The sequence below is a fragment of the Nipponia nippon genome, unplaced genomic scaffold, assembly GCF_047370975.1.
Source record: "Nipponia nippon isolate SJK-2023a ecotype South Korea unplaced genomic scaffold, ASM4737097v1 scaffold_6, whole genome shotgun sequence".
Classification (NCBI taxonomy): Eukaryota; Metazoa; Chordata; class Aves; order Pelecaniformes; family Threskiornithidae; genus Nipponia; species Nipponia nippon.
This window is the reverse complement of record NW_028262380.1, coordinates 17,171,456-17,292,429: the sequence shown is the minus strand read 5'-3', so window position 1 is coordinate 17,292,429 and position 120,974 is coordinate 17,171,456. Positions and strand designations below refer to the sequence as shown.

Sequence of the window (120,974 nt, the reverse complement as noted above, 5' to 3'; positions counted from 1 at the left end):
ATGTAGTCAGTTGCTACAGTTGGACTAGTTACACCTACACAGCAAAGCCAACTGTAACTGCAGTATAAGCTTAGGCAAATCCTTTCCTGAGCGCATGACAGTAACAGTGAAAGGGTCGTGGCCAGCTGCTCTTAAGTCCAAGTCCTGGCCCGGATCCTCGTCTTGAGGCTGGGAGCCTTTGTTGCTTTGTTTTTACACTTGAATTGTGATAACTAGATGTAAAGCAGTACAGCTGGGCTTTGGGATATGGCTGTTGCAGCTCTGTTTGTTGTGCAGGTGTAACTTTGTTGACTTACAGATCAAAATAATTCCAAGGTATACTTGAGGCATTGCAAATGCAACACTTCTGTTAAACACTCTGAAAGTCTGGTACGGGCCCAACTGGGCATGAAATGTCATGGTTTTCTCTTGCTCCGACCTCTCGAATTGTTCTCTTGTTCTTGTTTGTGATTAATAGGGATTCCTTGAATATCTAGCAGTGCATCTTTAATGAAAGGTCACAGCTGCTTCTCTGACCCCGGATGGTCCTCTCAGAACTCTAGAGGCGGCTGGAGTGGCGCGGGGAACAAACCACAGAACAAAAAAAAAAAACCCAGCAAGACCAAATTTCTCATCTATAGATGCAGTTCTTTATTTCTTTAGGTTTTCTTGAAAAGCTCTTGTCTTAACAGTGAAAGAAATAAGAGCATCAGAGGTTAAGCAGTAAATAAATTGAGTTCTTTAATTAATAAATCCCTCCAAAACCAAAATCTAGACAGTTTGGATGCAAGCAGTGATATTTCAATGGAAGTCACAGTTGCCAAATGAATTCCAAAAGCGCACACTGAGTACAGTGTATTTTCATAATTAGTATTATTCATTATGGGAGCATTAAGGAACAATCATGTTTTCCATAAGATTATTTAATTAATCTTTGGAAGCCTTTCAGATGTTCATCAGCCAAGCAGAATTTCCCCTCAGGCAAAGTAGTTTTACAATCACAAGTGCACTGTTAATTTACTTGCCTCTTAGAGTAAGGTGGTTGAAACTTTTCAACTTTGTCTTGTTTGGTTTTGTAGTTCAAAATTTTCTATATTCTAAATATTCGTTTAGAAGTCAGTTTTTGTAAGTCAGCGTAGTTCTTAAGGTCACTTGGTAAAGCCGGTGTTTGCCCGGTTGTGGCTGCTATGCCAGCTCAGCTGCTGGGCTACAGTTTTGTATCTATTTGGTGGAGGCAAGCAAGGAGGAATGCAAGGTCTTTCTGTAGCCAAGGCAGCAGGAGCTGTGCTAAACTAGTCTCTTCTGGAAACAGTTCTTGAAGTATCGTGTGTGCATGTATCTCACCTTCGAGCTATGGGACCTTGTTTTCAGGTCAGTTACCGCTTGGTGCCCTTTGGCGTCCTGCAAGGCCTAGCTGTTATGAAAATGAATCTTGCACTGAGGCTTGGCACTAGCTACTGATTGGAAACAATGTCCTTAAGACAGTAGCAGAGAACCCAGCTGTTAGGCTGATCTAAAAATCTGAGTTGTCTTTAGTCACTCAAAATTACTTTGACGTTGGAGGCGAATGAATTCTGCTCCATCTGAGGCAGTGGTTTATGGTGCTTGTTCTGCCCTTCAGTGACCACAGGCTCTCTTGCCTCCATGCAGGCAGGAGTAAATTCTCTAGCTAGTTTTTGTGCTAGACCCCCGTTTCTTGAAAGCAAGGACCAAAGCCCCAGTGTGTATTTAGTAAGTGGTTCTGTACAGGAGATGTTCTGCTAATAGCATCAGAGTCCTCTTGTGCAATTGATTTACCTGCTTTGTACCTCTTAGTTCAAAATGGCAAATCGCGTGAGGTAAGTTTCAGCTTTGGATCTGAATACACGTACCGTTTCTTCTATTGTTATTTATTTAATTGATTTGACAAGTCTAGTTTCTAAAACATTAAAATTCCGGTAGTCCAAATTTTCAGTAACGTGGATTTTTGTCCCACGGGGCCTAAGGGCAGTAGGTGTGCTGAGCTCTTGATATGCTAACCAAACTGCAAACTCTAAGAAACAAAAATACAAGCTGCATAGTTTCACATAACCGCTGTAAGGAGCAAGGTAATCTCTGGTTTCTCTCTGGTGTGAGCAGCCCGTGGCAGCAGGAGGAGCACTGGGAGCAAGAGACCAGTACGCAGTACACTCAGTTGGCAGGTCTTACTGTGTACCTGTAAATTCTCCTCACAGTTTAAACACCAAGGCAATCGTGTTCTGCCTGCTGTCATTTTGGATATGTCAAATTTTCATTGGTTATTCTAGAGTTCATCCAGGCCATAATCTGCAGCTTTTTTTTTAAAGGCAATAGACTGAATAAATCTTGCCTGTAGAGGAAAATATTCTCACTGGAATTTAACTTGAGAAGTGAAGGGCTCTTGGACTATTAAAAAAATGTTAGTTGTCTTATTTTTATAGTAATTACCTTTTCTTCCTCTAAAGACAATTGCTGGCTTTGGATTTGCCATAATATTCCAAGCAGCTGTCAGCAACCTGTGGTGAATAGCGAGATGGGTATCGAATTATCAGGGTTATGATTTCATTACTGGATAACACAAGTATGAGGACACCTGGGGACCTTCAAACACAATCCTGCAGGGGCTGTAAACCAGAGCTCCCTCATCAATGAGAAACTGTGGCCTAAAAGCCACATGGAACCTGTTAATTCTGTTTAGCATATTACGGAGCATTTGAAAGTCTTTCCTAATGTCTTGAAGAGAAATTGTTCAGGGTAATGTTTTTCACAGAAAAAATAATCAGGAATTTTCTCCTTCTGCCCACTGTGGGGTAACGCTCAGCAGACTGAGGCTTCTAAAACCTCTGTCATTTATGTGGTTGCTAGTGATCTACAAATGATTGTATTTATTAAAAAAAAAAAAAAAAAGGAAGGAGGGAGGGGGCTGATGAATAACTTCAACCAGTGGAAAAAAATAATTAAATGTTTGAAAATAGCCTCTGCAAATGTAGAACTTCATCTATGAAGTGTAATAGTAGGAATAACATGCATTTGGGTGCACATTTCCAGAGATATATTTGTGTATGTTTATGTTGTAGGGACAAAGTAAAGTCTTTTCATTGTCATTCCACGCTCCTAAACCGTGCCATTTTGTCCCTTTGCCTGTCAGCCTAGCCCCTTCCAATCAACCGAACGGTCTGTGAACGAAATTCATCTCTAGCGCTAGTTCCTGGGTGCTTTTGCTCCCCCGGCTGGATACCCGGTCTCCAAAGCATGTAACTGCCTCTGCAAAGGTAGGTGCTCAGGGCTTGGGGAAGGTCTTCCTTTGAGCAGCATTTTCTGAGATGCCAGGCAAGAAGCCCTCGTGGAGCAAGATCTGGGTATGTAGATGAGAACAAGTGCCCTTGTCCATGGATGGGTGTAATCCTTGACTGACTGTGCTGGGGGGCCGGGAGGCGGCTTTCGGCACTTCGTAAGAGCCGATGTTTCCTCTCCTTTGTTCCACTGCTCAGGAATTCGGCCAGGTATGGTTTCCCTCTGCTGATGGGTGCCAGGGTGAGGCTATGGCCTGATGTGAACTCTGACAGGCTCTCCTGGATGTAGATTGCATGTAGAGAACAGAGCAGAAAATGGAGGCCTTTGTCAAAGACCCTTTGTAACAGTAAATAATGCACCTGTGTATCACGGCACAGAAGTTTCCTACTTGACCTCATGTTGTAACAAGTAAAGGTACTCTTGCATCCAGAGAGAATCATTTAGACTTCTCGTGCGTCTCAAAGCCGACAGCTGAGCACCCAGGGGAGGGGTGAGGGATGGTGCTGGGGTGGTGATGATGGTGGTGGTGTGATTTGACTGGCACAGGAAGAAGGCAGAAGGGCTTTGTTCCAGTTGCCCCATGTAAAGCGGTGTGGGTTTGTGTGCCGGCATGTAGCAGCCTGGCATACACCGTGGGAGACGGGGATAAGAACACCTGAGCTCCAGCCAGCACCTCGTAGAAGGCGAAGGAGGCATTTATAAGAGTTATCCTACAAGATAAGATGGATAGAGCTACTTATTCTAGCTCAGATCCTGTCCAATGCAGCACCCAATTCATGTATGTCTGATTGACAGGTATTCACTTAACTTCTTCCTCAGTCTGAAATGACAGAGATTCCACAACCTTCTTGAACAGTAAATACGTACACTGCAAATGCTGTTATTACCTGTAGAAAGCTTCCTTCTGTCTGTTTTAAGTCTTCCTTACTGAAATTTAACCCCCCCTACTTTTTGTCCCTCCTGGACACAGAGAATAAATTTCCCATCTTCCTCCCTCCCCCTCTCTTTCTCTTACATCCTTGGCAGCTGAGACTGCTTCATGTTTCCCTTCAGGCTCCTTTGCTAAACCAGCCCAATGAGTTCAGCTTCTCTGTGTGCGGACGGCTTGTCCCGGGCTCATCCTGGGCACTGAACTCCAGCTGCTGCCTTCCTACCCAGCTGAGCTGAGCCTGAGGATTACATCAGCCAGGTTTTAGTTGCCATATCCTGGTATGGGATTTACCTCTTAAAAACAGGATGCCACTCCTGACCCAGGAGAGTTTGAATGCACTGCGAGGCCTTTGTACTTTCTATGGAACTGCCTAATTGCTACCAAGCCTGCACTTGTGCTGTAGCGTAGTGCTGCCAAAATGTGAAATCCTGTATTAGAGCGACTTTGGTTTAATTTCTTTACCATCTGTTTCTGTGGTTAGTCAAGTTTGTTTTGAACTCCTGTCGTGCAGTGTATTCACAGCCCGCCCTTCACCCTTCTCTGGCACCAGCACGATACTACTGATTAGAAACACTGAATGGCAACGGAGCATGAAGAAACCTCTGCAGAATCTTACTGCTGTGCGATGATGAACTAGTGATAAAATAGTCCGCAAGCAGGATTTCCCAACAAGCTTTGTCAACTGCGCCAAACAATTGTAGTCTGTACCGTTTCCTTAGTTTGAGAATATCATGTGGGAGAGTATGAAAAGCCTCATGAAAATCAACATATGTGATATCTGCTGCTTGTCACCTTATGGTGTATTACACTGTTGAAGAGAAATGCACTGGTTTGAAATGATCTGACAAATTTATGCTGGCTTTCATTCATTATCATGCTACTCTTCAGGCACTAAAAAGAACAAAACCCAAATCTGATGACTTGCCCAGAAAAATTCTGGAAGACTGCAGTTGGTTTGATCTATCATTTCCTTTTTCCCCATTCTAAAGATTGCTCTTTTAAATCACAAGAAAACCGCTAAGGACTGTTAGTCACTTTTTTGAGTTTGTTGTTTTGGTGCCCAGGATAAGATCGAAGCTGAGTGAAAATGTCTCTCATCCCGCAGTAGTGATGTGCCAGGACCCCTGTGAGTCCCCATGAAACTGCCGGTGGTATATTGGGTAGGGAGAATGGTGGGTTTGTACTGCTGTGCTTTGTCTTTCTGTGGCATTCCCACAAAGAAGGCTGATATGAATTGAGTAGGAAGCTCTCATAAGATGTTGTGCAAAGCCTTACTAATGTGCCTTCAAGTAGCTACAGGGATAAAAGGCAGAAAGTGCTAACCTGTTACCAGAATCGATGTTTATCAAAGGGCCTTAAGGAGGAATAAGGAAGAAATGAGAGAACCCTCTGCCGCGTCCTGTGATGTCCTAACGTCCAGCAATGAGTCACAAGAAAGCAAAGTCCTGTCAAAGTCAGCCAGGCAAGGCTGTGTCCCACCATGGCCCTCAAGCACAGGGTGAGGGGCTGTGGCTCTGCCCCTGTCCCTGTCCTTTGCTGGCTTGGGGAGAGGGAGCAGCGTGCAGCTCAGGCAGTATTCAGGCATCTAAAACATTCACTGGAGGGATCCCCCATATTCCTTCCAGTCCTTCCCTTGGATTTATAATAAGGACCTGATTTCTTCTGGTCCTTAGACTTTAGTCCAGATGAAGCTGTTACTGCTTACCAATGGTCTCCTGTTACTCTTTTCCTCCCAAATCTTACTTAAAGCTTCCCCATCCTGGAAAGCTGACAGGCAAAGAGACTTTCCTCATCAAGAGGATTCCCATCTTCCTCAACAGCTTATGCAACGTCACCCTGTGGCTGACAAAGCCATCTTGGAAACATCATCTGTGCGCTCATCTCCAGGAAGCATTTGGCTCCACCTGATCCCTGAGCAAAAGGATTAGGATTCACAAGTCTAGAGCAACATCACCACTACTTTCTCTCCTGTTCAAGCCTTTCCTGAAGGTATCTTAGTTGAGCAGCCAGGGTCACTTAGTGAGTGACTCTTGGCTAAGTCTGTGCCTCTCCTGTACCTTTGAGGCTTGGGTGCCAACAGAGACCCCATCTCCTGGGTAGGAGCCCTTCTATCGCGCCCAGCTGAAAGTCACCAGTCCCTGGTGCTTTTACCTTGCAGTGTTGACTGTGAAACTTGGTTTTTAGGCAAGGCATTTGTCATTTTCTGCAACAAAGAGTGAATCCTTACTTGCAGGCAGGATATTAGAGCAGCAATTTAAACCATCTTTATTCCGGTGGCTACCTGTTAAGAGCAGAAGCAGAGGAAGCCTGCCATATGTTCATTTCCTTTTTCCTTACCCTAGCAGATAGAGCCAGCAATTAATCACTTTCTTCGTAACAATATTTTTAGTGGAAGACTGTTATCATACCTCTTCTTGATCACTTGTTTTTCTAGACTAAAGTAGCTTAATGTTCTTTCCTCTAGTCTCTCCATAATTTGTCTGCATCTTTGAAGCGTTGTCCCCAAGAGTGGAGGCAGTCCTCCTGTTGAGGCTTCTACTGGGAGCAAAACCAACAGAATAATGATTTCCCTCCCATGTTATGCTCCTATTAATGTACCTTATACTTGAGAAAGCAAATCTTTCATTAAGTTGTCTCTGTCAACATAAACTTTGGACATTTCCCATGTAGTGGCATGGCCAACTGCACCCAGTCTGGGCTAGACTTTAAAAGGATTTAGATGCTACTGAATTTTATTTAGGCACCTGAATACTTTTAGAAAACTGATCTCTTGCATATTCTGTTGAGATTGTCAGTTCTCTTCATTAAGGTGTAATAGCCATAAATAAGGATTAATGGTTTTGCTTTGGGACCCTGACGCCTTGATTATGGATAATCAAAAGTCACTGTTTTTTCAAGAGCTGAAGCAGGCAATTAAGATGCAATGTGGGCTCCACTTACAATGTCACTATCTTGACATGAAATCCAAGATGGAGCGCTGTGAGGGAGAGACGAAAGGTGCAAGCTTTGCCTGATTTCCTTTGCACTTCAATAATCTTTACATTTACGCTTCCAGTGAGGTGTCAAAGACCTGGATTTTATATTTTTGGATGAGAATTGAAATAAAATACTTCAGGCAAGAAGTTAAGTCTCTGAGCCGGTATTCTCAGTGGAATACCAGCAGACCACAAAGAATCAGAGAGCCATACTTCACCCTGACAGGCTTCCTGTGCGATGGATGTATTTTATACAGTGCTAATTTAGTGTAAAGACCCCACTCTTGTCTATAACATCTAATGAAAAAAACTGAGGTCAAATACTTGTTTAAAAAACAAAACAAAACGCCCCAAACCCCCACAAAACCCACCCCATGCTGCCTTTTTAAGGCAAATGACAGCAATTTCCAGTGCATTGCAATTTACATGGATCTTCAAAATGATGTGGGGCAGCTCCTCAGTTCTAGCTGACTTTTCCTAATTAAAACAAATTCAATTAGTAATTCCTAGATTGTAAGTTGAAAGCACCAATATAGCTTGCCCTTCAATGCAGTAACATTTAAAGATACCTTTAATCTGAAGTAATTAATTAGGAAATATACTGAAGTTCCCCCTAGGCAACTCCCCTAGCAAACAACCGGCACTACTTAAAAGCTTGTGTCTGCTTGAAAGTGATATACATATCAAAACGTATACCCCAAATTCTACAATAGCTTTCACTTAAGCCGCAATCCTTTCTGCTTTTTGAAATGTGCAATAAATCCCTGTGCAAATATAATACCATGCTTTCACTTTTCAGCCAATAATCTCAAAGCCAATAAATCTCAATTAAGCTGCACAGCAGCACGTTCTCCCACAGTGGGACATAAAAGACTATTTCCGCTGAAGAAATTCATGAAACGAAGTACAGGGAATCTAGCGCACTGACCCAAAATCTGTCTCGTAGTAAGGAACAAGGCCAGAAGGACCTATAGCTCTGGTCCATCCTAAAGAACAGCACTTCCCTGAAGCAGAGAAAACTATTCTTTTATTGTCGTTGTGTTGGGCTTCATCAAGGGACAGTGCAAAGCTATTTCAAGCCCAGGCCTCAGGATTATCCATTTTCCATGGGTAAAATTCTGAGCAGGTTCACCCTTCTCTGAAGCACCATGATTGATGCACGCCATCAGATTCAAAAAACAAAAAGGTGCAGATACTACTTTCTTTCTTGGACTTCTAGGACATCTTTCTTATTATTTTTTTTTTGGAAGCTTTTGTCTGTAACCCTAAGAGCTGGAGGCTTTTTCTCTAAAACAAATACATAAATCGCAGATCATCGTACAATCAGAAGACCCTAAGAGTCCGAGCCTTTTAGGAAATACAGCAAGTGTGAGTATTGTGAGACTGGCAGGACTGCCCTGCAAAAATGAGGCTTGCCACCTTAACTAAACATTTTCGCCCACGGTGAAATGCTCCTCTATTGCAGAGAACCCACAGAAGAAGTTTCGCAGCGTATTACCATATAATTATATGGGCTTATTAAGAGCAGTCATAGTAAGAGCTGAACAAGTCCTAATTCCCATCTCTGTCATGAGCACAGCAGTGAGTGCTGCCTCAGCTGCACGTGCAGCTTCATTTCAGGGCAGCCATTAGAACAGACCCTTTTATGAGCAGGGTTAGCTGGTATTTGCCTTGCAGAACAATTTACTTTGACTGAAGGTTGTCACAAGTTGTTGAGTTTAATGTCCTATACAGCTCTCTATAGCTAATAATAATCTGATGACATAGTGAACAATTTTTCTCTTTCCTTCTTCAATGTATATCCAGGAATTCGTAAATCAATTAAATTCATTAAAGAATATGTCCTCCTCTTTCTTGAACCTCGTGATTTCTTCAGTGTTCTCAAATGGTACAGTTAGAGGTAAGAAGACAGGTCAGCTCCAGATCTGATGTACCATTGAACTAAATTTAGTATGGCAGTCTAAAAAACACTGTACCACTTCGGTGAGATAAAGTATACGTTTATCCTATCCACCGGTTAAGTTCTGATTGTGGCAGCAATACCCTGTCGGAATATTGGTTCATCTGGCAGAAGTGTCGTTGGCTGTAGTAGAAAACTAACAGTAGAATTCAGGCTGGGTAAGTCCTGAAAAACCATCTTTTCTCTATTTTCATTCCATTTGAGCAACATCTTCCAAAACACATCAATCTGTATGTCTGTTGCCCAGTCCTGGCCTACAAATCGTTCTTAAAAATGCAATGAAATTCAGCACTGGTCACATCCGTGGAGTGATGTGCTCTGAATGCATTTCCCTCACTAGCAGGAGTATTTGTTATTTGATAACTACAACTGTACTGAGTCAAGGTCAACCATTGTGCTACAGTTCAGGTCACACTGTGTTAGGGGAGCTATAAACACATGTTGGGAATGACCATCACTGTGTAGACAGTTGAAGATAATACCCAATGATGTGGAAACGTGACTTGAGTGAGTACCATTTGTTTCTAGCAGTGTTCACCTGCAGAAATTGACTGGGAGCATACAAATAAAACAACATAGAAATGTCTCTTGTGCTAAACTAGGCAGTTTTCATCTGTTCATTACTGTATTAAAAAATAAGTCAAAACTATCTAACTCAGCTTTAGGTTGGAGTTTTGATAGGCCAGTTGTATTCAGCAAACTCTTTGAGTAAGCTGTAGTTCAAATTTATTTGTTTTCAAGAAAGATCACAAAATATAAATCAAATACTTCTGTTTCAAAATCGAAACATAATACACCTGTATGGTTCTAGCATATAGAACTGATCAAAGGTTTAGTAACATTGCTTGAAACAAATGCTGTTTCTCAAATGTTCCTCAATGGAAACTCTCTAAACGTTCCTTTAATTTCGGAGGGCTTTATTAGGAGGCTTTCTTAAGAGAGTCCGAAAGCAGAGTAATGCTCATCTTCATTGTCTTGTTCATGGTAACGCAATGACAAGCCCTAGAGCAGCAAAGGTCATTGTGCAAATTTCATGTGGGAATTACTTAACAACTTCACAGGTTTCACTCCGGATTGCTGCACAACTGAACCAAGCCAGTGAAAGATCAGAAAGGTCTTTCAAACTGTTTTAACTGCAGGAGGAAACTGAGCGTGAATGCATCTCTAACGCGACCCTGCTTGTTGACAAAGACTCTGGTGTTGTTCAGCAGACCCTCAGAAAGGTCAAACAGGACGGCGTTTCCTTTCTAGCATCTCGTCAGCCTTACAGCCAGCACCCTGGCCCGAAGCCCTGTCTTTGCAGACTTTCTTTCAGGGTCCTGCTACATGTGCTTTCGCAGCTGTACCTATGGCAGTCCCCACTGGCGTCCTCTGAGTTGTTTTTCCTTCTCTTGTGCTCGTACCTACGCCTACTTAAGCAATACCCAAGTGAGCTTTGTGGCTTAGCCTTGCCCTTAATAAGATGCATAGAGGGTTTCCTCTTTAAACAGATACCATTTCTGAAAACACATCAACTTTACTATAGTAGTCCTTTTCCCTTGTTGGGTATGGTCTAAATGGGGTAAACCCTGGTAACTGATGGAAAGAAATGAGTTTAAATTAAACTGCCGAGCCTTGCTGTGGGGCTTCACGCATGCTTTCCTTCCTAAACTGTGACCTTCTTTTTAGCATCCAGCCCCTCAACTCAGCGTGTTTGTTTCCTGCTACAAGGCCCTTGTAACACCCGAATAATCTCATTTAACCTAATGGTGTCTTATTTAACCCAATGGTGTCTTATTTAACCCAGTGGTTCCCACTGTTGGGTTTACATGAGAACCAACCATGGCAGAAAGCAATGATCAGCAAAGGAAGGGACAGTGGTGCCTGAGAATACCAACAGCAGCTGCCTTTCCAAAGAAGACCCTGTTTCACTGGCAGTAGTGAAGGGATGGAGATAAATGCAACCGTGAATTAGTGCACAAACAGGATCATCAAGAATTTCTCATTTCCAGTCACTTACGACTGCTTTTTCCAGAACATCTGGTGTTGATACTAATAATCTCTCCCTCTTTGATCTTCCCATTTTTTTACTGCTTATTTCTCTCTCACACAATTAGTGCAAGTTGTTTGTGCCCTTTTATGGCCACCATATGTTGGAAACCTGAACTCTGCAGGGAGACCCAGTTGGCACTGCACAAGCTGTTGCAGTGTCTGAATGGAGCTGCTGGAGTTCTGCCCGGGGAGGTTGCTCTGGACTCATCCTGCTGGATTTGTCTCTGTCTGTTTCCCAGACCCTGTAATATTCCTGATAGCTCTAACGACTGGGGAAGACACTTGCACACACACAAGCAAGAGGTAGCTCATATAAACCCCACAGATTTTCAACAACTGAGAGACTGAATTGGAATCTGATGTCTGTGAAGGACTCCAGGGAGAAATTTTCCAGGTTTATGTGCTGCTCCATCCAGTTGTTGTTTGATGTCCAACTCAGAAATATAAAACACAATTGTCACCAGAAATTTTTTTGATGAATATCTGAGAGCTATTTCTAGGAGGATCACGATTTCCTCTGAGGTTTCTATTAAAAAAAAAAAAAAGCAAGTTACTCAGAAAACAAAGTAAACCTCTTGCATGTTATTTTGACAAGAAGCCAAGTCAATTCCCAATGTTCCTGTACATATTTTGTCCTGAAAAAAAATTTGCCTTTTTGCATCTGGGATGTATAGTTTTCTGCCAGGTAACTTGTCTGTTTTCAAGCTACAGTTGCCCTACAAGTGATTTCAGTGTAACCCTGCCCCGTCACAACTGTCTGAAAGAGAGCCTTGGATTCCTTCAATTAACAGGGACTGTAGCCCTGCACAAAGCAAAGGCTGCACAAGCTCTGGCTGTCTCTTAGATGCTTGACAAAGGTACAGGTGTAGCACTGGGCTGACAATTTTTGATGTCAGACTTCCCTTCATGTGGATCTTCTTTATGATGAGTGCTGGTGAAGAAAGGGTAGCCCAATGTGGCAGTCTAACAGTGGTGTTGACGCTGCTTCATTCAGTGATCTTACTTAGAGGTGTCCTTACTTTTGCTTCGGCTATTAGCACGAATAGGCTTGGAGGGTCTGGTCCCACTGTATGCAAAAATGTTGTGTAGAACACAATTGTATAAAAAGAAAGGGTTCCCGTGACTTTGAGAGCATGAAGGAGCTCTCCCCGACCAATGAATGCCATAAGGAAGGCAATATTCCCCTGTTACGGGTAATAGAGGGATGTTGAGTGATGAAGGCACAGTATGATATGGACTATCACATTGAGTGAAAGTATGACATGAGTGCAAATAAAACTCAAATTTCTCCAGTCAACCAAATTGCAGGTAGAGAGAAAGAAATGGCCATAGAGGATGAGATGCCAAATGGTTCACATCTTTTTTTTTTTTCTCATGGCGTAACTATAACTGGGTGCACCCATAAAATACTGAGAGAATGCTCCAGACTGAACAAAAACCTCTATTTCTCTGCAACTGGAAATTAAAAGAACTGATTTCTTTGTATGCCTTCAGGGTGCACGTTGCTCCAAACCACAGGAGGGAGGATGTCATCTTCCCTCTTTAAGCTGGCTACAGAATGGACTGTGAACACTGCAAACACCTAAAACAAGACTTTATTGCACCATGATCCAGCTGCCAGCTTGAGGATGGACATTTTCTCTTTTCATGTTCTTCCAAACAGGTAATGGGAGAGGTTTCAGCATTGCCATTTTCTTGGGGAAGAAGTAGTTCTTTCTGCTCAGGAAGAATTCTTGGGTCACTTGCATGAGTGACATTTATTCCTTTTTTTTCTTTTAAACGTTGTTATTTCTGTGCCTTTAAGCAGCTTTGCACTGTGAATCACATCTATTTTGAAACCTAGAGATTAAGTTTCGTATGAATACCAGTTACAGAACCTGAATCCTTATCAGCAAGACTCAAATCCCATTAGTATTGCATTTTGCATAAAATATTCAAAATGAATTATATATATTTGTAGGGCAAAGGAGGAGTAAATCAGTAAATAGAAATAAAAAAGAATTTTATGTAGGAAAGCATGGCCTGAAGTGTGTATCTGAGACTTGGGAAGTTACGCATAATGAATAGGTAAGTGTGTTGTTGAATGTGGATATTTTCTGTAGGTGGATGATGGAAATTGCGCACCACTGATGTGTAAATAATGCACATACACTTAGTAACTCTGACCCCTCGCTTCCGAAGCAGAGGAGAATGTATCGGCAAGAGTCTGACAATAATGCTCAAAATAAGTCTCTAAGCCACATGAACACATACAGCTCCCAGCAGCCATTACAAAGGCAGACTGACAATTTGGGAATTGTATTTTGATGATTCCTTCTCCCCTCCTGCCCTCGCTCATCACAAGGGGTTTTTTGTTACTATATGGATAGGGGCTTCCAATGCATGACTTGTTCAAATACTGAACTTTTCAGTTGCTAGAGGGTAAACTCACATAAAATGTTTGTCCTCTTTGTGTGCTACTGAAAACAAGTACATACACGGTCTAATTTGTTTATGAAATCTCAGACGGACACGTGCTGTAGATGAATCTAAAAGAACAGCTGGCTCAAGCTAGATGCTGTGGATGGGAAATACTAATTAATGTTTTTCTAAAGGCTGTATCTCATACTGCAGTTCACCCCAGGACTCGGGGAAAAAAAGATATGCACAGCAAGAGACCAAGCATTGCAAGTGTTTGTATGCTACTGAAACCTTCACTCAAAAGCAGCACAAATTTACCCTGAGCTCTTGCTCTGCTTCCATATCCCTAAATGGCTCTTTGCAATAGATCACAGTGTTTGTATTTGGGGCAAAATGATCGTAAATACAGAAGGCAGGAGGCAACTAGTTTTTTCTATATCCCGATATCTTATCTACTGCCTTTCTGCTCTGGTAATTGCAGTGGCTTGGCGGTGGAGGAAGCCCCATGTGAGCCTGCCCGGTGGGAGCATGACGAACTGTGCCTTCTCAAAGCGGGGCCACACGCTGGGGAGTCTTTCTTCAGACCCTCCCATAATGTTTTGGTAAGTAAAAGTAACCAAGTCTTGTGAAATCCGGAGAAAATAACTCCTCTGCATATTTTTTCTAATTACAGAGGACAAGAAAACCCCATTTGCCTTGTCTTTGATCTCCACAGATTAACTGTGGGGACTTAGTTGAAGGCCTGGGTCTTCCTCCAGTTGACAGCAGTGTTCTGGTCTTTATTTCAGCCTCCAGCCTCCGAGACACCAGGACTCCTGCTGTCCTGGCAAACCTCTCCCAAATAAAATAATGCTGTGGCTTTGGTAGCCTCCCGTTAGGCTTTCTATTGCCTCACTGGCAAAGTGACCTTTCCTTGCTGTTTGTTGAGAGAATTTCAACAGCCTTTCTCTTATCGCGTGTTAGCAAGACTGATGGAAGATCTTTCCACAGTACAGAATCCAGAGCTCTGTCCCTGTCTGAAATGGTGTCTAACAAAATTGATAAAGGAACTAAATCTTCCAGCATGCATCTCAAATAGATGTGATATTCGTGTTTGGAGGTGATGTATGTTCAGCTCTGAATATGGAAAACTAGCTCCTGTCCAGTGCATTCAGAATGGATAAACAAGTTGTCACGCATTTTAATGGTGAAAATAACTTTGCATGGATGACAGAATGAGGATAAATGCATTTAATATGAAATCCTGTTTCATACATGGACGCATAGGCTGTATTTCTCATACATGATAGTGTAATTTCAAAAGCATTTTTAAGGTTTTTATATCTCCAGTTTTGCTCAAAAGAGAATTCACCAGACTGTGTAGAAATTCTCCCCCTCCTTTAAGTGGCTTAATACATGGGCAAAACAGGCAGTTGCTGAAGACAGAAGCCTGACAGGGATAGCAAAAACCCTACAAGAGGCAGCCACTGCCTCCTTTGCCTACAAGAAGGGAACGGCTGCTGGTGGTGAGGGTTCAGGCTGTGTGGGGCAGGGCCGCTCCGTCGGCGGGGCAGAGGCAGCTCTGTCCCCATTCTTCAGCGGGAGCTGTACTGGGGAGGTGTTCCCAGCTAGGAAACAGAAGTTCAGCTTTGTCTACTCCATCAAGAAAACTTGCATTGGCCTTGTCCCATCCTGACCCATGTGAAGTGGAACCTGTGTGCAGGATGCGAGCCTGTTTGTAACACAACACTCTGATCTCAGCTGAGCTTCTCCGGTGTCGTGAGGGGAGCAAATAAAAGCATGAAATGGTGGCTAATATATATTTGGAGTCTTCTGCCCTGATGTCAATGGCCATGATAGCTGCACAGTGTCATGCTGAAGGCAGGCTTTCTCTCAATCAAAATACAACAAAAGGAAAAAGCTCTCAATGATGCCGATGCTGTAATTTCATTTCTAATGGGTATTCTACTGTCTGAAACAAAAGCTCAGCACTGCCAGAGGGCTCTTGCATGGTTATGACTAATACAAACAAGTATTCAAAAGTGATTCTTCCTCTGCAAGCTGATCCCATGGTGTATTTACCTAAGCCACTCTCTTCTGGGGGTAGCTTGGTGACACACTTCAAGCATAAGAATCACTAAACTAGATTTAGTCATGCATACTTGAGTCACGGTCTGGTGTTACTTTATTTAGTACAGGCCATTAAATATTTTTACCTCTGTATTAGGGTCAGGACAGGAGAACTAATCAAGTGAGATTCACTGCAGCTTTATATGTCATACAAAGTACTCAAGCTAATCTTCCACGCTCAAACTTACTCCCCACCACATGTGACTGAGACAGAAATACACGGGGATCACATATTTCATGTATATACACATATATTTACTTATGAGCTTCGTGAGACTAGCGTGCATGTGTGCAAGGGCAATATTAAACATTAAAACCATCTTCAGGCAAAAGCAAAGCCTTTCAAGGTGAGAATAAAGATGTTCAAGGTGACGCCAGAGTAGAGGCACAGAATCCTCAGCCTGGTCTGACCTGAAGATGTTTTGTTGGTACAGATACATCATGGATGCATTGCAGTGGCACAAAATACTGCTTACTTCAGCATGGCTACCTTGGTGCAGGATATGTTAACTGGGGTTTCAAAGCACAAGATTTATTAATATATTAAGAGATAGTTACACTGGTGGAAACATCCTTGCTACACAGAGGCCTGAAGTAAAAAGACACGTTTGGCACAATCATTTTAGAAATCTTAATCTATTTAGCCTCTTTAGTATTCATCTTGTTAAACATGTACAGCACTAAATAAATTGGTGCTACTTAAATATTTATCAAACTTCTCCCTGCATGCTTAAATAGCAAGCAAGCAGCCAGTGATAAACATCAACTTTTTTTTTTTACCATCCCTCCAGGATCATCTATATTTCTTCTTTTCCCCTGAAAGGCTCAGCATCACGGTCACCCCGCTGCCACCGAGCAGGGAGAAGCCGGGCAGGGTCTGGCAGGCTGCGCGGGAGCGCTCCGGGAGGCTGGGCTGGAGCCCAGGACCCTCCTTGGAGCCGAAACCCAAGTCCCTGGCACAGCAGCAGGTCCCCTTCCTCCGGGTTGCAGGGCCGGCCCTCAGCTCAGCCACCTCCATCGGTCACCCGGGGCTGTTCACGGCACTGAGCGGGCATTTTCGCGCATTTTTATTTGGAACAAGTTTTGTTTGCCCCCGTGACTCCAAATCTTACTGCGGCTTCAAGCTGTTGTATTATTATAATCTTTTGCTGCAAATAAGCTTTGAAAAACTGATTTGCATCATTGTCAGGAAGCTTAAAAGTAGAAACGAAAGAAGTCAACAATTTTAACAGGAATTACAAAATCATAGCACCAACCATTAACACAGACTTGTCCCACACCCCATTTCCATGGGTGACTTTGGTACATTTTAATGGTGCAAAAGTTTGTGCCAGGTGCACACAGAGAATTGGAATTAGAATTTGTTTCCAGCCACGTTTCACACAGCGCTGGTGCCAGCCAAGCACAAACGCACGTCCTGCTGCCGAACGCTGGAAGAGGAAATCGAAGCAAAGGGTGCTAACAAGATAACAGCACACTACAGATCTGGGTTCTGACACCAAGAGTGTAAGTCCTACAGAGTCACTGGGTTCAGCAACTTTAGTTTCAATTAGCATGAGTGAGGACAGGGCCAGATACACAATCATTTATAGTCCGCACTTTAATAGCATCTTCCCCCCGAGGAGCCATGCACTTCACAAACATCTTCATTTCCCTTTTACAGACAAGGAAACCAATGAAAAGAGAGGTTATAATAACTTTCTACCACATGTATTAAAAGTTGGGGCCAAAATGAACAAACAAATCAAAACTCTCTGACTCCTAGTTTTGTGCTATTACCACAAAACCGTGCTTAACCCTGCCTGCAACCAAGAAAACTGATGGCATGTCAATCTTTTCATGGTATGCAACAGGGCGGGTAGGTATCAATAGTTCAGTGACAGCCTCCGAAGGCATTTCAAGCGGGGTCTCTCAGGACCCAGTTCTGTGCCTTCCAATACCTTCCTCAAGGATACAGATAAGGCAGTGGAGGGTGTCCTTACAAAATATGCAACTGATGCCATTTTGAGAGACACAGGAAGCATTTTGGAGACAGGATTATTCAAAATAATCTTTTTAAACTGGGAAAGTCCTAAATCAAACATATGAAATTAAAGAAAGCAAAGTGAAAAGGAGGAAAAAAATCAAACACACAAAAAAAAACCCTCCTGGAAATATTTGCCTGGGCATAAGAGTTTCTGGATATTGCAAGGACTGACACACACACTGAGTATGCACCAAGGATGGGATGCTCTTACCAAGAAGGCCGATTCAGCAGTGCATGAAGAAGAGAATTATATGTGTGGTATGGGATGTCATTAGGTTGCTTTCCTCAGGAAGGGAACCCTCAGCTGGAGTAGCATGTTTACGTAGGGAAACTATGTGTTTTAAAGGACATACACAAACTGGAGAGAGGTCACAAGACAGAAATTAAAACATGACTCTAAGAATAGCTTTAACGGAACTGGGCTTTGATCCAGAAGACCAGGGGAAGGACATGGTAACATGCTCCAGTGCATGTTCTAGTACTGCGGACAATGTTATAAAAACAATGATTATCAATTACTCTCCATGTCCACCGAGGGTAGGATGAACAGAAATGAACCTAATTTGCAGCAAAGAATATTTAGGTTAGATATTAAGAAAACTTTCTCATTATGAGCATAATTAAGCGTTGGACCAGACTGCCTGAGGGACATAGTGAATCTGCCTTCGTGAGGGGTGCTGGAGTGCAGGTTGGGCAAGTGCCTTGGGATGCTCCGGGCAGACTTTGCAGCTGGGAGACGGAACTGGGGACCCTTCCTACTCTGTTTCTATACCTGTATGGTATTTCTGAACTTCTGAGATCCAGTGCCTGAATGAAATGTAATATTCCTGACACTACTACCTGGCTTAACATTCATCTGGTCTTCGTAGCAGCTTCTAGAGCAAAAGACAGAAGTTAAAAGTTTGCTCTAGCTGGTTAAGCAACTCAATTGATAAGACTGAATAAAAGTGCTCCAGAGAAATATTTTTGGCCACAAATAAGTTCAAAATGACTTCATACTATGATCAAAGCACTGCTAAATCTGTACTAAACCTCTTCCTGCCCACCGAGTAGAACTGACATTCTGCAGATTTGAAATACAGCAACTGAGGCAGCCTGGATACAAAGGTTAACCTAGACAGATTAATATTAGCTCGTATAAAGCTCTTAATGCTATTCCAAATGCTAATAGTGACTGACATTATAGGGTTTCCTGGAACTGATTTAGAAAGACAAGAACTGTTTGCAATAAAAAGCCTGTTTATCTAATAAGAAGAGCAAAAATTCCTTAATTACCCAGCAATTTAACCAATTATGATCTCATTTAACAGACAAATCATTTCTAACTATGGCATACATCTTTCTGATTTTCCAAGACACTGTACTGTACCGTACAGTGCTCTTCAAACAGGGCTGCAGAGGCACTTCTGAAATATATGCTGACAGAAATCTGTGAAAAAGGCAAGTTTTATTACAACCATTTTGCCAACCGGTAAAGTGAACTGCAGCAAGTACAATGTTCTTCTCAAGGTGAGAGAGAGGGGGAGACACATTCATAAAGAGAGGTTTTAGCTTCACAATGCCTGTCCCCTAGCCTTTTGTTCCAAGCCTTGGGATACACAGCTCCTGGTGAAGCAGTAAATGATCCTCTACACTCTTCAGCACATAGATGCTCTACCAAGATGCTTTTGAAGCTTTTCAGCCGTGCACATGCTTTTCCTTTTTATTTCAGCCATGCACATGCTTTTCCTTTTTTTTCTTTTTAGTGAAATAACAAATGCAAAACTATTGTGAACCTGGCAAAGGCATAACGGGAATTTTGAGAACATCGGAGAGCTGAGCCATTTCACTGAAAGTAATCTTAGCTCACAAATAGAACAGCAGTCCCTGCTAGTATCGCAAATCCTGCTTCAGCAGCAAAAATATCTTAGAAGACTTTTTTCCCCCTCTAAAATAGATGAGAAAATGTATACTTGAAGTTTTTAAGCATCCAATTAGAAAAATACTATCCCCCCTTCTCCATCGTAGAAGAACTTCAATATTAAAAAAGAAATTGGGCTTCTCAGCCAAATTCAAAAGAGAAGATATTTAATTTACTGTCTTTCAGATGTTGTGAAGTGACTGCAGAAAATAAATATCGGGATGGTTATAATATGCACAAGCCTAGGCTGGAAATTCAACTGGAAGGATTTTTCAAGTGTATGTGGTATGCTGTGTCACTAAGTACAAACTAATAACATTTGATGTATACCAGAATTCTGATTTGGCTGACAGCTACACACATATATCTCTCTCTCTTCTTGGGTTTAATACAAACTGTATTCCCATCCCAGCGCAGACTGTTTCCTAGTCTTTCTGGGAATTTTCACAGATTTCACACAGGCAGGAAATATTTTTCATGTGATCTCCCTGCTCTTGCTTTGGCAGCTCTTGGGTGGAATTACTGTGCACACTTTTTTATAACGTTTTGCTGGGTTTTGCTCTGTGTATTGAGATATTCTGCAAGCTACTTAAATCCAATTACAAAACCACTGCAATGTGCATGTTTGGTAATATGAAACAGCTGCTAAAGAAAGCTTAAAATACATCTAATGTGCAATTTTTAATTGCATGCCTGTACTGTATCAACTCTTAGACAGCTCATATAGAATACATAAACTAATGGGTTTTACTGCAGTGTATTGTGGATTACCTTGTATATGATGATTGCTTCTACAACTGAAACATGATTTGGGAATTTGTTTCTTTTCCTTACTACAAATAGCAGAGGGTAAATACTACAAATCTGCAAAAGCAAATATTTAAGCCTGTACAGAGGCAATGCTAGGATGAGCAAGGTGCAACAGAAACTGAGATCTGGTAGCCTTGAGAAAGCTTTACCAAAATATGGTGAAAATTACTATCGTTTGGACGTGTAAAGTTAAATACAACAAAAAAACATAAAGTCCCTAAGTTTGTGGGAGTAATCTGCCTGGCAGGTAGCTGCCCTTGATTGTCCTGTAAGGTCTTTCGGTGACTGCCTCTTCAGATAGGCAGAATGAAACGCAGAGGAGTTAAATGAAGTGTCTATTTAGCGAGAGGAGTGGGAACAGGAGTTTGCAATCCAAGCTCAGACTATTAGACCTCCAGCTCTTCAAATGTCTGTAATTCAATGTTCAGGGGATTAAAGAGCAGAAAGACTGCCACAATATGGGTTAGGTTCAGATTTATAGATAAAGCACTAGAGTGACAAATAATGGCTTCCAGATTTGTCAAAAGACTTCTTCTACCTTAGCAGCTCTGTAGGATTTGCAGGCTTTATAAGCTGAAGAGAATACTGCTGCTTTCTAGTTGGAATTGGCACCAAAATCCCCATCTTTTATCTGTCATGTCCACTTTGGACCACTGTCTCTTCAAGCACAGACCCTCCTTTTCTACACTGTGTAGCTTGTACCACACTTGATGGCAGGGAAAGCCAACAACATTCAATCACAGGCACTATTATCATCAAATGGCCAGGCAATACCAGTGCTGGTGGGTGTTAAAACACATTCTTTAACATGGTTCTTTCTAATATTTAGTTCAGAAAAGGAGAGAAAAGCATGCAAGTTATACTTAGCAAGATTCTCATCAAGAACGGTGCTACACTATCATCACAGCTTTAGTTTGTGGCACCAAACAGAGCTGGACTAAGATGTGAAGGGTAGACTTGAAGACTAGTATCACCACTGAGTGGTACCACACCTAATTCTTTGGTATTGCTTCGTGCTGTGGAGCTGCTACATTGTTCACCACCATTATGAGGCTGTTCAAAAGAGTAGAAAAGAAATTGGAAGCTGAAACTAGACAATTCAGGTGAAGGCTAAAATTTTAATCTTTAATAATGGTAGAAGATGGCCATTCAGAGAGTTCACAACCCAACAAAGATCTGCTGTCACCTGAAACCTAGGTACCTTGCTCCAGAAGTCTGCCGTACGTGATGAGCTTGATGTCGGAACCAGTATCTGAGTCTTCATGGCTTCATGTATGTTGTGCGTATGAATCACGTGCAAGGTGATCAGAACAGTCCTCTCTGACTTAAAAAAAAACCACCTATGCATCAAGGAGCTTATGAAACAACACTTGATCATTCATTTCTTCACCGGACGCAGAGCAGACCAAAGAGTGCATGACTTGCTGCAGTCCCTTTTATGAAAGCATGTGACGAGTAAGTATGATGATGAAAGTTGGGCTTTGTTTTGCGCAGATTATGTATGCCATGCCTGTTTTCTGTGCCTGTGTGGGCCTCCATCCCCAGGCCAAAGGGTGCAGACTGTGGGACGTGCTCAAGTGAACGACCTGCGCCCCAGGCTTCACTATCCCTTGAACTGTGCCAGCCTGAAGACTACACATGAACTAATATGCAGCCAGAGACTGGAAATCTGAGCAAAGAGCAAACCAGCATGCCAACGTGGATGCTCCCCTGCTGTACTCATCGGCACGACTGTGAACTCAAGCATACAGGGAGGGAAGCTGTAGCCTGCAGCAGGGCAGAACCAAGAGGCACGCTGCAGCTCGTGGAGCAGGAGGCTGATTCTTGCTCTGCTGCCTGCACAAATATAGCTATGTGCTACCTCTTACTCAGGCTAGATTTAAAGACTGCGGTTTAACTTTAAAGCAACAAACCTTGGGTGTCCTCCTACAGTATAAATGTTTCCTTGTTCTCAAATGCTTAGTGTTGCCATGAAATACTTATAATATGGAAAATCATTTGACATTCTGACGTGCAAAAAGGCAAAGCAGCAGAGTTAAAGGTCGGCTTCTCTTTTTTATGTCTTGCTTCAACAGCAGAAACAGTTTTCCCTTTCTTTGTCTCTCGTACTTTAGTCAGCAGGGAGGTAGAATACAGGAAATAATAAATTAATGAGAACATTAGGGGGGGAAAGCCAATCTCCTCCATAAAATTCTGAAAACACCTTCCTTGACAAAAAAAAAAAAAAAGGCATTATATTACAAAGGTAAAAACGTCATTTTGCTTGGAGTATGTTATCATCAGGGCTGCAGTCTTTTGCTCAGCTGGAATGAACATTTTTGTGCCAAACCCGAGAAGACCAAGGAGGGAGCTGGAGCTGTGAGGCGGTAAAGGGGAGAAGCTGCACTTCTGTTTTGTGTGATAACAGCTTGTGGATAGTAGGCTGCTGTCCCAACTATTCAGTGGAAAGTGGGCGCTTGGGATGGGGAGGGACAGAAACGGTATTTTTTTTTAAGTGTGCAGTTTAACATGAAGAGAGGGAGGGAAAAGTTAACCACCTAGACCAGAAGCCTGGTCATGGCAACAATAAAAAATGTTCTCCACCCACTCTAGAAGAAACTTAGGGATCAGATACTCAGCACATCTCTGTGAAGGGCGTATAACACCCAGGCCTCTTACTATCCTGGTAATAAATTTTCAGCCGTGGTACAGTCTCTATAAGTTAAATCGTTATACCTCATATAGTTCATTTGAGGAGACTTGCACTAGGTGTAAAGTTAATAATAGAAACTAGAGCGAAGGGGCCCTGTCAGGTTAATCCTGCAATGTGTGTTGTTTATGTGCTTCCTGCAAGATGTTGTAGGTGGTGGTGTCATTCTCCCTGAAAACATAATGAACGGGTACCTTCCTTTCTTGTATTTTGTTGTGCTACAGATTATTTTATACTGATATTAAAAATAACCTTCTTCCAATCTTCTTTACTCACGTCAGACAGAATTTACTCCAGAGCAAGCAGACAAAAGAAGGTCATTGCAGCAGCTAAGCTCCTAAGGTAGGATTACATTTTGTGGGAAGCATGGGAGAGCTACCCTGTGCTGAGGGGACTTCTGCTTATCATAGGGTCACAGAGATGAAAACTGATATTTTTTTTTCCTGACTACCGAGATCAATGACTTTGCTTCTGGGCTAGCTTTCATGGGTGTACTTGGTTTGGCTGATTAATTATTTCTGTAGTGTTTTGTTCCTACTGACATACAGATACTCTTATTAGATGAATAGCTTGTTTAAACTACATATTGCAGCCTCTCTTGCCTCTTGGACAGTTCAGGTCCTAGCTCTCAGAAGAGGTGAATAAATGTGTCGCCTAAACCAAAATCAAATCAAATAAATAAGCCACAAGAGAGAATGAAGAATCTATCAATCAGTCCTAATCTCTAGGTGTCTGTGACTGTAGCCAAGGGGAGGCAGCAGGCTGGGCTCGGTGCTGTACCACATACAGCTGCTGGCCACTTGCATCACACACACAGGTGACTTCACTGGTCAGGACTCAACTTCGTGACGGTGCCTGTGTGCCTGGACGAAGCCCCTGCGTGCCTCCACTAGATACCGGTATACCACAAGAAACAGCCACAGCGGTAGTCAGCAATTAACTGGTCACAAGCATGAAATTACCAGTAGTTGAGAACAGACGTGCCCCGCGGCCATACAGGGCCCTCGTTTCTGAGGGGAAAGGCACCAAATTGTGTGTGCAAGTCTGGTAAACAGGAGCATCCTTATTTAAAATCTTTTTTTCTATAAGGTGAAATTACACTTGTGCTGGAGGTTATCCGTACTTCATTTGAAAGCATTTATTTAAGGCCATAAGTTGCTTTCTAACAAACTGAAAAGCCCTTGCTGATGCGGCCACGTCCTCTATCAGACAGCTCATTACATACAGTTCCCACAGAGGGAGAACCTGGGAGCTGCTGGCCAGGCCCTTCATGTCACCAGAGAAGCATAAGGTGCTGGAGCTGGAACCAAAATCTGGGGTGTTAGCTGGCCACTACTCCTCCATCTGATATCAAACAGCATCAGAACCAAGTCATGCTCCTTCTGTTCCAGCGTCAAAAAGAGATGTGCCTTTCCCATTTTAATTTCAAGCATTCCTGACACGGCAGTTTATCAGGATGTCAAGCGTCAAAGCTTGTGAGCAGAAATAAAACACAGAGATGATGGAAAAATAGGGTGGGGGGAGCTCATAAATGAAGCTACAACTCCGAGTACATGCATCATGTAATCCCTGTCATTTTGTATCTTTGTTTAGCTGTGAAATCTGTTATAGCAACTACTAGTGGTTTCCTCAGATGAAAAGAGATGAATATAATTTTTAAGTTCTTTGACGATTTGTCATGCAGATCTATCACAGTCACGAGAAGGGGGCACAGCAGACTCTAATGGGAAGACATGTGTAGCTGACAAAAAGTGCCTCTGAAGGCATCCTAAAGTGATATACAGCAGGATAAATCTTCTGTTGAAATGAAGGCAATCCTCACTGAAATCATATCGTAAACTGTCATGAATCAAAGGTCTACAATGAAATGTCATGTTGTTTTCTAAGTTTGAGAATGAATGTGAGTAAGATTGTCCATTTCCTTTTTTTATTTTCCCTCAGGAGTAAGAAATTAAGCAAATACATGGCAGGCTATAGCACACAGCAATTGTGCTGCTTCCCACCATTTTTATGGGTCCTAATAATTCTTTCAAATTTTATGTGTTTTGTGTCTAATAGAGCAACACGTTCCTCCTGCTTGCTAAAACTCCAGTTCCCTGCTCTCCCAGAGCCTGCAGAGCCTGGGCTAGCCTGGCTCCAGCCTGGAAGAGTTCACAGCTTGGAGTCTGGGCTGTGAACTCGCACAGCCCGTAATCCCTTAAGCCTCGCATCCCACAGGAGAATTAAGGACGAGGAAGGATGCAGTTGTGGATGTCAGAGAGGGGAGAAACAGTGCCGACGGGGAGCTGAGCAGAAGGAGGGCATGGGGTATGCAGGTAGCTGGTAGGTGCTGCTGGGCAGCATTAGCTAATTGGGAGGGCTGGCAGAATCCAAAGGGCCAAGCCAGACCTGAAGGGACGGGTGGCACCAGGCGGCAGGAGGGAGGGCAGAGCTAGGCAGAGCGCATGGTGGCAGAGGGCAGGGAAGGACTTGGAGGTTATAACCCACAGAAAGCTGGGCAAAGTCAGGCTAAAGGGCAGAGCTGACAAGAGGGATAAGTAGACTGGTTGGATTTTGGGGTGTTGGTATAATTCACTCTTAGGCATGTTCTTGGCAAAGGGTGTAAATCACTTTTCTCTATAGCCCTGGTGCAGGGAAGGCACACTGCTCCTCACCCGCACTTCCATGCACCCTTCTCTCCCTGAACTCACACTCAGGGAACAGCCAGAGGAAGACTAACGCAACATAAGAGGTTTTCTACCTTGACCTTTTTCTTTTTGGGAGGTGGAAAGGTTGGAGTTATGATTTTAGATCTCTTCAGGCAATACTATGCCTAGCTTAACTCCAAGTAATGAAAAAGGCTATTTATCTAATAGACCTTTAATCACGAGCTCTACTTAAAAATCAATTACGTGATACAACCATTATAGTTAAGCTCTAAATCTCATGTATCTTCCTGTTATCTGAGAATTTTCCTCTGAGATAACAGAGATGATGGATATGCAGCCAGATTTTCAAATGCTCACCACAGAGTACAGGCCAGGTTTTTTCATCCAGCTGTTCTTGTTTTGGATGCTTATAAAGCAGGTTTTCAAAAGCCTGAGCACCTACTGCGCTGTGGTTTGAAAGACCGCTTCCTCATTTATGTGAGCAATTACGGGTTTAGCTGTCTCAGGAACCTGACCACAGCTCTGAGCGCTGAGATCATTTAAAAGTTTTGGCCACAAAGAATAAAGCTAGAAGGTGTCTTGATTAATTTTAGCCCAATCGCTCTAAGGCACAAAGGACCACAGATAAAAGATGGTGCAGTCCCTGGTGGACAAGTTTTCTTGATGTTCTCTGAGACTGCTAAGACTCCACGCTGTTTTCACATGTTCTGCTTCTCTAATGTGACTGCATGACACCCTGCACGCAAACCACATACCAGCCCGTTGTTTGCAGTGCCCACAGCCAACCTCAAGCAGGTAAGCGTGCAGCTGAGCAAGCCCGGACACAGTCGTGATTCGGATGGCAGGGAGACAGGGAGCGAAGGAAAGGGCTGCAAACTGGTGCAGTATTTCCCACTTTACAGTTTTCCGCCTCTACCTGACATGCAGTTAGCGGAGAAGAAACATCACGGAAAGGTCAACAGCTGCTCAGAGCACTTTCAGGTCAGACATGTACTTGGGGTTGCCAGCAATGTAATGGGAGGCAGCTGAAGAGGTCATGCTTCCATTTACCATCTCACAGTGACAAGCTCTGACATTTTAACTAGGTGCTACTCAGAGAACACATTTTCAGTACCTAATACGATATAAATTATCTTAACTTAGTCACTTCCAGAGGCCTGAGGCAAACTCCTTGTATCAGGCTACATACCAACAGCACAAAGAAACTCAGATGTGACTGGAAAGCTTTCTTATATGGATGGCATCATCCATAAAAAAGCAGGAAAGCCGTTACACATGGATAATACTAATCAGAAAATAGGTGTTTGCTTAGTCTGCTGAAGAAATGCCTCCATTAATAGTGTTGGTCTTGATTTAGTTTCAGTTCTTCTCTGAAAGCTACCATCTTTTTCCTGTAACTCTAGTTGCATGTCCTTGTTTATGCAAACTACAGACATTTCTCACCTGGAAGTCCTGTGGTAGCCGATCATAAATGGTAGGAAAGCTGTAACTTGTACAAATTAGTAATCCAAAAGAAAATCTTAGTGACTTTGGCTCCAGCAAGGCAAGATTTCCTGGAACGTCATTCCATGCAGTTCTCTTCCACATTTCCACATTCTCTTCAAGTTGCTACAGACTATTCCACCCTTGCAGTTACTTATCACTGTAGCCATATGCTTTCGCCCTGCACTTTAAAATCAGTCAATGAGTCAATGAGGCCAGTGAGATTTGGCTTTTCTGTTTTAACCTTGTATGGAAGCAAGGGAATCAAATCCACCAGGTCATCTCATTAATAGTGTTGGGCACTCACAGCGCATTATTCGGAAAGAATATTCTCTTGTATTTAGAACAGTTTTCATCCAAAGCTTAAGACAGGAGCGGTACTTCTGAATTTGAGGACTATCTGGCTAATTCAACACATTTGTCCTTTTGTCAAGATGTTCTGTGCTTTCCCCAAGACTGCAGCATTGCCCCTCTTTGACACACGGCTTAGGGTGCGTACGAGAACTATAGCAAGAACTAGGTCAAGAGCATTTCTTTGAGTTCTGTGCCACTGCATTTTGGGTTGTACCACTATGTATCCTCCTGCTGAACAAGTCCAGGATTAGCTGTGGTCAGAGTAATTGTTCTTTCTACATGCAGCCAATGTGGCAACTTGTTCTTTGATAGGCATTGCTGGCAAATGCCCTGAGATGAAATACAGCTAGAGTTCAGCAAGACCAAATACCATATGTGGGAAAAACTGTTCAATGTTTGGCCAATCTTGCGTTAGCAATGCAGACTGCTGCCATAGCTGTAGCCTTGATTTCTTTCTGCCTGCCTAAAGGGAGACTAACCGCCTTCTCCATCAGTGTTTCCAGGACTTCCAAGGAACCAGCATGCCTTTGGACCTCCAGCGCAAATTCTTGCTTTGCCTTGATCTGTGATGCTGAGTAATGGAGGGTCTCGTAAGAGAGGTAAGAATCATGTTTATGTTTTAATATTGCAATGAGGGAACCACATTAAAGTATCAAAGCTGCAAATAAAAAATCAGAAAGGGCAGAAGGAAGAAAGCACAGAAGCCTTTGAAAGTGTATGTTACTGTATTGCAACCTGTACAAAAAGTGCTTCTCATTTTACCAGTAAGTCACTGGCCGTCATTAACAAAAAACACGTGGGAACACGGATGCCAGCCCTAAAAGAAATGATAGCCCCATCAGGAAACAAGGACACCCCTCGGGAAGGGTAAAACGAGACGTTTTCCCAGAAGCTAACGGGGTAAGTCACCGTGATGGCAAAAGCAAACCCGCCTGAACCCAACCCAAGCCCTGGGGGAAACGGCCACGGAGGGACGGCAGGGCCGCCGCGGGGCCGGCACCCGCCTCGAAGCCGGCCCGGGGAGCAACAGGTCGCCGGTGGCTGGGTGCTCGCTGCCCGCAGGGCTGCAGGCTCAGCCCGACCGCCTCGGCCGCGTTTAAACAGCCGCGGCACGAAGCCTTGCCCCCTCCCAGCTCCCGCTGGCCCGGCGGGTCCCGCCGGGGTTAACCCCCTCACGCTCCTCCTCTTCCTCGCCCCAGCCTGCCGGGGTGGTCCCGCAGCCCCGGCCCGGGGCAGAGCCCGCCCTCCATAATCCATGCGCGGGCGGCGGCGGCACCACCGCCACCACCACCAGCAGCAGCAGCACCGCCGCCGCGGCGCTCTGAGGCGGCAGGGGGAGCGGGCCGGGCCGGGCCGTGCCGTGCCCCGCCGTCTCCCTCTGGCTTTCCCGCCCGGCCGGTGAGTGCTGCCGCGCAGGAGGGGTCCCGGGGCAGCGCTCCCCCGCCGCCGCTCTGCCCGCGGCGGGGCCGGGGGAGGCGGCAGGTGGGGGTGGGGCTCCCCCGCCTTCCCCGGCCGCTCCCGCTGAAGGTCCTGGCCGGGAGAGCGCGGCCGCGGGGGAGGAGGGCCCCTTCCCCGCGGGAGGAGAGGTGTCGGCGGGTGGGGGGCCGCTGCGGGCAGCCGGGTGAGGGGGGACGGGCGGCCGTCGAGGGAGGCGGGTGCCCGAGGGAGCGGGGCTGCCTGCGGGGAGGAGGTCGGTGGGGATCCCGGGGGGGGCTCCGTCGGGGCTGGGAGAGCGACCTGGGGGAGCGGGGAGTGGCGGGATGGAGGCGCTGAGGGGGGGAGCGCCGGCCCTGAGGCCGCCGGGAGAGGCGGGGGCAGGGGGGCCGGCGGGCGGGTCTGTGCTGAGGGGAGCCGGGGGAGCGGGCTTGCGGGCAGGGGCTCGCGGGAGGGACGGGTTTGGCCGGGGGGAAGGGGCTGCGGCGCGGCGGGGCGGTGTGTGCTGGTCCGCGGGGAGCGAGGGCGGATCCGCCCGCTGAGGAGAGCGAGGCGGCGGGCGCGGCCGCTGCGAGTGAAGCGGGTCTCCTCCCCGGAGGGCCGTGTGTGGCGGGGACGGCTGAGGACGGGTCGGGGGACGGCCGTGAGTCTCTGGCCGCTGAAGAGAGAGGAGCGGCGGGAGCGGGGCGCGGAGAAGCCCCGGCGATCTCCGGGGAGAGGGGGAGCCGCTCCGCGGGGAGGAGGGCGCCCGCTGAGGGCACCTGCCCGGGGCGAGGAGGGGGGAAGCGGGCGGGGGGGCCTGAGCGGCGCCGGGGAGGCGGAGGGGGACGGGGACACCGCGCTGGCCTCGAAATCGGCTCGTCGCGGACGGAGGAGGCAGGGAGGCAAAGCCCTGCCGTGGCTCTGCGGTGAAACCGTGGATGTGAGCGGGGAGGGGGCCCGTCCGCTGCCGCCGGGGTCCCCGCTCGGTACGGCAGCGCGCTGCGGCGGATGCCGCCTCGGCGGAGTTAACTGAGGCCGTGCTGCCGGTGGCCGTGCTGCCCAGTCTGTACCTGGGCAGATCGCGCCAGCCCGCCCCGGAGAGCCAAGCGTTTTTCTCGGGAGGGGCGAGCTCTGCTGTGGGCTGGGGACCTCCCCGAGAGCGGGGGCGAAGGGGCAGTCGCGCCAGACACGGGCTGTGTCTTCCTCTGCGCACACATGCAGGGGAGCGACCGAAGAAACTACCACATCGGTCGGTGTTCCAGCAGAGGCGGAGCTGCGGTACCCGTGCTACTATGCAGTTTGCAGATCAAGGACTAAGCAGCGTGGTGGAGGAAGAGGGCTCTACAGTTTTAGTAATTGGAAGGAAGCAAAGGAAAGACTTGGTCTTCGCTGCTAGTGGGAGTACGTGGGGTCTGTCGCCGCAGTACCTTGGGACTGGGACACGTACTCGGCCCTCATCAGTTCACGTTTCCCAAAAAACTGCCTGTTTCTTGTCTGGCTTTACAGTGGTGTTAAATTTTCTATGTGACACTGAAAAGTGCTCTCACAAGGAATGCTCTATGAATACTAGGGTAAATGCACCACTTTAAAGTTAAATATATTTTTTTTGTTGTTCAGTTAGTGAAAATATACTTTAAACATTTAGGCAGTCTGCTAAAAATCAGACTTGCTGATGTTCTGGGGAAGATATCTCGCTTGGAATTTCTACAGGTCTGTTTCTGTTTGCAAATGGCTGTGACTTGTCAAATAGCAGGATTTTTTGATGTTGCCTTTATTTATTTATTTATTTTCAAATTATTAAGTAGCCACTCAAAGCGAACTGGGTTCTGGACATCCAGTTTTTCCTGACTTGAGCACTTCATTTTGAGCATATAGCAAGCATGTCAGATGCATGCTGAGGCTACCTCGTGTGGAAGATTCTGTTTGTTTGGTTTTTGTCAGTGCTGCGAGACTCTATTCTGCAGTCCCTAGTGCTTATTAGGTTTATTTGCTTCCTACTCCTCCTATGGCAACAGGTTGTAATTGTTGGTAGGCTTAGGACAGATTTTGTAACACAGAACTGTACCTTTTTAACTTGCCAGTATCTAACTTGGCTTGCTGTATTATGTCTTTTGAATGGGAAGGTGGTGTTGTGGGTGGTTTTTTAATGCATACTTAGGAGTTTTAGTCTACCTGTAACTATCCGTTTTGTGGCTGTTTTAATTCATTTTGCTTTTCTGTTGGTTGCTCTCACTGGAGCAACCTCACTCAAGGAGATTATGGACTTGGGTTGTCAAATGACTGATTAAAAAATGTAACAAACATAGCCAGATCCTTTGTGTGGGCTTCCTATGGACAACTGCATCTTCCACCATCCTAACCCATCCGATCGTGGGTCATTGCCAGCAGGCTCCCACATTGAGCTTTAGCAATCTGGCCTCCGGTTGATTGAATTTCAGTTCACAGGGCTAATCATTGTTGCATCAGTGCGCTGCAGCGTTGTATTTGCATGGATTGCAGTGTTAAACAGAAGGAGGCCAGTCCTGTTGAAACAAAGAGCTGGACTCATGCTGTTTCTGAGCTCTGCTGTTTACAGTTGATGTATCATGGAAGCAGTTGCTGAACTTCTGCATCTTTCACTCTGTCTCCTTTCCCCCTTTTAAACTTAGAGTAGCATTGCTGAAGCTTTATTGGTTTTGGAAACTATTACAATATTTTTAATAATAAGTAAGATCTAGTGGAGATATGATAATACTGCCCCATAGCTGGTAAAAGGGTGATGGTGTTCTCTGCAGATAGTGGTTAAAACCCCGGGAATTGTGTTTAGTGACTTGTATGCGTAGAATATTAGTGACAACTGCAGAATAAAAAGCAAAAGCTCTAGTCTTTTAAAGATGGACACTTGCAAACCACACAGAAAATAAATTAAATGCTTTCATTATTGTATATCTTATTTAGTACTTAACAGGGTTTGTGTTTTGTTTTTTTTTAATCAAAACATAGTAGTGAAATGGATATCTTATTTGATAATTAATGTAAGCACCTCAAAGGTTCACACAGCTTCTTTTCATTGACTATTTACTTGAACTTGGGGAGAGTTGCACTGGCAGTTACTGTAGCTCACTGGCTGCAGCGATGCCACGCTGTTTCTGAGGAAATGAGGTGGCCACATGCTGCAATGAAGAATACTATAAACTGCTGTGTAATTCCGTGTGTCACTTGTGTGTATGTCATTCTTGCAGTTCTCACAATTGCAAATTTCATGGATAGATTTTTTTCTTTTCAATGCTGTTTGTCTAGCATATTTAACTACTACTGAAAGGGTAGTCAGGCACTGGAACAGACTGCCCAGGGCAGTGGTTGAGTCCCCATCCCTGGAGGTATTTAAAAGACAGGTAGATGCGATGCTTAGGGACATGGTTTAGTGGTGGACTTGGCAGTGCTAGGTTAACGGTTGGACTCGATGATCTTGGAGGTCTCTTCCAACCTTAATGATTCTATGAAAAAGAAATTTGTTAATCTGTTAATCAGTTTTCTATTCTACTAATATGCTCCCAGCCAAGTTTCTTTTATATATCAAGATAAGGATAACTGCTGGGAGCTTTTTACATCTGAGGTTTTTTTAGGTAGGTTGAATGCTCAGAGGTATCCTGGGTTATAGGTTTAGTAGTGTTTCTGCAAGTTCCTGATCATCATGAACGTAACCTTGAAAATACACTAGTGTTTTATGTAGTATAGAGAAGATTTGGTGTCAGCCTGGAGGAGTTGCTCGGTAAGATTGTATGTACATCATGTTTATTGTGATATATTTGCCAGCAAAGGGAGAGGAAGAGAGTATGGTCAGAATTCTGCAGATTCTTTGATTTGCAAGAAACCCACCTGCTTTGCTGAAAAATTCTGAGCTTTGTAAAAGCTTAACTGAAAATTATGTAGAGTTGGAGACTTCAGTAGTGTCTGGAATTGAAAGCTAGTTATGTGTCTCCACTTAGCAGGGTGTTGTTTGTATCTGCGGTACAGGTAGTGTCCTTGTAATTTCAGTAGTGTCCTTGTCTTAAAACTGCCAACTTTCTGTCTTGGTTAATATGTAACTTCACGTTTCTAGCAGGTGTAGTCGTTATTTTCCTATATTGGGAGGACATTTTGATAGTGCTTTATTTGCCTATTTGTACAATTAGATACACTTCAAATTGTTCTTAACCAAAACTCTGACTAAAAAAAAAAGTTGTATGTACCTTCTGTTCTTCTGCCCTCTCCCTGGTATAACAGAACACGCTACAGAGGGCGTGCCCCGTCTTCTAGCTTTGCCATAAGACCCCAGTTAGGGAGGCCATCTTCCTTTGAATTTCATCTTCACAAACACACGTAATGTTCCCCTGTATTGTACACTTTTGTATCTGTTTCCTTAACTCCATGTGTGGAACTGCTTCTCCTGGCTCATTGAAGTGTTGCAACTGTACTTGAGAAATCTCCAGAAAACTAAACTTTACTTAGAAAAAGTGTTCAAACTTCTTTTTTCTTAAGAAAACCAAGTTGAACTGTATGTGTCAAACTTGGACAATCTTCACTTTTCTGTCATTAAGGCAAAATAATTTTTTTTTACTTAGTTCTGGTCTTGTGGTATTTTGTCCTGTAGAGTTTCTGTAGATTTGACAATAAACTGCAGCCTAAGCAATTTTCAGTTTCTGACCATTTCTACATTCAGCCCTAGAGTAATAGGTGCATAAAAGAAAACTGCACTGAAAAATAAGAAGAAAACTAATCTCAAGAAAAAATTTAAAGGAGGAAAAATAATATTTTGGAGCTGGACTTTTTTTTTTTTTTTTTCTTTCATTATTCTTTAAGAAAACATTTTTTTCCAGGTAGGAAAATACTCATGGTTTGATGTGTTCTAAGTTCTTATGTTCTTGTGTTGAGCATGATATTTCAGATTGGTGGCTAACATTGTCTTTTTGAATAAGGCTTGGACAATTCTACTGTTCATAGCCTTATTACTGTTCATTCTTGGTTTTCACTAGCCATGAGGGGGAAAGATAGCTTTGAGTTTTTTTTCTTAACTAGATTGGACGACTTCTTAACTAGATTGGACTTCAGGGAAACAAAACTGGCTCTAGTTCTTTGATCTGGTCTGTGTATTCCCCTGTTCTATATTTTTCTTAATCTGTCCTTTGGATGCAGCACAGACTACTAAGCAAGTCTGCAACGTCATTTCTTGCAAGTCAATATTGGTTTTCAGAAAGGTAGGCTGTGTTTTACCAGAGACTGTAAAGCATGGGAGATACTTATGTCTCGCCTTACTACCGATTTTTAAGTCTTTTGTGTTCAGAATCTCTTTGACTTGGAAGCACGTGTGAACTCAAGGTATTGTTGTGGGATTGGGCTGACCCAGGCTCTGAGGTGTTTGTGTTATTTTGCTGTCATTCTTGCAGGTGAATGGTCTGAACACCAAGGTGGAGATTAAAAACATTTGTATTAGGTAGTATTGCTGACAAAGACAACAGAGGCACAACTATGCTAAGCAAAGGCAGTTTGTGCTGGGTGCCCCCCAGTTTGAAGTGGGCGCCTTGTCATGGGCAGTGTGTTCCCAGGTGTCCCCACCAGTGGCACTGTGGTAGATCACCAAAGACATTTCAAGGATAAGCCAGTCTGATGGGGGGGAGAGTCAGTGCGGTGATCGCTGGCACACTCACCAAGTACGTGCGGCTTACAAAGTTGGAAAGGGGCAGAAGTTTTTCTGTTGCCTTTTATTTGGTTTTGTTTTTTTTTTCTTTGTCTGTTTCCTTGGAGGCCACCATGGCCCATGCCGAACTGGAGTCTTACCTAGGCCCAGGTAGATGAAGATGTGGTCAGTTGTTTTGTTGGAAACCTGAGGAGGGTTCTGTTTACATTTCTTAAGTGGTGGTTGATTAAACTGCTGTGATTTTGTAGATTCAGTGTTCTTAAACATGTGTAAGCATCCAAAGTCATCTTAATGCTGCTCAGCTTTAGCAAGCTATGAATAAAAATTGTTGACTTCTCCAGTTCCTAAGGAGAGCCTTGAGATAGTTTAATAGAAAGTAATTACTGACACCCATTGTCACCTGTCAGGAGGGGAAGTTTTGTTGGGTTTTTTTGTTAACTTTTCAGTGATGAATAATTTCTTTCCTCAGTCTTGGACGACGATTAGCAGTGGCTGGCATCTTAAATTCTTCCTTGAGGTGGAATCTGTGGCTGTCCTGGTTTCAGCTGGGACAGAGTTAATTTTCTTCTTAGTAGCTGCTATAGTGCTGTGTTTTGGGTTTAGCATGAGAACAGTGTTGATAGCACACTGATGTTTTGGTTGTTGCTGAGTAGAGTTTACACTGGTCAAGGACTTTTCAGCTTCCCATGCTCTGCCAGGTGCACAAGAAGCTGGGAGGGGGCACAGCCAGGACAGCTGACCCAGACTGGCCAAAGGGCTATTCCATACCATATGACATCATGCTTAGTATATAAGCTGGGGGAAGAAGAAGGAAGGGGGGGGACATTCGGAGTGATGGCGTTTGTCTTCCCAAGTAACTGTTACACGTGCCGGAGCCCTGCTTTCCTGGAGGTGGCTGAACACCTGCCTGCTGATGGGAAGTAGTGAATGAATTCCTTGCTTTGCTTTGCTTGCATGCGCGGCTTTTTCTTATTGAACTCTCTTTATCTCAACCCACGAGTTTTCTCACTTTTACTCTTCCGATTCTCTCCCCCATCCCGCTGTGGGGGGAGTGAGCAAGCGGCTGTGTGGGGCTTACTTGCCAGCTGGGGTTAAACCATGACAGTGGTCTTACCTATGAAACGGGTGTTGGAAGGGTGCCATCTGCTAGGTCATGCATGGGGAAGGAAAGCAGAGTCCTATAAACTGGAACGTTATAGATTAAAGCTGGAAGGTTTTACTGAAAGGTTGAGATTAAAGAAGCTACAGGATGTGACTTGTAATAATTGCCATCAACTATGGTAACATCAGGTGGCTGATCCAATGCATTGTGTAACTGTTGTGATATGACATATTGTACATAGTCAGAAGTGCAATTCATACATTGTTCCTTTAGTTTTGTTTCCCTTGGAGCTGTCCCAATGCTCTGCTTTGTTTTTGAAAACTCACTGACCTGGAACTGTGCATAATTGGTTTCCCCCCCCTCTTTCAAGTACAGTGTATGTAGTAGACCATATTATTCACAGACTTCAATCTTTTTTTTTTTTTTCCTTTTCTTTTCTATCCTAATTGGCTTGCTTTTACAACTATTGATGTGTTCAATTTCTACAGAAGATTGCAGGTTATCTTGCACTTTCCTATTTGCTTGCACACAACTTAACGAGCTCTCTCTTGTTTTTGCCAGAGATGGTGCTCTGAGTCATTTCCACAAGAGGCTTCTGTACTACTCCGGAGCAGGAATACGTTAAAGAATAAAAGGCGTGAGGGTGCACCAGTGTTTTCCGGGCTGGAAAGGTAACCCCCAAGTGAATGTATTGAAGATTTCTAGACTTGGTGGGACAAATATCTCTACCTCCAATTTTATGAATACTGCTAGCTATGGCTGTGGAACTCTGTTTGCTGCTGCTGCTGCTGTTTTGTGGAAGTACTATTTCAGAGGTACAGCCTATATACAAACCGCCTCCTGGGACTTTGGATTTTGGATTTGTACCAGCCAAGACGTATGATACAGGTGCATACCATGAACCTGGGCCAATAGGAATTTTGTTTAAAATAGTAAATGCATTCCTGTACTTAGTGCAGCCAAATTCTTTTCCTCAAGGTAAGTAGATAAACTTTTTTTTTTTTTTTAAATAAAGGTTTGTTATTGATGCATTCATCCTATTGTAGGTACCAAGACCATCATCTGGAACTAAATTATGTGAAGAGCTTTGTTAGTAGCACGTGTTATGGCCTGGAAATGTGTACAGTTTCATATAAAGTAACATTTTTCTGCATCGCGTAGTGTGTTTGTGTGTGGTTGTTAATGAAAATGAAGTGTTGATGAAATTTCACAGACCTTTGCTTACTTATCTCAAAGCTTATCTCTCTCACTGATGCATTTGAGGCTCTTTTTTTTTCTTAACTGAAACTTATGTGTGCTCAGAAGCATGGAATAGGAGTAAAGCATAAACTGCTTTATATTTAATATTAAATCCATAAGAGACAGCTCTGAGATTTGCATATTATGATAAACTAGTGGTTATAATATTATGAGATTTAGCCTAGGAAACGGAAACTTAGCAACTTGAAATAAATTTCATTTGTTTCCATATCTGTGCATTCACAGTCAAGTTTTATATAAGGGCAGTTCCATTACACAGCCATGTGTAATGTCTTGTTCCTTGGTGAGCTGAAGTTAAGACTTGAAACTGCATTTCCTTTATTGAGTTTTTTTTTTTTTCCATTCCTTTCCTACTAAATTCTCTCTTCTTCTAAAGGAAAAGTTAAGATATTAGAGAAGTGTGTGCTTATTGAGATTTCATTGATTAAAAGGTGCTTTTGAGAATTCTGTGTTTGCGGATTGTTAGTTGTATCAATTTAACTTTCCAACATGCTCTTTGTTTCATTTAGCTCTTAAAAGAAAATGCTAGTGTGTTTGAAATAGTATTGGCATTTAAAATTATATTGAGGAGAAGTTTTAATAAAAGCTAAGAATGGTTTTGTTATTGATTCCTTTTGGTGGTTTAGATGTAACTGTGTATAAAAGTAGTTTATATTATTTTGTAGTACATCTTTTAATTTATGTATTAAAACCTTTAGTAACTTAAAATCTCAAATTCTTTGGTCTCATACCTGTATGATACCTGTGAACTATTATTTGCTTGTATTTTTGACATTTCTTCAATAACTGTAGAAGAATGAGCTCAAATGAACTTGAATGAATGAATTCTATTTAAACAAGTGCCTGGAGTCCCAGGTGTTAACCTGGAGAGCAAAAACCTGGCCTGTTCCCTGCAGGATCTGTCTTCTGAGCAGGTCTTACACAAGGTGTAATAAGGGCAATTGCATGAAGCTGACATTAATGTCACCTCTTGTCAGTGACATGGACAGTGGGATTGAGTGCACCCTCAGCAAGTTTGCCGATGACACTGGGCTGTGTGGTGCAGTCGACACGCTGGAGGGAAGGGATGCCATCCAGAGGGACCTTGACAGTCTGGAGAGGTGAGCCCGTGTGAACGTCATGAAGTTCAACAAGGCCAAGTGCCAGGTCCTGCACATGGGTTGGGGCAGTCCCAAGGACAAATACAGGCTGTGCGGAGAATGGATTGAGAGCAGCCCTGAGGAGAAGGACTTGTGGGTGTTGGTTGCTGAGAAGCTCAACATGACCTGGCAATGTGCGCTTGCAGCCCAGAAAGCCAACTGTATCCTGGGCCGCATCAAAGAAGCGTGGCCAGCAGGTTGAGGGAGGTGATTCTCCCCCTCTACTCTGCTCTCGTGAGACCCCACCTGGAGTCCTGCATTCAGCTCTGGGGCCCCCAACATAAGAAGGACATGGACCTGTTGGATTGAGTCCAGAGGAGGGCCACGAAGATGATCAGAGGGCTGGAGCACCTCGCCTGTGAAGACAGGCTGAGAGAGTTGGGGTTGTTCAGCCTGGAGAAGAGAAGGCTCTGGGGAGACCTTATAGCAGCCTTCCAGTACCTGAAGGGGGCCTACAAGAAAGCTGGAGAGGGACTTCTTACAATGGCATGTAGTGATAGAACAAGGAGTAATGGCTTTAAACTGAAAGAGGGTGGATTGAGATTAGATACACGGAAGAAATTCTTCACTATGAGGGTGGTGAGGCACTGGAACAGGTTGCTCAGAGAAGCTGTGGATGCCCCCTCCCTGGAAGTGTTCAAGGCCAGGTTGGATGGGGCTTTGAGCAACCTGATCTAGTGGAAGGTGTCCCTGCCCATGGCAGAGGGGTTGGAACTAGGTGATCTTTCAGGTCTCTTCCAACCCAAACCATTCTATGATCCTTTTGGAGGAACTGTTTCCAGATATCCCTGCTTTTGTGGCTCTTGCCTTTCATTAGATATGCGGATGAACTATTTGTCTCTCTGTGAGACCTGATATGTTAGGATTGGCATCTGCATTCAACTCTTAGAAACAGGCCTTTGTTCTGTCTAAAGCCCTGCTCGAATATTTATTCTCTTGCGATTGTGTAAACTTGATTTCAGTGAGATGTTTACTGTGTCTTTATATTAACGGGAATTTGGTCTGTAACCTTATATGTCAAATTTAATATTATGTGTCCTAAGCATGTAAATAATCATTGAGAATACAATTTACGATCAAGATTATAGTCCTGTGGGACTGCTTGTAGTAAGTTTCGCATCAAGTAGGTGTTGTGAAATCCAGTATTAAAGAGAAAGGAGACATCCTGAGGTAAATCAGTTGTTCTTAGCTTGTAAGCTAAGTTGTTCTTAGCTTGTAAGCTTTGAACATCTCATACCTCTCTTTCCTTCCTCACAGATAACATTTTGCCAAATCAGTTGTTTTTAGAAGTTTGGCTTTCGGTGTTTGCATTAGGTGAAGTCCTCTTCCCATGCCCCCTCATACCTCACTGCAAAATACAGATTTGACGGGTCATGTTGGTTTGAGTCATGCCATTTAATTGGTTAATCCCCATAATCTCTTTTGCCATATGCTGTTCTGTTTTCACATTCAGTGTATTAATGGTGTACTTACGTACTTACATATTTGAAAAGCTTTTTCTTTTAACTGCCAACTTGAAATAGAGTTAATTCTGATTCAGAGATGAAAATAAACACAGTCACAAATGGGCACAGAAAGCAAGCCTTTTGATGTTTCTAATGCTAAACATCATTCTGATTGGGCTGGTGCTTCAGAAGAGTTAGCTCCAGGTTGATGCCCCAGTGTGTTGCATGTAACCATAACATAGAGGAGAAGTGTGATTCGTGTGCAGGACTTGGCATCAGTCACTGAGACCTTTGATCTTAGTAGTCTTACATTTTTTTTCCTAGTACTTGGAAGTACTTGATGTTTGGTTTTCCAATTTACTGTTAGTACTCTTAGCTGGGAGGAAGAAAAGTGACAGGATCATCTAATTGCATGTAGATATTCCTGCCTTTGCAAGTAATTGTTGTGCTTGCAGTAGTGCTCCGATGGAGCTGAATAAGTTACACTATAACATTCATACTCCTTCAGTCCTGGGTATGCCTTTTAGGAAGAAAGGTAGTATGATAAAGCAAAATATGAAGTACATCCGAGTTTTTGGGAAATGTTCTTAAAGTATTTGTGTGCTGCTAAGCCATAACATTTATTTAAATGTTCTTATGTTACTTGAAAGGGATCACTTCATTTAAAGAAAAAAAAAAAATCAGTCAAATAATTGTACTTTTTTTTTTTGTTTGTTAAATCTAAGTCAGTAATTATTTACGCACTTCTAAACTTGTTCATGCCATCTGGTTTGTGGACATACAACCTAATCTAAGTTTAGACTTAGTAGGTAAGTTATTAATGGGATTAAATGTAGTGCTCACATAAAGCACAGTAACAGAACCAGGGCAAGGAACTCTAACTCCTTAAGTTTTTTTTGAACAGCTGAATCTTTAAGACCAGCACTGTGCTCTCTGGATATGGCAAGAAACCAGTTTAAAAAAAAGTGAACTAGGATATCTGATTGCAGTGCTTCAGTGAGTGTAAATAGATTCTGCGTTCAGCTCCACCAGTCAAATACTTTCGTCCTCACTAGATGCTGTACTGGTGTAAATGGGAATGAACTTACTCCAAGCATAAACTGTTACGCAGGGAAGCAGCCTCCACTTTGAGTTAATGATACACTGGGGCGGAAAAGACTGGTCACTGGTTTGCAACCTGAGGCTCAGTAGGTCACTTTAATCCTGCTGTGCCTTGGTTTCTCTATTTGTAAAATGGAGATGGTGGTGCTACTGCTCCTTTTGTTGAGGATTGTGTAGGATACAGCATCGTTATTCTTTCCTGTTAATAGCACCGCTTACAATAAATAGATGATAACAGGAATATTACAAGTTGCTACTATCACTCAGCTAAGAGGACATTTAACAAGACAAATTGTTGGTTTTTCTCTTACTTAGAATTTGTCATAAACCGAAGTGTGAATTTATTAATAATGTTAAGTCAGTTCATGGTTGTGACATGGTGCATGTCACCTGTTGTGTTGGAGACCTTCAGATGTGAACTTCATGTAGATAGAGAATGGTCAGTATGATCCTCTGGCTGCTATGAATATCTTATCATGGCTTTGTCTATGTTCCCATGGAAACCAGTTGTTAGTTGCAGTAAAATTATGTTAATCTGAGATTCCACTTGCTGGCAGGATGTGCACAACAAATCTTCGGCTTCACAGCTTGTGTCTTGTAACGAAAATCTGAAGAGTTCACAAAGGAAACAAGCTGGGAATAAAGGCCCTGCTCCTATTTTTAGGTGAAATAAGAAAAAGAACTTACAGGTCTGTTGACGTTACTCTACCCGAATGTATTGCAGGACAGCTGTGCCACTTATGTTGAGTTACAACTGCTTTGTACCAGCTTCTGCTTTTTCTGGATCACCCTGTTTCTGCTGAAGCAGGAATAAACCTTCAACATCAAAATCAACCCTTGAATGCAGGTATTTCCTGGGCAAAACATAGTATGAAGAGTTAAATGTACTGTTTGCCTGTGGGTAACAAGAACAAACTGGTTTTTGGACCTGGACTATGCCTCTCAATTCTTCTGTTTGTGGAGTCTTACTTGTTGAACAGTTTGAACTTAAGACTGAGAATCAGAACTTCGCTATTTTAATGCAAAGTTCTGTCTCTGACCCCTTTTGGTCTTCCTTTCTTCTCACCTGGTCAGCCTTTAAAGCAGCTGCAAATTTTGGGAGTTCAGCAAGTTAGTCTTGTGTTCTCTATCTCTGCAATTAAAACATTGTAATGTTTAAAAAAAAATAAATCACATAACCTGATGTGAAAATAAACAGTGTATCTCTAGCTAATATAGCTGTAGTAGAAAATGCGTATGCAAACCCCTGTTGTTGTAGGTAGGTTTGAGCTCCTAGGATATTGATTTTTTTTTTAATATATTAGCTATGTCAGATGTGAGGTTCTAAGGCAAATAATCAAAATGCCATATCACCCCCTCAGTTAAAATCTCAGTGAGTCAGAATTTAATTTTTTTTGTGTAAAACTAACTTCTTTGCCTTTTGCAACTGCTTAGTTCTTGGTTGTCCGTTTCTACTTTAGTTTTGCTTCCTGTTAGTAATAAATCTTCCACAGCTCCCATACAAAAAAAGTGCATGTGTCTGGGTGTTGCAGCATTGGGAATAAACTCAGCTACGCATAGCTAGTAATGCTTTTTTGTTTTTAAACTTGACACTTTCCCAGGAATGTTGGGCATATCTGCACCAGCATGCACTGAAAGGACTGCATCTGGCTTTGGCTTGAGCTCTGACTTCGGTGCAGATGCTGCAGTTCAGCAACATAAGATAGTGCTCTGGTACCCAAAGCAATTATGACCTTTTATAAAAACTTCAATGACAATATCCTTTTTCCAGCTTTGTGAAGTCTCAGTTTTAGTTTGTCTGTGAAACTGCACTGATGTGATAGACTGCTTTTTTGAGCTAGTGTTTGACAGCTACCCCCTATGCATGTTTTCTTAAAGCTCATGTCCTGGAGCTGGGTTGGGAGCACAGATGCAAATGCTGGTGCCGGAACTGAGAAGAAGGGAGGACTAGCAAGACCTGCCCTTTAGTAAGTTAGCTGTTAGATTGGCTAACCTGTATTGTGAAATGACAATTTCCGTAAGCTGTAGAGTCAGTGCCTTCACCACATGCCTGTAACTGTTTTTTTTTTTTTTTTTTTCCAGCACTGTGGCTAGAGCTGTGATATGAATTTAGGGTAGTGGCTGAAGTGTGTATATCAAAAAAGCAGGTTTCGGTGACAGAGGTTACATGTAGCAAGTAGCAGTGGTGTCATTTGGGTAGAACTGGGATAAGAAGGGGGAGTTATAGTGCTCCTTTGTTTGGTAATATGGTGTGTACATTGAAAGAAATGTCTTGTCTAACATTGGAAATACTGGGGAGGATGGAGCAGCAGGAAGATACAAGATAAATTAGCCTCTTTTCTCTGCCTACTCACATACATTTAAGGAAACAGCATTTTAAAAATCATTGCTCATTTCACGCTGGGAAGTTAAGAGATGCTCTACTTGATGACATACCCGTGAAACAAGGAACACCAAGAACATTTCTGAAGCCAATTTAAGACCTGCTTTTTTATTTTCTTAGGCAGCAGAAGAGTAATTCCTTTTTCCCTGAACTATTCCAAACTGCAGCCTATCTAACAGATTGCTTGTCAAAAGGATTTTTCGTGGACAGGGAGGAGACAGAGGTTTTAGGGAGGGGAGGCTTATACGGATTATGTACTAGAGGCTACCGCAGAAAACTAGAGTTGCAGACATTAACACTTCTCTGATGTCTTCCTGCCCAGCTCTTTTGGATTATGTAAACAGGACTCTTTTTTGCAGACAGGTATTATATGGAAAATATGCAACTAATTTTTTAATCAGTGTAGCATAGCTGATCATCTGAAAATCTTGCACTATACACACATCTGGAATTCTTTCTCTACAGTATCTGCAATGCTTGCGCTGATCTGGTTTAATACTGCCTGCCAGCTGTGCCTAGGAGAAAAAACGTGCCTTGACTGCAGTTGGAAAATGTCAATCCAGCTTCACAGTTTCAACACTATTAGGACAGAAGGGAGAAACTAATGAAAATGAACCTCAAGCAGAGTTTGAGGGAGTTGGGTTACTTTCTGTGGGGAGGGTGTTCAGAAGCGGCATTACCACAGATGGCTGTGGTAACAGGCTGGAGGGCACCTCAAGCGCTAGTACCTCTTCGAGGCTAGATTATAACAATAAATAAAATGGGCCTACAGTTGTGTGGTATTGAGACGCGGCTCATACTTCCCAAACCTAAACCGCCTTCTACCCCTTCCAAATTAGAGAGCTATGTCCTTTCTGTCCGTTGGGAATGTTTCCTCACAAGTGGGTTGGGTGTTTTCTGGGCAAGGTACTGAGTTGGCTCAGGAAACCTGCTAATAGTTACCACATGGGCAATGCCAGGCCAGTGCTTGAAACTGTCCCAACCCTATTCTGTTTGTCTATGGACATTACTGGGAGACACAAGGTATAACTAAAGAGCTGATCAGCAGCGTTCCCTGCCTCGGTGTGCAGGGGATGAGTTCTGGGCACAGCTAAATCCAGGGGTGCCAGCTACAAGGAAGGGAAGGGTGGGAGGTACGGGATGGTATTGTGACAGACGGTGGCGTTGTTCGTTTGTCATTCTAGGTAAAGAAGCTTCATTGATAGGGTCTGTATATTTTTAAAGAAAAAAGCAAAAGTACCATGTCCTAAAAATGCGTGTATCTAGATAATTAGTACTACTGTATGGTGTGTGTATTGGGGTGGTAATGTTAGATATGTTGAATGTAGTGTGGTGTCTGTGTACTAGCAATTGCAGTAAAACACCAAATTAAGCTCTGCGTGCATTCATTAACTTCTCTAAAATATTGCCCATTACATTTAGTATCTCATAGCAAAGAGCTACGCAACTTGAGCATCAACTTGGTCAAAGCCTAAGTTTTGCCTTTCAGATGCCAGTGCACAATCACAGTCAGAGTACACCATGTGAAGAAGGCAGTTCTTTGTGTCCCTCCCTCTGTTAACAGGAAATCTAAACCACTAAAAGCGTGAAAGCTTATTTGAGACTTCCAGAGCATACCTGCAGCATCTTGTACGGTGAGAAGTAGGATGGAACAGGTTTTGGGTCAGCCACGTTCTCTGGTAACGAGTATTGTGTGTGAACCTCTTTGAAAGTTATCTGTGACTGCAGTCATCTTACGGGTTTTCAGGCCACTCTGCTGAGGTTCCATGATTTTCCTAGCTTAACAATGGCAACTACTCTGCTGTCCATCCTCCCTCTCCATTTAATTTTTAAAAGCTTATCTATCCACATAGTGTTGAACCTCATTCTCTTTTCTAACTCGTGGAACTGACGGGGAGAGAAAGGGGGGATGTCACTGAACTTACTTGTTCACAAGCCTCTTGTTTTCACAAGCCCCTAAGGGACCTCTCAATTCCTTCATCGTCTTGGCTGTTATGAAGCATTTTGAGTTAATCATGTGAGATACTGTATGGATACTGCCTGTTACTGGAAAAGCAGTCATCTGACTTTCTCTTTTCTTTGTTATAGACCATCATAATTAGATAACATTAGCCTAACCCTCTCATTTTTTTTGCTGACAGTTTGCTTAGGTTGTTGTTTACAGAGCAACAAACTCCTAGGTCTTGTTCAATGATGGTTTTTTCTTGAATTATGTCAGCCAAAGTAATAAGAATTTGATAGATCTTTGCAACAAATCTTCTTTCCACAGTCGTCATATTCAATGTTTAATTATATTGAAAATTATGAGAATTAGAATTTTTTCCTCTCCCTTTTTCTCACTATTTTTTTTGCTTCTTAGGATGCTTTTAGATCTGCACAAAAGTGATGCTTTTATCTAAGTCAATATGCACTATTCAAAAGTTGCTGGAGCAAAATAAATGTATAAGTATTAATTTTAGTAGTTTTTGTCATCCTTTGAACAGTATTAAATCTTTTCATATTGGTATTAAAGCTTTTGAGTATACTTTTTCCTTTTCCACAAGGGAATTACCTTCTTGTTAGAAGCGAAACCAGCTGCCACGAATGTCAGCTATTGCAGTTGAAGCTGACAAATCTGTCAGTATATAGATCTTAGTGTAAACCTACCAGTTACAAAAAATCCCCACAAATCCACTTTGACCGTTTTTTGCTATATGCACATATATTTCTTCTCATCTAAAAACAGTTCTGTGATTTAAATTATTTATTACTTATTTAAACCTGTTTAAAATTATTTAAACATTAAGATTATCTAAACATTATTTAAACCTGCATTGCACTGTAATATAGTCAAGATCTTTCTTTTCTCTGAAAAATATACCAAATTATTTTATTTTTGTGGACTTCAAACAGTGATTACAGTTGTGAATATGAATCTTCTTACTACTACTAAGTATTGCCTTGGCTGTTTAACTCAGCTGAACGATGCCTAGGTGTACCTATACAGAACAAATACAAACTTGTATTTGCCTAATTAACTTTCTTCAGAGTAGCAACCTTTACTTTTGCTTTGATTTTTTGAGCCAAGTAGTGATCTCTGTAGTACTTTGAACCAATAGGCGTGCCACAGTTTGAAGCATATGTGGAAAATTGTGGCCCTTGCAGAAATGGGAAAAGGGAGAGAGGGAATTCTGAGGAATCTCAGTGAAGCTGCCAAACACCGGTCACTGAGGTAATGAAAAGCTGGTACCAGCAGGGCTCCAGCATGTCATTCCCAATTATCTGTGTTCATATTTCCAATAATTCAAGTTTATATAAGAGAGGATTTTCTGTGCTTTCCTCAGTTTACAGCAACTTCTGAGGAGAGAAATGAGTAGGATAAATATTTACTGCTTTGATCAAAGCTACAAGTCCAATATGTCTACACAGCCCACACTATCAAGAAGTTGCTCAGTCTCTGCAGTGTGCTAAACCAGACAAGCATATACAGTGCACCAAGTTAAATCTTTGCCCGTAATCTGTTGTAAATCCTTACCAGATGGTGGCCTAGAGAGACCTCTAGGTAGCTACTGCGAACAAAGTGAGTGGCAAAAAATAGCTGCCGTGGCACTAACAATGTGCTACGGAAGTTTTGTTGCCTTCAGAAAATGAGAGAATGCGGTTTCTGTGTGGAATACTTCTTCAAAGCTTTCTGCTTGACTTTGTGTGTGTGATATATGCAAATTTATTGCAGCCTCCTAAGCAAAGATTTTTCTAAAGGCTTCTCTCTTTTTGTTCTTTTTCCAAAACTTCAGCAAGAACAGAACTTTCTTTGTAACAAAGAACTAGAAAGTCCCTGCAAAGGTTATTTTCAAAGGAGAAATCTTTCATTCTACGTGTCCTGTAACAGTCATTATTGTGGCAATTTCTTTTTCTTTTAAACCTTTTCCTGACCAGGCTCTTTAATGTCATCTGTGCACGTTGATGGAAAGCAGAATGTGCCTAAACAGAAAATGCGATTGCACTAAAGGAATAAACTCAAGTTTGAGGCAGCTGTAAGGTGTGAGGATTTTCTGTGGAAGACTTAAATTACCCGTTTGGTCTTCCTGACTAGTAACAACCTTGAGGAAGCTACATTTATAAAATGTCCATTGTTTCAGCTGTATTTTTGGGAAATTGGGAAACTTTTTGTGTGCACGAATGAAGTTCATTGACTGTTACTATTATTTGATGCACTGCTGTATAATTTTTTCAGTGGATCAATGGTGTTTTCTGTCAGGAAGGATGCAAAGGGGGTCTCCTTAATTTCACGTCCTGGTTCCTTCAGCAGCTGTTGCTGCCCTGCAATTCCTCATCTTCAGCAATTGCACCATGCTGAGTCCTACCTGCACTCTGGTTAAAGCTCACCCTATTTAGACCACTCCTGCAGTTTCAGTCCTGCTCGTAGCTGTTCATCTCGTCATTACCTACTTCATATTGCAGCTCTATGCCCTCTCATGTTGCCCCTCACTGCGTCCAGTATAAGCTAAGACTCATTTCTAGGTGGTCTAGTAGCCTGTCCTTTCGACTATGAATAAAGCAGTATGTGCTTTACAAGTCTGCTGAGACCTTAAAAATGCATTTGCTATGTTTTCACTTGTGTCATGTTGTGTGTTGCTGGATTTTGAGACTGAGCCAGAGTACTGTAGGATAAGCATATTTCTCTTGCTTTTGATCAACATGTAATTAAAGAAGGCAGAGTCAGAGAATGGGAATGGACGATGATTGTGTTGATGAGAGGAAGCAGCATACTGAAGGCAGAAGAGGGTGAAAAGGCAGATTGCTGTAGTAAATGAGATTAGAAGTTAAAATACCTAAGCAATTTAGTATGTATGTCTTGTGTTTTACCTCCATTCAAACAAGTTCTTCTAGCTATTATAGAATAACAGGTTCCAGGGCTTCATTTTGCATGTCACTGGTGAAGTACAGCAGCAAGGTTCCTTTCTTACCGTTTTTTCTTGCCCAAAGGCATGGCTGATGGTTTAAGGTTATAGTTTTTGCACATTAGTTCTTTAATGCAGGTGAATAAACAGGTGATTAAACAGAGAATTTCCTTTCACCACCTCTGTAATGTAAGCAGGTGGTTTTGTGCGTGGGCTTCAGAAGTGAGGGAAGGTCGGTGTCACTCAGGAGTTGTGCTCGAAGGGAAGAAGGCCAGAATGGCCTCTTGTAAGGAGCAGGAGGGTGGAAGCCGACCCAGCCTCATGTTCCCAGTAACTTAAGGTAAAAAAACTGGGAATTGTACAGAGAAGAGAGCTTGCCTAAAAGTTGTGGGGAGAATTTATCTGAGAAGGCTGTTTGGTTTTTTTTTTTTTTTTTTTTTCTTAGTCTGGGGATAAGGGTTATGGTCCAAGTCTGTCTGAGGGAGGTGTTGTGAAGAGGGAGGGGAGTGAACCATCTGAATCTGGAGTTGGAAAGGAATGGTCTAGAGTGAATGCATGGATTAGACCCCTTATCTGTGGACTAAAGTGGTCTCTAATTGTGCGGGAAGCGGGAAGATCTCCTCACCTCTGACACTTCCCACTTGACCTACAGAGTGAGTTTTCTTCTTGCTCTGCGGAAAGAGAACAGGCTGCATGGGGTGAGCAATGCGGCAGGACCTTCTCTGCAGTCTCTGCACCAACGTGCATGGTGGATTCTTGGCCATCAACGTTGCTGAGCTCCCACCTCGCTCTGCAGTGGAACCAGAGCCAAGTGATGATGGCTGTGCGATGAGGGGCAGTAAGAGTGAGCAGAGCTGTTAGGTAGTTGTGTGGCAGCAGAGGGGAGGACCCTGGGTTGCCTGCTGAGGGAGAACTCTTCAATGGGAGCTGAATCTGACTGTAGTAAAGGCTAATGGCTAGAGGCTTTCTAACTTTGGGGAAGCAACCAAAGCCCCACTCAAGTCAAAGCAAGTATTTTAAAATGTCGATAACGTGAACTTGCAGTAAAACTTGCTATAAGATACCTGAAAGATTTTTATCTCTGATGATAAGTCTGAAAGGCTAATATAGCTTACCCAATTTTCTTGGACTTGCAAGAGTTATTCATTAGTCTGAGTCATGATTAGAGAGGGGAAAAAACCAAGCTTGAAATAATTTTAATTCAGTAATTTCAGACTAATTATTGCTACTTATTCATGATGCTGAATGTGGTCAAACTGACTCATATTCAGAGAGATGCTGAACTGTTCAGTGTGTTTAGTCCATTGACTCTATTATAGATGAAGGGGAATGGGATGCAATACTATGATGTGCATTAGAAAGAGATAGCATTAAAGCAGTTATTAATTTATCATGTATGTTATTTATGTAATTCTCCCCTGTTGTTCTGAAAAATCTTCATTCAGTGCGACATGAATGCTTCAGTCATGGTTCTTTGCTTGAAGTCCTTTTCAGAATAGAAGCCTAGTATGTTATATTATGCATAAAAAGATAAATTAATTTCTGGCATAATTTGATTAATGCTGGAGTTGCACTATAACTGAACGGGCTCAATGGAATTGTTTGAGGGAAGATGAAGTGTAGCATTCCCAAAGGTTTTGCTCCAACTGTTTTCCTGTCACCTCGATTTGAAAAGCTTTCTTGGCAGAAGAATTTGTAACTAATTGTAATGTTGGTACTTAACAGCCAGACAGCTTATTTTTAAATCTCTATTATTTTTGCTATCCCTTTCTGTAGAGCAGTTCTAAGAAGCAAGCCTAGTGCTAACCTCATTTTCTTGTCTGGGTAATGAGATATTGAGTGTGCGTACACAATATGGGTGCAATGCAGGAGTTGGTGATTGTTTTCTTAACCAGGGCTTCTCAGAGGTGCTTAATATTTCATCACAAATTGCACTGGTAAATTAATAGTTCATCTGGCTAGTTAGATTTACTAGGGCAGATGGCATTTCACATGTGTGATGAGAACAGGAAGGAGACAGAGCAAAGCAGTAATGTAATTGGCCGTGTAAATGAGCCTCACGAGGTAAATCTCTTCAACCCCAGTGATAAAGTGTGTTCTGTGCTAAAGCCTCGGATTACTGGTCCCGTGAAACAATGTGTGCAGCTGGTCAAGCCAAGATTTCAGAAGTAATCCCATTAATTTGAAAATAGAGGGCACCACTTTTTATCACACCTTCCTAGGACTTTTATGTTTGAAACAGAAATCAGCCTCAAGGTGGTACTCTACCAGTAGTGCAGAAGAGAGTCGTGTGTAGTTACCTCAGTTCAATTTTAAATAAAAACTGATTTGAATGCTAGAGATGAGATGTTCTAGCTAGGGAGGAAAGGTGCTTCAGAAAAGCAAACCAAAATCACAGACTGAATGAGATGTGAGCTGAGGTGTCTCTTCACTGTGCTACAGTGAGCAGTGTAGCCGTACCTGGAAACATGGTGCTTGTGTTTACACAGTACCTGGCACAGGGCGTTCCCCTGCCTAACCCTTAAGCGCTGCAGTAGCAACCGGGATTACTGTCAATGTGCGTAAAACCCAACCGGGAGATTCTGATTCTGCAAAACCACTAAGGCAAGTTTGTGCTCACAGATGTGCGGGTGGGTAACTGCAGGTAATCTCACATACAGTTACAGCCAGAATTATTTTTTTTATGGGAATATATATGACTTCCACATTTCATTTGAAATGAATTAACTGGGAATATGTCTCCTCCAGTTGATACGGAAAACTATTGAAATAATAAATTCATGGCAAAGACTGGTCAATCACTGTGTGCTGCCTGGTGAGAAAAACACCCTGAAGCTTCACATTACTTCTAAAAAATCATTACAAAGTAATATAAGTAGTAAATCTTTATTCACCAGGGAAATCTCACACTCTGGAAAATTAAGGAAAAAATGGGCTGTGTAATACTGGCTATTGTGCTATGTATGAAATCTGTATTATTCTCAGTATTTAATTTATTCAATCCATGTGGGAACTTTTTGTACCTATTTTCAGGCTTTCTTGTTTATTATAAACCTAAAGGTGTTTTATTTTCTGCTGAAAAGGCTTTAGAGCCTCTAAATTTAAAAAACACATTGAAACTGCTGTTTTCCGCCTCAGTTTGTGATAGTGTATTCAGGTTGATTTTTTTTTTTTTTTTTTTTTTTTTCCTTGACTGGCAGGCTATAAATTATGGAAACAGTATAAATAAAACCTGTGAATCAGGAACATTCTGAGCAAGCAATCAGAGCAGTTTTGGGGTGTTTTTGTTTTGTTTTGTTGAAGTATTGGATGTTCTCCATGGAGGTACTTAAAACCTGACTGGACATGGCTGTGAGTAACCTGCGGTGGGTGACTGCTGAGCCAGGGGGTTGGACTGGATGATCTCAAGGGGTCCCTTTCAGCCTCAACTGTCCTCTGTTTCTCTTGAGTAGTTTTACCTATGCATACACATATGCATACAGATGTTCATAAATATATATGTGTGTTTAGATGGATGTAAAACCTGATGTAAAATGGTTTTTATTTAATTTTTGTTTTAATTTATGATGGGGACAGACACTCAACTAGAAGAATGGGTAAAAACTTTCAACTTTTATTTAACAGGGAAGGCTAATGCTTTTAAAGTTTTATCTTGTACTGATTCTCGACAGTAGGAAATGTATCAAAGGAAGTTTTTTGTCAATAATAAAATTTAGCTTTCTCACATGCTTCCTGGCAGTGCTTTCACTCCTCCATTAAATAATTTATAATAAAAAGTCAGCATGATTGTAGGATAACTTTGGAATAATTTAGATCAGAAGGGACCTCCAGAGGTCATCGGGTCCAACCCTTTTCCAAAGCAAGGTGAACCCCTGAGTTAGGAGCAGCCTGGAAGTGAGGGCAGGTTGCTGGGGGCTCTCCTGCTTGGCTTCGGAGTAGCAGCAAGGAGGGCGATGCCACAGGGTCCTGGGCAGTCGGCTCCTGTGGCTGACCGCCCACATGCAGACAGTCTGTACCGCTTCATGCCACTGAGGATCAGAGGAGCTATTCCTTTTTCTTCCTTCCCATCGGATTAGGTTTAAAGTTGGTAGAAATTTTTCTTTAGCAGCTGTTCTGTGGTGTGCTGTCATACAGTGCTAAATGGTTGAATATTAAATATGTAAACAAGAAGATTATTTTAGCCCTTTTCTCCTGCTTGCTAAAAGGCATCTAGCTGTAGAGAAAATTCATTGCATTATGTATTTTGTGCACCAATGTTTCTTAAATTTACTTACGTGGTAGGTATATAGATATAAACAAGAAGAAAGAAATGTTGCCTCTGATGAAGAAGAAAAATATCTACCAGCCAGTGTGAATTACATTTTTGGGGTTTGTGCAGTTCTGCCTCACTGGGCTGTATACCTCCTCGCCTCTGGAACTCCCCAAGAAACACGGATGCTGCCTGGGGATGGGCTTGATACAGGGAGGACTCTGCTGGTCCCCGTGTGCAAGATGTCTCAGAGCTGCAGCTGTGGATCAGTTGTGTGTTGCCCATGCAGTGGTGTGCACCCTTTCCTTCAGTGGTCTCCTGGCTCTCAAGGTGCAGAGCTGGAAAGGATTTGCAGGGATTGTAACTCTCTTGTTCTTCCTGGGTGCTTATTCTACACATGTTCTGGGTTTGCTTCTGTTACTATGGCGTTCAGCCTTATCTTCTAGCGTTATTTTTGGTCATTCCAAAATGAGGTTGCCTCACCGTAGAGAGTCCCTGATCGTATACTGTTAGCACTCTTTCTGCATTTCAGAATACACTTCCCATCCATGGATGATTTGCAGCTTGACACTCCTGTGATATGTTAACAGATTTTTTTTTTTTTCTTTTAATTTTTTAATTGGCAGTCTTGCTGGCTGCAGCTTCCTTGCAGGCAGTACTTCTCTTGAAAGAGCAGTTGTTGCCTTGCTGTTGTGTGTTTTCTTTCCTTGGGCACAGTTTTCTGCGAGGAGCTCTTCAGGATCTCCTCAGCTTGCAGACCAGTCCATGCTCCCTCTGCAGGGTGTTGGGGAGGGAGGACCATGGGTGCTCTTAGCTATGGGGTTTGTTTTCCCGAGCTGCATGCAGGATTAGAGAGGCGTGAGATCACAGCCCCTGTGAATTCACTGAACATATTTCATGAGGGCTTGGATTTTTGGGGAGGTGAACAGTCAGTTTTGAACCTACAGGTCTTTTATTGATCCACAGGGTAGGTAACTTACTGGAGATTTTTCTCACATATGTTCAGTTGCATATGGGGAGACGAAGGATGGGGCAATAGTACCATGGAGTTCAGCTCTGTATGAACATGTGGGGCAGAGTGCTCCTCCTTGAGGTGTAGTGTGCTCCTTCCTAATGCGTTTCCTCTTCATCAGAGGAGACCAAAAGTTCAGACAGTCATTTCTCCCGAATGTCCAAACGCTGCTGCTTTTACACAACCTAGCATGGAGCATACCCAGCGCCGCTGATGCTCCTCTGAGGCAGAGGGTCTGCAGAGCTAGGGGTACCCCTCTTCCAGTGCAGGATGTCACGGGAGCCACAGTTCCCAGCATAGTTCCCATAGGGTTGGCAAAACCTCGATAAGGGTAGGCTGGTGATGTCCCAAAAAGGGGATCCATTCATTGCAGCTGCTGGTGTTTACTGAAAGAAACTGATGTGGTGAAATTATAAATATAATGTTAAGTGGCACTATTTGTGTGAAATTCCTACTTTCTTTTTTTGATGGTTGCTGTATTTTGTCTGTATTGTGAATGTTAGAAATGAGTGTGTTAGCTGGAGCTGCGCGCACAGTAAGTTGGCACGTTAGGCTTTCTGATTTGTTTTGGCCGTGTTGCATACTCTCATGCAAAGTCTGTTGGTCTGTTTTACTATTCAGTCAAAAAGCCATCGTTAACGTGCTTGTTTTGCACATCATCTAATTCCGTATATGTGTGTGTGTGCGTATATATATATATGCATGCATGTATGTACTTGTCATAAACATGAAGCAAAGCTGATAGCTTAACTTTGTCCAAGTAATTGATTAGTTTGGGATTCACTTTTAATAATGATGCTATGGTATAGAGGATGACCTCAGAAAAACCTTCACTGTATTTCAGTGGGAATTGATTAATTGATAGATAACCTGGATATCTTCCTGTGAGCTCATAAAATATACAGTTGGTTAAAAATGTTGTCACTAGACAGGTTTATGGAAACACTTATGTGCTTGCCTATCCTGTTGATGTCTGTTCTTAATTTCATCTTGCCTACCTAACAGTAGAATTCATACCGTCCTCTTTCCACCGTTTTTATTATTTATGTTGTTTAAAACTCTGGAATATTCTTGCTTATTTTCAGATCTCATCAGAAAACTAGCACAGCAGAAGTTTGGAAATACACAGGGCGATTATCAAAAGGTAAATGGTCTATGTGTATCTGCATAAAATAATGAAAACAATTTGAAATTCAGTTTTGTTTCTAAAATAAGAAATAGTATTTTAGAACTATAACAGGATGCAAGAATGAAATTTGTGAATGATGTGTATGATGGTTTCATACAAAATTTGGGACCAAGACCTTTCAAAAAACATTACAAAGAAAATTTCATAAGCCACTGTAAAGAAGTTACGCATAGTTAAGGCTCACTTATAAATTCCAGCTGTAATGTGATTGTGGTGTCTGTTGCACAAAGATTGAAGGCTCTTTGTATTGAAAAATACTGCTTTTATTTAAAAATGCTTAGAGAGAACCATTACTGCTCAGCTCTCATGTTAGCTTCAGCTATTGTCCTCAAAAAGCTGAATTTATATGCTGGTTCTGGTGCCTTTGTAAAATAAAGTTTCCATAGCCTACTTATAAAGTGTATTTTAGTTTATGTAGTGTGCTAATCACATCAAGGATATTTTCCATTCTCTCTTTAGGTTTATGATTATTCTGTAACAGTTGAGAGTCGTAGGGTGCTTGGTAACAAGAGAAGATAGAACGTAGCATGGATCTGATATTAGGCTGTTCTCAAGGACAGTACCCCATCTTTGAAGCAATGTCACAGGTTGAGTGCCTGCAGTAGGAACCTTAACCAGGCCCACACAATGGACATGTTACTTTGTGTGAGCTACTTCTTTGTAGTCCCTGCAGTATGGTGTACCTGTCAGGAAGATGAGCATGGACCTTGTCATACAGGCACTGAGCTATTGCCTTGAACCAGGATGGCCTGAACGATCTTGGGATTTGAAGGGGGAAGGCCTTGTGCTTCCATGTCTTCCCGACAATGAACCTATCGGTCCAGTAGCTTGATAACCTCTGCATGACATCCGAGTTTGTGGGTATTACCATAATGCTGCATCAAGCGACTCTTGCCGATCCCATATGCTTGTTTGGTGGGGCTCTGTGAGAGGAGGAACGTAGAGTGGACTTGGTTGGCAGTGTCTTTGGACAGAACCATTAGATCATAGGTGGTATATGTGAGTGTGAGTATAGATTTAGTAACTACTATGTGAGTCATCAGAAATTTGAGACTAATGACAGCTGTAATCCTGCATAGTGGAGACACTTATTAAAATACTGTGTGATTATAGGGTGGCAAATAGAATATTAGGTGTGCTTAGGAAGTAAAACAGATATAGGCCACTTATAGGTCCTAGTTTTGACCTGAATACAATGCAAAACTTTAAAACAAATTTGGAAAAGGAAAAATCTGTCGAGACAAGTAGAGTCCTGCAGAAGATAGAAGCATCAATGAGAGGCAGCTGCGAAGAGGCCAGCATGGCTGTAGATGTGCCCCTGCAGGAATTTCCAGTGGGGACAGGGAAGTGTGAATGTCACTAAAGGGTGCAGGTAAGTGGTTAGAAATGTTGCCTGTGGTTTTGATCACTCAAACTCAGGGAGAATGAACTCAGAGTAGGAGGGGTTCAGAAAGTATGTATTAGGATGATCTGGGAAACACACAAGTCTTTAGAAGAGACTGGAAGAGTTTGCTTAGCTTAGTAAAATAATTGATAAGAGGGGTGATTACTCCTTGTAAATATATACGGAGAGGAAACCCCAGGAAGAAAAAACTGCTATTTGGGCAAAAGATGGTGCTATCACAGAAGCAAAGGGGGAGAAATGGGCCACGTGTACATCCATGTAAGAAGACTCACTAGTTCACTAAGCGTTGGGAACAGCCCTTCCGTAGCAACAACAGGAAATCTGGTTCTGATATTTATCCTGTTAAATTTCTACTGTCGTTCCTCTGTATCTTTTTTTTTTTTTTTCTTTTTAACCTATTTGTAGAATGTGTTAGTCACCCAGGAGGCCTTTCCGACTTCTGTGCTGCGTGTCCCTGTGTTCCCAGTTGGACTCTTACCATCAGCATCTTCCCGTCCCCTGTCAGGGACAGCAATCTGCCAGGACAGCCCAGCAGCGGAGCGCAGCTGCCATGCCTGCTCAGGGGGAGCCAGCTCGCTGCTGCTGCCGTTGCTTTACTTCTGCTGGGAGACGTTCTTGTTTAAAATGTTCAAAATCATACTTGGTACCAGACTTCTAAGGGAGGGTAAGCATTTGTTTTCCTCCCATTAAAAATATAGTTCCAAATATGATTTTGAACATTTTAAGGATATTGGACAGTAGAAGTTTCATAGAGATGTGTGTGATGCTAAAAAAAATTTCCCCAAACTTGAGAACATTTCTGATTCTCACACATCAGACTTTGGGTTGAGGGGTCTTGCTGCCTTTAGCTTGTCTGCTTTCCTTTTCTCTTCTGCTTGTGAGAAAGGGGAAAGCGTTATCAGCTGTGAACTTGTCATACAGAGATGAAGGGGAAAAAGACAAGAAATTCTATTTCCATTGTGGAAACAAAGGGGAAGGTGGGTTTTTCTGAAATTCCTGTCATTGAATATTTAGTTTTCAGTGTTTTTCTGAAATTACAGATAAGAAATCAGTTAGAACGTGATAAATAGTCTTTCTTGAATGCCTTTTCTTTTTTACTTTTGAATAATTTAAAATAAATCTCTACATAATTAGTTAAAAGTGAGGGTGAATTTTGTGTGTAGTGTGTTAAGGTCCCCAAACTGTTACTAAAACTGCTGCCAAAATAAAATAAGCATTGAAAAGCAAAAGTTAGTCAGGAATATCATAGGTCAGTTATGACAGGTGGAATTTATGAAGAAATCGCTAAACCACAAAGTAATGCAATCTCTGGCCTTCTCTTCCATGAGATGTATTGGGAATTATATGAAACAGATGCTCAGTGTAGAAATAACTAGTCTGTTGTTTTAAGATGGAAAAATTTTTTGTTGGACAAATTCTAGATTCCTGTCACTTACCAAGGAAACCAGAAATTGTCTGCCATGCATTTTATTGTAAATAATTTTCCATAATTATTTAATGGTGCTTCTGTGCATTATTTTGCTTTAGTGTCTTTTTATTATCTTTTCTGTGTTGTTAATTGTTTTGGTCATGGTTAATTACCCATTATTCACGTGATTTGTTTTTGTGCATGCTGCCTGTGTATTATACACATTCTCCATTTGTTTTGACTTCCACAGCCAGAAAATGTTGTCCTGACTCTTCAGGTAATGTCTTACGGTAGATGTACAGCTTTGAAAAGAAACTAACCATGTCTGTATGCACTACTTCTGTTAAAACATCTATAGCTGTTTTTAATGTTACTTAAAATGTTTTTCCATCTAACGTATTTTAAAATTTATGTTAACAAATAATTTCTGAAGTGTTCAGCTAACTAGAAAACAGTAATTCTTTTGCAAAATCTAGCCAAGTTCTTCTTCCAAGCATCTAGTTTGTGTTCTTCAGAAGGGATAACAGCTTTTAAGCAGCAGTTAGTAATAATAAAAAAAAGAGAATTCATCCTAGAATTGGTAATTAGGTCAGAAATTTGCAACTCTGCTAATGGTGATGGTTGCTGTATTTGGATCAGTTGGTAATTAGGGATTGTGAGGAAGGGCATCAGCAAAGCTGGAACTGGAGCATGATTGATAGCTTGTGAGAAATTGTAAGTTATTTTGCAGGACGATACACAGCCTCAATTTCATCCTTTTACTGCCAAGTTGCCCTTGTGCTGTCAGATTAGTAAAACAGAAGAGGTCTCCAAGTACTACTGTGAGAATTACGTCTCCTAAAATTGAGAAAAGAAAGGAGATTTATCAGGGAAGAAAGACCACTGGGGCGTGCCCCCACCATGCTGTGTACCTCTGTGTGCAGACACCTGCCCGATCTGGTTCTGGATGTCCTGGCTTGTGTTCGCAGCAGAGGGAAACAGCACGGCCAGCTCTCAGCTTGTCCCCTGGAAGCCACGTCACCTTGCGTGGGGCTGTGCCAGGGCTGCCTGGCCCAGCTTCTGGGTCCTGGGGCACTTGCACTGCTTCCAGCGTAAAAGCTAGTTAGGGTATTGCATTGCATCGTTTCCTTTCACTCCTGCCAGCTTTTGAAAGCGTCCTTGTAGTTGCTGCTGCTTTGCTGTTTGGCAGCAGAATGAATGTCTTTACCTGAGAGAGTTTAAAATCCACTCCTTCATGTTTTCCAGTCCCTAAACAGTTTTTACTTCAGCAGTTTGGAGAAACCTCTGCCATTGCAATCGATCATCCCGTGAAGTACTTCCCTTTGCGGTTCATATGAGTCTTTACACTCATAACTGATTAAAAAGGAGAACAAGCTAAGCCTCCCTCCCCCCTCCCAGATGAAGTGTTGATCTAGTCAGCTTTGCTGACATTTGTGAAGCCTTTTTGGAAACAGATGTGAGAGATAGTAAATTTGCAGTCTGGGAAATCAAATGTGTTAATTTTTAACCTATTTCAATTGCATCGAGTCACATTCATATCTTGTGAGCATATTTCTTTCTTGGCACTCACTCCTGTAGTTCACCTGGCTAATATTCTAGCTAAATAATTATTAGCTATCAATATCTACAATGTTATGTATCTTTTTGTTAGAAAAGTTGTCAGTTACTGACAAAATACACCAAGTCCATAACCTCAATAACTTAGTAGATGGTTTAGTCTGTAGTTTGATTTTTAATTATTTGCTCTATATTGATTGCAGTTACTGTGTGATATCTGCTATTACCACTATTTTTGTCTGAATTGCAGGCCATCTACTATGAAATCGGTTTTATAGTCTCCGCAGCCTTGGGATTGCTATTTATTTTGTTACTGCCTCTTGTGGGACTTTGCTTCTGTATGTGTCGTTGCTGTGACAACTGTGGTGGGGAAATGCATCAAAGACAGAAGAAAAATGCTGACTGTCAGAGGAGCTGTTTTGCAACATTTCTTTTTGTTGCTTCTTTAATAATAAGGCAAGTGTAATAAAGAGAACAATATGAAGCTTGGTATAGCACTAATTTTGCAGTGTCATATGACAAGTAATGTTACTGTATTAGCCTACAGGTGCAGAAATTATTTTATTAGACTAAGTAATATTATTGCTTATTAAAGAAAATGTGACTGCATTATAAAAATGCTGCTACCATTGCTATCCACAGGTCATTATGTACTCATTTGAGAGGAACATAGGTGTGAAACAACAAAAAAATTAAGCTTGAATTTGGCAAATGAAGTTTTTGCCAGTCTCAGAATGGCGATTGCAGAATGTTACATTAAACTTACGAACGTAAGATACTGTGTCCTATGTTCAATTACAATCCCATAGAGAACACGAGGTACAACATAATCCTTTGTTCTTGATGGTGTAGTGGTGGTGAGAAAAGCAATTGTGTAATCCTTCAGTATTTGCTGTCCTTCAGTAGCTCAAAATAATGGGTTTTCTTTTGGTCACCGAGTTGTTTAAACCATGCATGCACTCACTGTAAAATCCCGGAGTTTGGAGACATTTTTGCGCTGTTAGTGTTAGGAGCATACTCCTGTTCGGTGCTGGGTGTGTAACAGGTGATGAGGGACTACAATCCAGGCTTGACTTTTCCCTCTAGATGCTTTCAAAATACATTGTTTGCTTTCAGGTTTTTATTTTCCTTCAACTTCTTCCTATTTTCACCTGCCTGCTATCCGTATTGTGTGATTATATTAAAAAAAAAAAATCAAGTCTTTTGATCTATACTGTGTGACTGTTCAGTCAGGTGGGACTCACTTTGTCACTTCACTGTAACATAGAATTTTTTTTCTTTTTACTACTGTTTGTCATGACAAATCGAGATCTTGCCTACGCTCAAATGTAGACCACGCTGATATCAGGTATGGGAACCTGCTCTTTTCTCCCAGGCAGCACTAACATGACACTGAAGTATTCTGAAGACCAGAAAGCCGAATGGTATTGTAGGTGGTAGGTGCATCCCTGCCATGATGATAGGACAAAAGTTCTTCGTAGTACAATGGTGCCTCAAAGAAAGCAAGTTATTACATTACCTCTCAGCATGCTGAAACTGAAGGTAGCTCACAGAGCTTGCCAGCTGTCTTTACACCACATTGCAGGATGCTGTGTTGCAGGACAGTACATTCTGGTTATAATGGCTGAGGAATGTTGCCGGTCAGCAGAGAAATTAAGAAATTGTCCCCCTTGTTGGTCTCTAACTTGTGCATTTGCTGCCGGCTATTCTTGTGATATTAAGCATACCCAGCATTGGCAAATGCTTCTTCCCAGGTCATGACGGGAGATCAGTGATCCCTAGTGACATGCTTTGCAGGACTAGGGAAACTGCCTCTGTAACTCATCCTTTTTTTTCCTTTTGTGTAAGACATCAGGAGTATCAGATGCTTATCCTAAGGGACAGGTTGGCCTGAGCTCTGTCTGCAGGTTTCCACAGGTGGAGATAATCTCATATAACTCCCTGGCTAAGTCTCTAATGCTGTGAGTGCTGTGCAAGGCAAGATAGGTCTTCACAGGGCTAATATTACTGACCCCTGCCTGCCTGAGTGCTCAGGTCTCCAGTACGCCTCCGTACAAAGCAGGATTCTGCTGCCCTTCCTGGATCATCTTTCACAAGGGAAGAGAAGATGCCGTGCCTGGATCTATTTAAATAGATGCCCATGTCAGCTTGCTTACTGCTATGCTGAAACACGAAAGGACAGTCTTGTTGGTAGCCATCACCCCAACAAAAAAACTGAAGAAAGCCTGAGATTTACTTACAACTCTTTCTCTGTTTCTTAAACTGTACTCAGACTAAGTCTCCTTGTGGATTTATTCTCTACTTTTCCCCCAAGTTACCATGCAATTTCAGCTTAGGTAGAAGATTTACCTGTAGTTGTTCCAAAAACCACACATCTCAAGGACTGTGCCACAGCTGCATACATAAGCTGTGACAATAATCAAAAGAGTTTAGTCCTGTGCAACTGAAATGCTTATGGCTACTTGCAGACAGAGCCAAAAGAACAAAAACTTGAATGATCTCCGCTAATACAGGGTTACATCAAGATGTGCCATGAAATCACTAAGGTGGGTCCTCTCATTGTTCAGGTATAGTTTAAAGTTCATGCAGCACTGAGGGCCTCCTCCTTTGGGAGTATGTCTCCCAAACCCCTGCCAGGTGACTGGAACACTTCACCGAGTGCTGTGCTGCTTCAGAAGATGCATTTAGCAAGGCACGCATCCATCAGAGTGCCCTGAGCCCACATCTCTGCCAGCGGAGCTTTGCTTTAAAGGCCCTCCAATGGAATGTACGTGCAGAGAGCTGCTGGAGGGAATGGGAAGGATTTCTGGGGGATGGACTTCTTCAGGATGTACCATCTAAGCGTATGTTCTGCATCTTCTCTCCCTCTCTCTTGCAGTGCCAGCTGCTCTGGGATTCTCTCAGTCAACAGATCAGAACTTTGAAGAGCAGGAAACATGAGCCGTTTTTCCTTTTTTCTTTTAATTTTTTTTTTTCTTATTTTTTCAGTCCTTGGTATGAAAAGCCAGGTCCAAGCTCTTTCCTTGGCTGGGAAAGACAGGTCAGATGCATGGTAGAGAGTATTAGTAGGGGAAAGACTCCAAACATGGAGTTCGTAGCAGATTGAGTGTATATAGGCGACAACTCTTGAAAACTCTAGTAACATGGGGATGGCTTTTCTATGTGTCAGCGTGCAAGTTCACACTGACATATATATGCTGATAATGTAGATTTTAGATTTCAGCTAGTAGATTTCACTCATGAGGAACATTATTTCTTCTCACTTTTCCACTGATACAGTGCTCTGGTAATGAGGATGAGGTTTTAATACTAAGTTTACTGGAATTACATGTAAAGAAAACACAAAGATGACTTTTTTTTTTTTTAAATTTAAAAAAGAAGTTCTACTTAGATGTGCTCTCCGAAGGTGAGGCGTACGTGGGAAGCATGCTTTCCTCAAGGGGGAATAAGAAGCAAGTCAGAAGTCTTGTGATTACATACAGAGTTGTTTAACTTAAAATGGATAGGCCTTAAGCGTGTCATTTCCAGTAGATGCATTTTGTGTTTGATACATTTTTTACTAGATTGAGTCAGAAATACATGTGGTATTTTTGGCAATTCATAGGTTTTATACAAGAATGTTGTCATACAAAGTAGGATTCTATTGCTAAAGAGCACGGGATGTAGAAATAATCTGTCAAATAGGTAGCTGAGTAGGTTTGATATTCCAAATATATAATTAAAACAATTATGTGCTTTTCTTCAAAGGTTAACTGAGAGTTTAGGGACAGAGAGCTGCTATTTCATTTTATTTCCTAGTCATTTTCAAGCTTAAGCAAACACGCTTTTTCTCTGGGAAAGAAATGTAATTTCATTAATTCCTCTACATCGTAAAGACAGCGAAGAGACATTGGATTTTTAAGAAAGTGTACATTGCAATACCAAATGTAATATTGGTGGTAGAAAGTGTCCTGGCCAGTAGATAGAAAAACACATAGTCAGTTTTCTGTCCTTGCAAGAGAGCTTGTGTTGTCTACAACTTCAAGAAAGAACTTATGTTATTGTGTATGAAGCTACGGAAAGCCAAGTCTGAAGGAAGGGAATGATACTTGGTGTCTTGGCAAGTACCTCATGCAGCCTTCATAGAAGGCCTCTTGGCTTTGCAAGATTGGTAATGCATGTTGTTCAGAACCTGGGAATCAACATTATCTGGAAGAATTGGTGCAAAAGTTGGCACAGAAATCTCTAGTCCATTATTTTCTTAAATTCATTAGCTAGTAGTGAGGAAGGTGGCATTTCCCCAATATGTAAATCTGTTCAGGGTTTCTGTTCTGTGACTCGAAATTTTTTGCACGCACAGCTGAAGGAAAAGCTTGGGTCCCTCCCTGGAACTGGATTAGTAACATTTATATCGGTCTGTAAAACCTGACAAGAAATTGAGTGTGGAATATCTGACTCCTGAAGAGACCGTTTAAACAGTTCTCTAATCTGTTACAGAAAAGGCTTGTCCTTTTTATTCCTGCTTTATGCCTCTCTCCTTGTAGCTGCTCTGAATGTTGACTCGAGGCTCAGTTATATAATAGATAGATTTTTCCTCTCTCGTGTTGTGTATTTGTTGAGTTACATTCTGCTTGAAGCACCTCCGCTATCTTGTTTCCTCCCACTCCTCCTATTTAGACTGAAGAGAAAAATGATCGTGCTCAAGTCTTACAAAGTACCGTTTTGTTAGCTTCCAATTGACCTTTCTGCTCTGTGAGCATAACATTGAAAGGACATAAAAATGCTGGCTGTCCAAAGAACAAGGATGTTGTTATAAACTCTGAACCTCAGAGTGGTACACAAATGTTTACCTTTCCTGATAGCTTGACATAGTTTGTCTTCTGATTAAAAAAAAAAAAAAAGTTCTAAAAACGATTACCATCACTGTAGAGTAAAAAGAAATAATATATTGCATGTGTCCAAAATGAAACTGCTTACTTCTGCTTATGTTGAAAGTTACTTAGTCTCTTGGTATTTTATGCATTCTGAGTTCTCGTTTCGTGGGTGGTGGTTGATGGTAATGGCTGTTCGAGTGTTGGTCGTAGTGGAAATAAAAGTATGGCATTCGCTGTTAGTTAAATAAGGAGTAAGATAAATGGTGGTGTCCCTTCATTCATTAGTGACTTCTGGGAAGGTAGTTAATAGCCAGTTTTGAAGACATAGCTGTGAAATTTTGTGTAGAGAAGCAACCTCTATGTCAAACTCTGTCATCCTCTTCTGCATTTTTGTGGATATTGAGAAGAATGTTAGTGAAGCAATCCTAATAGACCAGCACCTGTGGTGTATAGTCTTGCATCTTTCCCTGTATCATGGTCTGAAATCAGAATTTTCCTACTGAGAGTATTTGTCAGAGCAGCAAAAATTCTTGTACTTGAGACTAGTTTTACCAGGAGAACAAGCCTTTGCCTTGTTGGGAAAGCTAAAATAGGAAAAGCAAAATGAAGATGAAGGTTTGGTTTTGGATCACTTGTAAGAGCAGACAAGTATCATCAGGGTGTTTGCTCCTGTCTTGCCAGGATATGCAAATCGTGTTATTCTTGGTACCCATTTGCTCTCCACCGTCTCGTTTCTCATTTATGTGGCTCATTTATGGCTTCCTTTGGACATACATTCTTTGGAGCAAGAATTACACTTACCTTGTATGTTGTGCCCAGTAGGGAGTCTGTTACGGGTTTTCTCCAAGTCTTATTTAAAAATATTAGTATTTAGGTCTTCTTGACGCCTCAACTCAGGCAGCTTGACAGTCTGGGAGGAGTACAGTACCATTTCTGTTAGCAACTCCCTTCTCCTGTCATTTGGATGTCCATAATGGCCTTTCAGGGTCCTGCCTCTCTAGTATTGAGCTGTTGTACTACAATGCAAAATAAGAGACTGAACAAATGTGCCATCCAGGAATTCCCTGTAATGCACCTGACTGCAGCCTCTAGGCAGTGTTTGCCCTTTAGGGATGTGTCATGCCTGTGTTGAGTGGATCTGTGCTGTCTACCAGTTAAATCTGTCAAAGTTAGTGCTTAACTCATCAAGTGGGTTTGTAGTCAGCCTGCCTTTGAGGCTGTTACCACCCCGGTGGTTACTCTTGATTTTTCTGGTGCTTGTCTGAAAGGTTAGCTGTTGTGCATGCGGGATGCTTAAAAACAAAAAGTCATCCTTCTGTTTAAGTCTATTTTACACCTAAACTAAACAAAAATCGAAGGACTGTGAGAGAGCTTTTGAAGCCTCTCATGGGACTTTTAATTGCCTTTTTACTTACTGTTTGTGCAGATCTGCCGTGCTGTAATTAGAATTTTACAGTGGGGAGTGATCAAATAGAAAACAGTCAGCAGTAGTGGGCTGACTGGAAGTCTAGCTCACTTCCCACCTTTTGTTTTACTATCAGGAAATGCTTATATATTATTTTAGCATTAATAGGGACTATTCGTGTGCATTTAAAAGATCTGTGCAATTACGTAAATAAATTGGGGAAGTTTTCAAATGTAAAATATTTCTTTTTACAGTTATTTTATGAGCATTTGCTTGTAGCTGTGTCAAGGTTAAGGTTAACGATACTTGTGAAAGAGCCTAACATTTCTAAGTCTCATACAATTTACCTAGGCTATACACATTTTCTGACAGTATCAGTGCAAATGGATAGGTAGCTGTACGTTAATAACTTCTGAAGACTTTGGGTTAACATTGCTTTTTCCCTTCTTTTTTTGAATTAGTAGTACAATATTGGCCCTTATGGCTAATTCCTCTACTCCGCCTTGTGGTGCACGTGAGAACTTGTAGTAAGAAAAAGAGAGTGTGTAATTTATGGAGACCTTTATTTTGATAATGTTGGCTGGTTTTGCTGTAATTTTTGGTTCTGTTTTATGTCAGAATGGGCATTTACAGTAATAAAGAAATATCTATTATGTGTATTTTTTGTAGTGTTGGAGTACTCTGTGCATATGCTGCCAACCAGCATTTAACTAACCAAGTCCGAGGAGCAAAGAAACTGGTTAACAGTAATTTTAAAGATCTGAAAATTTTCCTTAACGACACTCCAGCGGTAAAGAATTTTTTGTTTATGGGGAATGGGGGTGGGAGGGAAGAGGTGTAAATAAGAAGTATTGCAGAAAATCATTGTTTCTATTTGGTATAAATCACCCCTGCAGTATTTTGTTTATTCTTTGTGTGCCAGTCTCACGAAGTAGAATAAATGATGCAAGGTAAGACATTTTCACGTAGCAGTAAATGTTTGGGAGTTATCCTGATGGATCAGCATTCTTTGAGCAACTTTTGAGCTGTACTCCTGGAGTATGCCGCAATGATGCTTGTCAGCCCTTTTCCTCCTACTGAACTAGTGTAGATCGCTAGCAGAAGGGGAATCGTTTGGAAAAAATATGGTTTTAAGAGGAATACATACAAAAAAAAGATCGTACATGAAAACTTGGATTCCTTGTTGCTCTTTCCTCTTTTCTTGTATTTTGAACTTACTTGTATGTGCTCTGGGAGTGAGCTACAACAGCTTCTTTTCCAGAAGTATTTTTGACTGTTTTTTCTTTAAACCAGTGTCATACTGTGCTATACTGAACAGGAGAGATTCTCTCCTTTCTACTTTCAGCCTTTCCTTAAAGTCCCAAAAGCAGTCCTCTGCGTATCTTTTTTGCATTGAAAGAAAAAAAGAAATGCTAGTAAGGAAGACTTGTAAAACTTTCCCACGTACAAATTTCAATTCTTTATGGATTAGGAGGAAAAAAAGTCCAACAGTCCTATTATTATCTTGGCTTTCATTAATTTTAATTAATTAAATCTAATTTAATTAACCTGTTTGACTTGCACATGACTGATAAATCAGAAATAGGTGGAATTTACACAGCTATGTGGGATCCACGAGTGTGGTAGCGTACCAGTCACAGTAACTCTGGGCTCCCATAACCTATGAGCTGTTTTTCTGCTGACAGGACTGTATGAGAACAGGAGACAACTGGGGGATGCCATTAAATGTTTCCATATCTGGAGTTGTTCCCTATACAATTACTCATTTGTGCACAGTGTTGTGACAGTCCGGTGATGGAAGTATATGGCAGGAAGTGGAGGCTGTGCCAACAATCTCTCTTGAAACAGCGTGCCTTTCGTCAGCCTGGCGCTGACTCGGTGCACAGAAAGATGTAATCCAGTTGCATCAGAAACCACTAGACTCCCCTTCACAGCATGCTGAGTGCCGACAAGAGGAAATGTCGGAGTGGAAAATCTATGCATGTAGAAGTAGCTATCTTAATAGAGAAAAAAAATAGACACTGGCTAAAAAGTTAATAAAAACGCCTGAATTATTGAATTTAAAAGTGTCAGGATGTGAACATTTGTGCCAGGCGTTCCTCAAAGTCTCAGTTAGGTAGCAGGTTTTTAGTTTCTGTGCAGAATTATTAATTTTTCTTTTTTAGACTTGATGGCACTTAATGATGCAGTCATCAGATAAATCTTCTAAGACATTTTGACAGACAAGGTACATGGGTATCAGGTATACACACACATTTGCAAGAATTTCTTAAGGATAGGAGAAGGACCTCAGCCTCTTGAAAAGTTGTAGAATCCATCTAATGGGCTATTAAGCTCTGAAATCCTAACTGATGTCCTTGACTCATCAGTATGAGGTGTACAGCATATAAGAGCATTTGTAAAAAGAAGTCACATGCTAAGAATTAATGTCATAGAAGATTTGCAGACTGTAGATAACACTAGTTATACAGAATCGCTTTTTGTCTCTGATATTGATGGAGACAATGCAAAACCTGTAGCCCTGCAAAATTATAGTCCTCAGGTTACCCTAGGAAGACAAAATAAACAAACAAACAAAAGTATACCTATAGCCTTCTTAGTAAGAAACTCTCAATTTTCTTCTCCTTTTTTAGAAAAAGGAGGTCTGCCTCATACTTTGTCATTTAATTACATCCACTGCCATATGATCAATAGGTTGGTTTGAGGGTGGTTTGTTGTCTGTTATTTTTTTCTTTACTCCATGGAAAGTTCAAGACTGCAAGCCAGCTACTCTTTGGTACACCTTTGAGTCACGTTTAAAGTTGGAATCCCATTTGTCAAGTGCGTTAACCTTTACACTACTTTAATTCAATTGGGGTAGGATTTGTAATGCGTTATTTTAAACATGCAGAAATCACTGAAGGTTATTTAGTGTCTTTTCAAAATTAGTATAGCAAGATTTCCACTTGGGGTGGTTCTTTGATAGCATTTTATCCAAACCCAGGATCTGGTGATAACTAAGTTGCTGTTTCATATTGTTACGGTGTCTTGGTAGAGCCCAAGTTAAGACTGGGCCAAAACCATTTGTATTAAGACAGAGCAGCCAGCTCCTTTCTGCAAGGGAAGCTCTGAGAGGCTGCTCAGATATAAGCCAGTCTCATTGGTGAATTACTTCAAAATTACCACCCCATCAACTTGCCACGTGTCTCTCCGTGAAGAAGGAACTAATGCCACTAGAAAATCAAATAATGGAGATGAAGACATGCAAAACCTTATTGGTCTGACTGACTTGAAGCCTTCATAAGGCCGCAGTTCCTGCTACTTAACACTTCTAAGCTGAATCATTTACCCCAGAGATGTTCCAATTAAGTAGATTTCCCAGTTAAACACATCTTTTATTATGTGCAGTTCTGCCAAGCAAGGTTTTAAAATACTTAGTTAACTGAAAGCAGTACAGAGCCAGGATTTTGGAGGTTTGCACAAATATTATGATTGTTTCCAAATGGCAGTTTGACTCATTATTTAAAAGCATTACTTTTCTCCAATTATTTAATAGTTTTTTTTTATCATCTTCTTTTCAGCAAATTGACTACTTGGTGAGCCAGTACAACACAACTAAGGATAAAGCACTCTCTGACCTAAATAGTAAGTACTTTGACTTAAAGGGGGTTAACGATGTGTATTTAAAGACTTCAATAAGATGATGTAAATAGCTCATAATGTAAAGTGAAATTTTATTTATGAGAATATGGTTTTCCAGCAGAAGTGCTGTTCTCAGTGGTAAATGAGACCAAAACCTAAAATTCTTTTCGCATAAAATGTCTCAGAGCTGTTGTAATGCATATTATTTCCTGAAATAAAAGTCTTTTATTAAATTGCTTATACAATAATTCAGGCTAATATTTTATTTTCCTTTTCATAGTTCAGTAACCACTAATATTTAATGCTTTTTTAGACTATTATTCCGCAGTTTTTAACTGTGGAGCCAAAAGTCAAGGAACAGAGCTACTAGCTGTTTTGATGGTTCCAGTGAGTGAGAGATCTCGATATTTGTTTATTTTTGTTGTTATACCTTTGTCCTCTACTCATCTAGAAGTTGAGGTATAAGCTTATCTTCTTTCTAAAGCTGCTTAACGTATTCGCCATTTCAGAATGAGCAGTTGAAGAGCAGGAGATAAAACTTGAAATACAACTGCTGCACTTTCCCCTTCAGTACAGTTACAATACGAGGTGTCACCTTTTAAAGCTCTCAGTAAACAGAAACAACCAAACCACTGATGGTTATTTTTGGAATTTAAGCATCACTTTCCAAAACTCATAATAATAAAGGGCTGACCGTACTCAGTGCAAATTAGGATTCAAGATGCACTGTTAGCAGGTCTTAACAAATGTGTACAGGTCTGCATTTCAGACTGAAGTGAAATACAGAAATACCAAAACTGATTTTAAACAGGATTGTTGCTGGGATCAAACTATGCAACTGTGGCAGCATGCCACTTGTCATGAATTGACTTATTGTGCACAGAATCTATGCTTTTGTCTAGGTGTAAAACATATTTTAAAGGTAGTTTTCAGTGCAGCCAGCTTGGCATACCCTGAGGTCAATGTGTTTTGTCTATATGAGGCTACTAAAGCACATTGAATCTGGTTGCGAAAGTAGTAGTAGCAGTCATCTTCCTCCTTAATTCTAGGCAGGAACACTCTGGTCTAAAAAAATGTGTGTCATCTTTAAGTCTATAATAGTAATAATAATAATAATAATAATAATAATTAATAATAAATTTACATCTGCATTTCAAGTACTAGCTTGTAGCTTCCCGGGCACTCCAAACAAAATTTCAAATTTCAACAGATATTTATTTGTTCTCAATGCCAATTTAATATATTGGTTAACAGGAACATAGCTGGATCTGTGATGAGAGCACTCATCAATAAATAAAGATAGCTTTTATTTTCTTGAAATACCAGAATTAAGTGTGTGACACCTGGGGACAAATGGATTTCATTCTAAGGGAATCAACAGTAGCATAAACCTCGAGAGAAATGGAAATGAGTTCAGTTTGCCCACCCTAAGGAAATGCTGAGAAGTGTTTTCTGCTTGATAGAAGTTCTCATCCCAAGCCAGACATGACAGTGCTGACAGTAATGGATGCTTCTGTACCATGCAGTATTCCCATCTCATCAAGAGCAAAAAAACTCAAAAAGCTGTTTACCATGATCTGAAAATGGAGGGGACCCAGCGACTACCTAAAGGATATGTTACATTAAGATGCTTCACCAAGCTGCTTGGCATTTGTCTGTGTTCTTGCTGAACTAAGCTTCATTTCTGTTTGTGGGCAGTGAGATGGGAGGGTTTGGAGGTGGGGATGGCAGTGGGTAAGCCTGAAGCCAGCGCTGTGAGCATCAGTGCTGAATGCACTGCGTGAGGGGGCAGGGACTGGCAGGCATGTGCTTGACATGCTTAAGGGATTTCAACAGGGATGGCTGGCAGGTCTGGCTTGTGGGTGACCTTGACATTGCTGGATACATGGGGAACAGGAGAAGGGAAAAGAACTAATTTTCTTATTTCTCTTGCACTACAAAAACATAGTGTGTAGTGAAAGAGTATACCACAAAATTCCTGTCCAGATGCTGGGCCTCTTTAAGATAGATTGTGGAAAAAAATCTGTTTCCAAAAAAGTAGTAAATGCAATGAAATACATATTTTGGAGTTTGTTGAAATATTATGTGTCTTTACCTATATGGTCAAGTGCTAGTGAATATTCTCTGCCATATTTTGATTTACTGCTTTCATTTATAGGCCTATAGCTAGCTAAAGGAGAACTGTGTTCCTGCGTTATCTTCTGTCACTAAGTTCTGACTGTCAGGCCTTAGAGAAATTTTAATAATACGTGTATACTTTGTTAAGTAAGAGTCTGACAGCACCTATGCTAAGAGGTAGTTTAAATTGAACTAGTGTGTAATGGGTTTTTTTATCTCCCCATACTACAGATGTTGGACCTTTGCTTGGAAGCAGAGTTCAAGAACAGCTGGGAAAAGAAGTGCATCCCGCACTTGATGCAGTTCTGACAATGGCAGGAGGTAAAGATGTACATATTGCTGTACTAATGTTCTGTTGCCATGGTGAGACAGGCATCATCTTTCTAGTGCACAGCATGGGATGGCTTTATGCAGTACCATGATTCAACTTACCATTTTTCTACATGCCTTGATGTTTCTTTTGAACTGAGAATTTCAGATATTTTAAGGTTTATAAATATATTCAAAAACTAAATCAAGATTTATGTGCCATTGTTGATACCTAGTTTCAGTAGTCATTGAAGAGAGATGAAATCCGAATTCCCTGCTCCAGGTGGTTGTCCTTTTCCATTGAATGTAAGGGAGACTAGGAAAACTGCTTTAAGACCTGTCCATAGGTCTTTGTAGGTTAGTCTTCAGCAGGTCAGGCAATGAACATACAATGGCCCTGTCCTGTACACTGCCAAGCCTGTTATGAGAGTGCTAACCATCATTTCTTCATTGCATCTTTGAGTTTAGCATTGCTCGTGCTTAGTTCTGTCTCCCTTTAAAGAAAATACTCTATTATTATTTTTCCCATTTAAGTTTTTTTTTTCAGGAATCAGACACAGCTTGTAGAGCAAAAGGAAAGGCATCCGTGAACTTGAGTCACTTTGGTTTTTTTTTACCCATAAATTCTTTCTCATTCATTCGTCATCATTCTCCTTTTTTGTTTTATTTCTCTTATTTGTCTTGAAGTCAAAGTGGAAAGGGCTATCAAAGGTAAAAAATACAATAAAACCTTGTGTTGTGTGAAGTGCACTTCATTTTTGTAACTTGTGTATTTTTAGTTGTATCTGTGTGGTTTTTTGTCTACTAAATACCTGTTCAGTGGTTGTTTTTTTGGTTTGGTGTGATTGGGATGAAATCTAAAGCCAGACAGTGCTGAATACTTATTGATGCATGCTAATGCAACGTGATCTCTTTACCTTTCATCTTGCAGCTACGTAATTTGTGAGTTAGATTATAACTAAAATACTGAAAATACTGTTTTGTGGATATGGGCTTTCTTTCAATTTCTAATGACCAAGTGTTAAAGTTCTTTACTGAAACCACTGGGTAAGGAGACGTAGGGAAAGGGTAGAAAAGAGTAATCTGGGAAGTGGATAGAATCTCCATAAAAATAGCCTGAGCACATTAATTTGTTTGTAGGAAATCATAAGTGATGTATTTTTATATGCAATAAATACATATTCTGTGCTAGAGGGTTTTTCTGGGAGGGAGGCAGGGTTATTTAAATCAGTATTGTTAAGAATATCATAACATTTACGCATGTGCACTTTCTCTTCACATCTGTATCTATAGACTGGTTTCTAACTAAAGTTTTTTTTAAAAAACTTTACATCCTTGCAGCCATCAGAGAAACAAAGGAAGCACTGGAAAATGTGAGCGTCTCTGTAGAGGTTCTGCAGGAGGGAACAGAGAGGCTTCATGCAAACTTGACAGATGCTAAAATGCATCTAGGCAACACCCTCAATGATTCTGCATGCTCTGCAGCTCAAGCTGCCTCAACTTGCAATATCATTAGGAATTCATTAAATCAACTGAACATCAATGCCAATTTTAGTGGGGTAAGAGAATATTTTTCAGACTTTTACAGTGTGATTGCCTTGAGTAAGCCTAGTAGTATCTCTGCAACTTAATGGCTCAGTGTGTGCTGTCACTTGTAACATAAGTGACCTTCCCTTATTCTGTGTTTCGGGGTAATTCCAATCACTGTTTTCCTCTTCTGTGTAGAAGAGGGTAAAGTGTGTGTCAAGCAGCTACATTAAAGTGATGCTCTGGGCAGTGAAATAATCTGCCCTCCCCAAAATATGGAGGTTAAGCTTTACTTTTGTACAGCAAAGGTTTCAGGAATGTGCTAGAAAGATTCTACTAAAAACCGCCTTTCTAGTTTCTGTACCCTCTCTCCTGTCTTTGAAATATTTAGTAAATTAGCAAGACTACTACTTTGATGTGACTCAAGAATGCTTTTTGCTTTCTAGTTGCCGGGAGTGAGCTCACAGCTTGCCAAGGTCAATGACGTCCTTAAAATAGACCTTTCTAGTCTAGTTCAAAAGGTATGTTTCTTGACAGGCTTATAAACTGTTAATTAATAAACTGGGATGCTGACGTATCACTTATTTTCCCTTGGCTTTCTCAAGCAGAATTCTCTTGTTCCCGCCTCATCCTGGCTCATGGTGGATCTCTCTCCTTATTATTCCATTGTTTCGCCAAGATTTAATATTTGGAAGTGTTGAATTTAGTGCTTTATATCCCCAGGATACTACAGATCAAAAATGTATTGCTAATTGTCTGCTCTAAAGAACAATCCTTAAAAAAACAAAAAGGCAGAAACATGGACCTACTAGCACGCTCTGTATTTTTTGGTTCAAACTACAGAAAAAAAAAAATCCATGCTCTCCTAATTGTTGTATTGTATTCCAGCTATTTTGAAATATGTCTTTCAAATTCTCTATGTGCGTATTTGATACTAAATCTGGTGCAATGGACCTAATGTAATTGCTGTTAGTATTTTTGCAAGACTATCCACAAAACACCATGATTTTCACCTAGAAAAAATGGCTTAGGTTGAGCAGTTTAAATATCTAGTAATCTGAAAACGTTTGCTAGGAATAGAAGGCATTTTCTGAAACCAGAGGCTGTGTACAGGGGACTCAGACCGCTGCCTGCTCCTGAAGTGATCAGGCCTGCAGGAAGTAAGGCTTCAAGCATCCACTGCAGTGGCTTTTCCTTTCTGTCCAGATGAGCTGCTGAGCTTCGTCCCCATGGTGTACACCTTTCCCCTTCTCACTAGAGAAAGCATTGCAGTGTCTTGAGAGGCAGGAGGATTTCATTGGTTGTGACATGTGTTTCACATTAAGAAGGCATAGAATTGCAAAGTAGAGGTGTTTGACTGGTACACAGTAACTGCTTTCACTTAGTGAGTCTTCATAAGTGCGTTCTCAGTTTTGTACAAGATAGATCTGACAGGCAACGGTGCTATAAAGTTTGAGATGATTGTGACTGATGCATGTATATTTAAATGTAGAATTTTTTTTCTTTTTTCAATTTGAAAACAATTGCAATAAATTTGGCAATGAGAAACTTATTATAATTTTTCCAACTTACATTCTTAGGGTTATGCAGCATTTAATGATACTCCAGACTTAGTGGTGAATCAGACCAGGAACATTTTATCAGGTGAGGACAAGCTGTCTTTTCACTTTGATTGTTTAATGTTGATGTTGTTACATCACTTACTGATGTTTTTGTTTTCTTTTATTGATAATATATTTTCTGGGCTAAAGATCATTAAAAATGGAAATGTAAAACTTAATTTTTTTTTTTTTTTTTAAATTTGGTGCCACAAAAAAGCATAGAAAGCAACTGTGTCTTAATGAGGACCCAAAATTAAATCTAAAAATAGACCATATGGTATTTTATGGAGGAGTTTTATTTGTTAGGCTTTTTACTGTTCAAGTAATGAGAAACCTTGGGATCCCAACTGCGCACTGACGCTTTATCTTTATTTGGTTGAAAAGCTAAGTTTCCTTGACCAATGTGTCTATGACGTATTTAGGAGTGTGATGTTAAAAAAACTAAACCTGCCTGTTGCTGTACTAAAATGTAGAGCATGGCAAAGGGGAGGTAAAAATATGCCTTAAGGATAATTTAAATGTCTGTCTTAATTGTTTTGTTACTTGCACTTTAAACTGTTACTCTTTGACAGTACCTGGACACTTGACATTTGAATAAAATGTGGTATAGTGTATGTATACTAATCTGTTTTAATTTTTGTTCTTGCATTGTGGACCTGTTCTGCATATATAAACAGCTGTTCCTTGTAAGTTTTTCTTTTTTTTTTTTTTCTCCCCCCTAGGCAAAATGAAACACAGTATGTATACAAGCATAGTACACTGTGTGAACTTGCCTAAAATAAGCCAGTTTTCTAAAACTGACGTTACGCTTTTCATTAGGAAATTTAGCGCAGATTTACTCATTTTCGGTATCTGCTGATATGCATAAACACAGACAGGCCATCTTAATTTATCTATTTATAAATTGTTGGGGCTTTGTTCTTATAAAAACTGACTTTGAATTACAAATCAAATAAAAAAACAGTTTTACTAGAAAAAAATTGCATTTACATGTAAACTTTTAAAAGAAGAGTATTTTGGTACTTGATTGAATTTAGAAGAATAAACATCAAAACAAACAGCTAAAAACTTGCCCAGTTGTTATTTGAGAAAGAGGAAGGTGTTGCCTACTACCAAATAGCAACCTGTAGTTATACATCCTGCTCTTTCAAGTATGCTCCAAGTTGAAAGAAGGGGAAGAGTTAACAGAAACTACATTTTACAAATAGACAATATGTATAATAAGTGAATTAATCATGTCTTTGTGTATCTAAATAGCGTGTATCTAAACTGTAAGTATAGGGTAGCATGTTCATTCATAATTTGAGGGAGAAAAAAAGGCTTAATTGATCATTATCTCAAAACTGTTGCTAACTAATTGGAATGAATTTATTTAAGTAATCTTTTTTATAAGGTTGAAAATAACTAGTATAGATTCTCAATATAGGCAGTCTAATTTCTTTCGCAGTGTTGTATTCTCAAGGGATGGAGTTTAAGTAGATTTTGATCTTCTTTGTAAACTTAGTGGCTAATTGTCTTGCGCAGTGTTACCATTTGCAGTATTGCATGAAAAGATTCAAGCTGGCTAGATAAAAAGTGACACATTCATTATAACGAAAGGAAAGAGAGCACTCTGGCTCCACATCTACATCTTTCATCGTTAAACTGAATGCTAAAAATAAAGCGTGCATTTTAAAATGCCATTGTGTTACTTTGAAGCTCAATGTTTTTGTTGCCTGCTTGTCTCTTCCTCACACCTGTCTTCATGGCTTGCTTGTTACACGTGGCAAACGGCTTAATAGCATTTTATAATGCATACATGGAATGTAAATTTCTTCTATGAATCTGTAACAGTGCCATATGTTTATTCTTTTAGATATCAAAAACGTGCTGGAATCCATTGGTTCAAATATCACTACCTTTGCAAAAACGCTTCCTGTTCAGAAGATTTTAGCAGATTTGACGATATATCTTACACAGAGTGAAGCATACGTTCAAGATTATTTTCCAGTGGTGGAGCAGTACGATTTCTACAGGTATGTACAGGAAGTAAGGCAGGAGTGAAGTGCTACCTGTTGTTAATACTTTGTAATATTTTAATGTTCTGTAAAGACAACTAAACTATTGATGATGAACACAGTGAAACAAAGATGCTGTAAGGCAATTGTTTGTTACTGGCGTTTTGGTAAAAGCCAAAGCTACAGCTAATCAACAACTGGGTGTTGTTCCACTACAGAGCAAGAGGTAGTTTCTATTCTGTAGGCCTTCAGGCCTTTCTCAGAAAGGATAGACATAGGTAGATGTCGAAGATGTGACGTGTAAAGGAATGCATTGTTTCGCAGTGCCTGGGCGACTTCTTATTTAGGGCTTGTTTTTGATGAGTTGCAGGTAAGTTGCGAGAGCACAGGACTGGAGAGGCCTTGAAGCCAATCCCTTTTTATTGCACCCGTTCTGCCACAGAGGAGGAGTAGCAGGGATTCTGCTTCGCACCTTGTAAATCTTTGTGCACCTTTGCTTGTTTCTGCTGGTGTGTTACCTGCCCTTGTGAATGCATGGGTTGACTGTACCTTGAGAAAAACATATTCTTCCTATTTGAGACTTGTGTGACTCCTGTCACTGAGTAATAATCTCATATTTTGAAGCATAAAGCTGTTCATTTCATACCATTTAACTTTGTCCAGTTTTAGTCATTTCAGTCCTCAAGCTCATCAAGTTCTCCCTACATTCTGACACTTCAGTTGATCCTATATTGATAATTGCTCCTATCTTTGTGTCATAATCAGTTTCACTGCTACAGATTGTGTGCTAATGGCTTTAATGCAATGTTAAATAAATCATAGAATCATAGAATCGTTAAGGTTGGAAAAGACCCTTAAGATCATCGAGTCCAACTGTTAACCTGGCACTGCCAAGTCCACCACTAAACCATGTCCTTGAGCACCACATCCATCTGTTCTTTAAATACCTCCAGGGATGGAGACTCAACCACTTCCCTGGGCAGCCTGGTCCAATGCTTGACCATCCTTTCAGTGAAGAAGTTTTTCCTAATATCTAACCTAAACTTCCCCTGGCGCAGTTTGAGGCCGTTTCCTCTCGTCCTATCACTCGTTACTAGGGAGAAGAGACCAACCCCCACCTGGCTACAACCTCCTTTCAGGTAGTTGTTGAGAGCAATAAGGTCTCCCCTCAGCCTCCTCTTCTCCAGACTAAACAGTCCCAGTTCCCTCAGCCGCTCCTCATAAGACTTGTGCTCCAGACCCTTCACCAACTTCGTTGCCCTCCTCTGGACATGCTCCAGCACCTCGATGTCCTTCTTGGAGGGGCCCAAAACTGAACACAGTACTCAAGGTGTGGCCTCATCAGTGCCGAGTACAGGGGCACTATCACCTCCCTGGTCCTGCTGGCCACACTCTTCCTGATACAAGCCAGGATGTCATTGGCCCTCTTGGCCACCTGGGCACACTGCTGGCTCATGTTCAGGTGGCTGTCAGCCAACACCCCCAGGTCCTTTTCTGCCGGGCAGCTCTCCAGCCACTCCTCCCCCAGCCTGTAGCATTGCATGGGGTTGTTGTGACCCAAGTGCAGGATCTGGCACTTAGCCTTGTTGAATCTCATGCAGTTGGCCCCGGCCCATTGGTCCAGCCTGTCCAGGTCCCTCTGTAGGGCCTTCCTGCCCTCCAGCAGATCGACACTTCCACCCAGCTTGGTGTCATCTGCAAACTTACTGAGGGTGCACTCAATCCCCGCATCCAGATCATCAGTGAAAATATTGAACAGGACTGGCCCCACCACTGAGCCCTGGGGAACACCACTCGTGACTGGCCGCCAACTGGATTTGACTCCATTTGCCACCACCCTCTGGGCTCGGCCGTCCAGCCAGTTTTTAACCCAGTGCAGAGTGCACCCATCCAAGTTGTGAGCAGCCAGCTTCTCCAGGAGAATGCTGTGGGAGACTGTGTCAAAGGCCTTACTAAAGTCTAAGTAGACAACATCCACAACCTTCCCCTCATCTACTAAGTGGGTCACCTTGTCATAGAAGGAGACCAGGTTAGTGAAACAGGATCTCCCTTTCATGAACCCATGCTGGCTGAGCCTGATCCCCCGGTTGTCCTGCACTTGCTGCATAATGGCACTCAAGATGATTTGTTCCATGACCTTCCCTGGCACCGACGTCAGGCTGACAGGCCTGTAGTTCCCCAGATCGTCCTTCCGACACTTCTTGTAGAGGGGCGTCACATTTGCTAGCTTCCAGTCATCTGGGACCTCCCCGGTTGACCAGGACTGCTGATAAATGATGGAGAGTGGCTTGGCCAGCTCCTCTGCCAGCTCCCTCAGTATCCTCGGGTGGATCCTGTCTGGCCCCATGGACTTCTGAGCGTTCAGGTGGAGGGGCAGGTCAGTGCCTGCCACCTCTTCAACAACTGGGACTTCACTCTGCATCCTATCTCCATCTCCCAGCTCAGGGGCCTAAAAAACCCGAGGGTGACTAGCTTGACTATTAAAAACTGAGGCAAAGAAGGCATTAAGTACCTCAGCCTTCTCCTCATCCTTCGTGGCAAAGTTACCTTCTGCATCCAGCAAAGGAGGGCGATTCTCCCTGGCCCTCCTTTGTCACTGATATATTTATAAAAGCTTTTTTTGTTGTCTTTAACGGCAGTAACCAGTTTAAGTTCCAGCTGCACCTTCGCCTTTCTGATCTTCTCCCTGCGTATCCTCATGACATCCTTGTAATCCCTCTGAGTCACCTGCCTCTTCTTCCAAAGGCGGTAAGCTCTTCTTTTTTTCCTGAGTTCCAGCCAAAGCTCTCTGTTCAGCCAGGCTGGTCTTCTCCCCTGCCTGCTCGACTTACGGCACATGGGGACAGCCTGCTCCAGTGCCTTTAAGATTTCCTTCTTGAATAACATCCAGCCTTCCTGGACTCCTTTGCCCTTCAGGACTGCCTCCCAAGGGACTCTGTTAACCAGACTCCTGAACAGCCCAAAGTCCGCTCTCCTAAAGCTCAGGGTAGCGGTCTTGCTGACCCCCTTCCTTACCTCTCCTAGAACTGAAAACTCTATCATGTCGTGGTTGCTGAGCCCAAGACATAAAAGTGAGCAGAAGACTGAACTTTAAGAACCTTACTTATAACCTTACCTTTAGCCCATTTCTTACCTGGCAGGTGAGCCTTAATTTGATAAATTTATCAATATTTTCTTTGAAACTCAGATTACATTTGATGAAAAAAATATATTGCTTCGTTTTGCTACAGTATGCCTCTGTTAATCTTGTATTTAGATTCAGAAAAGTGGATAAATACATCTCATCTACGTGGCACTTAAATACCTGTTGTTGTCAAACCTAACGCAGTAGTACTTGAAGTACAAATGAAACCAACAAGCCTGTAGTTGTCCAAATTATTTTCTAGCCATTCCTTAATTACGGGTGCATTATTTGTAGTTCTTAATAAGTATTCTTTTATGAATGTGCCTCTCAACATTAATGTTTTTTTTTTTCTTTTTATTGGCTGTGCACATTCATTATGATATTCCTTCCTCTGAGTTATCCGATTCCTGCTTTCTCTCTACAAAGGAACAGGATGGAGAAAAGGGAATTTAAGAAATATAAGCTGGGAGAAGTGACGACGAAAGGGGAAAAGGAAGAGCAGGGGGGGAATTAGGAGAGGGTGAAAGGCTAGAATGAGATATAAAATGTGTGAATAAATGATGTGCTCCAAATATGTGGACAGGTAGAACTGTTATGTGATTTAATTAACAAAAATGAAAGTTCAGTTCCTATCCAAGGTCTTCCTCCTGATCAAGTTCCATTAACTGCTCCATACATTGAAAGCATTCCAGGCACACAAAACCTGGGTTTCAATAGCCCTAAATACAGTTATTTACAATTACAAGCCAAACACACTGTGTGCAAGAAGTAGTAAGCCTTACAGTAAGAGCAGTTATGTACTTCATGTCCAATGGCCAGTCCACATTCATAAATTTCTTCATTGCTTCTTGAATAAATTACTGTTTGAACATCTGCCTCCTCTGAGTCATTGTTTGCTGCACTTGGAGCACTCTGACACTTTGGTACAGTCCACCTGCAGTAACTGGAGTTGGGAACACCTTGTTCCTGTGATGCTTGTTCCCCAGCCCTTCAGTAGACTCTGTCTATAATCCAACAGCCAATTATATTCTGGCCCAAAATATATGCTAGTGTAAGAAAAGCACTTTTTCATTGCTAGCATATGCTGCTCAAACAGAATCAAGAGTGGGCCAGTTGGCAGTATGATATTGCCTGATGTATTCTGCAGATCTCCAGTGTGTTCTTTGCATGCTAATAATCAAGCACTTTGGCTTTTATTCCTTAGGTGGCTGGGTTGTCTCATTCTGTGCTGCATGGTGGTCCTGATTCTGGTCTTTTACTATCTTGGACTGCTATGTGGCACCTGTGGCTATGATAAACATGCTTCTCCAACAACTAGAGGCTGCATCTCCAACACTGGAGGAAACTTCCTTATGGCGTAAGTTTCACTTACTGGTGAAAAATAAAATACGGGTACCTGTAGAAGGTTGTTTTTATTGACTTTGAAGGACATGTGTATAAAAAGAATTTTGTTTTGTTACCTGTGTATATGTGCTGAAAAAAAAAAAAGAACAAACCCAAATATTAATCTCAACGTACTTCCACTGAGGGACTTGGGGATTTTGAGTTGCTCTTTCATTGAGGATCATAGCTGAAGGATAAAACCCCTGAATCTACTGTTTTAAGGCAAGTGCTGTAGCTAATGAATTTCTATGTAAGCCCATTTGGAAACTGCAAAAACTGGGAACAGATAAGTGAAAATATAAAGGGAATTTGTGGCTTTTTAGTACACTTGAGCACTTGCTCAAAAGAAAAAAAAAGCCATGCGAGTTGACAGGAAACACTTGAGCACTTTAGGAGGTTTGGGGTTGCTCTTGGAAGTTCCCAGTAGTGGTTTAATGTCATTTCTGTTGGGTGCAAGAGAAGATTGCATCTGAAATCTGCCTAAAACTCTTTTTAGAGCACAGTGTTAGAGAGTTGAATTTTAAAAAGAAAATTGCATGCTTTTGTGTCTCTTAACTTTGTCAAGAGTTTGTATGCCCAATGCAAATGTGAGCATTTTAGATGCACTTTAGCTGAAGACTTTATAGGGCTGAAATGTGTAAGATGTTTCGGAGGGCAAGAACATATTTGGAAAACAGAAGGATTTCAACCATCTAGCAGTTTTTATATCTCTGTTATAGCAGCTAACTGTTGGCTTCACTGTTGCCTGAAGTATATATACTTTGTTCTTAAAAGGCAAAGACTTACTCGACTTATTTCTTTTCCAGTGGCGTTGGATTCAGTTTTCTTTTCTCCTGGGTGCTGATGATTGTAGTGGTGCTCACTTTTGTCACAGGTGGAAACGTAGAAAAACTGGTCTGTGAGCCCTTCGAAGACAAAACTTTATTCAAGGTGAAGTTATTCAAGTTACTAAACAATAAATAGAATCCCCACGAGTCCCGATGGTCTTGTCAGTTATGTGTGGCATATTATCTTTTATGGGACACTTCAAGTGAGTTTGGATCTGGTTGTACTTTCCCTTTACGCACCAAATAGAGACATTCATCCTTTCTTGGTTTAATTTGCTTTGCAATCTAAATACTGCATGCCTGTCTTCCTTTGGAGATAAATTTTTCTGTGATTCAGCATTTCTTGGTGACATGGAGCTTTAATATTCACTATCTGCACCAGAGAGGTTAAATTCATTGTTTCGATTGTATTTCCATTAGTGGGTGATAAGCTTAGGTGTGGGTATGTGTCAAAAGATTGCATAGGAATTAATTCATTAATTGAAAACTCGGAGTTATAATAACATAACTGAATTTTGTCTTCTAGGTTTTGGATACTCCCTACCTACTAAATCAACACTGGAAAAACTACCTTTCTGGCATCCTGTTTAAAAATCCGAATATTAACTTGACTTTTGAAAAAGTGTACAGGTATTACAGTTATGGTCAAGATTTAATTCAGTTTATACATATTGTTTTTGTGGTATCTTCCATGCTTCATATTTCAAGCACATGCAGAAATCACATGTGTTCCAGAAGGCATTCTGCTTTTCTAGTGAATCACTAGCAAAAGCGATTTTTTCCTATATATGAGTTATTAGAGGTAGTCTTAGAGTAATATTGTATAACAATACTAGTTGAGCTCTTTGAAAAAATATTTTGCATCTTTGAGACCAGCAGAAATTGTTAATTACTTGCTTTCTTGTAGACTGAGCTTTAAAAAAATACAGCCAGAACTTTTTTTTTTTTGAAGGGCTGATTTTCTTATAATATGAAACCATTGTTAATCATTCTCTTAACGCTTGGTCCTCAAGGTGATTTTTAGGCTGATGTATGTATTTTTATTTTTATAGTGATTGCAAGGAAAACAAAGGAATTTATACTTCCCTTCAGCTAGAACACCTGTTCAATATCAATGAATTTCTAAATATTAGTATGGTAAGTAAAGAAAGTATGAGTGAGTTCATGATTATTTTTGAAGGCTGGAGAGGTGTTGGCTCTTAAACACAGTATCGCATGTCTGGGTTTTATGGGATTTTGGTTTTTATGTACAATACATCCTGCAAGGAGGCAAGAACTGTCCAAGCTAATTTGAAAGAAAGAAATCTATTTACAAATAAGATGTTCTTTACCAGTCTCAGTGGGCCATGGAAGGTTTTCTGATGTGTTTTTTTTACGGGTGCTGATAACAATGTTGTTTTTAATTTTGAAGCTTGCATAGAAGGTTCAAGTCTAGCATCTTCCAAAGGCTGCTTACAGTGTTTAATGAGAGTCTTGTTCTTTATATAAAGGCCTTTCTTGGTGTGTTCTCTTCTGATTCCAGTCAGATTTATGTTGATCCAGGATACGATATGCTGTGCCTCCTAAGAATGGTTCTGATTTTGGTGGGAAGGGGTTGGGATAAAATGAAATCTTTTCAGTTAAGCTGTAATAATACATGACTCATTACATGACTGTCATTACATGACTGTACTAATTTTGGGGTTGCCTGTAATACTGACCTTCATTACAACAACCTCTAGGGGACCCATGTCCCATTCTGCCAGGCAGTGCACCCACACTTAACAGATACAGTCCCCACTCCAAATAATATGCACTCCAATAAAATGAACAGGGAAGATTCACTAAGAGGGAAAATTATTTTGAGTTTCTGCAACAGAAGTGATGAAGGCTGGGGAAGAAGTTAGGTTTCCAGATTGCTCATCTATTGCTCTGCAGCCTGTGCAGGACAGGTAACGTGTTAGATTTGGGTGCAGTACAGGAAGACTTCACGTAACAATAGGCAAGTCATCTTTAGTCACCAGTGAGCATATTTAGAGGAGTCTCATCCAGTCTTGTGACCAATACAGCAGACAGTGTCTGTCCTGGCCACAGCTGAGGTACTGAATTCTCTAGGTTTTCTTGATTAGGGCCAGGGGTAGAACTTAACATTTTTTAAGGATAACATTTCCCAGAGGGAAATGAGAATTCTGTTTTATCTCAGTCTCCTCTTAGGAAGGACTAACATCTATTCAGAAAAGCCTGCTTAAAACATAATGCAAGGCAAGTAATTCATTGGTATGAAGGATGCATAGGTGGGTTACAACATGGCACGGCTAGACTGTGTGGATGCTGCAGGGAAGGGAAGAACATTACCTGGTGGATTCTGTCAAAGTAATCGAATTAAACTGATGTAAGCAAAAATCAATGTGTGCTTCTTCATGGAAGTCATGAGTCAGCAAAAGCAAGAGGTTTGTGGGGGCGGGGGGCTATAGAGGAATACGCACTGGGTGCAAACTACTTTTGTGCTTGATTTTGTTTCTCTCTCAGTATACAGAAGATGTAGCACTTAAAATTGAACATATTCAGATAAACCTCAGCAAAATCATTCTGCTGGATGAAATTGGGAAGGAGAATCTTCTGAATTTCAGCTCTTCAGGAATAGAAGGGATAAACTTTGCAGCATATTTGACAGAGGTGAGACTGTAGTAAACTAGAGACAAGACTGGGACCAAGCATAAAATTAAATGTTTCTTTAACTATGGTCAAGAAAGAGAAAAATTTGCTTTTATGTGAAGGGGCAGGTTTTGAAGAGTCACAAAACTTGGAGCAAAAGCACTTCAGAAGTTAAGGTCAATAAACATTTAAAGAAATAAAGGGTAGACAAAGTAGATGGTATGGTGAAGTGCAAACAGTCTGTATATGCAATAATATACTCTTTTTTCTTTCCCTACTTTTCACATCTTGTTTCAGATCAACAAAAGTGTTACCAAGGTTGATCTTCTGTCATTTGCTAATGACTTAGAAGCAAGAGCAGACCAGCTGGTAAGTTTAATTTACTAAGACAATAATACATAAGGTGTATTGTGTATATACTATATTAGTATAAATATATAGCCAAGTATTTAAACTTCCTATGGGAGAATTCTTGTACTTCAGACACTTGTATACATGATGCATTGTCACATAAGGAAAAACTTTCAAGAAAAATGTTGCATATGAGCTGTAATTTAAATATGGCTAATTATTGATTTTTGTATGCTAAATGTTGCACAATTTCTGCTTTGGAAGTGTAGTTTCTTAAATTCCACTGTTTGCTTAAGAAATGAGGGGAATATTCTGCTTGAGTATTTCCTGTGATGCTGTCTACATTTTAGGGTCCCAGTTGGAAGAAAAATTGGTTAGATCATAATGGAAAAGATGATTTGAATTAATTTCCCTTCAGTTGGTGAGCAAAAGATTTTGCAATTAGCAATAAAATTAATACTGTGGCAGCTCATAAGGGCTCTAATGAGAACTGGGGCTCCATTGTGGAGGGAGAATGCATAAAAGAGATCCTGTCTGCTCTGAAGAGCTTTTTGAATGCAGGCACATGGACAATGATCAGAGGGTATAGCTACAACATTGCCCACAAATGAATCTGCAGAATGACACAGCTGTGTTAACAGATAGTGAATATTCAGTTGATATGTTTGTATGCATGTCAAGGTCACTTTCTATTTATTTTTCAAAATGAGAGTCATAGTTTGGACACTAGATTGGACGCTGGCCCAAGACAGATTCCTGCATTGAGATGTGGGAGAGAGAGTTATGCTGTACATGTGCTCCAATCACTTTGATCGCTAAGGGACGCAGACAGCATGTTTGGAATTTATCAGATATCCATCCATCCTCTAGGAAGAGGAGAGCACCAGCAGAGGCTGCTGGTGTGTTTAGTCGAGCTTTTTGCATAATTTGATCACACCTGCTGCATTTTTTTCCTGCTACACATATACTCATGTCAAGGTTGGGCTGCTCGTGGGTTTTTTTGTATTGTAGTTAGCATCCTGTCCAAGCACCCTGGATGAGCGGCACATTGCCTGTTTACTCATGTGAGTTGTCTGCTAACTTAGATACCAGTAGCTTTTGCCACACTTCACTCCCATTTTCAATTTTTACTGTGCCATTTTGAAGGTTTTATAGGTGGGGAGTTTTTGCTGCTCTTTTGGGGCTATTTTCTAAGTGAAAGTTGAGGTTCTTCAAACATGTTATATAGAATTGCCTCTGAGATGTCTCTTTAAAGGTATATTCTACATAGCTCCATAAAGGAAAATATATTGTGCTGGTAGATCGGTTTTTCATTATTTTTTGTAATAGAATCTAAAGGAAGCATGAGAATTGAGAATAGATCAGGCAGAGTAATTTCTTCATATAAAGAAAAGTACAATATTAAATGTGTTCACTGTCACAAAACCAAAAAACAAACAAACCAAACCCCCAGAAAACCCCACAGCAATATGACATATTACAAAAGTTAGATTGTTTCAAAATTGATACTGGTTTCCAAGGATATTTTATAATCCCATTTTGTTATTAGTGATAGCTTTTAAAGTTTACAAGAGCAATCAATTAAAAACATAATAAAAAATTTTGGAATTAATTAACTTTGGGTGTATAGTTTGCATTTTCTGGCACCTTACGCAAAATTGAATATATATTTTTACACTGGAAGGAGAAAATGGAATAAAACTTGCATAAAACCAAGGGGTTAGGGTATGGAGGAGGGAGCAATACCACTGACAGATGTTATTAGGCAAGTGGATTCCGCTTGTCAGTACAGCAGGGGAAGCATCCTGAAGCTGCTCAGTGACCACAGCTGACCGCTTGCCTGAACACTTCACGTGAAGCAGACACATCTCTGAGCGCTGAGGTCTGCCATTGTGACACTTCTAAAATGGAGTTAGCAGCGCGTATTCACTGTGTATTCACTGTGTATGCAGGGAGCCAAGTGATTCTGCCAGCAAAAGGAAATGGAAAAGAAAAGTATTTCTGAGAGAAAAATCAAATTTTACAATATTTTCCAGCAAGTGTGATCTCCAGGCAGGCATTCAGACTTGAAAATCAGAGCACAAGCTCATATCTTCTGACTGAAAGGCAGGAGCCGCAAAAATGAAAAATACCCTTCACAGATACCTTTCCAAGTTACTGGCTGAAAATATTTAAACCTCTGTGCCCCTCAGAAAGCAGAGAGTGCCTCAGGGTGATGTCCACAGTGCCCAAAACAAAGGCAAGTACCCATGACTGGGAAATGCTCATCCCAGCTGGGGTGCTGTGCTGTGCTGCAGGGTTCTTGTGCTGAAGTCTGGCTCGTGGGGAGTGAGAGGGGGATGTGCTCACTCTTCTGTATTTAAAATGACTTAGTGCACCATGTGAAAATTCTCTTTGGTTAAATCTGTGCTGATAATGTTATAGCTAGAAAAGTAGTATAATATATCTGTTCTGGTGCTGAGGTTTGAGTTATTAATACAGTGTTTTTTTCTCCTCCTTGTGTTGAGGAATTCAATTTGCCATATCCCATTGTTAGCATCAGCTGTTCTGCAGTGGATGAGTATAATGTGCAACTCATTGTTTTTTGCCTTGTTGGAAAGCTTTGAGAGTACTGAACAATACTGCATAATTGCATTTTTTGCAGCCAAAAGGAGCACTGGAAAATGCCTTAAAAGGACACGCAAACAACATTCGAATGATTCATAACCAGCAAGTCGTTCCACTAGAGCAAGCTATGGTAAAATATTAAAGCAATATTAAAACGTATTTGTAGAAAATATGAACGTCTAAATCTCTTAAATACAGTTTAGAAAGCTGGACTTTTGCTATTATATAAGCACAGATCATATTTGCATTGTGTTACTGAAGAGTGATCTAGTTAAAGTATGTGTTTAATAAATAGTTTTCCTACTTAGAAAACTAGTACTTTATAATACTGTCTAAAATCATTACCTTTTTCTTCCCCATTTTTTTCTGTATCTATTCGTGATTATCTGTGAATAAAAGAGGAAGCAGGGGAGAACTTTACAAAATTCTAACCCAAAGTCACTTATTTTCTTTTTTGCTTGCCATTTGTCTTCAGTAATAAAAGCAGTTATCACTTTCACACTTTTATTTCTTGGAGTCAGCAATCACCTAACAGCACTGGAATTGGAAACTCCTGACAGTAGTATTTAGAGCCAAAGAAAAATATTTTTTATTGATGTTGTAAAAGATGTGAAAGGGCTGCTTCTGCCCGATTTTGCTAGGCACTGATTTGTATAGTATCAAGCTGTGAATCTCATACATGCTAGGTGTTGCTTTTTCCTCTACATAACACAAAGACTTTTAGTTTATCCTAGCATCTGATACAGTATTTCTGCCCCTGTCAAAGTCCTCTTGTAGAAAAGCATTAGGTCTTCTGTTCCACTCTGATTCTGTGCTGTTCTTTCCTAATTAACTCCTAATTATTCTCATCTCTTTTTCCTTTTACAAAACTGACTGTCAAGAAATATGTTAAAGCTAGGGTAAGTGCTTTTTCCCTTCTGAAATTGCACAATATAGAATTCTCTGAACATTTGGTTCTGATTTTAACTGTTCTCTCTTCCCTCCAAATAAATCTTATTCAGTTTATTGCTACTAACTTTAGTTAAATCTGAAGTCTTCCAGTACACAATTCATAACTACTTAGTGCTGTCAATGAAATACTGATTCAGTGATTAAAAACACAGTATGTTAGTTGTATTACGACTGTATTATTAACTGTATATATTACTATATATAATGTAATATGTTGTATTAGAAACAAATAATCTATAGAAGATCAAAGCAGGCATATAATGTGAAAACGGGGGCTCTCACCTGTAGTAATTACTTGAATCTCCCCCCCCCCGCCCCCGCTCCTTTCCAACAGAGCACTTTAAATCAGAGCATTAGGTTACTGAAGAGGACATCATCTGAACTTACGGTAAGCTTTTCTTTCTGGCAACAGGAACATTTTAATGTTAAATGTTTAATCTTAAATCTATCTGCCATATATACAGGGCATATATTTTCAGTACAGCTTTTTCTGTTTCTAGCTGTGCTGTTATTGGAAGAGATTGTAATGCATTGAGGTAGTAAAAGGGATTTAGATCTCTCTTCTGCACAGCTTTTTCTACCTTGTCTTTCCCTTCCTTATAGAGGAGAAAAAAAGAAAAAAAAAAAGAAGAAAAAAAAAAAAAGAACGTTTGGGATATTTTTTGAAGTATGAATTGTAAACTTAATTGTCATGTCATAAAATAGACTTCAGTACAGTTCCATATACTGTGTTATTCATGTTCCTAAAAATGTAGTTGTTTTTTCAAGAATCCTTCAATGCAGAACTGGGGACACACACACACACGATGACAACCAAGAAACAAAACACAAAAATACAACTGAGAAAAGAGAGCTTTGTGATTCACATCCTTAACCACCTCTTGTCCAATGTCCAGCTCCCATTGGGGCCTGTGTCTTTAGCATTGTACTCGTTGCCTTCCTGCTTCTGCAGCACCAGCCTCGCTGTGGGAACCTGGATCTATATAGAGATTTGCCCAGGGCACCCCACGTTTCCCCTCCCTCAGCTAGTGCCTGCACCACAATGAGACCAGCTGCCTTCAGAGAATGAGCAACAGGATGGTTACTTTTCTGGCAGCAAAGCTTTCTCTTGCCACCAGCCTGCCTTGGCTCTGGTAGCAAGAATCCAGCCACGCTAGCCAGCTCTTAGAGTCACAGTCACCACAGCTTGATGGGCCATACTTAACCTCAGTTCTTCCCATTAAGGTTTTCACCCATCCACACCAGCAGACCAGCTAGATTTCTTTTAGAATCTGTGAGTTGAACCTGGATGGGGAAGTAAGAAGCCATGAAATAAGGTGTTGATAAGAAAAGGATGATGTTTGACGCTTAAGTATATTTAAGAACCATCTGTATGTACATTATCCTTTGTGTGTGTTCTTTGAGAGACTTTATGGGATTCTATATAATAGAAGTGGTGTCTCAATCATTTTGAATATTGGTTAGCAGTGTATTCTAGCTGTATAGAATCATACTATCACAACTCTTGATTACTAGTGTATATGGCCTACTGTGTTCTTCCTGTGCACTGAAAAGAAAAAGAGAATGGAAGAGAAAGCTGATGTAGTATATAAATTAGTTACATAGGTTCCAGGAAAAGATACTGTTTGTAACCACTGATACCTTCCTTTTTTAGTAGTGTCAGATGATCATGAATCCTTAGGCGGGCTCATGTTCTGTCTGGAATTGCATGTTTTGTCAGGGTTTGACAGGACAGGGACGCTGGTTTATCAAGAGACTAGGTTCCCGACAATGGCTGCAGAGCCATTGTAACAGCCTGAAAGGGATTTATTTATATTAAATGCCATCTTTTCCTCTCCAGGTTAAGGTGAAAAATGTCATTAGCGCTGTTAATGCTGCCCAGCTTCTCATAAATAACAACGCTTCTCTAGTTATTGTTCAGGTAAGCTTTATTTGATTAAAGTGCATTAATTTATGATGTCATGGAGATAGAGGTTCACTTACTTTTGTTCACTTACTTTTGTCTGTTCCTAGGAGACAAAAAAGTACATGGATACCATAGTTGGCTACTTTGAGCAATATATTGAGTGGGTCAAGGAGTCGGTAAGGTGCATTTACTTCATTGAGAGAAGCTCTGTTTATTTAGCTTTTTTTTTTTTTAATAATTAAAATATTACTGTGATAGTATGTCTTATAGTTTCAGTTTGTAAGATATTCGTACTTATTATGAAGGGGAAAACTTGTCTTCTATAAATAGTTCTGTTGTGTTTGAAGTAGAATAGAAATGATGAGTTGTGTTGATTGGAATAAAATGCAAATTTAACGTAGTATCATTTTTCCAGGGCTAGCCTGAAATCTACCATTTGTGCTGATATTGCACCGAGCCTGACCCTGCTTAGTTCAAATTGATGTCATTAGCATTTTGTTTTATTTTTCTTTCTTTAGCTGCAGCCTTTGAGAAAGTAAGCTGATGCTTTAAAGATGTGTATGTTCAGTTGATAGCATATCCCACTGGAATTTAGTTTGAATTTGGATAGGGTGAGAGATCACAATTTATTAAACAGTATCTGTAACTGTAAGCAAGTTTTGAGATTCTTATTTTATTCTGTTAGATACTTCAAACTGTATTTTTTTTTTTTTAATCTGTCTTTCAGATTGCCGTGGAGGTAGCAGCATGCAAGCCCATTGCCAATGTGATAGATACAGCAGTAGATATTTTTTTATGCAGCTATATAACTGATTCTGTGGTAAGAAATATTTTCTGTTACTCAAAATTGGGGCATCAAGTGGGAAATTCTTTGAACATAAATCTGCATTTAATTATTCTGGCTAGACTATTCTGAAGTATGATAATAAATCATCGCATCCAAAGTTATGCAAGAAAAAAATGTTCTGATCTGGATCAAGTCCAAAGCCAAACCAGTGCTGGACTTGTTTTAGGTTCCCATTAAACTTAGGCTTCTATTAGCAAGAATTCTGTACAATTAACTGTTCTTACTAAATTTCTTCCAACATGAATTGCAAAGTAAATACAGTACTACTGGTTTGGAATAAAAATTCTAGAAACAGTGCGTTTCAGCTTGATTGCTTGATTCCGAACCACCTTGAAATGGAAAAGCATAAAGACCTGAAGTTTCAGCTGTAACCATTTCTAATTTAAAGGGATGGGGCAGGGGCAGGAAGTGAGTGAGAAATACCAGGAAAAAACTTTCTCAAGTGTCTTTCCTGGAATCTAGAAAACCTGAATGAGATTTTATCACTTGACTTGTAGCAGACAGATCTTGATTTGTTCCTGCACAGTGGAGACTTTGAGCATGACTGGTAGCACTATATAAGGGCAATACTGGCTTTTTCATCTTGCTAGAACAGCTTGGAAAGAGGGCAGCATGTATTAAAAATAGAAAAAAGAAATCACGTGGCTGGAAACCACCTAAAACATCTTCTAGCTATTATTTAGCACTTTTAACCACGTCCTAATCATACCAACAGTAAATGCATGTAATCACTCAAAGCCAAAGCACTCTAACCTTGATAATGCTTAACCATGAAAACCTCCTAACCTGCCAGAATCATGTTGTACTCATTGATTATCTCATATGTTACAGAGCTTCTGTTCTCCTTTGTGTACCCACTAACCATCTGGTGGGAGATGGACCACAATTCTCCTGATGATAGAACTTAGCTGAGTCACTTACAAGTCAAAATGCCCCCAGCCAATACAAATCAAATTTGAAAAATCATCATTTTAACATCTGGCGATAACTCAGTTCAACTGTATGATAATGGAATTAGTTACACAAACAGGCTGTAGTTAGCAAGTTAAAAAGTACCTTGAGAAAGTGCTGGAAACTCAGATTTTGACAAGAACTGCAATAAAGACAAATACTTTAAAATATCAAGAAAGGAAAAAGAAATAATGCGGCTAGTAAATTAATGCTGAGACACAAAATTACTTTCTAGCCTAAGGCTGACTACGTTGAAATGACGACTTCTTCTATGGTTGTGTAGGTTTAAGCAACTTTGGATGTATTCCTGTTTGGTTACATTTGTAAGACGGTGGTGTTCTTCAGTTCACATTGACAGTGGAGAATGCTTAACGTGCCCTGTTCCACACTAGTATAAGGAGCCTCAGATAGTCCACAAGATCAGTGCTGCTAATTTCTACTGTGTTCTCCTAGTAACAATGCTTGGAATATCAAGCAAGGATTCAGTGCTTTTCTGATAATTTTTCTCTGTGATCTTTTTTCCTGGATTTTGCGTTGTTTCAGAATACCTTCTGGTTTGGTTTGGGAGGCTCTTCGATATTTTTAATTCCTGCCATAATTTTTGCTGTAAAACTCTCCAAATACTATCGTAGAATGGATACAGAGGATGTATATGATGAGTAAGTATATACTCCTAAGTAAGCTAAATGGCAAATGGATTGAAAGGTTTTTTCTAGAGTCTCACATGAGTGCGCTCTAATCCTTAAACCTTGTGTGCTGTCAGATGAGAACTGCATGTTCCTGTGAAATACTGCAGGTTTGGGTTGGTGCCTGCAGAGTGCTTCATGCAGGTGGGCTTTGGTTGCCTTGACTTGCCGTGGTTCTGTGCAGATATTGCCAGCTCTGCCTTTGAGAAACTTGTTTCGGAGTGAGGTCTTCAGAGCTTTGTGTACAGCATTTATATAAATATCTTCCAAATGTCCAAGTGATTAGCTTTGCTAAGTAACTTGTTAAGGTGAAGTATGCCTGCTTTGTAATCTCGTTGAATTAATTATTTGCTTTCTTACTGTCTTAGTTATTCCTAACCAGTCTTTCCTTTTTCAATTGCAGTTCCTCTGTCTCAGGGACTTGGCATTTTACTTTATGATAACTGTTCTTACATATTTTCCCATCAGTTTTGTTTTTACTGTTTTCTTTTCTGATCTTTGTTTTGCTCCTTTTTCAGTTAGCCTGTGCACTGTATTTCTCAAATTCCACACTGGTTGTTTTTCATTACACATTCACAAGTCAGGAGAGCAGAAACAGGCACATACAGCTAAAATAACTCACTTATTAGTGTCTCGTTAATTACTCCTCCTTTTCTGTGTTTTTTAGTGTCGAAACTATACCCATGAAAACGTAAGACATTTTTGCTGGTATTTGTTAAAATTATTTTATTGAGGTGGGGGGGTTTATATTTTTAATGTAACTTGTTACTTCAAAAGAGGTAACATGTTCTGTTTCACTAGAGTATCCAACTCAGCAAGAATAACAAACTAATTAATTTTTTGGAGAATATGGAAAGATTAAAAATGTAAAATTATAGTTACGCCATAACTCCTGAATGTTACAAAGGAAAAGTTATCTTCTATTGTACAGACACCATTTATCTTTGCATATAATACCACAATCCATGTACATGTCTTAGAAGCCATACTGTACATAGTGCATCTTATAGTTAACATGGTCTTTCTTGGTGTATTTATTTTATTACAGTACAGAAAATGGTAATAATGGTTATCATAAAGAGCATTTATATGGTATACACAATCCTGTTTTTACAAGGTAAACCAAGTCTGAAACTGCATGCCTTCATGTGTCCTTACTTAATCTACTATATTAATCACCTATCCAATTTTCTGCACGTTTCAAAGTGAATCACTTAATTCTCTATTTATGTTTTTTTGCATGATTAGTCACTATAGCAAATGCTGTATGATTTATATTTCTCAAATATTCTTTACATAACAGCAGATATTGTAGTAATTTCCAGCAACTTAACAAAGCAATTGCCTAAATTTGATCTTAAAATCTAGGTAATTAGGTATTTATCTGGCACAGTGGGTGGTCCTAAATTGATAAACATATTAAAATGCTCTGATAGCAGTTGAAAGTGACAGGATGGGATGTATTCTTACTCCTGAGTTGTTTTATTTTTTTAGATGGTGACGAAAAGAGCTTTTTCCTGTGCAAAAGGCAGGTGATCCAGGGTATGCAGAAAAAATGAACAGAGAAAATGGGTGTTTCTGCATGGGTAGAACTAGTGTAATATCACAGAACAAGAAATTCAAGTTCGGTTTAAAAAGGAGGAGATTGGGGTTCTTTTCTGTCTCTACAACTTTTGTGCTATAAAACCTTAGCTAGTTCTGAGACTTTCAGTTTCCATAGGGATAACATAGGATGTCTCACAACTTCAATGTTTGGGTTTCCAAAATACTTGAGTCGCTTAAGGAAGGATCTAATTTATGATTGGAATCTGTAGCTCACTGTGCCTCAACTTGCAACTTCATGACTGAAACTATAGGTTGAGTATTGGCAGAGAAGCAAGATACCGCCATTCTTTCAGTAATGGGTAAATACCAAGGGAGCTCAAAGTTTGGAAGCCTTGCCGGATTTTATGACTGCATCAGTTGCACAGTATTATTTATTAGAACTGTATTTTACAACAATTATTTACTGACCAAATCCTGATTCCACATTTTCTTCTGAAGGAAGTATTTATATATAACGATGTTTTTAGTGATATTTATGATCGTGATTGTCATGGTCTGTTCTACAACTTAAAGGCACTCCCTAAATTAACCTACAAGGTGTTTAATTCAAAAGGAGTCCCACTGGTGTATCTAAGGACTCTCGGTTTTAAGGACTTTTGATATTTTACATAAGAGGAAACTAATAATTGGTCAGGCCTTAGAAGTCTCTTTCTGATCTTTGAATCTTTAATATGAATGTTAATACTGTCGAGGTTCATAGCATGTTTTCTGTGATATTTTGGTGATTGATGAATAGTTTAATACAGTGTTCCTGAATAAGCTAAAAAGTACTAACATAAAATAATCTTTTAAACAAAGACCCACTAGGTCAGTCCTGACTTCCTTTTCCTAAATTTTAAATTACTCAAAATGGGCTTCCGTAATAAAATGTAAGGATTCAATTTGAAGCAATGCTGTCTTCTGATGTGCTGAGATAATTTTAAAAGCTGCTAATTATATGAGATACATGCTTTGAATTTCTCAGTGTGGGATTCCCATAGCAAAAGAGTCTTGTTTTTCATTTTCATTTCAGTAAACTCTTTGGTTTTATGTTGTCCTTGCTTTTTCTCATTTCCTACAAATTATTTTGGGAGATACTTTGAGAGATAGGACTTTGAATAGCTCTCTGTACACCTGTACTTCTGTAGGTGTAAAGAATCCCATAGGGTATTTTTTTTTGTCCTTTGAAATCAGCTGGGTTATTTTGCTGGAAAGAGATGCAAATGTCTGTCTTTATAAATATAAGATATATAAATACAGGTATGAGATCTATATCAGGTATATTTATATTTGTATAGGTATCTCACACAGGTGTTTTTATATACATGTCGAAGATACAAATAACCTCAAATGCAGCCACCATTTTTGTGAGAGCAAAACTGGAGGCTGGATTAAGTTCTCAAAGGAGTGGTGTTGAATAGGTAATCCAAGCGTTTCTTTCTACCATGAAACAAAGATAACCAGAAAGGTTGGTGGAGAAAACCATGAATCTATTTCCTTATGTTCGAAAAATTCTTGATTAAATGGGTAAAAGTTTGAGAACGATTTGTGCCAACTGAGCTTGTCTCACCTTAGTCAGACACAGTATTTCTGTTCCATTTGTGGGCAAAAGAAAATTACGGTTTTGGTTTGTGTTTTTTCTTGTATAGCTCTGTGGAACAGTGGTAACACATACTGGAAACATTAAGGGGTAAGTAATAAACTTGTTAAGTCAATTCTGGGTCTATTACTACTTTACTATTTTTAAGAAGGCTACTCTGCTTTCTGTAACATGAGTGCTGTAAGGTTTAAAAATAAAAAAAATTATTAAACCGTATTGATGTTCATATGAAAATCTGTGCTTTCATTCTGCTTAACTTACATTATAATTCTGTCTTCATCAAATTTTCCTGAATTGTTTTTGTGATTATTTCCAGGCTATATAAATGAGGCTCAAGATTCTTCTACAGGAATATATCATTATTCTTCCAAGTGTATTGGCATTTGCATTCATCTTCCAAATCCTGAGCCACTTGTTTTATGTCACCCGTACTGTAAATCCCAAATGTACTATTGAATGTTATGCCATAAACTACTGTACAGAATATTTTGCAATCAGGGCACTGCCTCTCAAATACCACTGTTCAAGGCTTGAAGGAAAATGTTTTTTGTTTTTTACTTTTTTACACTGGGCTTTCTATCTTACATCACAGTATATAAATTAATTAGATTAACAGCCTTTGCCTAGCAGTCCTCTGACAATTGTCAAGTTCTTATCTTAAATTGTTGATTTGTGTTAAATACAGTACATACACGTTTACATAAAAGTACATTTTGTATACAGAGACTTTTGTATATACATTTTTCTTAAAACTGGTAAGTGTTTAGTTAAGATTTTAATACTGTGTAATATTCTTCACAAATGAATTTACCAGCATGATCAGTGTTGCTATTTGGTGCTCTTGAATGACCACTTTGGACTAAATTTGGAGTGTAATGGCTTCCACAATGTCTCTTTGTGTCTCTGAAAAGTTCAGTTGCAGTTTTGTTTTCTCCCGCTTTTTTTAATTATTTAATATTTAGTGGTATTTGCAGTATAGACCTAAAAGGGGCTTTTTGGAGAAGTTTGTTTTGAAACTCTTTGGGTGGGAGGGTTGGGCGTGTGTGTGATGCGTAACATAGCAAAACCGCTAAGCTTTCTAGAGTTCAGTAGTACTCAAAAAGAGCACGAGAGATGTCGTATGTTGGTGATTTTTAGAATGCTTTACTTTCTCTTGTCTCCCTTTTCCTCATTTACACTCACTTCTATAATGTCCTTAATAGTATCACTGTTAAGCTGTGGCTCTTTCAGGGGGCAGTGATACTATTTTTGCGAAATAATTTCAAAATGTGATTTCCAATATTGAAATTCAAATGTGTTTAGCAATTGGAATTAGCATTTGTACTATTAGAGTTATTGCCTTGAATTTAGGCATACAGTTGCATTGCTGAATTAGTTAACTGCAGAATTCATCAACAAGGCCAAAAGTATCAATGTTACTAGTGTAAAACATTTCAGCAGGTGAAGGAATTGTGTATATTGATCTAAAATAGCGTCTCTTCATATATCAGTATTGTTAACTTTGTTTCCAGCAAGGTTCATTGGCTTGAAGTAGGGATAATCCTGTAAATCATTCATATAATTGTAAAGAAATGCTGAGAAGTGATACGAGTCTTTAATCTGGAATAACCTTAAATTTTTCATTTTTAGGTCATAAATGGAAACATTTCTAATTGACAGTATGTAGCATATGTGTATATGTAATGTTCAGAACTGCAGATTTTTAAAAGTTTCTATTTTTAATTTGAGAAAATGCTCCCAGTTCATTTAAATAAAAAAGAACTTGCTTAACTACCTGATGTTTGATTCTCGGTTGTTTTGTTGCGTAGACCTGTCTCAGAAGAGTTGCACTGAGTTAAAATCTTACAAAAACGAATTTTTTTACCCTGATTAAAATTCTGCTGTATTTGACTTTTATTGATGACTTTAGATTAAGCAAGGTAAGAGAGCAAGAATTGGCGCAGGAAGGACAGAAAGAACATTGACTCTGGGTGAGGGAGCTTCCGACTTCCACAAAGGATGTGATTTACGCAAAGATGGTAGGATTTGAGCTAATGAGTTGTGAAGGATATCCGCATACCTGCAAGTGCTCAAGGTGCCTCTGTTGTTGTTTCTGTAGCACTGACAGCAGAGTTAAACGTTTGCCAGTTCTTCAGCTCCCATAGTTCACTGCTGGCATCCTAGCTTAACTCGTAACAGGACAAATGTTTTCCACTGATACAAGAGACCATGAGCTGTTTCATCTGAAGCACAGGCAGACAGAGGACACAAATGTCAGGTGGGAGTGAGACAAACACTTGGCAGTAACATATTAACTGTAATAACTGTAATACATAAATATACCAGAGCTCTTGAGTCCGGGCTTTGGTATTTGTCCTTATCCTTGTAGTCTGATTTGTTTTCTTTAACAATTATTACAGCAAGAGAGACAAATGCCTGTAGTTTCTAATCTAGGAACTGTCAGTGCTGTTGTGCATAACCAAGAGTAAATAACACATTTGTTTGTCAAATATTGGGAGGTCTTTGAGTGCTTGCAGTAGGGATTTGAAATCCTTGAAATGAAGTGTGAGGTGGGCATCTGGCTGGCTGGGTGATGGGTGAGAAGACTCCCCAGAAAACAACAGAAGAGTGAATTGCAAGTCTTAAGGAGGCTGGTACCATTGCTGTTTTCTCCTAAGACTTGACGGGAGAGCCACACCGCTATGCTTTGAAAGAGACAGTCAGGAGGAACAAATGGCAAGAAGCTAGAAATGAGACCTCTACTAAAAATGTTATTAAAATAGCCTTAGAGAGGGGATGAAAAGAAAACAATGTTGTTCTCTCCGTCAAATGGTATTTAGTCATGGGGAACTTCGTGACGTGTTCAATGGAAGAACAAGGTTCAGGCTACCCAGAATGGCTGTTCCAGGTGGCTCCATCCTCAAGCTGGCAGCTCTCAGACTAGCTGGGATGCCACAGCAGCTAGGGACTCTATTGTCAAGTATCAGACAAGCATTTTTTCCAGTTTTGTTTTTTTTTGTTCTGCTTCACTGTCTGTGTTAAATGAATATTTTTGCCTTGGTATTTTCTTCAGCGATACCTATTGAGTGGCTAGATATACAAAATGGTATTCTATTCCATTCTTAAACCCAGGGTTTCTAGCACCCCACAGTTATTCAAGCATACCTAAATAATACAATACCCCTTCCAGAAGCTGTTCAGGTCAGGCTGGGTGTAACACATGTCTTGGAAAGAAATGCCTAGTGGAGTCTTACTAGCCAGAAAAGTACTGTGGCTTGCAACAGCATGGGAGGGATTTTTCCTCATGATCTCCTGAATGCCAAAGGAGTTACCATGATTTTCCTTAGCTCTGCTTTTACTTAGCAGTTAGCAGAAACTGGTAGTACAGGATTCTGCACTAAAATATTTCTATTCTCTTGCCTTTGTTTTATGGCATTTTTACAGCTTATTTATTATGAACAGGAAAATATCTATTTAAAAAAAAAAAAAAGTGAAAGGTGATAAAGCACAAATACCTGTCTGACATGCTCTGGGGTCTGTTCCCTGCTGCTGAGACCCATGATAAGCTAGTTGTATTGTCTTGCTCTGTTGGCTGAAAATAACTCATGGTGTGACAATGCTGATAAAACTTCCAAATGTTTGGTTTATGTTTAGGCTTGTAATACCTTATTTTGCTGAAGCTTTATTCCTTATCTTGCTTAAATATTAGCAAGTCTAAAAATCTTTCATGGCTCAAAGAATGTGTAGTTGATTCTTCCATGTGTCCCCACTGCATGTCATGTGCTGACAAAATAAAGTACTAAAGTTGCATCCTTACTGTGCAAATCCACAGAAAACCTGTTCCACAAATCAGCCTTTATTAGTAGGACACATAATCATCCAGATGTAGCTGCATAGATTGCTTTGGCACTTTTATCTTTTTTAGTTCACTATGGTCTTACAAGCTCTGGCATGAAGATAGCTATAAAGCAGCTGGAGAATGGAAAATATCTGTTAAAAATCAAATATGACATGTTCATCCTGGATAGGAATGTGCTTCTTGGTTATACAACTATCGTTCTGTATTGAACTGCATTTACAAGATTTGTCTTGTTACCTTCTTGGGAGTTCACAGGTTATTTGACACTCCCTCAGGCTATAAATTATGGGCACATGCCTACTGAAGTGTGATTTATTGTTTTTATTAAAAAAAAAAAAAAAACACAACCTTACATCCCATGTTTTGCTGGAAAGAGGCCTCTTTGTGAACCAAGCCTTTAAATTGTGAGCAGCCACTTACTTACTGCTTCTACTTTTTTGGATCGTGTTGCTCAAGGATATCAATCAGCTCCTCTCACCATGAAGAGTTTTGCTCTTCTTTTCCTAGTAGTGATCTGTGGCATGGGAGGACTGGGACAGAAGCTGAAGCCGAAGAAAAGAAGCAATGGCGAAGAAATCAATTTTCGGACTAAAACTAAAGATGTTTGCACAATGAGCATGAGTGGAGACGAGGAGATGAAACTTAGAATTGAATGCAAAAGCCAAGGCATGTCCTACTGGTGTGAATTCACTGGCAAGCCATCAGTCTGTCGTGCTTTCAGAAACAATCCAAAAATTTACTGGAATCAGATCGCCATGGAACTTAGAAAGCTCCCTCACGCTTGCGAATCCACACAAGTGCTGAAGACCACCATGTGCCAAAAGGCTCCCACAGAGGCTCTCATGAAGAAAATAGCTGCTGGTATGGAGCCAGAAGATCTAGCAAACCAGGACAAATCAGTCCAGAAGACTTCCATTTCTATGAGGGGAGCAGGGAGAAGCTCTGTTAAGAAAATAGGGAAACCTCCAATACTACCTCTTATAAAACCAACCCAACATGGTCAAGGGTCTGAAAATGAAACGGAAGCAATGAAACTGGCACGGGAACATTGCTGGGAATCCCTGCATGGTTTCTGCTCCTACATTTTTGGCATCTTTAGAGGTTAAGGATTTCCTTCAGGTAAAACTCCCATCTTGAAGCACAGCAGAATATACCTAAGAGTAATCCTGTTGTAGTTCTGTTTTATTTTGATCTTGGGGTTCTCTCAGGGGTGCGGACAGGTTGGTTCTAGGCTCGCTCACTAAAATCTAATGTGGCAAAGACTGTACTGTGGCTTCTGAAGGGCTGGACAGCTTAAACTCCCAGTGATGGCTGCTACTTCAGGACTCCCTGACAGCCTCCTGCGAGGTCTTTAGTATGTACTGAGATGTTTGTCCTATCTGTTACTAATCCTATGGTGTTTCAGTTCTAACTGTTTGAATTGGGCTTGTTGTCCACCTTCTGTCATTCCTTGTTCCCTGTGCTGACTTTAGATGTAAGCCAGTGAAGTAAGATAAATAACAAACACATGAGATCCAGTAACAAGTGCATCAGCTAGAACTGTTTATGCAGTTTAAAACTGCATTCAGAAATTGAGAGGATAAAGCTTGTTCATCAAAACTGCTAGTTAATAATTAACCATTTTAATTTTAAAAATTAGTTGATAAATAACTTGCAGAAATGAGTAAAACCAAACGGACTGTCTTGGTTGGCGGGTCTGTTTCTGCAGAGGCGATAGGGGATTATGTGCAGGCGCTTGTCTGGTAAGTCTGAGGTTTTCAGCCAGGATTTAGAAAGGCAAAGCCCTCGCAGAAGTGATTGGTTTTACACCCACTTCCATTTCAGGTCAGAGAGAAAGCCAGGAGCTGGTGACTAAACCTGGCAAACTTTTGACAGAAATGGGAATATATGCAGCATGAGCCAGCAAGTGTTTAGGCTGCTAATGATCTTGTGCTTAATACAGCAAAGTGACTAATGTTTTTTCTTTTTTGTTTTGCAGAGCAAAATTTTTACAGCTGAAGAAGGGTCCTTGCTGTAGTTTAATAATTTAGATTTAAGAATTTTGGTTTAAAAATTAGTCATGTCTATAAATCTTGTAGCTATTTTCTCTTTGTACCCCTAAAACGAAACTTTTTAACATCCCTGAAATATGCATTTTCAAATACTTCAAGCGTTAGGATGAACTAACTGTTCCTAGGTCTGTTACACACCAAGGTGTGCTGCATTTATGTAACCAAGGTTTCGCTTTGAGTGCTGACCTTGAACAGGTTTTTGTGTGTGCTGATTTGCTTCAGTTTGTTAGAGATGAAAGCTGTAAATGGTACTACAGTTAGTGCAAACAATAAAAATAAGATTTTTGAAAATGTACTTGGTGTGCTTTCTTAAAATTTTAAATGGTGCTACTTGTATAAAGTCATGGTATTTGATACTTGTTTCTTAAGAGATTGTTGGTAGAATGTGTAAGAGAAGTTGCAGGTCTGAGTCATTACTTTCCTACTGTGAACATGTTTTCATGAATATTTTCAATGTTGTTATGTTTATATTACAATGATAAGTTTCAGCCAGCACGGAAAGAAAGATTGGAGAAATAAGAGTAGTGTGAGAATACATTTCTAAACATAGCAGATGAGAAGTGTTCATCTGTGACACATCTGCAGAGTTCAGTGTTATTAGGATCTGTTAGTGGTACTATTAATGTTTGGGTTCAGTAAATACTCTGAAAGGTAACTTACATCCATGCACTTGGGCACTTGCATAAATCTCATCAGAACACAAAGCAAGACCTAATAGCCTGCGTCAGAGACTAGAACACATTTATGTTCGGATTATTTTTAGCAAAGATCCCTTTTGTTCCAAAGTGAGCTTCGCAGCAGGGATATAACTAGAACTTCATACCACAGAAATTAGTAGTGCTCTGTATTTGCCATTAAAGTTCCTGCAAGGTGTTGTTACGCTGAAGTACTTCTCCAGCTTTACTCACAGGTTTGTAATTTTCAATTCATAATTCCACATTGTGACTGTCTGATCACTAAACTTTGTGCCTTGTACCAAAAAACTTGAAATCATTTTCTGTCCCCAAACCCTTTGAAATATATGGAAAGGAACAGCAAGTAATGAACACAGGATCAGTGCAGGAGGTTGTATAAGGCAGAAATATAGCTTGAATGCTGATAAAATGCAAGCTCAAGCAAGTCTGTGTTTTTGTCCGCCGTAAATCTAGTGTGGTTAATCTTCATTTGTAACTTCAGTTACCCTTGCCGGGCTCTTGTGCTGTGAGTAAAAAGTGTAGTAGTACACCTATTCACTTATTTCTGTGATAAAAATGAATATAATTGTTTGATTTGCAAACATGCAAAATGCATCAGTGATATTTGGGAACTACTGGAAAGTGTTAAGGGGAGGTTGAGGGTTTTCTTGAGATGTGTTTTTTAAATATTTTAAAACTCCTCTTTTGTGTGATGCAAAATGCACACTGCAGAGTGAATATTTTGCAGTAGTATCCACTACAACAGTAATGACCTCAAAAATGAGACAATGTCTTGTATTGAGAGAAGTCTGGGAGAATCAGTCACCCACCATACTGATAGCAGGAGGAAAGAGGAGGTTTCATCAATTCACCAAAAGAAAATTTTCCCCTTTATGCCCTCTTATATGTATATGCACTGAGCACAGAAGGCAGCAACGTTGTCTGACACTTTGTAGAACTCTTGATGATACAGTCCAAAATACGTGGCTGTCAATGATTCTGCTTAGCGGAGGACAAACGTTGCACATACTTGGTAGTGCAGTTTCCTAGGGAACTTGTATCTCACTTCAGTGGAGCAGAGCTCTGCTGCACAGGGCTCTGTGCTTGGCACTGTGTTGTCTGGAATGACCACCTGAAGCTCCAATGTTGAAATGGAAATTGGGAATCAAATAGTCTTGCACCAAAGGCCCCTCTTTTGTGAAATGCTTCTTGTAAAATATCCAGAATCCAAAATACATAGTTAAGCACTAAATTTTACAAAAAGGTGAAGAGTTTGGTACGAAGGTGATGCATGGCTTGGATTGCATTTCATTATGCAACGCTATGCACCCTCAGCAAGTCAGTTAACTGTAATGATCTTGCTTTCACAACGTTTGAAAATTGGATGTTAACTGAAGTAGCCCACCTTAGTGTAACAGTGCTGTGATTGTATCAGCTACATTGCCATTTAATTGTTTAGCACTAGAAATGTACAGTCGTGACATTTCAGTAACTTCTTAGTATGAAAGGCTATTCATTAATGAAAGGATGAATTGAGAACTGTTTGTGGTGAGTTTAATGCAATCTTCAAGTACCTCATGAATGAATGAAACCTGCTGTTTCATTCATTTTACGTTAGCCTGTATAGGTAAGTACCTCAGGAAATCCCCTCAAGTCGAGATGGAATTTGTCTTTATTTTCTTGACAGAGGAACAGCAGACAAAAGTCTTTGTCTGGATTCCTACAGCCAGGGAGATCCCTGATACGTGGGCCCGCTGCTTCTGCTGCTAATTCAGTGCAATGTGAGGTAGGCCAAGATCCTCATGTTTGGGTTCCCACAGAAGCATCATGAGTATTCACTACTTTGACAAGGTAAGCCTCCAAGAAACGCAAAATTATGTGTTTGGAGAACCTGTGTATAAAAGGATGTGTATTTAGCTCACAGAGTTAAGATCCAAGAAAGACTGGAGTGAGTCTAATGGAGAGCCGCCAAGATGGTGGGGACTGGAGCACACTCCTGTGAGGAAAGGCCAAGGGAACAGGGGGTCTTGTTCAGCCTGGGGAAGGCTTTAGCTGCCCCCCAATGCATATGAGGAGGACAGAGAATACAGAGCTGGCTTCTGCGATAGGAGCAAAAGAAATCATGGTCACAAATTGATACAGGTGAGGTTCTGACTTGCTGTAGGGAAAAACATTCACTGTAAGGAGGATAAACATAGGACCAGGTTCCCCAGAGCGTCTCTGGAATCTCCATCTGTGGAGCTTTTCAAGCCCAACTGGACAAAGTTTAAGCAACGTAGGCTGAATTCAGTGTGACCCTGCTTTGAGTGGGAGGTTGGAGTACAAACCTCCCAAGGTGCCTTCTGGCCTGAATGATTCTATGATTTACAGTGGAAACACAGAAGCAAGCTTAAAGTTCTAGTTATTTAATAATGAATGCTTCCATTTGCATCCATGTCTCCTTAAAGTGCAGAGGATGCTCTTGGATCAGCCATTCTAACTATATCAAATCAAACGAGAAAGACTATTTTCTTAAGTATGTTCTGATGGCAGATCCCATCATAAAGTCGAATGCATCATCTTGGATAACTTCTGTTCAGTGCCTCTGTCTTTTGGTACATATTTTTATTTAGCCTGGTTTTGACAGCAGAGAAAATCAAGAAATTCAGGTGTTAAGGAACACCAAACATCAGGTCTTTGCCTTAAAATCAAGTATCCAAAACTAAGAAAATTGCCATTTGCAGTGTGTGGGTTATTTGTGTTAAAGTAGACCAAATCCACACCTCAATATTAATGTTGCTTAGCCTGCCTGTAAATCATCTCAATTAAGTGGTAATGCACTCTGGTGTTTTCTGAGAATTGTTTAAGGTATGTTGTCTGGCCATTCTTGCATGGTTTGCAGTCTTAAGTTTTTCATTCTTGATTTTTTTCAATAGGTGTCGTAGTTGATATGGCATGGATTTTAGGGATGGAGATCTTCCACAAAAATAAGAACACAAAGGAAAAACTAAAATTTCCCAAAGTTTCCTGTTGCCATTCCTGCTTCTTCAGGAGCTTTATGGTTGTTGATTTCTTTTTTCTGTTTCTCTTGCTGTTACTTTTCCCAATCTCTGCTTTCTTCTCTGAAGAGCAGTCAGATGCAGCACAGGAGATTTCTTTTGGCTCTCTCTGCTTTTCCCCTTACAAACAAGAGAATTGCCCTCATCAGGCTGCACAGATCATTTTGCAATGGCAAAAAGTATGTGATACATATACAAAAACAGGAATAAGAAGACAAAGCAGAAGAGGTGTAGTCAGTACGATGACAAGACATCGGTGTTATCTCAGGGACATATCATATCAGACAATCTGTTTATTTCACATCTTGTATACAAAGTTAACTGCATAAACATTTGGCAGGAGGCCAGGTGCTGAGTTTCCCGAGTAGCTATATTGCGGTACGTACAGAGCAAGAAAAAGCTGAGGCCGATGTCTGTCTGGTTTGGAGCGCAAGTTCCCGTTCCTCCCCGCCTCCCGCTCCTCAGCAGGTTATAACGCTGTTTGCATAACCAGCTGCTCGCCATAGGCATCCAACCCCTGGTAGGCTCCTGCTGCCTCCTGCTTTCCCCTCCTTGTAGTCAGGAGGGGAAACAGAGGTGTCCTTTTAGGTCTGCTGGCTGCAGATGCAAAAACCTGCATTACTCTGTCGCTACCATTGCTGCCCATAAAAATTAATGTGCAAATGGTGAAATTGGTTGCCTCTTTATTTGTCTTACCAGCGTAATGTGGTGCGTGAGGACGGCCTCCCCACAAACGAGGCTGTGATAAAATGAAGAATTTGCCTAGGAACTGAAGAGGGCTAGAAACTTCCCGCCGAAGGAAATGGTGAGAAAAATTCAGGCTCTGAACTCTGACAGAGGGGCCTCGCTGTTTCCTCCGCCAAAGCTGCCCGGCAGGCAGGGGTGCTTCCCACCATTCTCCCCTCTCGCCCCCCTTCAAACAGGCGGCGGCCACTGAGATGATCCCCCATCTTCTACACTCCAGAAATCTAATGTGGGAATCCACAAGTTCGTGTTTGCAGCTGGGGAAGGTTATGTGATGCCCTCGGTGATCACACGGGAGACTGGTCAGTGTGAGAGGGTAACAGGAGGGAAGCGTGGAGTAGGGTTTCCACATCTGTGTGCAGAAATCATTACCTGAGACTGTCATGGCTCTTTGGGTGCCTCAGATGGCCTAAATGAAGCTGAGGCTCGAGTGTTTGAGCAGCACCTGTTTCTGCATGGGGAAAAAGTTGCATGGCCTCCATGAGGGTCATCTCCTGAGTGAGCTGCCCATGGCCCAGGTGCAAGCAGGCTGTGCTTGGGGGACTGGGTACTGTTGTGTTGTGGGGCCATGTCATGGTGTTGGGGTTGGATTGTGGCTCTGGGGCCCTGAGTGGTGCCGAGGAGGGTGGTTTGCTGGCAGATGTAGGCATTTTGGCTGCTCTGCAGGGTCCGGCTAGGAGCAGCGGTGCTCAGGGGAGGTGTGGCTGGCAGGACCCTGCAGAGGGCTGGAGGCCAGAGCAGGAGAGACACCGATGTCTTTCAAGTCGTGTTGGTGAACTTGGGCCATGGGGTGGTGGGTTTGCCCCAAGGGTGGGTGCTAGAGCAGGCTGTGGAGATGTGGTTTGTCAGGGCAAGATCTCTGTCTTTCCCCAAGACCTGCCTCAAATACTGCTGTCCCCCATGACCCATCCCGTGCCACTTTCTCTCGTCGGAAAGATGTTCCAAGGCCTGTTGTTAAAACCTGTCCATAGAAATCCACGTTGCGTCTGCTGTGAAGGTAAGCTATGACAGGAGATATAAGAGGTAAGAGCCATTGAGTAGTACCAACGAGGAACATCATCTGTAGCCATCTGCTTCCCCTGCCTTCTTAGGCCTGAAATCTTTTACATAGTTGGAATCAATTCAATAGCCTTTGGTTTTGCTTCATACTGATCGCATGGCGTCTGGACATCTTGGCTCCGGTTGAGTCAACAACTGAAAGAAATCAGAAACACTGTTTTCCTTCAGCTTAGGGAACAATAAAACTCTTTATAGAACACTACATATTTCACCTCAGCAGCAGTAGTGTCCTTTGGCAGGAACATACTTCATTTGAAGTACAATAGATCAATCACAGTGATTTGATGGAACAGGCAAACTTTTTTTTTCTTCCTCACTATTAATCATTTTTTTGTGGAGGATTGTGTCATAAGCATTTCTGACTTGGAAAGAACCCAGGACCTAAAATTAAAGATTACCTTAAATCCTTACCACCAGACAAATTATTCTTCTGGGTATATCATGGCCCTTTTTAAACGTCTACATATTAGTTGAATTTGAATAGCAAAGAGCAGTATATGACTGCTTCGCAGCTTCAGCATAATTTACATGAGCAAAGAAAATATACTGTCAAGGACTAGAAAGCAGTGTAGAAAACTGACTGCCTTCAGCATCTGTGAGAAGAAAAGCATGTTGTAAATCCTCTGAGAGAGGAAGAAATACATCTGAAAAGGAAATCCTCAGGTAATTAATTTTCCACGTCATCATCCTGTCTGTGTTTTCTCCTGTGTTATCTAAAAGTTATTCAAAACAAAAATAATGGTTGCTATTTAAAGCGATATATAACAATTTAATTGCTAGTGTGCTTTCTACAACAGGTTTGTGTAAATGCATCACTTGTCAGCCTGTAGACCTGGAAAAGAAAACAATACAACAGAGTGTTGAACTCAGCTAGCAATTAGTTTCTCAGTTGTAGAAGTTGTTTAAAGTTGTAATACATTTTATTTCCACATTGTGTTCTATTTGTACATTTCAGGATATTGACAAAAAGAAATATAAAAGTAACTTTCTTGCATCTCTCTGATATAGACAAGTATTGTTATCCGCCTTTAAAAGGTTAGGAAACAGGGACATGTAAGGGGACCTCTGACAGCGGATGTTTCAACAAGAGTTAGTATGTTAAACAGTACTAGGTGTGTATTTTAAGCAGAAACAAAAATGTAATACACGTTTTTGTAATTCTACTAGATGAGTACACACATGGGAACAAAGTCTATCCCTCACATGCCCCTGCTTAGGCTCTTGAACATGCAGCTCTCAAACGGAGCCAGCCTGTTACAGAGTTTTACTGGGGCTGTAATCAGTAGGTTATGTATATAGATACAATAATGAAATTCTCCACTGCAAACTCCATCTCTTTCTCAGGTCTTGCTGCTTACAATTTTATCTGCTTGCATATCTGTTTGTCTGCATCTCATTAGTTCTTCCAACCATAAATCTGTCATGCTGCAAAGTACAGATTAATATATGTAGTGTGTGCGGTGAATACAGACCTGCCTATGTGTGCCAGCACCTAGTTTAATATAAATCTCCCATCTGAATGCAACAGTGTTTCTCTGGTCTGGTTATGTTTACACTTAATTAAAATCATTACTCTTTTTGGTTCTTTCTGTTCATTATGTTAACTATAATGATTCAGAGAAAGGAGAAAAAGATGATAAGGAGAGGAACAAAAATAATATTTAAAACCTAGTCTGTGTTTTTATATTAAAAAGAAATTTGTACAAATACTAAGCAACTGGTCTGTGGTAGCTGGAGGAACAGAGTACATATTGATGGGTTAACAGGAAAGGGCCCTTGAGAATGCCAAGATTTCATTGGTTATTCCAAAATTAAAATTTACAAGTGTCTACACGGTGAGAAGACAGCAATGAAAAAGGTTGCTTTTGCCCTTTGTAGTCATTCTATTTTATGCCATCCTTAAAATAAATTACATTTTTGAAATGATTTTGTGAGATCATTTCATAAATTTTGTTCATCTTCAAAAATCTCTTTCTGTTCTTTCAGAGCAGAAACTGTCCAAATGTTATTATTTTTCTTCTTGATTTCAACCTAATGCTGGAGTGAAAGAAGCCTGTCTGGTGCACCCCATCTCACTCCCCACCACAGCGGTCGGGCAGCCATCGAGCCCTTTTCTGCTGTAGCCTGTAGTTACGCAGAATGCTTCAGTCAGCAGCTTATCCTACTTCAGAGCAGCTTTGGGATTTTAGTGGTGCTGAAACGCAGAAGGACTAGGGTTTCTTTGCTGAGCTCAACTATACTTCAAAAAGCTATAAAACACTGTTCCCAAAAGGGATTGGCTAGCTCCATTTATTTTAAGATCTGAGGTCAAAACCTGACCAGAGCTAAGAGAAAAAATCCACAACTGTCCCTACCTATTCTGAGGCCTGGCTTAAGGAAACGCTTTGTAAAAGCATCAGGAAAGACTGCTTTACTGTGTGTGAGATGCACTCTTGTACTAATCAATAGCGGATGTGAGTTCAGACTGTTGGACATTTATTAAAAGGGTGGTTTGCAGGCCAAATCTAGCAGCACTCAAAGTCTCTCCTCTTTCCGTATTTTCTTCCATTTCCTATTCAACGTCAAACCTTCAATCAAAAGTGTTAAAAGATTACTTCTTGTAAGTTACAGGCATATATCGGATATCCTCGTGGTGACTGAAAGCTATCTGAACAACCTTTGAGAACGCTGGCCACGTCCAGTTCAAATGCGAGAACAGGCAGGGGAGATACAGCCTCTCTTCGTACCACCTTTGCTCCTCCCGGAGGAGTGTGAGGGGATGGTGAGTGCCAGCGCCGGCTCTCCAAAACTCCTGTGGAGTATCAGGTGGTTCTCTTTTTTTATCTTTTCAGTTTGCCCCAAGCCTAGTGCTTATTAGTGTTTAATGAAGTAATTTGGACTGTGTCACCATCAACATGCAGATAATATTCACTATCTATCAAATAATTGTTTTAAATATTGCATTAAATAATCTAGGACTCAGTTTCTGAAGGCTGTGGGCAGGCAGTGTGGGAAGTGGTTATGGGAAGGCTGTTCTTTACCAGATACAGCCTTCAGCCCTATTCCCAACCAGCAGGTTAGTTAGTTAACTGGGATTTAGGTCCTCTTTACCAACATGCAGGAGAAAATCCCCAAATTTCCTGATAGCGTGAAGCAGGACATAGATGTGAGATTCCTATACAGGCCCACAGGAACAAATAGAATTAAACACGAGTAAAAAGTTAGTTTGTGTAATTCATGTGAGAACACAGGAAAAAGGGTAATTTAAACTAGAGTTGGAATTGTAACATCGCAGCATTAGCAGTGGCGTTCTGTTGCACAGAATTACTGCACTGCGTTTTACCCATTTTCAGAAAATGGGTTTCTGGCTGAACTGGGTTGAATACCTCTGAAAAATGTCCTAAATATTTAGAATACTGCTAGTCCTCTGCAAACCCATTAAAAAAGTATTAATACTTAGTGTTTAGGATTATTAATTTCTTGTTTGTTAATGAACTCCACATGGAGGAGCTGTAGAGTTAGAAATGATCCAAGGAAAAACCCTTAAGTTTTGAAAGAACAATATAGGCAGAGACATCATATCTTCTTTTGGTTAACTGAGCAAACCCCAAATCTATCATAAATGCTGAGGGATGTATGTCCTTTCCGCTTTTGCTAACTGTAACAACTTGCACTAGAACTTGGAAAGATGGGTCAAGAAACCTCTTTCTTTGTTAATGGCTTCTATTCCCTATATATCAAATATGCTGGTCTCAGTAAAATGAAAATGGCAAATAAGATTCGTCCATTCCCTCAGTCCTTTCTCTGTGCCTTCAGAGACTTATGTCAGATGTGAAAAGGCTGAGAGCGACCAGCCCACATGGTAGCTGTGAAATGCAGACATTTATAGTCATTCTTCTGACTTGCTGAGCTGTCAGCAGGACTTTTCAGAGTCCCTTCCCGATGTGAACTCCTGAGCGTTACAGCCCAAGTGCGTTTAAAGGATGCTTATACTGTGTTTCAGGGATAACCCAAAGATTATGGCAGATAAACGTTATGGCTAATCCTGTCAGTGTACAGGTCAGGCTACGGCAGCTGACATGACTTGTGGAGGCATAGCCCAAGATCACTTTTTCCATGTAGCTGAAACAGTTTCTTCAAATGTCATAATCTAAATCAGCAAAGGAGTTGTCACAACTGTGACTGTACCTTGTTGTCTTTGCTGTGATAACTGTCCTGGTTTAGAGGCGTGGAGCCAAGGCAGTATCAGTGGAGCGTGGCCATCAGTATTTTTAGCAAAGGGGAAGTTCTGCACGTGGACTGAACTCTGTTAGTTTCTTTCCAACTGGGATCCACTGAAATAAAAATTTCTGTTAGTTATTTGCAGGATTGAAGTCTCTGTGGTGTGTTGACCCCACACAGCAATGAAGCACCCCCCAGCTGCTCACCCCCCCTCCCCAGTGGGATGGAGGAGAGAATCAGAAGAGCAAAAGAGAGAAAAAAATGTGGGTTGAGATAAAGACAGTTTAATAAGTGAAGGGAAGAGGGGGAAAAAAACACCAAGTGATGCAAAGACATTCACTCTGCACCTCTCAGAAGCAGGCTGATGCCCAGCCAGTCTCCAAGCAACAGCTGCTCTAGAAAGACTGCCCCCAGTTTTATTGCTGCGCGCAGCGTCGTATGGTATGGAATATCCCTTAGGCCCCTTTGGTCAGCTGGGATCAGCTGTCCTGGCTGTGTCCCCTCCCAGTCTCTTGCACCCCCCTCAGCCTACTTACTGAGAGGGGGCAGAGTGAGAAACAGAGAAGGTCTTGATGCTGTTTAGTGATAGATAAAATTGCCATGTGTTATTAGTACTGTTCTAGTCACAGATTTAAAACACAGCACTATATGGGCTGCTATAAAAAATTAATTCCATCCCAGCCAGACCTAGTACAGTGTCCTACACCATAAAGTCCCTGGTTTTCCATTCCTGGTTCCTGGTTTCCTTTTCCTGGAACAATTTCTTGGTTCCTGTTTTCATTTTCCCGCTGTATTTAAAAAGTGTCCGTGAAATAAATGTTTATTCCATAGCAAGTTCTAGAAACATCTTGCTGTACTTGGAACCAGTGCTAAAACCCACAAAATTGCCAGGCACTGATAAACTCATAAGACTTTAGGCAATATACTTTCTTAGTCAGGGTAGATCCATCTATTCTCTCTCCACACACATACGTGCACCCCTTATTTCAACAAAGATACAAATAAAACCACTAATGTTAATGAGCTATAATGGAAGGGAGAAAACTATTCAATGCTGATTAGATTAGATTAGATATACATCTGTGTATACATGCACATGTGTATTTATTGGTCGAGCTTAATTTATTTACAGAACAGCTTTAAGCTTTATGGAAAGGGTCCTGAGAACAAAGACAGAGCTATCACTGAAATCAAAACCAGACTTTCGAAAGTCCGTCTATTCTGGCCATGACTGCATTAGAGAAAAACTAGAAAGGAAATCTAAGTTGCTTTGATTTCTTAAAGTAAAAGGTAGAAAAGATAATTGCTGTGTCTTCCCTGAAACAACTACTGTTGATTATATCCATCCAGATCAGATGTGGTTTACAGAAGCCTCGACACAACCTCAAAAAAAGTGGTCAGCAGCTAGGAAAGAATGTCTTTCTAATATACCACATCTTGGCCAACACATGCGCTGTCTTCAACTCTGTTCATGTTCATCCTGTATCACTCTGCAGCCACACCAAGGTGTGGAAGAATTTCACCACTGATGTGGTCAATATTTGAAATGTTCCAAACCACACTGTAACCCTCAGCTGATCTTGGTTCCCTTCACCTATGTGGGATAAATAAGTATTTTTGCTGCCTGTAGAGGAACTAATTCAGTGGAGTCCACTGTGTGTACATCAGAAAAAAACTAAAACAAGTGCCTAAATAATTTCAAATTCCCACTAAGAAACAGAATTCTTACCTTTATGAGAAGGTGGATTAGAACTAGAAGAGGACTGAATGTCGTTTCTTACTCTCGTCTGCCTTTAGTAACTCCACCAGTATTGCCTTAATGCAAAGGCTTTTCTCAGCTATTCATCTGCATAAGCATATGGGGAATTTTTTTACTGCAATGCTTTAACAAGAGAGAACGCATTCGTGACAGCTGAAAGAATTTTTTGGTTGGAGTGTTAAGCTCAGTGCGTACGGTAAACAGTGCTGCTCATGAGACAGTCCCTTGTGTTCTGGCAATACCTCTCTGATGATTTCATGTAACGCGTCAAATTCTTCCTTCTCATAGATATGCATGACTTGCCATTACCCTGAGTAGACTCCAGTCTAATGGCAGGCAGTAGTTTACAATGACATCTTTTTCTTATTTTACTCATTTTATCTTTCTGTAAGAGAGCAGTCCTTTGTCTGAGTGTATTTCTGAAGCTGTTCTGGTCAGACAGACAGGCTTTTGCATTTTTCTAAGCTATAAAAATCTTAGCAGGCTAAATAGTTCAGATGGCAATTAGTCAACAGTTGTTTTCCCTGGCTGCCAAAACAGCTTAAGCATGCCTTGAATATAGGGAATCTATGCTAATAAATCAAGCAGCCATCCTGCTCAAATAAAATCACAGGACAATGAAATGATTGTGCTTGGAGAGTCTTTAGCTGTGATTGAGATAGAGAAGTGATAACTTCCATTAGAGCCAAAATTAAATGAAAATATGTAAAATTCAGATTTTGAGGTTAAATTCTTCCTGATACTGGAAAAATCAGTATGAAACACACATTTCAGTATAGTATCCCTCTATTTCACATAATTTTTCTCCCAAGCTTTTGTTGTTTTTGTTTTTGGTTTTTTTTTTATAAAAGATAGTCTTTGTATTCTGTGAAAGCTAAATTCTAAAGAAGAGGAAAAAACACTTTTTTTTTTTTTTAATCTATCTAATCTTATCCCTTCTTTGGTGACCCTGTAGCATTATCAGATGCAAATATGCAGGGACCAAATCTTAGGACCTGCTTAGACTGGGATATGTTTTCCACTAACTCTCGTATAGTAACAATCATCATCTTTATCATGGTATCAGCATTTAACATCCTGTCTAGAAAAGGGTAATCATGTTTAGTTAGCAATGGCAATTATTTGTACTTCTTTGTCTTTGAATTGTTTCAAAATCAAGGCAAACTTTCTTTAAGGTTGGCTCAACATACTTTCACAAGAAAATTAAGGGAGAAGAGGCATCTGACATTTTCCTATCCCTGTTTGAATTTGGAAAGCCTCCCCCTGTCAAGGCGAAACACACTGTCAACCCCATTTGGCATTAAAGTTTTCTGTCTCCTGTATACATGTGGTCCACAGAGTTTTCCTCTGTATTATCTAATGAAGCAAGAGGCATTTCTTCATCATTTCAGAAACACATTCCTAATGGTCGTGCTCCATCACTGGCTTGGATCTCCTTGGGTTAATTAAAACCACTTCTATTTTTCTGAAAACACCACTGTCCTTGCCTACCAAGATAAAGCAATACTCTGCAAATCTGAAAACAAACTCTCCCTTTTCTGACTGCATGTAAGAGTGTGTTCAATAAGCAGCTAGGTAATAGATGAACGACTGCTGACTGTCAGGTATGAGCTGGGAGGCAAGAAGGTTAGAGCTCTGCCGAAGAGAAACTGCACCTTGGCAGTAATGAATTTCAGGATATTTTAACCAAAATATTGCCAACGTAATGCAGCAAGTAAATGAAGAATAACACTGCAGGTAAGAACTACTGAATTCATACGTAAGGAAGGTAATCAGTAATACTAGGGCTACAAATGATGGATAAAATGATTAAGCTGTTAGTTTCACTCACGGATAACCACTGTATGAAGGAGCAGTGTTCACTTAATTCAGTAGTGTTTCAGGAATTTAGTTCTTAATGGAATTGCCTGAGCATCTGTAAAAATGGGAACCTCAGCATGAACTGGAGTTTGCTATAAAAGAACTTTACCGTTTAGTCTCGTAAGGTGCTCTTCTTTTTATTAGCTTATAATTAATATATGGCAGTCATACAGTTTCTGTTGTTCTGTGATTAACTTAAAGTTAACACTTGTTTGAGTTAGCTGGTTTTTGTTTCTTTCTTATTTGGGTTTCATGATATCAGTTTTCACTTGGATGCTGTCCTGCCAAATTCACTTGTCAGTTTTGGCCAGTTTGTGAAATAATTGGACACTGTTAAAGACTCAGTGAAGAGAGAATCTGGTGCCTTTTTTTCATACTTATTTAACTAATATGAATTTAACTCCAGGTCGGAAGTAACTGAAAATTATTGTGAACTGATGAGTTTTCTTCAACCTCCTTTCAAATAATTATGCCTCTGTGTAAAATAGTTAGTAACCAGATCTCAGCACACTGAAACCATCACGACGTTTTAAATTAACTAGCCTATTCCAGAGAAATGCCAGTAGGCTATGGAATATTCTTCTGAAGTGTTGGGCACAGGCGGTGAGATACAGAAAGGCTGGCATTGGTGCCACTGCCCATGTGACAACTTCTTTGTTCCTACGTAAGAGGGCTTCAGCATGTAGGGCTGTCGGCTTACTGTCTTTTGTAGATACTAGATTCACAGAATTAAAAAGGAAATAAAGTTACGAGTTCCTTGCCTGAAGCTTGTTTACCTAGGGATGGAAGTGAGGTGCCAGAGACCAACCCACTGCCACAGCAAGAAGGGTATTGCACTTGGAGGTAGGGGTATGACTGCCACATTTGTTAACATACTTAGTCTTTCAGCAGGTATTTTCAGCAAAATGGTGTACTCCTACAGGCTGTACATGATTACATTTCGTTAGTAAACAGTACATGAACAGGCTAGTCTGTTTTAATTAATTTAATTTCTTTGTTAATGGCTTCTATTCCCTATATATCAAATATGCTGGTCTCAGTAAAATGAAAATGGCAAATAAGATTCGTCCATTCCCTCAGTCCTTTCTCTGTGCCTTCAGAGACTTATGTCAGATGTGAAAAGGCTGAGAGCGACCAGCCCACATGGTAGCTGTGAAATGCAGACATTTATAGTCATTCTTCTGACTTGCTGAGCTGTCAGCAGGACTTTTCAGAGTCCCTTCCCGATGTGAACTCCTGAGCGTTACAGCCCAAGTGCGTTTAAAGGATGCTTATACTGTGTTTCAGGGATAACCCAAAGATTATGGCAGATAAACGTTATGGCTAATCCTGTCAGTGTACAGGTCAGGCTACGGCAGCTGACATGACTTGTGGAGGCATAGCCCAAGATCACTTTTTCCATGTAGCTGAAACAGTTTCTTCAAATGTCATAATCTAAATCAGCAAAGGAGTTGTCACAACTGTGACTGTACCTTGTTGTCTTTGCTGTGATAACTGTCCTGGTTTAGAGGCGTGGAGCCAAGGCAGTATCAGTGGAGCGTGGCCATCAGTATTTTTAGCAAAGGGGAAGTTCTGCACGTGGACTGAACTCTGTTAGTTTCTTTCCAACTGGGATCCACTGAAATAAAAATTTCTGTTAGTTATTTGCAGGATTGAAGTCTCTGTGGTGTGTTGACCCCACACAGCAATGAAGCACCCCCCAGCTGCTCACCCCCCCTCCCCAGTGGGATGGAGGAGAGAATCAGAAGAGCAAAAGAGAGAAAAAAATGTGGGTTGAGATAAAGACAGTTTAATAAGTGAAGGGAAGAGGGGGAAAAAAACACCAAGTGATGCAAAGACATTCACTCTGCACCTCTCAGAAGCAGGCTGATGCCCAGCCAGTCTCCAAGCAACAGCTGCTCTAGAAAGACTGCCCCCAGTTTTATTGCTGCGCGCAGCGTCGTATGGTATGGAATATCCCTTAGGCCCCTTTGGTCAGCTGGGATCAGCTGTCCTGGCTGTGTCCCCTCCCAGTCTCTTGCACCCCCCTCAGCCTACTTACTGAGAGGGGGCAGAGTGAGAAACAGAGAAGGTCTTGATGCTGTTTAGTGATAGATAAAATTGCCATGTGTTATTAGTACTGTTCTAGTCACAGATTTAAAACACAGCACTATATGGGCTGCTATAAAAAATTAATTCCATCCCAGCCAGACCTAGTACAGTGTCCTACACCATAAAGTCCCTGGTTTTCCATTCCTGGTTCCTGGTTTCCTTTTCCTGGAACAATTTCTTGGTTCCTGTTTTCATTTTCCCGCTGTATTTAAAAAGTGTCCGTGAAATAAATGTTTATTCCATAGCAAGTTCTAGAAACATCTTGCTGTACTTGGAACCAGTGCTAAAACCCACAAAATTGCCAGGCACTGATAAACTCATAAGACTTTAGGCAATATACTTTCTTAGTCAGGGTAGATCCATCTATTCTCTCTCCACACACATACGTGCACCCCTTATTTCAACAAAGATACAAATAAAACCACTAATATTAATGAGCTATAATGGAAGGGAGAAAACTATTCAATGCTGATTAGATTAGATTAGATATACATCTGTGTATACATGCACATGTGTATTTATTGGTCGAGCTTAATTTATTTACAGAACAGCTTTAAGCTTTATGGAAAGGGTCCTGAGAACAAAGACAGAGCTATCACTGAAATCAAAACCAGACTTTCGAAAGTCCGTCTATTCTGGCCATGACTGCATTAGAGAAAAACTAGAAAGGAAATCTAAGTTGCTTTGATTTCTTAAAGTAAAAGGTAGAAAAGATAATTGCTGCGTCTTCCTTGAAACAACTACTGTTGATTATATCCATCCAGATCAGATGTGGTTTACAGAAGCCTCGACACAACCTCAAAAAAAGTGGTCAGCAGCTAGGAAAGAATGTCTTTCTAATATACCACATCTTGGCCAACACATGCGCTGTCTTCAACTCTGTTCATGTTCATCCTGTATCACTCTGCAGCCACACCAAGGTGTGGAAGAATTTCACCACTGATGTGGTCAATATTTGAAATGTTCCAAACCACACTGTAACCCTCAGCTGATCTTGGTTCCCTTCACCTATGTGGGATAAATAAGTATTTTTGCTGCCTGTAGAGGAACTAATTCAGTGGAGTCCACTGTGTGTACATCAGAAAAAAACTAAAACAAGTGCCTAAATAATTTCAAATTCCCACTAAGAAACAGAATTCTTACCTTTATGAGAAGGTGGATTAGAACTAGAAGAGGACTGAATGTCGTTTCTTACTCTCGTCTGCCTTTAGTAACTCCACCAGTATTGCCTTAATGCAAAGGCTTTTCTCAGCTATTCATCTGCATAAGCATATGGGGAATTTTTTTACTGCAATGCTTTAACAAGAGAGAACGCATTCGTGACAGCTGAAAGAATTTTTTGGTTGGAGTGTTAAGCTCAGTGCGTACGGTAAACAGTGCTGCTCATGAGACAGTCCCTTGTGTTCTGGCAATACCTCTCTGATGATTTCATGTAACGCGTCAAATTCTTCCTTCTCATAGATATGCATGACTTGCCATTACCCTGAGTAGACTCCAGTCTAATGGCAGGCAGTAGTTTACAATGACATCTTTTTCTTATTTTACTCATTTTATCTTTCTGTAAGAGAGCAGTCCTTTGTCTGAGTGTATTTCTGAAGCTGTTCTGGTCAGACAGACAGGCTTTTGCATTTTTCTAAGCTATAAAAATCTTAGCAGGCTAAATAGTTCAGATGGCAATTAGTCAACAGTTGTTTTCCCTGGCTGCCAAAACAGCTTAAGCATGCCTTGAATATAGGGAATCTATGCTAATAAATCAAGCAGCCATCCTGCTCAAATAAAATCACAGGACAATGAAATGATTGTGCTTGGAGAGTCTTTAGCTGTGATTGAGATAGAGAAGTGATAACTTCCATTAGAGCCAAAATTAAATGAAAATATGTAAAATTCAGATTTTGAGGTTAAATTCTTCCTGATACTGGAAAAATCAGTATGAAACACACATTTCAGTATAGTATCCCTCTATTTCACATAATTTTTCTCCCAAGCTTTTGTTGTTTTTGTTTTTGGTTTTTTTTTTATAAAAGATAGTCTTTGTATTCTGTGAAAGCTAAATTCTAAAGAAGAGGAAAAAACACTTTTTTTTTTTTTTTTTAATCTATCTAATCTTATCCCTTCTTTGGTGACCCTGTAGCATTATCAGATGCAAATATGCAGGGACCAAATCTTAGGACCTGCTTAGACTGGGATATGTTTTCCACTAACTCTCGTATAGTAACAATCATCATCTTTATCATGGTATCAGCATTTAACATCCTGTCTAGAAAAGGGTAATCATGTTTAGTTAGCAATGGCAATTATTTGTACTTCTTTGTCTTTGAATTGTTTCAAAATCAAGGCAAACTTTCTTTAAGGTTGGCTCAACATACTTTCACAAGAAAATTAAGGGAGAAGAGGCATCTGACATTTTCCTATCCCTGTTTGAATTTGGAAAGCCTCCCCCTGTCAAGGCGAAACACACTGTCAACCCCATTTGGCATTAAAGTTTTCTGTCTCCTGTATACATGTGGTCCACAGAGTTTTCCTCTGTATTATCTAATGAAGCAAGAGGCATTTCTTCATCATTTCAGAAACACATTCCTAATGGTCGTGCTCCATCACTGGCTTGGATCTCCTTGGGTTAATTAAAACCACTTCTATTTTTCTGAAAACACCACTGTCCTTGCCTACCAAGATAAAGCAATACTCTGCAAATCTGAAAACAAACTCTCCCTTTTCTGACTGCATGTAAGAGTGTGTTCAATAAGCAGCTAGGTAATAGATGAACGACTGCTGACTGTCAGGTATGAGCTGGGAGGCAAGAAGGTTAGAGCTCTGCCGAAGAGAAACTGCACCTTGGCAGTAATGAATTTCAGGATATTTTAACCAAAATATTGCCAACGTAATGCAGCAAGTAAATGAAGAATAACACTGCAGGTAAGAACTACTGAATTCATACGTAAGGAAGGTAATCAGTAATACTAGGGCTACAAATGATGGATAAAATGATTAAGCTGTTAGTTTCACTCACGGATAACCACTGTATGAAGGAGCAGTGTTCACTTAATTCAGTAGTGTTTCAGGAATTTAGTTCTTAATGGAATTGCCTGAGCATCTGTAAAAATGGGAACCTCAGCATGAACTGGAGTTTGCTATAAAAGAACTTTACCGTTTAGTCTCGTAAGGTGCTCTTCTTTTTATTAGCTTATAATTAATATATGGCAGTCATACAGTTTCTGTTGTTCTGTGATTAACTTAAAGTTAACACTTGTTTGAGTTAGCTGGTTTTTGTTTCTTTCTTATTTGGGTTTCATGATATCAGTTTTCACTTGGATGCTGTCCTGCCAAATTCACTTGTCAGTTTTGGCCAGTTTGTGAAATAATTGGACACTGTTAAAGACTCAGTGAAGAGAGAATCTGGTGCCTTTTTTTCATACTTATTTAACTAATATGAATTTAACTCCAGGTCGGAAGTAACTGAAAATTATTGTGAACTGATGAGTTTTCTTCAACCTCCTTTCAAATAATTATGCCTCTGTGTAAAATAGTTAGTAACCAGATCTCAGCACACTGAAACCATCACGACGTTTTAAATTAACTAGCCTATTCCAGAGAAATGCCAGTAGGCTATGGAATATTCTTCTGAAGTGTTGGGCACAGGCGGTGAGATACAGAAAGGCTGGCATTGGTGCCACTGCCCATGTGACAACTTCTTTGTTCCTACGTAAGAGGGCTTCAGCATGTAGGGCTGTCGGCTTACTGTCTTTTGTAGATACTAGATTCACAGAATTAAAAAGGAAATAAAGTTACGAGTTCCTTGCCTGAAGCTTGTTTACCTAGGGATGGAAGTGAGGTGCCAGAGACCAACCCACTGCCACAGCAAGAAGGGTATTGCACTTGGAGGTAGGGGTATGACTGCCACATTTGTTAACATACTTAGTCTTTCAGCAGGTATTTTCAGCAAAATGGTGTACTCCTACAGGCTGTACATGATTACATTTCGTTAGTAAACAGT

At 40.7% G+C, this 120,974-nt stretch overlaps 2 protein-coding genes and 1 long non-coding RNA gene across 13 annotated transcripts; 2 read left to right on the top strand and 1 right to left on the bottom strand.

Annotated features, from left to right (window-relative positions):
* Positions 1-24,873: 24,873 nt before the first annotated feature.
* PROM1 (prominin 1) lies at positions 24,874-96,684 on the top strand. 10 transcript variants are annotated; one of them, XM_087736524.1, is made up of 30 exons: positions 24,874-25,001; positions 28,080-28,184; positions 28,351-28,485; positions 36,321-36,737; positions 54,314-54,372; positions 57,481-57,507; positions 59,038-59,243; positions 65,715-65,835; positions 68,606-68,669; positions 71,016-71,105; positions 72,435-72,652; positions 73,067-73,141; positions 74,201-74,264; positions 76,077-76,236; positions 80,547-80,699; positions 81,532-81,655; positions 82,079-82,182; positions 82,605-82,689; positions 84,061-84,207; positions 84,484-84,555; positions 87,182-87,274; positions 88,430-88,483; positions 89,936-90,016; positions 90,109-90,177; positions 90,729-90,821; positions 92,343-92,458; positions 93,153-93,176; positions 93,534-93,602; positions 95,719-95,759; positions 95,986-96,684. In XM_087736524.1, the coding sequence occupies exons 4-29, from the start codon at positions 36,515-36,517 to the stop codon at positions 95,735-95,737; spliced, it is 2,610 nt and encodes an 869-aa protein (XP_087592650.1). In that variant the 5' UTR covers positions 24,874-25,001; positions 28,080-28,184; positions 28,351-28,485; positions 36,321-36,514; the 3' UTR covers positions 95,738-95,759; positions 95,986-96,684. The 10 variants fall into 10 exon arrangements, with proteins under 10 accessions (XP_087592650.1, XP_087592649.1, XP_087592655.1 ...); XM_087736523.1 differs by lacking the exons at positions 24,874-25,001; positions 28,080-28,184; positions 28,351-28,485 and adding an exon at positions 28,823-28,983; XM_087736525.1 differs by lacking the exons at positions 24,874-25,001; positions 28,080-28,184; positions 28,351-28,485 and adding an exon at positions 29,128-29,206.
* A 908-nt stretch (positions 96,685-97,592) lies between these two features.
* Positions 97,593-104,052, top strand: FGFBP2 (fibroblast growth factor binding protein 2). 2 transcript variants are annotated; one of them, XR_015699678.1, is made up of 2 exons: positions 97,593-101,249; positions 103,920-104,052. XR_015699678.1 is itself a non-coding variant. In XM_009462929.2 (2 exons), exon 1 carries the CDS (start codon positions 99,987-99,989, stop codon positions 100,611-100,613), a length of 627 nt encoding a protein of 208 aa, XP_009461204.1. In that variant the 5' UTR covers positions 97,593-99,986; the 3' UTR covers positions 100,614-100,626; positions 101,486-101,801. The 2 variants fall into 2 exon arrangements, 1 of the variants encoding a protein (XP_009461204.1); XM_009462929.2 differs by lacking the exon at positions 103,920-104,052 and adding an exon at positions 101,486-101,801 and having other exon boundaries at positions 97,593-100,626.
* A 1,398-nt stretch (positions 104,053-105,450) lies between these two features.
* On the bottom strand, positions 105,451-116,487 carry LOC148051376 (uncharacterized). The gene is made up of 3 exons (XR_015700002.1): positions 116,365-116,487; positions 113,003-113,119; positions 105,451-107,208 (listed from the first exon to the last, which is right to left on the bottom strand). It is a non-coding gene; the product is annotated as an uncharacterized LOC148051376 (long non-coding RNA).
* Between the last annotated feature and the right edge of the window lie 4,487 nt (positions 116,488-120,974).

What these genes read in the sequence shown, in the direction of transcription:
- PROM1 (XM_087736524.1), top strand. Translation starts at nt 36,515, where the DNA reads ATGGCTGTGGAACTCTGTTTGCTGCTGCTGCTGCTGTTTTGTGGAAGT. An exon ending in GTTGCTTCTTTAATAATAAG is followed by an intron (nt 59,244 to 65,714) that starts GCAAGTGTAATA and finishes TATTTTTTGTAG; the next exon opens with TGTTGGAGTACTCTGTGCAT. An exon ending in TCAATGCCAATTTTAGTGGG is followed by an intron (nt 72,653 to 73,066) that starts GTAAGAGAATAT and finishes TTTGCTTTCTAG; the next exon opens with TTGCCGGGAGTGAGCTCACA.
- FGFBP2 (XM_009462929.2), top strand. Translation starts at nt 99,987, where the DNA reads ATGAAGAGTTTTGCTCTTCTTTTCCTAGTAGTGATCTGTGGCATGGGA.